Source organism: Equus caballus, chromosome 13, assembly GCF_041296265.1.
Source record: "Equus caballus isolate H_3958 breed thoroughbred chromosome 13, TB-T2T, whole genome shotgun sequence".
NCBI classification, from domain to species: domain Eukaryota; kingdom Metazoa; phylum Chordata; class Mammalia; order Perissodactyla; family Equidae; genus Equus; species Equus caballus.
Window position 1 is genome coordinate 34,783,161 of NC_091696.1, and position 139,787 is coordinate 34,922,947.

At 46.3% G+C, this 139,787-nt stretch overlaps 7 protein-coding genes across 31 annotated transcripts in view; 4 read left to right on the plus strand and 3 right to left on the minus strand.

Moving 5' to 3' along the window:
- Positions 1-457: 457 nt before the first annotated feature.
- Positions 458-21,470, plus strand: ERN2 (endoplasmic reticulum to nucleus signaling 2). 7 transcript variants are annotated; one of them, XM_023616113.2, is made up of 22 exons: positions 581-863; positions 2,666-2,771; positions 3,150-3,183; positions 3,429-3,501; positions 5,295-5,367; positions 5,499-5,606; positions 5,930-6,031; positions 6,914-7,178; positions 9,081-9,159; positions 9,247-9,394; positions 9,511-9,632; positions 10,343-10,498; positions 10,751-10,910; positions 15,228-15,312; positions 15,494-15,683; positions 15,771-15,870; positions 15,951-16,150; positions 17,911-18,058; positions 18,147-18,274; positions 18,764-18,887; positions 18,970-19,037; positions 19,121-21,470. In XM_023616113.2, exons 1-22 carry the CDS (start codon positions 768-770, stop codon positions 19,331-19,333), a joined length of 2,778 nt encoding a protein of 925 aa, XP_023471881.2. In that variant the 5' UTR covers positions 581-767; the 3' UTR covers positions 19,334-21,470. The 7 variants fall into 7 exon arrangements, with proteins under 7 accessions (XP_070088198.1, XP_023471881.2, XP_023471880.2 ...); XM_023616112.2 differs by having other exon boundaries at positions 597-863; positions 10,748-10,910; XM_070232097.1 differs by lacking the exon at positions 3,150-3,183 and having other exon boundaries at positions 458-863.
- On the minus strand, positions 19,474-32,267 carry PLK1 (polo like kinase 1). Its single transcript, XM_023616117.2, has 10 exons — positions 30,242-32,267; positions 29,408-29,576; positions 28,516-28,660; positions 27,446-27,539; positions 25,992-26,211; positions 21,983-22,138; positions 20,850-20,927; positions 20,510-20,664; positions 20,236-20,418; positions 19,474-19,981 (listed from the first exon to the last, which is right to left on the minus strand). Exons 1-10 carry the CDS (start codon positions 30,647-30,649, stop codon positions 19,775-19,777), a joined length of 1,815 nt encoding a protein of 604 aa, XP_023471885.1. The 5' UTR covers positions 30,650-32,267; the 3' UTR covers positions 19,474-19,774.
- A 94-nt stretch (positions 32,268-32,361) lies between these two features.
- DCTN5 (dynactin subunit 5) lies at positions 32,362-69,738 on the minus strand. Of its 4 annotated transcripts, none has more exons than XR_011424725.1 (7): positions 69,486-69,712; positions 68,674-68,742; positions 55,756-55,874; positions 51,954-52,065; positions 48,027-48,129; positions 33,568-33,808; positions 32,362-32,396 (listed from the first exon to the last, which is right to left on the minus strand). XR_011424725.1 is itself a non-coding variant. In XM_005598842.4 (6 exons), exons 1-6 carry the CDS (start codon positions 69,531-69,533, stop codon positions 33,765-33,767), a joined length of 495 nt encoding a protein of 164 aa, XP_005598899.2. In that variant the 5' UTR covers positions 69,534-69,712; the 3' UTR covers positions 32,362-33,764. The 4 variants fall into 4 exon arrangements, 2 of the variants coding, with proteins under 2 accessions (XP_005598899.2, XP_001501070.3); XR_011424724.1 differs by having other exon boundaries at positions 32,362-33,426; XM_005598842.4 differs by having other exon boundaries at positions 32,362-33,808.
- PALB2 (partner and localizer of BRCA2) lies at positions 69,702-92,304 on the plus strand. Of its 5 annotated transcripts, none has more exons than XR_002799252.2 (13): positions 69,702-69,952; positions 71,650-71,709; positions 71,846-71,948; positions 73,482-74,936; positions 76,843-77,690; positions 78,055-78,126; positions 79,996-80,157; positions 81,277-81,362; positions 81,627-81,788; positions 82,844-82,960; positions 85,458-87,194; positions 89,363-89,511; positions 91,803-92,304. XR_002799252.2 is itself a non-coding variant. In XM_005598843.4 (13 exons), the coding sequence occupies exons 1-13, from the start codon at positions 69,905-69,907 to the stop codon at positions 92,008-92,010; spliced, it is 3,558 nt and encodes a 1,185-aa protein (XP_005598900.3). In that variant the 5' UTR covers positions 69,702-69,904; the 3' UTR covers positions 92,011-92,304. The 5 variants fall into 5 exon arrangements, 2 of the variants coding, with proteins under 2 accessions (XP_005598900.3, XP_005598903.3); XM_005598843.4 differs by having other exon boundaries at positions 87,107-87,194; XR_011424717.1 differs by lacking the exon at positions 81,277-81,362.
- A 3,657-nt stretch (positions 92,305-95,961) lies between these two features.
- Positions 95,962-106,054, plus strand: NDUFAB1 (NADH:ubiquinone oxidoreductase subunit AB1). 2 transcript variants are annotated; one of them, XM_023616118.2, is made up of 6 exons: positions 96,009-96,304; positions 100,045-100,173; positions 102,187-102,309; positions 103,927-104,014; positions 105,010-105,109; positions 105,891-106,054. In XM_023616118.2, exons 1-5 carry the CDS (start codon positions 96,137-96,139, stop codon positions 105,099-105,101), a joined length of 600 nt encoding a protein of 199 aa, XP_023471886.1. In that variant the 5' UTR covers positions 96,009-96,136; the 3' UTR covers positions 105,102-105,109; positions 105,891-106,054. The 2 variants fall into 2 exon arrangements, with proteins under 2 accessions (XP_023471887.1, XP_023471886.1); XM_023616119.2 differs by lacking the exon at positions 100,045-100,173 and having other exon boundaries at positions 95,962-96,304.
- Positions 106,055-107,953: 1,899 nt separating this feature from the next.
- Positions 107,954-128,796, minus strand: UBFD1 (ubiquitin family domain containing 1). 6 transcript variants are annotated; one of them, XM_070232109.1, is made up of 8 exons: positions 128,549-128,687; positions 128,035-128,364; positions 126,902-127,110; positions 124,011-124,076; positions 123,752-123,857; positions 122,402-122,472; positions 119,766-119,848; positions 109,418-109,534 (listed from the first exon to the last, which is right to left on the minus strand). In XM_070232109.1, the coding sequence occupies exons 1-7, from the start codon at positions 128,571-128,573 to the stop codon at positions 119,768-119,770; spliced, it is 888 nt and encodes a 295-aa protein (XP_070088210.1). In that variant the 5' UTR covers positions 128,574-128,687; the 3' UTR covers positions 109,418-109,534; positions 119,766-119,767. The 6 variants fall into 6 exon arrangements, 5 of the variants coding, with proteins under 5 accessions (XP_070088211.1, XP_070088210.1, XP_070088208.1 ...); XR_011424723.1 differs by lacking the exon at positions 109,418-109,534 and adding an exon at positions 113,469-117,307 and having other exon boundaries at positions 122,422-122,472; XM_070232107.1 differs by lacking the exon at positions 109,418-109,534 and adding an exon at positions 113,469-117,307.
- EARS2 (glutamyl-tRNA synthetase 2, mitochondrial) overlaps positions 127,781-139,787 on the plus strand; it is a 27,250-nt gene continuing 15,243 nt past the window's right edge. For 3 of the 6 annotated variants that reach the window (XR_011424722.1, XR_001378194.3, XM_001500946.6), the window contains exons 1-4: positions 128,882-129,126; positions 131,769-131,924; positions 135,526-135,715; positions 138,171-138,643. Coding sequence is in view for 2 of the 6 variants with exons in the window: in XM_001500946.6 (XP_001500996.2) it covers positions 128,967-129,126; positions 131,769-131,924; positions 135,526-135,715; positions 138,171-138,643 (979 nt within the window). In the remaining 4 variants the exon portion in view is untranslated. Of the gene's footprint in view, positions 127,968-128,881; positions 129,127-131,768; positions 131,925-135,525; positions 135,716-138,170; positions 138,644-139,787 lie in introns of those variants that run through there. The other 3 variants (XR_011424720.1, XM_070232106.1, XR_011424721.1) reach the window with 3 other exon arrangements.

Here is a 139,787-nt window from a genome sequence, read left to right on the forward strand (position 1 = left end):
CAGGGAAGGCAAAGAGGAGGTGGGGGAGAAGGTAGCAGCCCGGGGCTGCATGATCCTCAAGTCAGCAGGGATTTTGACACAAGGAAGCAGGAGAAGTGAATGAGCCGAAATCTGAAAACCAGCTGGACCCCGGCAGGCCCTCCTTGAACCCACTCCGGGAGGTCTGGCTACAGCCAGGACTGTAACCGCGGTGGCAAGGGTCCTTTGTGCTGTATTGTCTGCTATCTAATGCTTGGGAATCTTAGCTCTAGAAGACAGGGATCCTATCTCTCCTGCTTACCAGCCTGGCATATTAAATACATATTTATTGAATGAATAACTGAGTCAATCAATTAACCTGTATTTCATCATTTCTCAGGGCAGGCCACCAGCATAGTAACAAAGAGCATAAGCCTTGAGGTCAGACATCTGAGTCTGATCCAGTCCTGGGCCTCCGCTTTCACATCTGTGATGCTGTGAAGATTAAATGAGTGGATGTAAGGCAGGCGGTACAGCGCTCGGCAGGTGGCAAATTTTCCACAAATGGCCTCCGTTGGTAAAATCCCTGTCCCAGGAAAGCTCAGAGCTATCCTTGCGGGGTGACTGGGGATGCAGGTGTGTAATGGGAAGGGCGGAGGAAGGAGCGGAATACAGGCTGAGGTTGCGCCCAAGCCTCTGAGTACCCAACTGGCCCAGCCCGGGGCGGAGTCTCCTCCGGGCCGGGCGGGGGCTGTGCTGTGCCCTGGAGGCACCAAGGGAGCGGGCGTGCCCTGCGGCTGCCCTCGGCTATGGCGAGCGCGGCCCGGGGGTCCGGCCCGTGGCCCCCGCTCTGGCTCCGGCTCGTGGTCCAGCTCGCGGCGCTCATCGGCACCCTCGCGCCCCAGGTGAGAAGCGGGGCGGACGCGGAGTCTCCGAGGCCGGGTCCGGGGCGCGGGGGGCTGGGGCGCGGCGGGACCACCGGGGGCGCCTCGCCCTCTCCCGGGTCTGGGTCGCCCCAAGTCGGCCTCTGGCCAGTGAAAACCTCCTGACTTCGGGGAGTTACCCAGTTGCCCTCACCAACACCTAGCTGGAGAGCCATGCCAGCGTGGAAAGGCGCAGGTGGACGGAACGGCCCGCCCCTCCCGCAGGTGGAGAGAACAGCGGGCGGGCGGGGGGCCCGGCTTGACTGCGGTCCCGCTGAACCGTCTGGGACCCGGCTGCCTTGGAACGCGTGATCAACGTAGGGGTCCTCTGTCGAGAAAGGCGCCTACACACCCGGTTTTAAGGCAAATTCAGGCAGTTCACAGCGCGCCCCATACCCGTGACTGGACCCCGCGTTCCGAACCGCTGGGATAAATAAGTAGATGTGGGGATCTGGTCCAGCGCTGCTGGGAGCGGAAGAGTCCAGTCTTACAGAAATGCAGCGAGAAGGCGAAGACCCGCAGACCAGAAGCCACTTGTGCAGCCTGGAGACCCCGAACTGCTAGCAGGATCCCGGAGCTGGCTGTTCCTGCCACCCCCAGGCCCCGCGTCCAGCTCTGGGTCCACCCCGCGATTGCGACGTAGGAATGCGGGGCCCAGTGTGGCAAGATCGAGTGTTTCCAGAAAAAATGGAAAAATCTAGAAATGAGAAAAATTGGAAATCTAAATTTTTTTTCAAGTGAAATCCTCCATTTTTTTTAATTGGCAGCTAGTTACAAACACATTTTTAAACACGGTGATTGTCAGACAAAACTCAACTGTGGGCCACCAGTGTGCAGCTTCTTCTCTGGGCCACTCTCCCTGCTGGCGTGGTGCAGAGCAGGGAACAGGCCCCGCAAGAGACGGCCTGGAAGGCAGTTTCCTGACTCTTCACCAAAACCGCTGGCTCCGCCCCAAACCTGAGGGTCCTGGAGCCCTAAGTGGCCTTTGCAGGGGTGCGGCTGGGCCACCCGGATGTTAGGGTTCCTGCTGGGAGCTCAGCCTCACCCTGTTTGCTCAAGGAGGGGCCAGAGCAGGTGAGTTAGCCCAGCAAGGGCCAGATGTAAGGGCAGCTCCGGCCCTCCCTCCCTCGGCCACCCCCAGTCTTGGTGCAGGGGGCCCGCTGGAGCCTGGCTCCAAAAGCAGCTGGGCCGGTTTGGGAAGACAGAAGGGGTCATCCCAAAAGAGGCAGACAGTGTGGCAAAGGAGAAGGAGACCAGGCTCTGGAGTCCCAGCGATGGTGGTTCGAGTCTCAGTTCTGCCATTCGTTTTCTGTGTGGCTTTAGGCCAATTACCTAGCCTTCCTGAGCCTTAGTCTCCTGCACCTCTACAGTAGTGAGAACAACAGCACCAATCATGGGGAGGCTGTAAGGGTCAGTGGAGTCCTTTAGTAAAGGCCTCAGTCTTCTTGGAAAACCGGAAGGGACTGAGGGGGAAGGGAGGAGGTGAGACTTTAGACACAGACACAGTGGGAGCTGGAGAAAAGCTGGGAGAAGCCAGACAGCACTGAGTTTCTTCCACCTGGCACGAAGGGAGCTTAAAATAAAAAGTTAAATTGAGCTGGCTCCCTCTGTAACCCCTCTCTAGGGTCAAGGAGATCAATGGGTGGGGCCAGCCGCTTCTCCAATCATCCTTCCTTCTTTCTCTGTCCACCAGAGGAATAGGGAGTCACAGCCAGCCCAGCCTGGGGAGAGGACAAGGGTGGTCCCACGCCTCTCAGAGGAGGCCGCTTTGTTTCCCACTGCAGGTCCAGACCCTCAGCCCAGAAAGCCTCCTGCTGGTGTCCACCCTGGATGGAAGTCTCCACGCACTGAGCAAGCAGACAGGGGACTTGAAATGGACACTGAAGGATGGTGAGCAAGAGGCAGTCACGTCTCCCTACTTGGGCCTTAAGTTGGGGGCGTGGGGCAGGGGTCACCGAGACATACAGCATAAGGATAAGAACACAGAGTCTAGACTCCAACCAGCAGTGTGTTCAGGCAGCTTCACCACTTACCAGCTGTGTGGCTTTGGGAAAGTCACTTCACCTCTCTGAGCCTCAATATGCTCATCTGTAAAACGGGGCCAAGCATAGCGACCTTGCCTCCCAGAGTTCTTGGGAGGATTACATTACACGCATGTCAAATGCTTGGCTTGGTGTCTGGCACACAGTAAGCACCCAATGAATATGAGTTATGCTTTTCAATGGGGAGTCTGGAGGGGGCTCATGCTCCATGTCCCTGTCCCTGCAGATCCCGTCATCCAAGGGCCAATGTATGTCACAGAGTAAGTGAGCCTGCGGTCTTTTAAGGAGGGGGCATCTGGGAGGTGGGGAAGCCATTGTTGTCTGGAGGGAGCTTGGTGAGGGGGAGGGTGGCATCTCAGAAGTAAGGGCAGAAATTTGGGTCTGGAGCTCCATGGTGCTTCCTGCAAGGGTGGGCTCCTGCTAGCTGGGAAATTGGAGGGAAAGCGGGCCTGCATGAAACCAGGGGGCGTGCACCCACTTTCTCCCGTTCCTCTCTGCTCCACAGGACAGCCTTTCTCTCAGACCCAGCTGATGGCAGCCTGTATATCTTGGGCACCCAGAAACAACAGGGATTAATGGTGTGTTTCCTACAGAGCTTGGGGTGGGAGAGAGCCCGGGCTTCTGTGAGCCAGAGCGCGGGGGGCGGAGGGGGCTCTATGGTCAGAATCTGAGTGTCCTGCAGAGGATTAAGCCAGGGCTCTGAGCACGTTATGGGAAAGCTGTCTGGAGGGACCTGTTGAAAGGAGGTGCGGGCGTGGTTCTGGCTGTGTCTGCAGAGCAGGCTGACTGTCAGGCCTCAGAGGATGTCATGGGATTTCTCCAGGACTCTCAGAGTTTTAAGGGGAAACCTACGTCTCAGTTAGCTTTTGCTAGATAACAAATCGCTCCAAAACTCAATAGCTTAAAAAACAGTTTACTTAACTCCCAGTTTTGTGAGATGACAGTTTAGGCTGGGAGGTCTTTTTTTTTTTTTAGCAAGATTATCCCTGAGCTAACTACTGCCAATCCTCCTCTTTTTGCTGAGGAAGACTGGCCCTGAGCTAACATCCATGCCCATCTTCCTCTATTTTATATGGGGGACGCCTACCACAGCATGGCTTTTGCCAAGTGGTGCCATGTCTGCACCCAGGATCAGAACTGGCAAACCCTGGACCACCGAGAAGTGGAACATGTGAACTTAACCGCTGCACCACCGGGCCAGCCCCTAGCTGGGTGGTCTTGATGGAACTTGCTCAGGCATCTGTGGTCAGCTGCTGGTCACCTACATGGCTCTTTCTCAAAGTTGGTTGGGGGTTGGCTGGGCTTTGACAGAGGCAACCGGGCCACGTGTCTCATCCTCCAGCAGGCGAGCCTGGGCTTGTTCACATGGTGTCAACAAGGGAACCAAAAGCAGCCAGAGAGGACAAGGCCCATGCACAAGCTCTTGTCAAGCTTTGCTTGTGTCACATTCACTGATGTCTCGTCAGCCGGCTCTGGTGGTCTAGTGGTTAAGATTCGGCACTCTCACCGCCCGGGCTGGCTTTGTTTCCTGGTCAGGGAACCACACCACCCCTCTGTCAGTTGTCAGACTGGCAGCATCATGTTGCTGTGATGCTGGAAGCTACGCCATTGGTATTTCACATACCAGCAGGGGCACCCATGGGCCCATGGTGGACAGGTTTCAGCGGAACTTCCAGACTAAGACAGACTAGGAAGAAGGACCTGGCCACTCACTTCCAAAAAAATTGGCCATGGAAACCCTGTGAATAGCAGGGGAGCATCATCTGATAGAGCACCAGAGGGTGAGCAGATGGCACACAAAGGCCGGGCAGGGTTCTGCTCTGCTGTCCACAGGGTCACTAGGATCAGAATCAGCTCGACGACACCAACACAAAATGTCTCATCAGCCAAAGCAAGTCACAGGGCCAAGCACAGACTCAAGTGGGGAAGAAACAGACCCCACCTATTTACAGGAGGAGCTGAAAAGCCACCTGCACAGGCACACACACAGGGAGAGGAGGAATCTGTGGCCATTTTTCCCATCTTCCATGTCAGGACTCTCTCTGATGAGGGCTACTGAACATGACTCTGGATTTATCACAGGGGATGGGGTGGAATGTGCTTTGTCAGAATTCTGACTGTGCCATGGGAAGCCTGCCAGAAAAGTCTTAAGTATGTGATTTAGGAAGCTATGGAGCAAAATGATTAAGTGTGCTGGTTCTGGAAACTGTCTGCCTGGGTTCAGGGCCTGGGCCTGCCACTCACAAGCTGTGTGACATTAGCCAGGTTACTCAGCCTCTCTGAAAAACGGGAATGATAATAACCGTGCTAGTGAAAGTCTGTCTGTGTCTCTCTGCTCTCGTTCCTTCCTGGAACTTCTCCCTTGCCCTAGAAACTGCCCTTCACCATCCCGGAGCTGGTTCACGCCTCCCCGTGCCGCAGTTCCGATGGGGTCTTCTACACTGGTAAGCGTCCCTCCAGCCTGTGGGTCAAGGTCCAGCCAGCAGGGACCGGGGTCATGATGGGCCAGCTGGGCACAGAACAAATACCCTCTCCCACACCATCTTGAGAGCTGGCCCACTTTCCACCTCCACAGGCCGGAAGCAGGATGCCTGGTTTGTGGTGGACCCTGCGTCCGGGGAGACACAGTTTACACTGACCACAGAGGGTCCCTCCGCTCCCCGCCTCTACATCGGCCGAACGCGTGAGTCAGGCTGCAGCTGCTCCCCAAGCTCTGGGCAGCCCCCTCCTTTGCCCTGCCCAGGCCTGGCAATTGCTATCCAAGTTGAATTGTGGCCAGTGAGTCAATCTGTCAGTCAGCAAACATTTCATTGAGCACTGAACAAGGAGCTGAGGATACAGCAGTAACCAAAACAGACCTGGTTTCTGCCACTGTGTTGCTCACAGACTCCGGCCTCTAAGCCAGGTGTTTGAGCACTCACCCCTACAAGATAATGTCCCCTGGGGTGGGAGTGGGAGAATTGTCATATGAGTGTGCCTGGTAACCTTGCTTCTGGGCATCCCCAGAGTACACGGTCACCATGCATGACCCCAGGACCCCGGCCCTGCGCTGGAACACCACCTATCGCCGCTACTCCGCACCCCGAATGGATGGCTCGCCTGGGAAATGTGAGTGCCGCCTCTCTCTGCCGCCCCCGTGGAGCAAGGCCACCAACTCAGGGATCCCTGAGTGGCATCCACGACCAAGCCCTACCCCATTGTGACCCACCCTGACCTCCTCAGGGACCCCGCGTACTGAATGATACACTCTGATGGGTAACCTAAGTGGCCCCCTCAACTCCCGGCCTGACCCTCCTGTGACCTGAGAGCCCTTAACATCCTAACTCTCGCACACCCCCAGAGAACCCAGCCAGGTGACCCTGGGGGATTCCCCACAGAGTGACCCCAAGCAACCCACACACACCCTGAGCAGTCCCCATATGTCCTAACTGAGCCCCAGTGTTGAATGACCCCTGACAGATGACCCTAAATGACCTCCCCCCAGACTCACCACACCCTGCTTATTATGACTGTCCTACCCAACTGCCCGAGTGACCTCACAGGAGCCCCATCAATCCCTTGTACCCTGATGCCCTCATTCTGCGTGAGAAGCCACGTAGGTAACCCTGACGCATCACAGTGACACCCCAGGGCCGCTGACTGAGCCCCTTCACACTCTACATGTCTCCTAGTGATTCGCATGTCTCCAGGCCACCCTGATCGACCCATCCTGGGTGACCATCACTCAGACCGTGCCTGACCTCACCACGTCCTAAGTGATTTCTCATGTGCCCTGGACTGAGTCACCTCTTGACGACCCTGACCGATCCCCTGACTGATCCCAGTGACCCAGTGAACTCAGCCTGAACTTCCCATGTCCTGATCACCCTCCAGGTGACCTCACCTGTCCTCCACATACCTGAGTGGCTCTCCTGCTGGCCCACCCTCAGAGCAGTCTCCCCACCCTGAGATGCTCCCTGACCACATTTCCCCAGCCGTCTCTCTTGGCAGACGTGAGCCACCTGGCATCCTGTGGGATGGGCCTGCTGCTGACTGTGGATCCAGGAAGCGGGGCGGTGCTGTGGACACAGGACTTGGGTGTGCCTGTGATGGGCATCTACACCTGGCACCAGGACAGCCTGCGCCAGCTACCCCATCTCACACTGGCTCGGGACACCCTGCACTTCCTCGCCCTCCGCTGGGGCCACATCCGGCTGCCTGCCTCTGGCCCCCAGGATACAGCCACCCACTTCTCTACCTTGGACATCCAGCTGCTGTAGGTGCCCATGGCTGGGGACTGGGAGGAGCCCTCTGGAAGTGCTATAGCCCAGGCCCAGTGGGCAGGCATGATGTTTGACCTTGACACACCAGTACAGCTGAACCAGGGGTCAAAATATTTCAAACTGGTAATTTATCAGTTTGGTAGATAACCAATGCCCTGCACCCCACCCCCACCCCCCCCACCATGTGCTTCTAGGACTCCCTGGATAGCCCCACTGTTCAGCAACTGATAGGGTAAAATCTGGCCTAGGAGGGGCCTCCAGGTCTCCACTCCAGGGCTACAGCCGGCACTTGTTCTGCTTGGTAGGTGCTGTGCCTCATTAGTTGTTAAATTAAATGTCACCCTTCCTTGTAGCACTGAATACCTTAGTGTCCCCATCTTGGGGAATCAAGAGGCAGACTGGGAAAATCAGGGATTATCCATTCATTTAGTTAGTGCCACAAATATTAATTGGGCACTTACTATGTACCTGTGACTTGTTAGGCTCTGGGAATACAATAATATTATATAATACAATAATACAATAATAATACAATAATACAGCCAGTGTTCGTACTTACAGAAACTCTGAGAGTCTAGCAGGGAGACAGGTGTGTAAAGGGGCAATTGTGACATGGCATCCTAAAGGATGATGTAAAAGAAGTATAGGTTTGCCATGGGAATGTATAGGAAGGGTACCTAAATTGAGACTGGGGGCAGGAGGCAGTTAGGAAAGCTTCCTGGAGGAAGGGACATCTAAAATTGAAACCTAAAGGATGAATAGGATATGAAAGAGAGAGAAAGCATAGCAACCAGGGAACAGAAAGAAATTAAATAAGGCTGGAGCATAGATCCGAGCAGGGAATAAGGTCTGAGGCTAACTTAAGGAGGGATGTTGTAGGATCCTTTAAAGAGTTTGGACATTTTCTCCTAGAAAATAAGTAAGAAGTCACTGGAGGGTTTTAAGCAAGGAAGTGATTTGATCATATTTTCATTTTGGAGAGATAACTCTGACTGCAGTGTGAAAAATATCCTAGAGTGTCGTAGGGGAGGAAGTGGACACTTAGAATATTGTGTTAGTTCATCAAGAGATGAAGACACTTGGACTAGGGCGGAAACACTAAAGATGGAAATAAGTGGAAGCTAAGAGAGATTAAGAGGGAAAACTAGTAAGAATTTGGTGGTTAGCAAGTTTGGTGTTTGTGAGCGAGGAGTCAAAGGTCATGTTCAGGTTTCTAGAAGCATATGGCTGCTGTCATTTTCAGAGGTAGGGAGTGCTAGAGGAGGAGAAGGTAAAGAAGGGAGAGGAGGGTGTAAGGAATGAGGTGATGAGTTCAGATTTAGATAATCAAGTTCTTCAAAGAGGTCTGGGCTAGGCACAAATTTAAAAACATTGACTATAGAGTTTGTATCAGTTAGCTTTTGCTGCATAACAAACCATCCCCCAAACTTAGAGCTTCAAAACAGCAAACATTTATTATTTTTTAAGATTCTGCATGTAGGTGGGTGGTTTTTCTGATCTGGGCAATCTTAGTTAATATCTGCTGTCAAATGGTGGCTTGGCTGAGCCTGGATGATCTAGGATGCCCTCACTCACCTGTCTCATAGTTGGTGGACTATTTGGCCTGGGGCTGTCAAATAGGGTCTCTTGTGCCCCGGCAGGCTGTCCTAGCTTTCTTCACATGGTGGTCTCGGTGTTCCAAAGGACAACACGAGAGGACAAGCCCCAGTGCACAAGCATTTGTCAAGTCTCTGTTGGTGTCACATTTGTTATTTGTCTTACTGGCCAAAGCAAGTCACATGGCCAAGCCCAGAGTCATTGTGGGAGGGGACAATACAAGGACATGGGTACAATGGTAACTGAAACTGCCGATTACCATCACTCATCCTTCTCCCCTTTTTCCTCTCCCCCACTAGGATGACGCTGTATGTAGGGAAGGATGAAGCTGGCTTCTATGTTTCCAAAGCACTGGTTCACACAGGGGTGGCCCTAGTGGTGAGAAGGGGTTTCTGAGGGGCTGGAAAGAGGGGATGGAGCAGGAGAGGAGCGCCCCTCATTCGTGAATCTCCATCTTTGCCATAGCCTCGTGGACTGACCCTGGCCCCCATGGATGGCCCCACCACAGAAGAGGTGACACTCCAAGTCTCAGGAGAGCGAGAGGGCTCACCTAGCACTGCTGTCAGATACCCTTCAGGCAGTGTGGCCCTCCCTAGCCAGTGGCTGCTCATTGGTAAGACCCCCTGGCTCAAATTTGGAATAGATGAAGATGAAGGATCTGTGAACCCTGCTTCTGAGCTGAAAGGCTGAGGTCACCTTCAGCCCACTGACTTTTGCCCTTCCCCTTAGGACACCATGAGCCACCCCCAGTCCTGCACACCACCATGCTAAGAATCCATCCCACCCCTGGGAGTGGAACTGCTGAGACTAGACCCTCAGAGAGCACGCAGGCCCCAGCCCTCTTCTTGGAGGTCAGTGCTAGAAGGGCAGAGCGCATGGGGGGAGTGTCAGCTGGCGGGTGGGCATTTCTTGGACCTTTTCCTCAGACTTCTAGGAATAACACTTGGTGGTAGGTCAATTGACTTCACACAGTTTCCCAGAAGAAAAACATTTTGTTTTGTTATTGCCAGAAATGTGTTAGAAGTGTCAAAAGATACTGCTTATCTAAATTGTGGAACATGAGTCACAGTTTTCTTTATTATTCTTCAGTGTAAAAGTTACACAATATTTATCAAGTGAGAAAATGAAAACAGAAAAACTATAAAAGCATGCTCTCCTGGGAGAGGCTTGGACAAGAATCGCCAGTAGTTTAAGTTTAAGAAGGAACAGCCATGACCTGGAACAATAATTCTCAAATCTGGTTGCTCATCAGAATCACCTGGGAGCCCACTCCAGACCCACTGAATTCAGAATCTCTGGAGTTGGATATCTGCATTTTTTGTTGTTGTTGTTGTTATGCCTCAAAGGTATCTGTATTTTTTAGTGACACTGCAAGAGATGAAGCCCACTCTCCTGGGGCACCATGATATTTCAGCACCACGGAGAGTGCCACATTTCCCACCATCCAGACCACTCCCTCGCTGCCCCTTTAGCTAAGCCCAGCCTGCACTAGGTGATGAAAAAGGGTTACAGGTTCCACAGTGGGAAGGGGTGTTAAGAGTGAAAGCCCCTTGGTCCCCAGCTCCTGAGCCAGAGCCGAGAGGAATCTTGGGACCTGGAGCTGCATCCTGAAGAGAAAACCTCAGGCTTGTATCCAGGGCTGGGCCCCCAAGACCTGCTGGCAGCTAGCCTCACTGCTGTCCTCCTGGGAGGGTGGATTCTCTTCCTGATAAGGCAGGTAAGCCCATCGCCCCTGACCTCAGGCCCGTGTTAGTCTTCCTAGGGGGAACTCTGCTCCTCCTCTCCCAGACCACTCAACCACCCTCTCCCTTCCCCTGCCTTCCTCCCAGCAGCTCCCCGAACCCCAGCTGCTCTGCTCTGTATGTTCATGCTCCAGTGCCAGGCCATCTCAGGCAGAGCTGCTGGGCCCACCATGGGCCAGGGCCTGGCAGGGCCAAGCCCTCTTAGGCCCTCCCTCATGTTTCAGCAGCAGCAGCTGGAGGAGAAGCAGCAGCAGGACCCCCCGACACCTGCAAGCCCTTCTCACGTCTCACAGGATGCTCAGTCTCAGCTCTTGGGCACCACCTCACAGGACCTGCTGAGCCTCCAAAGCCCCTCAGAGCAAGCCCAGCCACTTGAAGACCCTGAAGGTGAGCTAAGGGAACAGGAAAGGGCAGAGTCAGGGACAGAGAACAGAGAGGGGGAAGGTTTGGCTTCAAAGTCGGTTTATTAGAAGTCACTCTAGTGGAGTGGTGAAACCTACACATGCTCACCAGAGAGTATTTCGAATAGTGCCTGCCATGTAGCTGAGCACTCTGGAAATGTCTGCCGTCATCTTTTATTGTTGTTGCTGTCAAGGACTCTGGATGCAGCTGGGACTGGGTCTAGATCAACTCCCCTCTCTGTTAACTTTGATGAAGTGCTTAATGCCCCGAGCTTCAGTTTTCTCATCTGTCAAATGGGACTAACAACACTCACTTCCTCATGAGAGGTTACCATCACCATTATTATTATATCATACCTACCTATACATACCTAACACAAATACTAATATTTGTGTTAAAATAACATCGTATTTGGTAACAATAATAGTAAATTACCTAGCTACAATTTGGTACCTTTTCTCCTCTTTAGGGCTTTTTATTTTTTAAACATTTCTCTCCTCTTTTCTCAATTTAATACTATAAACAAGCCCTTGGAAGCTTCCTGTGGTATCTGTAGGATGCTCCAGGGGATCTTTCCCATGCTTTTATGGGTCAGTCCAGGGTACTTCTCCTGCTTCTTTGGCTCTGGGCTGGTCTTTGGTCCTTTGGTCCTTTTCATGAACTGCTGCTGGCACCTCCTGGTCACTGCTCAAACCACTACCTCATGCCTTGGAGCCACTCTGCTGTCACCTTAACTTAGGCTGAAGTCTGTCCCTTGCTTGGTTGGATGCCCCAGTGCTGCTCCCAACATTTACCTTTGTGTTCGCTTTGCCTCTGCTGAGAGAGGCAAGGCCCTCGGGGGCTAGCTCTTGTAGAAAGGCCCCCACCACAGAGTTGCCTGAGCCCTGAGTTGTTGCAGTTTCTGTCACTTTACTGGTTCTGGGTGGGTCCACATATAACTTACCCCACCGCACTCTGAAACGCTCATCTCCTTGGACCTTCTGACTCAAGCTGGGTCTTTCCCCAGACAACCCAGACTCCATCTTTCTCCAGGGTGGTTCCCATCAGAGGGCCCTGTGGCCCCCTTGCCATTGTCCTTCAGTTGCCCCTCACTCACAGCCCATTAGACCCCAGCTTGGCATGATGGAATTCCTTCCCCAGATGCCTCCTCCGTTCTCTGTGTCAGTAGATACCATCATCCTCGGAGGAGGAGAAAAGAGGATGTTGAATCTCAGTCCCAGCCCAGCCAGGACACCTTGTTATGTAAAATACCTAAGCCTCTTTACCTGCTATAAGGAAGGAATCAAAGGTTATCAATGCTTCAGGACAAGAATTCAAGAAAATAAAACACCCAGATAGAGCCTGGGACCTCTGTTGTGAAACTTCGTGGTAACAATCTCTATATAGTACTGGATTTCCTCTGTAATTAACAAAAAATCTTTCTATTTCCTTTACTTTCTTTGTTTAAAGTGCTAATAAACTCTTTACTTTGGCATTTTTGTGGCCTCTAGGCAAAGTCTCGGGAGGACAGGCTTTGGGCCATGTGATAAATGCTGCGATGGTGGCATCACACAGGCAGCTGTGGGAACACAAGGGAGGGGCACGTAATGCCGATGTGGGGAAATAGAAAGTGTCCTCAAAGTGATGTCTAAGCTGTGGTCCCAAGGACCAGGAGGAACTACCAAGTGAGCAGGGAGGGGTGGAGCGGGAGCGCTGTAGGTGGCACCACGAGCACAGGCAAATGTTCCGAGAGAGAGAACGCAGGGGACACATTCTGGAAGCAGAAAGGTGGGTTGCAAACTCACGCCCATGAGTAGGTCAGCTGGATAAAGTAAATGAGCGAAGCAGCTACGTAGGAGAGAGAATAGGGAGTGGTGGGGACTGTGGCAAACTGGAGAACAGGTACCTGTCTAAGCTCCAACAGCTAAGCCTGCCTTGCTTAGTGCTGCAATCTCTTGATACAGAGCATGGCTGAGTGAGTATCTGTTGAATCGATGACCGACCCTGGGCACTGGCGAGTCTTAAACAGCACTTCTCAACTCAGTAAATACACGTGGAATGAATATGTGCTGAGCAGGTATGAGGAAGAGGCAGAGTTATAGTTAAATAGACTGGGATTTGCCCATCAGATATGCAGCTATCGGGAGTCCAGTGTGTCAAAATCTGGGTTTAGTCCGGAGAGAGTCAATAAATGAATGTGGCTGATGGCAGCAAAGCTCCAAGAACCACTCTCCAAAAGAGCCCTCCAGGACCAGCCCCTTGTGGCAGCCTCTGACCTGTCCTTAGAACATCTGTTCAGAAACTCTGACCTGGAAATCTTGCTCCTCCTCTCTTGGTGCGGGGAGAGGACCTTCCTCACGGACCTTTTTATGGTTCACGAAATCCACAGAGTCGTCACATCCTACTCTTGTTTAATTTACACAGACTCATCTACACGTGCTTGGTTGGGTCCTTCAGGACCACCAGCTACATCATATATTCAGGGGTAAGTGGATGCAATCAAGCCAGAGCTTGACTGGCTGAACCAGGGCTGACATTAAGAGCTAGCATTTATACAGCGCTCACTGTATGCCTGTCACTGTCTATACGCTCTGCTTGTATTAACTTGTATGATACTTACAAAGTCCCTGTGAGGTGGATACTGTTATAGTGCCTACCTTACGGAAGAGGGAAAGAAGGCAGAAGGGTGCCTGATCGCCGCCCTCAGGCTCACAGAGCCAGTAGGTACCAGCTCAGGAGCTCAAGGGCAGGTCAGCTGTGGGACAGGACTTCTGTCTGCACTTTGGCAAACTGACTTTAGGGTTTCCCAAGACGCGTTGTGGACTCTCAGGATTTTCAGAGGTAATTCTGACTGCGCACTGTTTCCTCTCATGTGACAGCCTTTGATTACTTTAGAACTTCCCTCCTGCTGTTGCTGCTGCTCCGTTATGTTGATGCAGACGGCTGAGCCAAGTGGTGGCGCACGTGTGTGCAGACTGAGCCTCCTCCCGCTCATTATTTCTGCATTCAAGGCCCTCACAGCCACAGTCCGGCCTCCATCCTAGCACTGAGGATGTTTCTGAATAGCTAACCCAGGAAGCACGTAGTGAGTGTTTACCTCACACCAGGGCATTGAGAGCAGGGCAGGCAGACACACAAGAGACAGGAAACCCAGCAGAACCAAATGAGTGAACAAAAGAGGGGCCTCAAGTGTTTGGGGACCCTCATCTGGAGCCAGCTGAGCAGGGCTTGTTCCAACAGGCTTTCCAGCAACTCTGTCTCTGCTTTCTGAGTCCCCCCGAGACACAGGCTCACTCTTACCTGTGGGTGACATGCTTCCAGCCAGGCCCAGCGCCCCTCCACTCCTGAGTCCAGGGCACACGAGGCTGGGTTACCGCCTGCACCTGGCCCACAGAGGAGAGTGAATGTTCCAGCAGACAACCCAGAGCAATGCTGAGGGGCGGCTTGGAACTTTTCTCACTGATCCCTGAGCCTGATTTTCCTTTGCTTTTCCTAAAGCTGATGGGAGAGGCTGAAGCTGGCAGCTCTTCCTACGTAGAGTGTTCTCAGGGCCACTGAGGGGTGCGCAACTCTGGGGGTGCCCGATACATTCGGCTGTATGAACAGTGCCCCTTGGAGCTGAGCAGAGCACGGCCTGGCCAGATGTGTCTGGGTCCCTGTCAGGGGTCTCTTGCAAGCTACTCAAAGGGAAGAGCAGTAGCTGTCTAAGTCTACGGACCTCTGTCTGCCTGAGCCAACCCCACCCTTCCTAACAGGAAACCAAGGCCTTCCCAGGACTAGCCCTAGGGCAGCTTAGCTTCCAGAGGTCCGCGGCTCCCCTCCTGTCCGGGGCAGTCTTTTCTGCTACTGCACTCCCCCCGCTGCGCTTTCAACTGCCCAAACGCACCTTCCTGTTTGGAGCCAATTCCTCAATTAAAAGGGTTTATTATAACTGGTGGAGGTGGGGAGAGTGCCAGAGGAAGTAAAGGGAAGAAACCTGGGCAGAAAAAACCGAAAGAGGGAGAATGATAAGAGGATAGTATGTCAAACCTCCCCCCTGCCTTTCTTCCTTTGATTCATTTAATGCACAATGATACCATGCGAGATCATTACATGAGTCCCACTTTCAGAGGAGAAATCTGGGGCACAGCAGTTAAGTAACTCACCCAAGTACATGCAAAGAGTAGGTGGCAGCCCCAGGCGCTGGCCCCGGGCCGTCTGGCAGCAGGCTGAGCGTGGAAGTCCAGAGAAAGGTGGGGGCAGCGGGACGGCTCTGGACTGGGCAGAGGGGCGGCCTTGGGCTGAGCAGAGGCTCCCGGAGACCCCGGCCTCCTCTCCCCGCAGCTGAGCCGCTCACCGTGGTGGGGAAGATTTCCTTCAACCCAAGGGACGTGCTGGGCCGCGGGGCAGGCGGGACGTTCGTCTTCCGGTGAGTGGCAGCCAGGAGCCGGGCTGAAGATGTGGCTCTCACAACCCTTTCGGCCACTGTCCCTTGGAGAGCCTTTCTTTCAAAGACTCCCGGAGGTGGGTGCAGGTGGGTAACTCACTCACCACTTGCTAACGTTTTGCTTTATCTCCTCTCCCTGAACCTCTGCTCGCCCGCCTGCCAGGGGACAGTTCGAGGGGCGGGCAGTGGCTGTCAAGCGGCTCCTTCGTGAATGCTTCAGCCTGGTCCGGCGGGAGGTCCAACTGCTGCAAGAGTCGGACAGGCACCCCAATGTGCTCCGTTACTTCTGTACCGAGCGGGGACCCCAGTTCCACTACATTGCCCTGGAGCTCTGCCAGGCCTCGTTGCAGGAGGTGAGGCTGGAGCTCAGGGAGGTGTGGGTGGGGTGGTGGGGAGGTCTGGGGCTGCAGGGTGACACTTTGCTCCTCGCTGCTCCTCAGTACGTGGAAAACCCAGAGCTGGACCGCTGGGGCCTGGAGCCTGAGATGGTGCTGCAGCAGCTGATGTCCGGCCTGGCCCACCTGCATTCCTTACACATAGGTACCAGGCCCCCACGTCTCTCCAACCCAAGCCCCTGCCCTCCCCTCCTCGGCCCTCAGCTCTCCCCTCCTCTCTCACAGTGCACCGGGACCTGAAGCCGGGCAATGTTCTCATCGCGGGGCCTGACAGCCTGGGCCGAGGCAGGGTGGTCCTCTCAGACTTCGGCCTCTGCAAGAAGCTGCCGGCCGGCCGCCACAGCTTCAGCCTCCGCTCGGGCATCCCGGGCACGGAAGGCTGGATGGCCCCCGAGCTCCTACAGCTCCTGCCCCCAGACAGCCCTGTGAGTCGTCCCGCAGCCCCAGGCCACAGGAATCCCTCCGTGGCCTTCTGCTTCTCCCAAGAAGGCTCCGCATCACTGCTGCGTGACCTTGAGTCACTCCTCCAAGTCTGCTTCTTCATCTGTTAAGTGGGGATAATTCATCCCCTCTTACCCAGAGCAGTGGTTCTCAACCAAGGGCTATTTTACCACCCAGGGGACATTGGACAATGTCTGGAGATGGTCTTGGTTGTCGCTCTTGGTGGTGGTAGCGGGGCTTGCTACTGCCATCTAGAGGGTAGAGGCCAGAGATGCTGCTAAATATCCTACAATGCACTGGACAGCTCCCAGGACACAGAATTATCTGGCCCAAGATATTAATAGTGCTAAGGTTGAGAAACTCTGACTTTTTTTTTTTTTTTTAAGATTTTGTTTTTCTCCTTTTTCTCCCCAAAGCCCCCCGGTACATAGTTGTATATTTCGTTGTGGGTCCTTCTAGTTGTGGCATGTGGGACGCTGCCTCAGCGTGGTCTGATGAGCAGTGCCATGTCCGCGCCCAGGATTTGAACCAACGAAACACTGGGCCGCCTCCAGCGGAGCGCGCAAACTTAACCACTCGGCCACGGGGCCAGCCCCTGAGAAACTCTGACTTTTAAAATAGTTTCAGTCTTCACTGTGCTGCAGAATCACTGAGGAACTTAAAAAAGAGTCAGCTGCTCAGGCCCCACACCCAGTGATTCTCACCCAGTCGGCCTGGGGTAGGCCCCCTGGTGGCTTAATCTATATCCAGGGTGGAGAACCCCTGGTGTCAGGGTTTGGGGGAACATCAGATGAGCTAATACAGTTGAAGCACACAGCAGTGTCTGACCCCCAGAGACTTAGGACCCCAGGATTATAGATTTTTGAGTCATCAGTGTGTGGGTGGAAGTTGAAGTCATGGGCATGGATGAGACAACACCAAAAGGAAAGTCACTAGGCAAAGCCACACCCACCCCTAAAGTAGAGAGAAAGCTAGAAATGGCCATCTTGAGGCCCAAGGACCAACGGCACTGAGGTTGTGAGCCTGTACAGGTCTTGTTTCTTTAATCAGTGGCCAATAATTTGAACATTTGGGAAATTCCACAGAAAAATCTGGATTTCTGGATTCTCTTTGAAAATCAAAGTTCTGTGGGGCGGGCCCCGAGGCCTAGTGGTTGTTTGGCATGCTGCCCTTTGGTGGCCCAGGTTTGGTTCCCAGGTGCAGACCTATGCCACTTGTCAGTGGTCGTGTTGTGGTGGTGACTCACATATAGAGCAAGCTCGGCAACAGATGTTAGCTCAGGGCAAATCTTCCTCAGTGAAAAAAAAAGAAGAGAAAAAGAAAGTCAAAGCTCTGCCATCCCAGGAGAGTTCCCAGGAGGCAATCAGCTGGAGCTAGTACTAGCTGCCACCTGTGGACAGGGCCTGTGCCAGATGATGGAGTTCTCATGGCCACTTTATTGTGTGGAATAATTGTGGCCAGGAACGCCTGGCCAGCTTCAGTTACCTGCTACACCTGGAGGAATGGTGCTTGGAAACCTCAACTAGAAACTCAATAGGGATAAAGATTTTGGTTGAAAACCATGGGCCCCTTTCAGTGGTACAGAGGGAGGGGATCCAGGGCCAAGGAGATGCTCTCAGGAAGCATCCTTCGGTTCTAGTCTGAACACAATCCCCAGCTCCGTCCCAGCCCCTGGGAGAATTTAGCCAGGCAGACTTCCTGGAAGCAGAGCCACCCTCCTCATGCTCATCTCTCTGGCCCCCAGACCAGCGCAGTGGACATCTTCTCCGCAGGCTGCATGTTCTACTACGTGCTTTCCGGTGGCAGCCACCCCTTTGGAGAGAGTCTTTATCGCCAGGCAAACATCCTTGCAGGGGCTCCCTGTCTGGCTCACCTGGAGGAAGAGGCCCATGGTGAGAGGGATCTGGGCCCGGGAGAGAGGGGAATAAGCAGGGCATGAGGCTGGGCAGGCCTGAAGCCATCCCTCCCCTTCACCCCTAGACAAGGTCGTTGGGCGGAACCTGGTTGAGGCCATGTTGAGCCCGCTGCCACAGGCACGGCCCTCTGCGTACCAGGTGCTGGCCCACCCCTTCTTCTGGAGCCGAGCCAAGCAGCTCCAGTTCTTCCAGGTAAGGGGGAAATCTTGGGAATGGCCCCAGCAAGTCCCAGGCAGCTGGGCTCATTATCTAAACCAAGATGGAGCCTAGACTCCTAAACATTGCCATCTTGGCACTCCTCAGTTGCTCATTACCACTTTCCCAGCCCCAGCTGCCTGTGTATGAGACTACAGCCCCTTTTCAGCCATAGTGTCATCATGCTATACCCATGCCCACAGAACCCACTGCACTTGTGTGACCTTGAGCAAAGGACTTTGTGCCTCTGAGCCTCAGTTTGCTCATCTGTGAAATGGGGACAACAGTACCCACCTCCCAGGTTGGTGAAGACCTGGCGGGGTAACACGGGGTCAGTGCAGAGAAGCTGTGCTCCACAGGAGGCAAAAATCCTCACCATCCTAAACCAAGAAGCTTTTGCAGCTTCCATCCCCAAGCCCCAGGACACTCCTGGCCTTGTGGCCTCTCATGCTGGTCATGAGGCTCAGGAGCTCTATGGGGTCCTAGGACATAAGCGACTGGCTGGAGAAGGAGTCTGAGCAGGGGCCCCTGGTGATGGCACTCGAGGCAGGAGGCTCCAAGGTGGTCCGGGGCAACTGGCACAAGCACATCTCGCTGCCGCTGCAGACAGGTAGAGGCCAGACTCAGGGTGGGCCCGGGAGGTTGAGGGGGCCCAGCAGGGGCAGCTTTGCCAATGATTTCCCTGCCCCCAGATCTGAGAAGATTCCGGACGTACAAAGGGACATCCGTGCGAGACCTGCTCCGCGCTATGAGGAACAAGGTATGTTCTAGGGCTTGGGTGGGGCCTGGACCTTGGGGCCACCTGGTCACAGCTGCAGCAGGCTCTCTGCTTTACCCCTCCAGAAACACCACTACAGGGAGCTCCCGGTTGAGGTACGGCAGGCGCTCGGCCGCATCCCCGACAGCTTCGTCCAGTACTTCACAAACCGCTTCCCGCGGCTGCTCCTCCACACGTACCATGCCATGAGGAGCTGCGCGTCCGAAAGCCTCTTTCTGCCCTACTATCCGCCGGCCTTGGGCGCCAGGGAGCCACGCCCAGAGCCTGCCGGGAACTGAGGCCTGCCGGACAAGGAGTTGGGCCTATGGCGGAGACTGGCCTCAGCGTCAGAAAGACTGGCAGACGCTTGGCAGCCTGGGGATACTGGAGCAAAGATGAGCCCCGAGCCCAGGCACCTCAGGGAATACAAGAAGAAAACGAAGACTCACATGTGTTTAATGTGTATAAAGGCAAGGAAGGACAGTCCCGAATTCAATAGCAATATTCTGTACAATTCATACGGTGGGGTTGAGAGGGGAGGGGAAGAGGCCGTAGAACCCACACCCAGACATGTACAAAAATAACTTACGTAGTGACCCCCACCTACAGAGATGACGGCGCTCTCTCCCCAGCCTCCAGGGCTGGGGGACACTTTACAAAACTAGCACCATGGGAGCTAACCAGTATGGGCCAAGGTGCTGGTTGGGAGAGGAGGGCACCAGTCCGGAGGAGAGGGAGGCCTACGAGGAGGCCTTGAGGCGATTGGTGGCCGAGCGTGAGCTCAGCAGCTTGTCCACCATGGTGCGGGCGTAGCGGAGCCGGCTGGCCAGCTCCTTGGAGCAGCCGTACTCCTCCAGGAGGCTCAGGCGGTACGTGCGGAAGTCCCGCTTCTCGTCGATGTAGGTCACGGCTGCCATCAGCGGGCACAGGATGAGTTTGGTATGGTCCTATGAGGGAAGGAGGGATGGACAGACAGAGGGTGATCAGTGGATGGAAGATCCCAGCTGCTAGGTATGTGGACAGAGGGAAGATGTCCCAGTTCACGGGGTCGGGGGCGGGGGGGTCTCATCCCAATTCACTCCCTTCCTACTGCAAGGACAGATCCCATACCTGTCCCACTCCCCACCCAACTCTGTGGGCCCGCTGACAGTCACAATACCCCGCCCCAAATCTCCCCAGCCCCAGGGCACCCACGGCTCACCTGGAAGAAGTTGATCTGCACACAGCCATTACTGAGGTGCAGGATGATGGCGCTACGGGTGCGAAACCAGGTCCGCAGGTAGGGTAGCCGGGCTAGCTCGTCACCTTCCCGGGGCGTGATATTGGCGCCCGCCTTCAACAAGTGTTCACTCATGTAGTTTCGGAAATACTTAAGAAGAGTGATCTGGTTGGGAAGTGAGGGAGGGAATCCAGAGTTAGAGCCCGGCCCTGGCAGGCAAATCCCTCACTCCCGGCCACACCCAGCCAGCACTCACCTTCTTCATCAAGGAGTTGGGATGGGAACTCACGGTGAGGTAGGACTCGGTGCCATCACGCTCTATGTACTGCAGGCTGTCGCCATCATTGTACAGGATGAGGCGCGTAGAGTCATTGAAGAGCACCCCTACGCTGTTGTCACACAGCTGATACCCTAGCGGTAGGTGGAGGGAGACCTCAGAAAGGGGGAGTAGGGAGCAGGGGGGCATTGGGAGCTGGAACGGGGAGGCCTGGGATGGAGATAGGAAAGTGTTGAGCCAAAACAGGCAAGAGCCTGTAACAACTCAAAGGGTCACTAGGCCAGGCCTGAGCCACCCACCCATTCTGGAGGAAACCTACCGAGGCCGTACTTGTCCGAATAGTCCACCCACTTGCTGACCCAGAAGATGGGGATGCAGGCGGGATCCTCAGCCTCCTCTGGGACAGAAACAGACGGAGAGCTGGTCAGGACCAGCCTCTTCCCCTCTGGTCCCCTCAGGCAGTCCACACCAGGCAGGCTTGCTGGGCACCCAACCTGGGCTCAATAGGCCTGGGGCCCCAGAGAGGAGCAAGCAAGGCCTCTGCCACCAAGCTCAGACCAGCAGCAGGACAGACGTCCAAGACGAAAGTTACAGGGCAGAGTACCAAGTCCACTCATTCAGTCAGGAATGCATTCATCCAAGGCCCCCTGTGTGCCAGGCACGGTCGCAGGCACAGTGAGCAATGGCACAAACTCAGCCTTCATGGAGCTTGCACTCCAGGCACAGGGACAGAGACTCATCAAAGTAAACATGGACAGATATTACAGTTACTTCGATCATGGTGAGAGTCCGTGGCTGACGGCTTATCTGGTTTTCCAGTTTTGAGTGATTAAAAAATTGTGAGAAGATAGACAATTCCAAATACATCAACATGTTATGTTCAGTGCATGCAATAATCTCTTTTTAAAAAACACAATAAACAGATATGGAAACTTTAGAATACATTAGGTGAGAAGTGTTATGGAGAATTTACAAAGCAGGGAGGGGGGATGTGCTAGGAGTGGGGCCCGGGGACATGCGCAGAGGGGACAGCTGAGGGAGGTGAGTGTGTGCGCCACGCAGATCTGTGGAGGAAGTGCGTTCCAGGAGAAGGGAACAGTGCGAGCACAAGCCCTGAGGCTGGAGCGCGTCTGGGGCTGTTATTTCGACTGTCTTGAAGACGGAGCGGAAGCAGCAGCGTGTGCGGATTACACAGTAGCACACTGAGGGCTGGAAGACGGGGCAGTTGTGGAGCTAGAGCAGACGCGTCAGGAAAGGGAGGAAGGGGCCAGGCCGAGGAGGGCCTTGGACAACAGGCTAACTCATCTGGATTTTAATCTACAGGAAATAGGGGAACTAAACGTTTTCCGGAGACAGGGGCCTGGCGAAGCCACCCATACTGTGCTGGCGGAGACTTCCCTGCCCTCTCCAGATGCCCCAGGCACCCCCCTCCCAGGCCCCTGCCGTGCTCACCTTGCCTCACCAGCCCCCGCTCGGAGGGCCTGGAGGCATTGACGCTGTGCAGCTGCTGCAGCATGTCACCAAGGTGGCAGTCGACTGCCTCGCTGGTCTCCCGGACCACTGGTTCCTCTTTTTCCCGGGGCCGCTCGGGCATGGGGTTCTCTACACCTAGGAAGAAGATGAGACATGGTCATCAGCTGGTTAGAGGGGCACAGGACCCCCTGCTACAGCTGGGACTCTCCCCAGGGAAAAACTCTTAGTTGCCATTGCTTTGGGTAAACTGAGTCAGTGCCAGGTTATTAGAGCTCATGTGCTAATGACAGGTGCACAGTACTCGCTGCTACCTCCAGGACCAGGCCAAGCCCTTTAGGCAGGCTTCACGGCCACATACACACAGAGCTTCAGACACTCAGGCCCTGACGCTGCAGCACACCACCCGTCACTCGGGGAGACAGGTCAAAGGCACCAGCAGTTTGGAGCCGCCCAGCTTCAAGCCAAGAATTAAAAGCATCTTCAGCACCAGGAAAATGGAAGGCTCAATATATCACAGATCGGCAGGATGGATTAAGGAGGCATTTAACGAAAATGTAAGAAATTTTTTTCCACCCTAAAATTTGCTTTATATACTCATATGTGACCAAAAAGAGTCTGAGAAGATACACATTGAAATTTTAACATGGGTTATATTTGAGTGGTAGAAGCATGCATGATTCTTATTGTCCTTATGCTTAGATGTTTAATTCTTTCCCCACCAACATGTGCTAGTTCTCCTTGTATATGTGAAATTCCTCTTAAAATATTTAAAGATCAGAGTTTTCAATTAAAAAAACTATGCTAAGGACTTAAATGTGAAATAATAAGATATTTGGAATTTGCTTTTAAAAACTCTAGCAAGAAAGGGAGGCGGGAGTGGGATAGATAAAAACAAGTACCGGCAAATGTTGATAACTGCTGACAGTGGATGATGAATACATGGGAGGTCATCTTACAGTTCCCTCTACTTTTGGGTAAGTTTGAAAATTCCCAGCATAAGAAGTTTTTGTTGTTGTTTTTCTAAAGATTTTATTTTCCCTTTTTCTCCCCAAAGCCCCCTGGTACATAGTTGTATGTTTTTAGTTGTGGGTCCTTCTAGTGGTGGCATGTGGGATGCTGCCTCAGCATGGCTTGATGAGCGGTGCCATGTCCGCACCCAGGACTCGAACCGGCGAAACCCCGGGCCGCCACAGCGGAGCGCACAAACTTAACCACTCGGCCATGGGGCCAAGCCCCAAGAAGTTTTTAAAAAATGTTTTATGTTCAAAAATTAAAACCAAAAGAAAAAAAGCTATCCTTAAAATAATATTACATTATAGGCCAAAGAATAAATATCCACGAGTCCATAGTGACACAAATAACCAAATAAATAAATATATGGGAGAGAAGCGACAGGTCTACCTTACAGAAGAATTCCAACTGACGAGTGCAGAGGGAGCGAGGAAAGAGGAAAGGCACTGTTGGAATACCATGGTAATAATTGCTGCAGGCAAGATCCACCATGGATGCTAAGATAGGTGGGCAAAAGTTTGAGGAGAAACAGGAAAGCCTCAAAGTGGCTCCCAGCAAGGAATGTATTAATTACAAAAGGAAAAACAGGATTGGTGGTGACCAGGGGAAAGGGGGGGTGGGGGTGAGCACAAAGGGTGAGAGGGTGCACCTACAACACGACTGACCATAATGTACAACTGAAATTTCACAAGGTTGTAAACTATCGTAATCTTAATAAAAAGTAAAAAAAAAAAAAAAAAAGGGAAAAACAGTAACTCTGCAGGGGAGAAATCATCAGACAGCACTATGATCAAGATTAACCTCACCAAGAGAAAGAGATGTCAAAAATTGAAACCAAAAGAATAAAGTAGGGGCTGGCCCCGTGGTCGAGTGGTTAAGTTCGCGTGCTCCGCTGCAGGCAGCCCAGTGTTTCGTTGGTTCGAATCCTGGGCGCGGACATGGCACTGCTCTCCAAACCATGCTGAGGTGGGGTCCCACATGCCACAACTAGAAGGAGCCACAACTAAGAATATACAACTATGTACCGGGGGGGCTTTGGGGAGAAAAAAGAAAAAAATAAAATCTTTGAAAAAGTAATTTAAAAAAAAAAAGAATAAAGTAATCCTTAACAGTATTAGATTATAACTGAAACAAATGAATTTACATATTAAATTGCTGCTATATCCACAGAGAGAAAAAAAGTATTTCAAGTGACCTCTCTTTTTTTTTTTTACACTATATATCCTTAGTGAAATGTATTCTAAGGACAAATAGAACTGCAAGAAAATAAAACATCATTTAATAAAAGGAATTAGTTTATATATGTTGAAAAACTTATGTATATTAATGTATGTAAACAAGATTTTCAGTTAAGGGAAAAGAAATACAAATATAAAATCAAAGAAGTTGGGGCCAGCCCAGAGGCATAGCGGTTAAGTTCGCGCGTTCTGCTTTGGTGGCTGGGGTTCATGGCTCCGGATCCCAGGAGTGCACCTAGCACCGCTCCTCAAGCCATGCTGTGGTGGCATCCCACATAAGATAGAGGAAGACTGGCACCAATGTTAGCGACAATCTTTCTCAAGCAAAAAATAAATGAATAAATAAAATCAAAGAAGTAAAAATCCTGTAATATATTTGAATCAGACACTTATAAATTACCAAAAGAAAAGTAGTAACGCCATACCAGAGAAAAAGATTTGCTATAAGACAAGATTGTATCAGTGTCAAATTTCCTACACTTGCTAACTGTGCCATGTGCTGTGGTTATGCAAAAGCATCTTTGCTCTCAGGAAATACACACTGAAGTGTTAAGTGGTAAAGGCCAGGATGTACACAACTTACTTTCAAATGGTCCAGGAAAAAATATATATATATTTGTATATGTCTATAAAGAGAAAGACACTGATACAGCAAATGTGAAAAAAATGTTAATTGGTGGATCTGGGTAAGCGGGTACAGGAGGTTTTTGTCTATTTTTATAACTTTTCATAAGTTTGAAATAACAAAATAAAATGTTGAAAAACATGAACGAGAAATATCAGCATAAACTCAAGGTTGTCTCCCCCAAATTATGTACTTCCTAATTCTGTCCCCTGAAGAGACCTAGAACAATGACAACCCAAGCAATGGTAGGTGGCTTTATAAGAAAATGTCCATCCTTTTATTTGTTTTTGTTTTTTTTTTTTTGAGGAAGATTAGCCCTGAGCTAACATCTGCTGCCAATCGTCCTCTTTTTTTTTGCTGAGGAAGACTGGCCCTGAGCTAACATCCGTGCCCATCTTCCTCTACTTTATGTGTGGGATGCCTACCACAGCATGGCTTGCCTAGCGGTGCCATGTCCGCACCCAGGATCCGAACCTGCGAACCCCAGGCTGCAGAGAAGTGGAATGTGCGAACTTAACTGCTGTGCCACTGGGCTGGCCCTATCCATCCTTTTAAACGGAAGCATATACCGAAGTTTATGAGGATAAAATGATGAGATGTCTGGGATTAACTTCAAAAATGCTTCAGCGCAACCAGAGGCACTCGCAACTAAAATATACAACTATGTCCTCGGGGGCTTTGGGGAGAGACAAAAAAAAACTTCAAAGGAACAAAAAAGGAGAGATGAAGCAAACGTGACAAAATGTTGATAGCTGTTGGGTACGTGGGGGCTACTACACTATGTTCCATGTGTATATTTGAAATTTCTCATATTTTTTCAATGACCCATGCAAGAGTGATGTTAGGAATTTTTTTAAATGATAAGAATTTTTCAGGTGTGACATTCAGTCCACTCTCTTTTTGGCCTGACGGGGCTGATTCAGCCATGGCAAGGTCTGTCTTTCCTGACAAGGTCAAGGGGAAGAAGGGCATTTTGCCATGGGAGGGTGGGAGCTGGGGATTCAAGGACCAGGGCCTGTCCTACTGCACACATGAGCTCTGGGGACCACCCATCCACGCACTGCAGCCTAGGCTCTCCCTGGGGGTCTGCTGTCTCCCCAGCCCCTTGCTTTACCTTTATTGAGGACTGTGAGAGGCTTCCGGTTGCTGGGGTCCAGGCTGCTGGGAGCGATTGAGAACCTCGGTGGAATGGTGAGGCAGGTGATGGGGAGACGGGCAGGGATATAGCCAGAAGTGAAAAACTCGTCATTGAGCAGCTCGTGAATGGTCGGGCGGGCAGTGGGATCTGTCTGCAGCATCTTCTGGATGAGGGAGGCGGCCACCGGGTTGATGTGCTGGAGCAGAGAGAGGGAGAGCCATAAGCAGGACTAATGGGGACTTGAGTCCAGCACTGTCACAGAGGAACTGCATGTCCTGGTCCACACGCGGGCCCCTGGTCTCCAACAGGCCACACTCCCCACTATCGGCTTCCGAGTCAGCAGGCACCAACCTAAGTGAGGACGATCATTTCTCCTTCCTCCTGAGACTCAAGATTAGCTTGAGGTCATTTTTCCCCTGAATTTGCGCTCCCTTAATTTGAGATGCTCACCACTGGAGCAGCACTTGAGAACACAGGCTCTGAGGTCATAAAGAACTGGGTTCAAATCCCAGCCTGCCACTCAACACCAGCTGCGGCAAGTAACCCGACTTTGTAGGGCCTTTGCATCTTCATCTCTGAACTGGGGACGCAGCGCCAAGCTTGGAGCCCCAGGGAGAAGACTCACCCTAGCACAGGTCAGGTACATAGTGACAGCCTACCAGTGGCTACGCACTTACTATGTGCCAGGAAAGCATTCTAAGCACTTAAAGAATATTACTCATTTCACGGTCAAAAAGACATCTAGGAGGCACAGATCTCTACCACCATGCCCCTTTTGCAGATAAGGAAACTGAGGCACAGAGAGGTTAGGAGCCTTTCCTAAGAACACACACCTAGTGAGTGGTGGAGCAGCACCCACTCCGAAGGAGTCTAGAAGGCTCAGGCACCCACACTCTGAACCACGCCATGCTCTGTCTGACCCTTTGACTGATTTAGTCCGTCTGTCCCTATGGAGACAGGACTCTTGCCCTCAGACAAGGTGAGGATACCAAACTGGAAAGCAGCTGTGTGCCAGGCTTCCACAGGAACAGGCTATCCCTTTCGGTGTGTTTACACTGGTGGCTGTGAAAATGCACACCACTTTGGACTCACAGAGGTTCACAATTCTGTGAGCTCTTACTGTATATGTAAGGCACCCCAAGGTGCTCCAGAGGCAGTGACTCCATCTTATAGATGGGAGACTACAGAAGATTCAGGCCAATTGCCCATTGTGACCTGGCTGCTAAGTGGCAGAGCCCATTTGAATCAAGACCGTCCCTTTCCAAAGCTCAAACAGCACTTCTGCTTCTTTGTGCACAGACGTCAGGCTCTGCATGCAGTTTCAGACACGGGCCCTCCAGAGCTCTGCAGTTACCCCAGCTCAGTAAATAGCTTTGGGGAGAAAACAAAACAAAACAAAATAAATGTAAACTTAAAGTGTGCTCAGTCACCTTGGGAATGCTGTATTCATTCTTCTTGATCCGGAGGTAGGTCTCTTTTAGGCAAGAGGTCTCAAAAGGCGGCTTGCCCACTAACAAGGTATACCTGTAGGAACAAGGTGGGACGTCGCTCCAGACTCTCAGCCAAAACTCAGACATGGGAGGAATCATCTCAGGGCCAGAGTGGAGGCCAGGCATCCCTGGGACACTCACTCTGAGCCTGAGGACAGTCCCCACGTCCCCTGAGCAGCCCCAGGAGCCGGGACACTGGCGGGGAGAGCCCTCAGGAGAATTCAGGTGATGAGATAGAGCTCCGGGGCCAGTGACTTTCAACTACAGCCTGTGGTGATCCAGGGCCCCAGAGGCCGTCGGCCAACACGAAACAGGTCAAAGTGGGTGGACGACCTGTTCTGACGGAAGCAGCTCCATGTTCAATGGTGCAGAACTTAAAGCTTGAAGTTTCCACTTGGAAAACCTCCATTGCAAGGAAGTGTGAAAGCCATTGCTCTGACTCATGTCTAACTCTCCAGTGCCCAGGCCAACAACAAAAAGCTAACACCTGAGAAGGCCCCAGCCTCTGCCCACCACCCAGCCCCCCTGACGGCCTCGATCCAGACAGGTCACAGACACTGCCTCCTGCCAGCCCTCACTCCCGGCCTGTTCCTCCCACCCAATGCTCCTTTCTAGACCAGTGGTTCTAAAATTTATTGTAGACAAGAATGACCCCGGGATCTTTTGAAATCCAGATTCTGATCCAGTAGTCTGGGTCCTGAGACTCTGTATTTCTACCAAGTTCCCAGGGGATGATGCTGCTGGTCTCCGGGGACCACTTTGGGTAGCGAAGGGCTAGAGCAAGTTTGTGGAGACCTTCCCTCTCCCTTCCCTGGACCAGGCTGCAGGAATCCTACAGGATACACCAGTGACAAGGAGAGAGATGGGAATTAGGCTTTATTTTGGGCAATCTGTCCCCTGGAGCAGCCTTTCCATAGGCAGAAAGGTCCACAGGCTAAAGTCAGCCAGGGGAGATGTGCAAAAGGGCCCCTGCTGAGGCCGAGTGGGTCCTGAGACAACAGCCAACTTACATGATGCACCCAATGGACCACACGTCCACCTCGAAGCTGTGCCCTTTCTTGCTCAGCACCTCAGGAGCTATGTAGTTAGGAGTCCCGCACAGGGTCTTCTTCCGCTCCCCATCATATTCGACTTTGGTTGCCAGTCCAAAATCCCCTGAGACAGAGGGAGGAAGAGGGGGCACTCGGATGTTAGCCTCTGTCAGCTGTCACTGCAGACATCTGCTTCCGGTCTCACCATCAAGAACCAGGGTCATTTGAACCTCAAGCCTCCCTTCCTTGTGCACAGCAAGGCTTGCCCAGGAGTCTCCCAGCATACTGGCCCCAGGGGGGCCTCCCCAGGACGCTCCTCCTCCTCTCCTTAGAAAGGAGGGCTGTGCTTCTAAAAGGGACTTGATGGGGACAGCAAAACTCAAACACCTTCAGAGATCAAGCAAGTCAACATCAAGACTGCTACTTGGCAAGTTTGTGAGGAAGTAATAGGGAGGGGTGGGGACAGTAGCAAACCAGAGGGAGCCTGCCTAAAGGGAACAGGAGCTTTTCAGCCCAGTAAAGAGTTGCCCTAAGGGAATCTGTCCCTGAACTGCTGGAGCTTCCGATTGTTTAAAAGGAGCTCCAAATCCAAGTTTTTATGTCAAACCTAATATAAAAAATTGGAACCTAATTCAAATTCTTTTTAAAAAATTCTGTGTAGGGGCACAAAAAATGCATCTGCAGGCAAGATACTGGCTTGTGAGCTCTGTTTTAAATGTCTGCCCTAAAGAGAAGATTCTAGAGGCAATCAACAGCCCAGACTTCCACCACCCTCTCCCTCCCTGTCTCCTTCCTATTTCCTCCCCCAGCCTCCGCCTCATTCCCACTTCCTGTAGTGGTGTCAAGCCGCCCTGCAGGCCCAGCACCTCACCTATTTTCACCTCCAGATCCTCGTTCAGGAAGAGGTTGCCCAGCTTGAGGTCCCGGTGAATAACCCGGTTTCGGTGCAGGTACTGGCAGCCGAGGACGATCTGCCGCAGGTAGTAGCGGGCCTCGGGCTCGGTGAGTGCTTTCCTCCGTTTGTGCAGCTCCAGGAGAGACTGGGCGGGGGAAGGAGAGGAGAAGTGAGGAGGCCCAAGGGGGTGAGGAGGTGTCATTAGGTAAAGGCAGCCAGGGCCCTCCCCCCAATTCCTTCTCCAGGACAACTGCGATCTGGACTTTCCCCTAATCCCGGCCACAATCGTTCATAGCAGCCCCTCTCAAGCCCCTTACCTGGGAGTCCCTTCTCAGCCCCACTCTGGAAGCTCAGCGTTCTCAATATCCCCTCCCCGGGCAGATCCCTTTCGCCACCGCTCTTCCCCGGAAGCTCCGAAGTTTGGCTTCAACCACCCTCTCCCTGACTCGACCCCACTCCGGAATCTCCGGGTCCACAGCACCCCTTACCTGGGACTCCTCCCTTAGCAACTCGGTAAGTGGGTCCATTACCAGGGTTCTCCCCGGCCCCGCGCCTCCCCCGCCCTCCCTCCGCCCAACACCTCGCGTCCAGGAGCCGCCTTCTCTAGCAGCAACAGGTCTCGCGCTCCACTTAACCGGAACGCCCCCCCCCCCCCCCCCCGCAGCAGCTCCGAGTGCCAAGCACCCTCTACCCGGGATCTTTTCCATCCCTAGCTCAAGGTTCCCAGCACCTCCTCCCTACCAGCTCCGAGCCCCGGACGCCCCAACCCCGGCCCCCGGGCAGCTCCAGTCTCCCAGCGGCGATACTCACTCTCCGGCGGCAGAGCTCCAACACTACGAACACGAAGTCGTTGTCCTCGAAGAAGCCGTGGAAGCCTACGACGTGCTGGTGGGCGAGGCTGCGGTGAATGGATATCTCCATGGACATCTTCTCCTTCTGGTGCGGCTTGAGCAGCAGCGACTTTGGCACAATCTTGCCTGCGAACACTTCCTTAGTGTCTGCGTCCGAGATCTCGAAGCACTTGGCAAAGCCGCCCTTCCCCAGAAAGCGGCCCCGCAGATAGCGCCGGCGGCTGCGCGGGTCCACTAGGACCTCCGGGATCTCTTTCGCCGGCGGGGCAGCCGCCGGGGCCCCGGGAGCTGCAACTCCAGGTGCCCCGGCTTTCCCTGGGTCGGCTGGTGCCCGCGCCAGCTTCCCTGCAGTTGCCGCCGCACTCATGTTCCCGGAGTTGCTCAGCGGACCTAGTAGGGTCTGGGCAGAGGCTTGGCACGGCTCCGCTCCTCCTCGAATTCAAACGCGGCGCCGGGAACGTTACTGCAGCCTGCGCGCCCCTGATTGGCCGCGGGGATTTAAAATCCAAACCCGCCCGCCGCGCGGCACTCTGGGACCGCTCTGCACCGCAGCCGCCTTTAAACCCGTTCCCAGGCGGGGAAAACACTTGATTGACAGGGACTCGCGGACAGCAGTCACGTGGGATGCCTGGGAAACCATCCGCGGCGTGGGGAAGCCAGCCCCAGCCCCAGGAGAGGGCGAGTTCAGGGTTTCTCCCTTTCTCGCGGCCGGGGAAGCTCCTCCAGTTCACAGGCACCTCCTCCAGGAAGCTTTTCCCAACCCCTCCCTCCACCCCCACCCCACTTTCTAGAATGTAAACTCTGAGAAGAGAGACCCGGCAGCGCCAAGAGATAGGTTAGGAGAGCCTTAGCACCCGCCTCTGATGTCATCTGCTCTCTCTTCCAAGTCACCCCAATAAACTAAAATCTAAGTAAAAGCAGGCTGCTTGCTAAGCAAGCGCACCCTCATTGCAAGCGCCCACTCCCCTCCTTCAAATAACAGCTGCTCCTGAGCCGCCCTGGACTGCAGGCCAACGGCGCTCCGAGGACGGTTCAGGCGGCCAGCATCGCCGCCACCTGGGAGCTTGTTGGAAAGGCAGAATTTCAGGCCTTAGCGCAGACCTCCCGAGTCAGAATCTGACTTCCAACGCAGCTGCCCAGGTGATTCCTACACGCCGCAGTCTGGGAAGCACAGTAGGAGAGCCCCCACCGGGCAAGAAAGTCAGCGGTCTGGCTTGCTCACTGCTGTATTTCCAGTGTCAGAGAGAGCCGACCCTCAATTGTTTGCTCAGAGGGAGGATGGCTGGTGGGCAGAATGCCTGGCAAACTGGCAGGCCAAGGCCAAACCTGGCCTGCAGGGGTGTTTTGTTTGGCCTCCCACTTTTTAAAATTTGGATTCATTCACAGCACTTAAAAGTCAAGAGGCTTCTGGGGGTGGCCTGGTGGCGTAGGGGTTAAGTTGGCATACTCTGCTTGGGCAGCCATGGTTCACGAGTTCGGATCCCAGGCATGGACCTACGCACCACTTGGCAAGCCATGCTGTGGCAGGCATCTGGCATATAAAGTAGAGGACAATGGGCATGGATGTTAGCTCAGGGCCCATCTTCCTCAGCAAAAAGAGGAGGATTGGCAGTGGATATTAGCTCAGGGCTAATCTTCCTCAAAAAAATCTAGAGGGTTCACATAAAAATTCAGATTTGTGGCTTTTCCCGAAAAAACTAGAAGCTCTGGCAACTCTTGCCACCATAGCTTCCTGGTGTGCCTCAGATCCCAGCTATCCCCTTTGCCCATTGCCTGTCTGGCTTCCACAAATACGTGAGTGGCACCCCTGCAATGGCAAAATACCCGAGTTAGAAGCCCTTTCTCTGTGGCCCCTCGCACCATATGATGTCTCTGAAAGAGCCCAGCAAAAATCAACCACGCTGTAAGGATCCCTTTACTTGCCCCCAAATAAACCGAGAGGCAATGATGATGTCTTTCCTACCCCACATACCACGCTCCCAGCGCAATGCCTGGTAAAAAGGGGTAACTAAAATGTCTGCTGGATAAAGGGAAGTTTTTTTTTTTAACTAAGTTATTATTTTTGATCCCAGTGCTGTGTAATCTTCTATTTTATCTTTTTATTGAAGTTGAATCTGTGTACAGAAAAAATGTATATTACATAATTGTAGAGCTCAGTGAATTTTCACAAACTGAACACACCCCACGTCAACCGCACCGGGACTGAGAAAGAGAACATTACCTACACCCCAGAAGTCCCCCTGTGCCCTGTGCTGGGGGGCCCCGTGCGATGACTCACTAGGAGCCTCAGAGGACTCAGCATACAGCCTACTCACGGCAGCTGGGCCGCATCACAGCTTGGGGCTACCAGCACGGGGAACGGCGCTCAAGGCGACGTCTAGAGGAAACCAGGCGCAAGCTTCCCAGAGTCCTCTCCCACTGGAGTCACACTTCATTCCTCCAGCAGTGAGTTGTGACCACATGTGCAACATCTTATCTATCAGCGAGCGAAGCTCATTAGAGACTCAGTGTCCAGGGTTTTCACTGGGGACTGGTCACATAGGCACCCTCTGCCTAGCACATACCAAAATTCCAGATTCCCAGAAGGAAAGCAGGTGTTCAGCATAAACCACACTGTTGGCACAAACAGTTTAGGCAGTGAGCACCCTCATCACCTAGGGAATGGTGAGACCCTCCCCAAATCCAAGCTCCCGGTCACCAGGCAGGGGACAACCTTGCTAACAGGCCTTGCTGAGGAGAGCAGGGTCAGACCTGCGTGATTAACTCTTTTCTGCACAGTCCACCCTCCTTGGCCCTTGGCCAGGCTTCTTTCCAGCAAAATTATGATCAGTAGGAGCCCACATAAAAGGGTGAGATCAACCGGCAGTACTGATCTCAGTTAGACCTGTTAGGGGTCCTAGATTTAGCCAGTTAAAATAGATCCCATTAACTCTACAAGTCTATCTTACATCTTAGAAAGCCTCATGGCCTCCTCTTCGGTTTCTGTATGACTTGTTTTTGCCTGGCCCAAGGCAACGACTCAGGTACAGCACAGCTATGGCCAGTAAACTCAAGCTGACCTGAAGCCTTCCAGGGCTGAGGCAGTGTGGCGACAGTCAGGGCACACAGGCAGAAGTGCCATCCCAGAGGGCACGTGTGGTCCCCCTGGAAACGAGTTTACAGTGTTAGGGTGCCCCAAGTGGGACATACATTAGTTAGGCAGTAGAGGTTAACAGGGCCCCCAATGTCACCTCCTACCATGGGGCCTCCTGCCCTAGAGTTTCCAGGCCACCCTGAGAAACTCACCCAGTCCTTGGTTTATGAGGGACTGCCTGAAGGGAGTTGATTCCACACAGTTTCGCTTGTCCATTCTATGTGTCTATCCATCTCATGAGTGCGCACAACGCTTGAAGGTGTTCTGCATGGAGAGCGCAGGAGCTGGGCCCCCTCTGGTGTCACGTATCAGGGCTGCCAGGCGTGATCCCAAGCTCCACAGGCTGAAGTCAAAGCACTCCCAGTGCATGGAGAGGCAGCAGTGGGCCTCTTCCTTCAGGAGGAGGGGAAAGCTTTCAGGGAGAGTTTGGAAAAACAGATCATAAATGCCCCCCACCCCTACCCAAGGCTCCCCAGGTGCCAAGTTTTTACTTTTCCTCCATTGTTACAAAATTAGTGTGCCCTACGGATCAGCAACACTAACTTGATGTTTTTTCCATCACCTCTTACTCTCATCCAGGCCTTTCATCTGGAAGGGTTGTATGCAAGAGGCACAAAAGCATTTCTCTAGATAAACGGGTTATTTTTTCCCTTCTTCTCCCCAAAGTCCCCCGGTACATAGTTGCGTATTCTAGTTCTGGGTCCTTCTAGTTGTGGCATGTGGCACGCCGCCTCAGCATGGCCTGATGAGCAGTGCCGTGTCTGCGCCCAGGATCCGAACCAGCGAAACCCTGGGCCGCCGAAGGGGAGCGCGCGAACTCAACCACTCGGCCACGGGGCCGGCCCCAGATAAACATTTTTTTTTTTTTAAGATTTTATTTTTTCCTTTTTCTCCCCAAAGCCCCCCAGTACATAGTTGTATATTCCTCGTTGTGGGTCCTTCTAGTTGTGGCATGTGGGACGCTGCCTCAGCGTGGTTTGATGAGCAGTGCCATGTCCGCGCCCAGGATTCGAACCAACGAAACACTGGGCCGCTTGCAGCGGAGCACGCAAACTTAACCACTCAGCCACGGGGCCAGACCCCCCAGATAAACATTTTTATATGACATAACTAGAAAGACATATGCAGAAATGAATTGTGTTCCCCCAAAATTCATAAGTTGAAGCCCTAACCCCCCAGTACTTCAGACTGTGACTGCATTTGAAGATAGGGCTTTTAAAGAGGTGATTAAGGTAAAATGGGGTTGTTTGGGTGGACCCTAATCCAATATGACTGGTGTCCTTCTAAGAAGAGATTAGGACACAGGCTACCCAGACAGAGGGCGACCATCTGCAAGCCAGTGAGAGAGGCCCCAGGGAAACCAAACCTGCCAACACCTTGATTGGACTTCTGGCCTCCAGCACTGAGAGAAAATAAATTTCTACTGTTTGAGCCGCTCAGTCTGTGGCATTTTGTTTGGCAGCCCTAGCTGATCCTAGAGGATGAAATCCTGAATTTTCAAACATTTCAAAATGGGTTTACATAACCTCCTAGCTTTTCATCCAGAAAGCAGCTTAGAAAAGATAAATGCCTTTCTAAAGACAGCTACATTTGAATAGTCAAGCTACCTCACCTTAGTAAGTGTCTGTCCTGGGGGAAAAGTCAGGCTGTAGAGTCAGGCCATCACCCCATTGTGGCAAGTTGCAACGAATCCAGAAAGCTGAACACGAGTCAACAGCAGTTAGATATCCCCCAGAGAAGGTCCAGAAGGTCTGATTTGTCAAAAGCAGGTGGAGGGGTCACAGTCCCTGTGATGTGCCCTCCCCCAACTTGCAGCTTCTGGCAGGGATGACAAGTTAGGATGCAATTTAACCTCTGCATCGGAGATAAAGAGTTGATCAGCGGCTTGATTTCAGACGGTCCCATCAGAGAACACGCCCTTTCCTGTGGGCATCTCTATGTGACCCAGCTGGTCCAGCCAGCATTCAGGATGTATGTTTCCATAATTTAGAGCTCCACAGAAGGGGTCCTAAATCTCCAGTGGTCCTGGGGTCTGAGTCCTGTTCATAGAGCCTGTGTCTGCTTTCAGTTTAGCACAGCTCCTGTTGAGGCTGAAGCAGCTCACGGCTGTCAGTATCACTTTTTCAGCTTAGAGTAAGGTCCAGGCCATTAGGATCAGTGAATTTGGGATTCCCAACAAGCCAGCTGCTTTTCTTCGGCAGCAGCAAAGGCAGGCGGCAGTGCCAGCCAGCCAGGTCCAAGATCAAGTGACCAGCAAGGCTTCCTCTTTATCTTGTCAGTTGTAGAGTCCAAACTGATCCACTCAAAAATTCGCACAGCAGGCTGCACAGTCATCAGCCTCTACGCGTCAGACATTTGATTTCAACATGGGCTTATTAGCAATTTAACTGCTTTTTCAAATTCTAAATGTGTATTTCTATCCAGAGATTGCCTCTTTGTTCATGTTGTCTCCTTCCTTCCTGAGGCTCCAACAGACACAAATCATAGCAAAAATCATCAGTTATGGAGACTGGTTCTCGTTCCAATACCAAAAGAATTTAAATTCCAACCTACACACTGGTGGCAAAAAGCAAGGAAGCTGCACCTCCCCCCGCAACACCTTCATAATTTTATTTTTTTGCATCTTTCTTTAATTAGGGTGATCCCTCTAGCATTTATAAAATTATAAGCATATATAACATTTTAAATCAACTTTATCGTATATCCAGATACAACGGGCAGAAAATACAAAGCCATTTAAAAAAAAAAATCTCCCTTTTTTTCTCATTGTGAATTTATTCAAACCCCTAGCAGTAAATTCAGCATTTACAGAGTTGTAACTGCAGGCCTGCAATGTTAACTCTTTTCTGCACTGACTCCCTTCCAGAGGCAACCCCCCAAGGGTATCCACTGTGATATGGTATGATATTTAAGCAATGGACTCAACCAATAAAACCAAGTTAGAATGTTTTTCATTCATACATTCAAAGGCCATTGAGCACCACTGCATGTATGTTTTATTTATTCCACTGAGGAACATTTACTAAAAAATGATGAAGCATTGAAGAAACTTTCTTTAACTCCCTTTCATTCCTTAACAGCTGTTTTCATAGTCCCTTCTAGTCCTTGTCAACATGCAGCTCCAATTTTATACAGCTGCAATTATGCCACGTTAGTATAATCTCCCCGCATAGCAGCAGTGATAATAATACTAACAGTCAACTCCTACTGAGCACTTTCTATGTGCCAGGTATGGGGCTCTAAGAGCTTAACAGAGCCCCTCATTTAATCCTCACCAAGGCCTGAGGGGGAAAAGATTATTATTCCCATTTTGAAGATAAGGAAATGAGTGCTTGTAGATTAAGTTACTGGCCCAAGGTCACGTAGCCATGAGGTGGCAGAACTTGAATTCCAACCCAACTCTGCTGACCCCAAAGGACACCTGCCTGCGCACTGCCTCTCTGCACACTGCCTCTGGGTGAATGAGGCAGGTCCCAAACCCCAGACTCATTTGTTCACTCGTTCACTCCCTCCCTCCCTCCCTATCAAAAAGCAATATGACATATTGGTTAAGCTCACTAACTAAAGAAGCCTGGGTTCAAATGCCAGCCCCTCCCCTTACTAGCTGTAGGACCTTGGGCAAATTACTTAGCCTCTCTGTGCCTCAGTGTCCACGTCTATAAAATGAAGATAATTATAGTGCCCATCTCCTAGGATTCTCGAGGAGATGTCAAGAGACTCCGTGAGGACAGCACTTTAACAGTACCAGGTACATGGTCACATCAGTTGTTGTTTGTTATTATTATTGAAATAAAAAGAACCTGTGTCTATTCCCTGGGAGCTCAGCGTCTCCAACAGACCTTTCATTTCCTGGGCCTCTCATATTTCCTGTTCTCCCCTCTCCTCTGACCCTACTGCTTCCTCAGGCTCTTGCTGCTCCCATGAGAAATCAGAAAGAGCACCCAGCAGACACCAAAGACTGAGATGAATGCAGCTGAAAAAAGAGAAGTTGGCAGGGCCGAGAAAAACCATGGGCTAATGTCCAGACCCAAGGTCTGAAAGCGAGAGAGGGTGTGGACTCCATTCCTGTGTCTCTTTCCTTGGATGATTTTCACATGCACAAGCCATCTGCCTGAGGCCCAGCGGACTTGGAGACACAGAGCAAGCCATTCACTCTCCTTGGGGAAGCGGGAAGTCCTGTGCTAACTCTACTCACCTCAGGGTCCGGGTCAGAGTGCATAATGGAAGCAGGTGGGGCCCACCTGCCAGCGAAAACCTCAGAAAGCAAAGGATTAACTGACTGGACAGCAAGTATAGTCGTCAGGGCCAAGTGCTTTGGAGACCCAGCATATCGGAGGAGGCATGGAAAACATGGACTTTGCAGCCAGCTAAGACCTGGCTTTGATTCCACCTCAGCCATTTATTAGCTGTGTGACATTGGAGAAATTTCCTTAACCTCTCTGAAGATCAGGTTCCTCCTCTGCATAATGGATTGTAAAAATCCCTACTTTTTTGACAATTGGGAATATTAAATGTTTTCTTTTGGTGGGGGGGGGGGGGGGAGGAAGAATGGCCCTGAGCTAACGTCTGTTGCCCATCTGCCTCTTTTTGCTTGAGGAAGATTGTCACTGAGCTAACATCCGTGCCCATCTTCCCTTTTTTTGTATGTGGGACACCACCACAGCATGGCTTGATGAGCAGTGTGGAGGTCCGTGCCCAGGATCCGAACCCATGAACCCTGGCCACCAAAGTGGAGCACATGAACTTAACATGCCCCTGGGCTGACCCCATAAATGTTTTCTAATAAGTGCCTGGTACCCCATAGATGCAAAGCAAGGAAGGGTGATTTCTTTCCTCCATCTCTTCTTCATGATGGACTGATCATAAAGGGAAAGATGCTCTTAATTTTGTCTTAAATTTTAAAGTAGAAGACTGCTGTACCTTATACTATAAGGGGTTTCACTTAAGGTATCACTTCCTAAGAATAGCAGTTAAAACGACCATTTATTGAGTGCTTACTCTGAGCCAGTAATCATGCTTTACATGTATGAATGCATTTAAATTCTCCTAACAACCCCTACACCTCTTCCTCATTTTATGGATGAGAAATCTCCCACAAAGGGAGCTAACTTGCCCAAAGGCACAGGGCTAGGAGTTGACCTGCGCATTTCCAGCACCCATCTTCTTCAGCACCATGCTGATCCTCAAGAACGGCCCGTCAGGCCTCCATCAGAGAAATCTCTTTTGTTTCCTTGGCTTTCTGTCCCACTGAGCCGTAAGATCCCCACGGGCAGGGACTGACTCCATCCTATTCTCCACTGTATCTTCAGGACCTAGGGCAGTGCCTGGCACTCAGCAGCAGCTCAGTGAGTATTTGTTAAATGAATAAATGAGCAATGCAGCATGAGGTCAGGGCTGCCCTCCTAGCCCTGAAAGGCAGCAAGTACATGATCTACAAAAGCACAGCCCCCTCACTGGGGGCTCTAGAAGTGTTTCAGTGATCATGGACTTACAGGAACTGGTCCAAGCTGGCAGCACATTTTGCTGACATCTATTTTGAAAAAACCAGGCCTCTGGACACATTGTCCCAACATTGCCAATGCCACTTCAGGGTCCTTGCAGCTCCAGAGAAGCTAGCCCCAGGAGATTAGCCAGCTAGATCTGACTGCCCATAGCAACCATCTAGGTCTGTTAGATGCCAATCTGTCCTGGAGAATGGCTGAGGGTGAGTCAGAACACGGCTGGGGCTCCATGTTCTGGACACCCTGTGGGCTCTCACAGATCAGATCCAGACACTGAGAAAGGCCTCCCTAGCCACCAGGATCCCTTCTTTCCAGCTGAGAAACCTCCAAGGATGTGTTAAGTAGAAGCAATGTTTCTCTGATTCATTTCAAGTCTGCCATCACCCAGATGGGTCAGAGTGACTAAGAAAGGAACCGTAGTCTCACTCAGGCTTTGAGTGAACTGGTTCATGCAAAGTGACTAATTCAGAAGCCACCACAGATCCCAACCAACCACAAGGGCCCAGTGCAGCCATGCGAAAAAGACTCAGTGAACAGGAGGCTGACAAGTTAATCATTCAAACTTGTTCCCCGCACAGGGGATCCTGCAACGTGAGGCTTACCTGGGGTAGGGTGGGGACTAGGGGGAGGAGGGCTCACATCCAGGTAATCACCCCATTAAGTATATGCTGCGTACCCAGAGGCTCACACCCGCCTCCTCAGGAGCTCACACCTAGTGTGGGCTCAGATAAGAACACAGGTACATAATTAGAATTCCACCTAGACCTTGACAAGGGCCCTCCATAAGGTGCTATGGGGTCCATGAGGAAGCAGTTCCAGGCAGAGGAGCATCCTCCAAATGGCTCTTTTTTGAATACTTCACTTTGGCTAAGCAACATCCTCTCTGTGCCCCCTAATCCAGGCCCATGTACCCCTCAGGAGAAACCCCGCGAGACCAAGAGTAATGAGAGATTGGGCAGGGAGGGGATAAGGGTGGGCAGGGAGACAGAGGAAAGTGAAGACATCCGAAGAAAGGGAAGAGGCCTGAACTGGACACCTAATGATTTATCCTGCCCAGCACCCATTCATCCCTTCTTCTGGTACTATCACCCTCACTATAACCACCAGGCACCAAGTCTCAGCCCTGTGGGCATGCGACCCAGGCCGAGCCAATCAGTGTATTCCATCTTCCTGGTCACAGTGATTACTCGAGGCTAGATACCTCCTTGGTCTGGACCAATGAGAGCCAGGTCCAGGGGTTTTGTCAGAGAAGGAGAGCTTTCTACCAAGAATTGGAGTCACTTCTGAAACCTGAGAGCAAAGCGAACTCAAAGGAAAGCAGAGTCGAGAGCTGAAGAGAGACAGGTTCCTGATGACGCTGTTGTGAGTCCTGGAAAACTGCCTGAAGACAGACGTAGCCCTGGCCTCATCAGCTACGTGAACCAATTATTCTCCCCTCTGCTCTAAGCCAAGTGGAAAGAGTCCCAACCAAGGGCTCTCTGTCTGCCTGCTCTTCCAGAGTATTCTGAGGACAAAGAGACTTTCTGCTCTGGGATAATAAAAGTAACTGTCTGGTGAAAGATTGTCCCTGGAGTGAAAGCCACCATGGAGACAGAGTCCAGCTGGCCTTTCCTAGGACACACACTCCTGACTGTCAACACGCTTTCAAACACTATCAGTCCATAATTATAGACCTTGCTTACTGTTTGTAGTAGCTACTGTTTTTGTCTTCCCAGCACCTTGTTTTGGCAGTGGCCTCTGCTATTTCTCCACCAGATGGGGGATGGAGGAAAGGTCATGACCCAGGTAGGGGACTGCATATCCTTGGCCATAGTGATTGATCCAAGAGGTCATGGGACTCATGACAAACCACTCAGAACCTTTCTCTGGGATTTTCCAAATTAGAACTGGAGGGAAGAAACCCTTCTTTCAGGCTCACCAGGCTGGGAGAATATAAGTCTATAGCTGTTGGCTGCCATGTGCCCCAATGCATGCAGAAAGCCCACTTGCAGTAGGAGAAGAGAAAGACAACACACAGGCCTGGGAGAGTCTGCCTGCTGTCTCCCCATTCTCTCCCTCTCCTTTTTACTATTAGAATCTCTTTCTTTCCTTAGAGTTTTGCCTGCCCAGCTAGAGACTAAATTTAAAGCCTCCCTTGTAACTAAATGTGTGCATGTGACAAGAGAGTAGGAACTTGGGTGCCTAATGACATTGTGGCACCCAGCCGCCTACCTGCCCTGGACCACCTGTCTACCCCTGCACTGTTAGGTGAGAAGAAATAACCTTCAATCTTGTAAGGAAATAACCTTCCGCCACTGTATTTTAGCGGTCTCTTTGTTCCAGCAGTGCGGTCTATACTTTTACTAATGTGAAGATGAAAAAGCTGTAAAAAACAAAGACCCTGATGGGGTTTAACTCTCTGGATATAGCTGTCCCTGCAAGGATGAGAAATTACTTACGGAGGACTAAGTGCCAGGAGCTGTCCTTAACGTTTACACACAGTACCTCAGTTAATGCAGACCAGTTCTGGGGGCGCTAGTCATGGGGCACAGTGTAGGAGACCAGGCCACAGGGAGATTAGGGAACTTGCCCAAGGTTCACGTTACACTGCCTCTCAAGCTCCTCTTTCCATGGTTTCTTGTGTAAGCCAATAAAACCCCTTTTTTTTTTGCTTAAACTGGTTCAAGCTGGATTTCGGTCACTTGCAACAAAGCATTCTAACTGGCCTTGTGTCTAATCTAGTTTGTGCATCTCTCTTGAAGAGAGTGCCAACCATGTGATTCGGAATCTTAAGACCCCATTTAGTGACTGTAAGCAGGACAATTCTCCCAAGGAACTTACCCCATTTATCTAGTCAGACCACAACTGCAGCTACAGACAACATGGCACAGTGCAAAGAGAAGGTCTCCTCAGAGGCACACTAGGCTTGCCGCCTGCGGCAGACACCGTCGGGCGGTTCGCCCAATACTCGTGCCCAACCCCCTTTGTCTTTCCCTGCCTGAAAAAGCAAAATGCCCCCTTTCTCAGCTTTCTGTACAGTCAGGGCTGGCCAGATGACACAAGCTGGGGCAAGGAAAGGTATTGTATGGGGGGGGTTCCTGCATCGTGATAAAAGAACGGCCTCTAGAGCCAGAACACCTGGATTCACTGTCACATTAGCTGTATAATTTTGGGCACACACTTAACCTCTGTTCCTTGGGGAGGATAACTGTACCTACCTCATGCTTGTTGAGAGCATTAAAGGAATCAATAAATGTAAAGAACTGAGACGAGTACCTGGTAGTTGGTAAACACTATAAATGGTAGCGACCACTATTTTTATCACCTGTGTGTGCCAATACGGAACAATCTCTAAGATGCAGTAAGTAAAAGCAGCAAGGTACAGAACAGCATATCTAGCGTGTGCTTGCATTTGTGTGAATTCCGAGAGGCCAGTGTATAGATATATATATCTGCTTGTGCAGGCACAGGCTATCTCCAGTAGGACAGACCAAAAACTGTTCAGAGCAGTTGCCTCTGAGAAGTAGAACATGGAACTGGGGCGCTGGATTGGGAAGATCTATTTCATTATGTGTCCCTTCCTTACTAATTGGATTAGATTTTTGGAATCATGTACTTGAATTAAAGATTTTTAAACTTAGGGGCCGGCCCCGTGGCCAAGTGGTTAAGTTCACATGCTCCGCTTTGGCGGCCCAGGGTTTCACCAGTTCGAATCCTGGGCATGGACATGGCACCACTCATCAAGCCATGCTGAAGCAGCATCCCACATGCCACAACTAGAAGGACCCACAACTAAAAATACACAACTATGTACTGGGGGACTTGGGAGAAAAAGGAAAAATAACATCTTAAAAAAAAGAAGATTTTTAAACTGTTTAAGAAGTTCAAAAACACTCCTACTTTCTCTTAATTTTGGTTGTTCACCAACAAAATAGTCAAAAAAATTATATGTCAATTATATCTCAGTAAAGGTTCACATTAGAATAAAGAATAAGTTACACAAAGAATAAGTTACACAAATTTATTCACAAAGAATATGTTAAAAAAGAAAATGGATGGGGCCAGCCTGGTGGTGCAGTGATTAAGTTCACACGTTCCACTTCAGCAGCCCAGGGTTTGCTGGTTCGGATCCCGGGTGTGGACATGGCACCGCTTGGCAAGCCATGCTGTGGTAGGTGTCCCACATACAGAATAGAGGAAGATGGGCACGGATGTTAGCTCAGGGCCAGTCTTCCTCAGCAAAAAGAGGAGGATTGGCAGCAGATGTTAGCTCAGGGCTAATCTTCCTCAAAAAAAAAAACCGGACAGTTAGTCCATAAAGTGGCAAGCTTCCTTTTGGAAGTATTCAAACATAGGCCAATGGTAACCTGTTAGACATGCCCCAGAAGATTTCTCTAGTGAGAAAGAGGTTAGCCTAGAGAGCATCTAGCTTTGCCAATTCCAGAGTCACCTTTTTGGTGGCACAAGAAGGGAAGGGAGCTGGGGGAGACGCCAGCATATGACAAAAAAACCCGAACCCTGCAACCATCACAGACTGCTGGTATCAGAGAGGACGCATGGCAGATGTGATCCATCTCAGGGCAGAAATGGAGAGCATGGGCTGTGGAGCCAGACAGACATGGGTATGACTCCTGGGCCAACCACTTCTTCACTGTATGGAGTGGACCAAGTTCTCTAATATCTTTGAGTTTATTTCTCATCTGTAAAATGGGAATAACATCCACCTTAGGGCTGGTGTGAGCCATAAGCAGGCTGGTGAATGTCAAGCCCGCAGAAGGGCAGCAGGCACACAGTGAAGTAAGTGCCCGAGGAACACAGGTAGCCATCGCTCGAGGTGGGGAGTGATCACCTTGAATGGCTTGTTGCATGTGTCAATCTTTTAATGTACAAACATAAAAAAACGACAAACCAGAAAGCAGTTTTACATTGAACTAGTGGAGATAATTATACATAGCTGGTCTTGCAAACCCCACAAGCAGATATTAAGTCAAGACGGCTCCTGCTAGATCCCAACCTTCAAGACTGAATTGTCCCACCCTATTCACAGCAGAGTCAGAGTATTACACAAGGCCAATCTCTCAGGCCTTCACTTCTAAATCTTCCTTCTAAACCAAGAGGGCAGGGCAGAACCAGGTAGGGTTGTGCTATTATCGAGAGGGAGATGGTAAGAAGAGCACTGGCAACTTCATTCACTCCTCGGGGCTCTGCGCCCACAGAAGGATTTTAAGAGGCCCTCGTATAGATAGATGACTGGGCCCGAGTACAGATATTCTGGTCTGAACTGTGAGGTTTACTGCACATAAAGGGTGGGCTAAAGTGTTATAAATCCTACATCTTCAATGAAATAAGGCATATACTGCTGCCCCCAAATTACCAAGGCAAGGAGTGGCTGCCAGACTAGTCTACCACATGGGAGACTCAAACCTGGGCCTTGGCCAAAATAAAATCTGGGTGCTGAGGGCCCCCCTTTCAGTGAAAGCCAAAGGCCCTAGAACAGAATGCTAGAAAGTCCTTTATTAGTCACCCTGGGTTAAAATGACAGTTAAGGTCATTTTCGGAAGAAGAAAAATACTAACCACCCCTCACTTCAAGTTTTAGTGGCCAACAGGAATCTGAGCTCTGAAAGGTTGTGAATACTTTTTTCCCAAGATTATGAGCAACCGGCCAAATGCGTTAGCAGCAGGAAAGCTGAGAGTACTCCGTATGAGTGGTGTTCACACTGGGGAGCTCATGGCCATGAGCAGCACACTGGCTTGACACCCTCCACGCTGGGACAGAGAGCTCTGTTCTGCAGGCCTGTTTCAGGACCAAGGGGTGGGAGTGTTGGGAACAGATGATTCTGTGTTCCACAGATAATGGTATGAAGTGACTGCTAATAGATAAGGTTTAAGCACAGCATCTGGAGACAACTCCTCCAGACGCTCTGTTATTAAAGTTGTAAGAGCTTCAAGCCTGGAAGGATTGAGAAATTCTAAAGAATTAAACAAAAAAACTAACAACAACAAAAACGGAAGGATGGAAGGTATCAAAGACACAAGAGCTCTTTGTAGATGCTGACAGGCTCCCTTTGTCCCCAAGTTCATCTTTGAGCTCAAGCAAATTCAACACATGAGGCAGAGACGTTAGACCTGGGTCAAGGGCAAAAACTTCTGGTAGTAGCTCTTAGTGACGTCAATCATCAGCTCCTGGGTACATTCTGGGAGCTCCCCTGAGAAGAGTCCTGGGAAAAGAAAGACCTTGTCAACCACAGGAGCCAGGGGAGGCCTGGAGCTCTGATTTCTGTTTAAATTCCTAGAGGGCTCTTTTCTTTAGTCATGAGAGTCTAAATGTTAGGTTTTCCATCTTTGGTTCTAAGAGAATATTTCTACTGATGATCTCTTCCAGATGTTTTGAATTTATGTGTGTGAGGGAAACAAATAATACTGGTCCCAAAATGGAGAAGTATATTCCAGGTGAAAGAGGTTAGCACATTATTGCATAATCTGAAGAGTTCAGGCATCTCTGACTACAAGAGGTTGTTCTCAACAAGGTTTGTCCATCCTGATTCTGGTGTGACACCTATTGGGCAAGGCAAAGTGAGTGCTCTTGAGCTGAGAAACTTCCCTGATATTCATACAGTGAAACTGAATCCAATGCTCAAACATGCTAGATACAGACAAATCAAGGATGGCAGTAGACCCCAAATGTCCTACAGAAAGACTAAAGATGGGGCGATCATACTTAAGAATTTCTGGGAAAGAGGCACTCTCATACACTGTTACTGCAGCAAAGTTTCTAATCGTGAAAAACCAGGTACAACTTCTAATGATCTATTATACTACGGGATTGATTAGTTATATTATGATACATTTAGGCAATGAAAAACACATAACCATTAAAAGGAAAGAGGTGAGTTTCCAGATACAGACAACAAAACATGCCCAAGATATACGTTAAGAAAGCAAATTTCCAAACAGAATAGTGTGATTCTGTTTATATACTATAAACAGTTTCATATATCCATATTAAATACACAAATGTGTATACATACATACACACACATACCTTTACACTCATATACGTACAAAAACACACATGCACTTGTATATATAGAGAGAGAAAATAACAGGTAGGATAGAAAAAATGGTCTAAAAAAATACAAAATTCCCATAGGCACCTTTTACAAATTAGCAGCCCATGTTAGATTTGCAAACATATGTTTGGTCTATACAGTATTTAATCTTTTTAAAAATTAGTAGCCAACATTTAAAAATTCAGAGATAGTACATAAAAATTCAGATTTTTAGCTCCTCATGAAACATCAGAAGATCTCATACTATTAGGCCTGTATTCTTATCAGCTATGACAGGCTATCATTGCTATCATTTACTGATCTGCCTGGCTCCTACAGTCACCTGAGTTTTTGATTCCTGACCCCGATCCTTTCTGAGTAGTTTGCCTTTCATCTTGTTTCACGACTCAGTTTCATGCAGTGGAGCCCTTCAAAAATGTGCCAGTTTTCCTGCAACCCCATGTCTCTTTATTCAAGATGGAGATTGCCATTAGCAATATTTAGATGGTTAGCCTTTGTTGGTGAAACTATATAAAATAAACATGGAAAGTATCTTACCACAGTGTAAAAAGAACTAGTCTCTAAATTAGGGGTCTTCAGTGCTAGTCAAGGCTTTCCCACTAACCAGCTCTGACACCTTGGACAACCCACCTCTCTTGCCCTCAGTTTCCTCATTTATACAACAATCTCTAAGGTGCAGCAGTTTGAATCCTCCATCAGAACCTCTAAACATAGTGTTTATTTGGATTTCAAATACCAAGCAGTGCTTCCCTGCCTTCTGCCACCAGTGCTCAACAACCATAACTAGTTGGTTCTAAGGACCTTGAAGAAGGTGAAAGAGATTAAAATACTTCCCTGGCAATAGCCTTCTCATCTCAGGCCAGATGCTTGTGTGACAATCATTTACAACAACTGCTGGGGCCGTTCTGCTCTAGCACTTGCTAAGAACAATGAAACTTTCTCACAGTGGGAACCCAAGATGGGGAGAATAACTAAACGGAAGTCCTTTCTTCCTCTTTGGCAAAAGCAGAGATGCACGAAACAGCAGAATGGCCAATTTCTCCCAAAGAATCTGAGTGGATGATCTGGACATCTTTGAAACTCATATTCAATGATCTGAGTAATGAGACTTTTTTTTTAAAATGGAAAAACAATTAAACCACCTGTGGTAGATATCATCTATTGTCAAATCTCCCTCTTCATATCATCTTCCATCTGTGAATCTGTGATGTGCCTCTGTAGATGCTACATGACTTCCACTGTGTAAAACAGTACGCAGAAGAGAGAAACTGTCTTGGGGTGAGGGGGACTGTGAAGTTCTCATCTCCCTTCTGCTTTTCAGCATTTCCCAAGCTTCCTAAGGTGAACACATATTTCCTCTGTTGGCTCACATGTTTTACAATTTGGAGCTCTGAGCTCAGGAGGGGCTTTACCTGTGGGCATTCCATCAGCCAAGGTCAAGAGGTGATGTATTTGCTTCCCTCTGGTGTCCCAAAGCTAACAGTGGTCTTAGACCATGTTTCATGTTAACTTTTCAGTTTGGGCATTCCTGGACAGTGTGGGAAGTACAAGTTCAAACTCCCAACCAATGTGAGGGTAAGGCCATAGTTAGAATTCTCTGGAGAGACTTTTTCTTTTTCCATCCAGAGCCAAGGCCTAGAGAGACACGCTTCTTTGTACTTTTCCTGTGCTGGTGGCAGATTTGTTCTACAGCAACTTTTTATTGAAGGATGACCCTTCAACAGGCTCTCTCTGCCATGTGTGGAGGCAAGGCTTTACCTCTCATCGCCACACAAGGATCAAATCCTAAACCACTCTATTATGAAAACGCATCAACCTAAGTATGCTTATAGTGTGGGTTTAGTTTCCTCTTTGCTTCTGATCCTCAATAATTTCCTTGTGAACCAAATTATGCATTTAAAAAGATACTTGCTATATTTTAGATAGCATTTCTAGGTACTTTATAGCAGGAGAATTTTTAAGTTAGCTAGAACCACATATTGTCAGAGACAGAAATTGCATACGTTATTTTTGTGATGGAAAATAAACTTGAGTTTTAATAATCAACACCCAAAGTTACCTGGGCAGCCTGAGAAGACGGTGAATGGTGGGACCACAGTTTCTGGGGGTAATACCGTATTGTCAAGAATTTTGCAGCAGTCTTTCAACACACATCGACGCCCCTGAAATGAAAATCTTGTTAATAGGAAATAGACCAGGAAATGGGAGTAAAAGTTGTCTAGTGTGCTGTGTGGAAGGCTATTTTATATCTTCTCCATTTGTGATATTATATAATAGCAAGGGACAGTGATAAGAGGTGTGGCTGCAATTCCCTACTTCAGGTGGTACCTGACAAGGAGGAGCAGGAGGCAGGGATGTCAATGTGCATGTGTGCGTGTGCACATTTGGGGAGGGGCTTGTATGCCGGGGACAGTTCAGGTTATCTTAGACATTACAGACTATGTGAAATTTGGTCTTCCAAGAGTTCTACTTAATTTTATTTTATTTTTGTAATTTTGTGGACATCTGTTGTTCTGCTTGTCCAACATCCATTACCCTTTCTTCTGGAAATGGAGCCTATATTTTCCTTGGGAACCACCTGTACTGTATCTTAGTCCATGTGCTTCACCTCCCATCCCAAACCCCAAACTCCAAGCCTGGCCACAGTGCTTTAGAGTCAGCATATGAGCCAAACTGGTCTGATGAATCTCAACATTAGGGCTTCTGCTGGGACTACTTGGAAAAGAAGCTCTTTCCAATGAAGTTTTTAGAAGATAAGACAGAAGCCTGAAAAACCACCTTGTTTCCATGAGGGAAGAACCTGCCTTGAGAACCTCCCAGGGGAAAACAAAAAGGGATGGAGACTAATTCTCATGACATCACTTGAACTCCTGGAGCCATTTGTGCATGAAATTAGGATGTACTTCTGTCCTCTTGGTTTATGTCAGCCAATACGTTCCATTTTACATCTACGAGTTTATGGTTTGTTTGTTCCTTTGTCAACTCCAACTGGATAAGTCCTGACAAACGCATTTGGACATGAAGTTATTGGGTCATTTCTTCTCCCACAGGTGAGTGGTAGTTCCTTGAAGGTTTAGGCTGAATCTTATGCTTGACTTTATCCACTGCCATCAGTTTTCAACACTGCTATCACCCACGGCATTTTGAGAGCAAGAAATAAGGTCTGGGAGAGTCACTTGTTTCATGGGTTAAGGGAAAGGAGAGGCTTCTGTATAAAGCTTAACGTTGTGCCTCAGATTATTTGCTGAATAAATGAAAGTTGTGGTCTTCGTTGACTGTGTTTACATCACCAGGGCCTGTAAGGTCACTTGTGTTCCAGTCAGATGATCTGAGAAAATATACCTGTCCGGGAATGTGGAACTCCTAACAAATACCAGGACAATGCTAATCCATCCAGATCTCAGATTTTACCAAAGACTATGAAACATACTTTGATTTGGTTGTGTTCAAATTTTCCTCACTCTTCAAAACCCAAATCACATGTATTTCCAGGTAGATTGCCAAAGGAATTTTTTTAAAAAGCTTATATCTCTAAGGTCTGAATTTCTTAAGCGGCTATTAAGCTTCCTCCAGCTGGGTGGATAATAGCTCTGGCAACACTTGGCAACACTTTTTGCTCAGAAACAAGTTATGCCTGCAGCTCTTCATTCCTCCTTGGAAAGTTGTCTTCCACCAATTATCTGCTATCGGCAATTTCAAAAATACGGCAGCTGGCCAGTTCCCTGGTGACTCCCAAATTAACTCAAAGATGAACTATGACACCTAAACTCCTAATAACTCAGACTATGCACAGGGGCACTGAGTAAAAGGAAGGAGAATGTGCTGCATGAGGCATGATCCCTTCACATACAGGGATCCACAGACAAAGGCCCTGGAAAAGAAGAGTGGAGGTGAATCTTTTCACTGTGCACCACTAGCCACCACACAGCCTGTTTTCACCTGCTTTGTCCACTAGTTGGCCATTCTGCCTACTCAGGAAAATGATGCTTAATTGGGTTTTCAAGCATTCTGGGCAAACCAATCAATTAAATAGCAGCAAAATTAAAAATGCAGGTACTTCTCAGGCATGAATGCATTGGCAATAGCTGAGGAGGTTAAAAGCTGAAACTAATTCTTTATTCTTTCCTGAACACTTTCCCAAGGAGGAGTCAAGAACTACATGTTGCTAGTATGACAGCTACCTATATCTCCTTAGGCAAGTTATTTAGCATCTCTGAGCCTTGGTTTCCTCATCTGTGAAATAGGATGTAAAACCAAACCTGCAGGGACACTGTCAGGATTGGAAATAATAAATGTAAAACTCACAGACAATAACAGTGCCTATTAGTATTGCCTGTTAGGCGTTTCCTGCCAGCATTCGGGCAATTCTGATCAACACCCACACCTTCACATATCCAAAGAGAAGTTAGACTATAACATGGGATGCTGCTATAGGAAGGATCTGGACCTGATGGGGACAGCTAAACTCTAAAAGAGTTCCTGCTAGCATTGAGATTCTAGACTTCTAAAAGGATCTTTCTCCTGAGAGATTACTTGAGAATTTGTAAGGCTCAGCAAATAAGTCCTGCCGATACTGAACAATGAACTGATGTATTGAAAAGCAGTACAAAAAGCAGAGGACCTAAGAATAGGACTGAACTTCCCTAAGCATTGGGAAGAGCATTTGGATTTTAACCCTTCAGACATTTTGCCTGGAGGATACAGAACAGGGCTAAAGCACCATGGTGATGTCTTCACTTTGCTGAGGAAAATAGCAGAACCACACAGCTGTGACTGCAAAGCCAGCTTTTGCCAAACAGTCAGTGAGAGGAGAGGATGGATTTCACTATCTTCTCCCTTCCTCCAACATCAGGCTGAACCAAAGACTTTCTGTCTAATACATAACAAGGAATTCCTCCGGATGAGAATATTTGGCAAAAGAACTACTTCCCTTAATTCTGAGTAACAAGTCAGATTGGAATGTTTTTTGCAGCAGTGTGGTTCTCCATTGCACCATCCATCCTTGCTGTGCCCTCATGACTTCTGGAAGGTGACTGCATGGTTTCTGCAAGGTTTTGATACTTTAGGGTCTGAGTCTTATGCAGAGCAGAGAGCTGGCTCTGTATTAATGGGATCAGCCATGTAAAAACATGAAAAAAGTCTTGGCTTTCCTAAAATCTAGTCTGAGGTATAAATTTAAAATGCAGGAAACATTCTCCCTAAACATTTAGGCAGTTCAGCTCTAATCATTAACATTCTCACCCAGGATGTTCTCATGAATCCTAAGTGAAATCAAGCTCTTCATCTATGAAATACCAAGAAATCCAACCCTGCAGAGCCTTGATCGGATTGAACAAACTGATGCCTAGGCTCCTGCAGACCAGGGTCTTACAGGTTCTGCTGAGCAAGGGGCCCGCTTGCACCCTGCATGCCCATCATCCTGAACTACCTGTAGTTTCCCTAACATCATGCCCTTTGGTGACTCTGACCCTTGCACATGCCCATCTCTTTCCCGAAATGCCCATCCTCCCCTTGTCTATAAGCCAATTTCAACTCACCCTTCAGATCCTCTCATCCCACTATTCTGTAAGATCCTTGAGTAAAGCAATAGGTAGGCCATATGGCACCATGGCTATTCATACTGCTTGGGTTCAAATCCCAGCTCTACCACTTACTAGCCTTGTCAAACGCCCTAATATCTAAGGTCTTTAGTCTTCTCATCTGCAAATAGGGGTAATAATGGTACCCACTACCGCTGGATGGTTGTGAGGATTAAATGAAATAATCAAAGAAAAGAGTTTAACATCATATGGAAGAGGCTGAATAAAGGTTAATCATGATTATTAATGCCTAGAAAAAAACTCCAAATCCAATAACAGTTTCAGTAGACCAGTAGATGAGACACTATGTCTACCGTGCTTAGTCACAGTAGCAGAGGCCCACTGATGTGAGGGACAGGAGCTGGAGGGAAGCGAGGTGGCTCAGCCAGCCAAGTCACCATACTCACAATCACACAGTTCTTGCCAACGTGAACGTAAGAGCCAATCTGAGCTGCGTTGACCACACAATCTTCCTCGATAAAGACATGGTCCCCGATATGTAAAGGAAAGAATGCAACGCTACAGAAGGAAAAGAAGATGAACAAGGAAAGGTCAAGGTGATGAACTTTCGGTCAAGGTTTATAGAACTACAGATCGTAATGTCAACTTCATCATCTTGTCTTAGTAAGACTGTTCCTAGCAAGGAAAGAATCCTCAGGCTATAGAAATTCTATAATGTTGAAGAAGATGAATGTGACTACTAGCTCAAAAACAGAAATATTATACCAATGAAATGTGCAAGGAAACAGCAAGGCAGAAGGGGCAAGACCTTCAAAGCTAAAAATGCTGGGCACCAAATAAAAATGAATGAATGTTTGCTCATTCCTGCTTCCTTTGAAAATGATCACAGTTCACATTTTCACCAACCTGCTCTATAATGCTTCAGGGAACAGACGTTAGGTTCATGGAATATCATTTCTAGCACCCAACATTCTGAAAATTAACATACTCACTGATTTTACTGAGTGCCTACTATATGCCAGACTCTATGCTAGGAATTGGGAACACAATGGTGAGCAAAAGGGGCACAATCCTGCCCATGAGGAGCTTACAATCAAGAGAACAAAAGATTCAATAAATGACTATATAAGTAATTAGTTACAACTATGATAAGCATTATAGAGGCAAAATACCCCATTATGAGAGTATATATAACAAGGAGACTTTACCCAGACTGGAGGTTTGGTAAAAGCTTAACTGAAAGTGATAATTAAGCCAAGACTTGAAGGATGAGTAGGAGTTAGTAGGCTTTCTCCAGACTTCTGACATCGTCCCCATTCTCCAGGATTCCTCAAATGTCATTGACAGTGGTTCTGTGATCACATTTACAAGTCATTTCAGTACTTTGCGATGTAAATTTTGGACTGAACCTAATATAAAGTAGCCAAATGCTCACTAGCTCTTTCCACTCCTGCATTCTATTTTTTTGAGGAAGATTAGCCCTGAGCTAACATCTGCTGCCAATCCTCCTCTTTTTGCTGAGGAAGACTGGCCCTGAGCTAACATCCGTGCCCATCTTCCTCAACTTTATATGTGGGACGCCTGCCACAGCATGGCCCTCTGAGCGGTGCCATGTCTGCACCCGGGATCCGAACCGGTGAACCCCAGGCTGCTGAAGCAGAACATGTGAACTTAACCGCTGCGCCACCAGGCCGGCCCCTCTATTTTGTCAAGAATATTTTGTCAGAGCTGCTACCTGTCCTCCACAGACCTATAATTTTTTTAAATCTTCCTTAATCCATTTGGAGTATTAGCCTGGACCTCTTGTGTGGCAATGAATTCCTTGAACTCATCACAGTCTATAGCAGTACTGCTGGTTCTTTAATTTTAAATTATAAATTCCAAACTTTCTATTATTATCTAGTTCTGGTATTGGGACACATAGGGAAAAACATCTACATTCACCTTCTATTCATGTGTTGCTATTTACACCTTCAGATTTCTGTATTTCTTATGCAGACGATTCTTTTTGTGTGTGTCTGTGAGGAACATTGGCCCTGAGCTAACATCTGTTGCAAATCCTCCTCTTTCTGCTTGAGCAAGATTGTCCCTGAGCTGAGCTAATATCTGTGCCAAGCTTCCTCTATCTCATGTGGAATGCCACCACACCGTGGCCTGACAAGGGTGTTAGGTCTGCGCCCAGGATCCGAACCTGCAAACCTGGGGCCACTGAAGTGGAGCACATAAACTTGACCACTATGCAACCGGGCCAGGCCCTTACATGGACGGTTCTTATTTACACATCCCTCCATTCACCAATAAACCTCTTGTTCATTCTCCGTGCCTTCCCTGGACCATATCCAGCTCAATAATGCCTTTATCAGACGGTGGAAACGCCAGCCTGGTGGCACAGCAGTTAAGTTCCCACCTTCCACTTACGCAGCCTGGGGTTTGTGGGTTTGAATCCCAGGTGCAGACCTACGCACTGCTTATCAAGCCATGCTGTGGCGGGCATCCCACATATAAAGTGGAGGAAGATGGGCACAGATGTTAGCTCAGGGCTGGCCAGGCTTCCTCAGCAAGAAGAGGATTGGCAGCAGATGTTAGCTCAGAACAGATGTTAGCTCAGGGCTAATCTTCCTAAAAAAAAAAAAGTGATAAAATGAAATAAACTTAAAAATAAAATTAAAAAAAAAAAAGAAGAAGGTGAAGGGGCCAGCCCCATGGCCAAGTGGTTAAGTTCGCGCACTCTACTTCGGCAGCCCAGGGTTTCACAGGTTCGGATCCCGGGTGTGGACACGGCACCGCTCATTAGGCCATGCTGAGGTGGTGTCCCACAGAGCATCAGCCAGAAGGACCTACAGCTAGAATACACAACAATGTACTGGGGGGCTTTGGGGAGAAGCAGAAGGGAAAGAAAAAAAAAGAAGATTGGCAATACTTGTTAGCTCAGGTGCCAATCTTTAAAAAAAAAAAAAATCAAGGTAAGAAGGTGGAGTCAATAACTCTGGCAGAGTATCAGTCACTGTATGAGACCACAAGAGCGTAAGATTTTCTGGTTTCCCTCCAGTAGCCTTCTGAGTCAATAATTGAATGTTTCCATGCGAGTGATTTATTATGACTCCCTGCTCTAATTCTTGCATGTAATAGAAAGCCTGGAGCCCAGTACCATTACAGGAAATGCAGGATTCTTCCTGCATGATATACTCCTAAGTATTATAGAGTCTGAGTTAGTTTACTCTCTTCTCTGTTCCCTCCTAACCATGTTCATACCCCTGTGACAGGAGTATCACATTATATAGTGGCTATCACATTATTCAGTAGCTATCTGTTTATGTAACCGTTTCTACCAGTAGGTTTTGAGAACCCTGAGGCAGGAATGCCATTTTGTCCATCTTTATATGTCCAACTTATAACCTAGTGACTAGCTTAAGGAAAACACTCAATAAATGCTTGTGGAATCATTGGATGAAATGCAGATGGTGCTACAGGTAGGAACCAGGAGAGCAAATTAGCTGAGGGGGAGATAGGCCAAGAGAATCCCACCACAGCAGGCACAGTGGTCAGTTTACCTGCCCTGTCCATGTTTTTTGTTGGACAATCCCTATTCCAACTGAGAGATCAGTGGGCCTGACTTAACCTTGCCCTCTGGATCAAAGCTTTTTAGACTAGTGGTGGGCACTTAATTCAAGCTGAGCCAATCAGATTCCCTCTCCCAAAATTTTGGAAATAAAACGTAAGATCTCTAGTTGGTATCTGCTGGAAGCCTAAATGGAGAAGTAATGTAAATAAGGGGCTGAGGCAGCAAGGTTGGCTCCAGGAGCAAAGGGGGAAGATACAACCAATCTGGAAGAGAGCAGAGGGAAGCAGAAGTGCAGAGAGAAGAAGAGGTAAGAGACAGGATAATCTTGGAGACACAGCAGTAGACAGAACAGTTATCTTGATTCTGGCTAGCTATCCAATGGCAGGTTCTAATCCTTTGTGAGGCCTGGCCCCTTTTGCTACCCTTAAGTTCCATTAAATCTGCCTATGTCTGTTTAATCAGAACACCCTTTGCTTTTGCCAGCTTACATGGATTCTGTTTCTGGCACCCAACCACCAACTAGACTAAGACACCACCACCAGCGTTGTGTTCATTATGGTGAATTCTTACTCAGTGTCCCCAAGAATATCACAGACCTGCTCCTTACACCACAACTCAACACATGGATAGCACTACCAGTAGCAGCATCTTGCCCAAGACTGAATCAAGGTAATTAAATTACATACCCTTTGCTGAATTTCTTGAATGGTGGCCTTATGACACTCCGACTTTTCACAACACAATGACGTCCAACTCTTACATTTGCCAGATCCCCTCGAATAATACAGTCATTCATCACAATGGTCTATAAAACAAAGCACATTTAAAAAGTTACCAACATAACCTAAACCATAACAATAAAAAAGAGTGGATAACAAGACACTGATTGACAGTTACGCTCTGATCTGCTGAGTCATCTGTTCTGTCCAAAGGGGGAACTTGTAAGGAGAAGACAACTGCCCTCATAACATCGACTGCAGTTGAAGATGTTCCCAGTACATCGAAAACTTTGTCCCTAATATTCCATGAATAGGACTCATTGAATGAACAAACATTTATTGAGAACACCTGTAGTAGACCCAGTTTATGCACGTCCTCGGATTCACTCAGTTCCACCTGCCCCCAAGCCTTGGCTGTTTGCTCAAGGAATCCCAGCTGCTCCTACTTTTGTCTCATCTCCTAATACTACTGTCTCCAACTTCATTATCCCAGAGGTGGACCCACTGAGGTTCTGGTTCCTCCCCCAATTTCTGGACTCAGATTAAGTACTTCACTGCAGGGGGTGACATCTGGCTTCCCCAGAGATTGCCTGGAGGGGGCGAATAACACAGCTCAGAAGTTAGAGGGAATCAATGCCCCCTACTTGGTAAAGAGTGGGCATTCTTTAAATGTCTCTTGAATAAATGGGGTAAAAAAAAATGCATATGGCTGGGGTTGCAGCTGGAAAAGGAAGCAAGGGACAGATGATGAGGAATTACGTATGATGAGCATGGAAACTTAGACTCCTTTCCTTAGAGGGTATAGGAATCAATGAAAGATTTTAAGCAGAGAATTAACACAATTGAATCTTCCTTTTAGAAAGAGCACTCTGGGGGCCAGCCCGGTGGTGCAGTGGTTAAGTTCACACATTCCGATTCTCAGTGGCCCAGGGTTCGCTGGTTCGGATCCCAGGTGTGGACATGGCACTGCTTGGCAAGCCATGCTGTGGTAGGCGTCCCACATATAAAGTAGAGGAAGATGGGCACGGATGTTAGCTCAGGGCCAGGTTTCCTCAGCAAAAAAGAGGAGGATTGGCAGTAGTTAGCTCAGGGCTAATCTTCCTCAAAAAAAAAAAAAGAAAGAAAGAAAGAGCACTCTGGAAGCTGTCTGGAGTCTGAATGGAGGAGGCAGATAAGACTAGAAGGAAAGCGACCCTTCAGATGACTATAGTGGATCAAGGTAAAAAGAGATAATGGATCTTACCTAAAGCAATGGCTGTGCATGAGGAAAGGAGAAATAAATAGGAGGAGAGGAAAGCTATCAAACCTCTAGATCTAACTACCAGTTTAGAGGGAAGAGCGGGGAATGGGGACCACAGTAAACAACCCCACGTAAACAGAATCAGCCAATTCAGAAATATGAAAATTCTAGAAGTCAGTGAGCCTGTTTCCCCAACATATAAATGGCATGGGGAGAAAAACGGAGTAGGGAAAGAGAACTGTTATAGATTAAAAGAGGCTTAAGAGACATATGAACCAAATGCACAAAATACGTCCTTGACCTTGTTTGGATCCTGATTTGAATAAACCAACTGCAAAAAGACATCTTGAGATACTGGAAAGACTGAATATGGACTGAGGATTACATGATAGTAGGGAATTACTGTTTTTTAAAAAATATACATTACAATAGGGGTACTCTACTCATTTTTTTAAAGTCTTTAAATATTAGTGATACAACTGAAGTACTTATGAGTGAAATAATACGATGCTTGCAATTTGCTTTAAAATACTGCAGCTTCCCTCCCCTCCTGGTCAAAACAGGTATAGTTTGGAGGGTGGGTACAGAGATGAAACAAGAATACTTCAAGTCAGATACTTCTAACTGTAGAAGCTGATAAACGAGTACGTGGGGATTCATTATATGTTCTCTCTACTTTTGCATATGTCTTAAAAGTTCCATAATCATACTGCTCATCTATAAAAAGTAATGAATTACTAATCCACTACTATATGTAACAACATGGATAAATCTCAAAAACATTATGCTGAGTGAAAGAAGCCTGACAAAAAGGAGTACATGATTCCAATTATATGAAACTCTAGAAAATGCTTTACATCAGTGGTTACCTGGGGCCAAGGGTAGGAGGGTTGACTGCAGAGGGCCACAAGGAACCAGGGTGATGGAAATATTTTATATCTTGGTTGTGGCAGTAGCTACACAGATGTACACATCAGTCAAAACCTGTCAAACTGCACATTTAAGATGGGTATATTTTATTGTATGTAAATTATACCTCAATAAAGATGATTTTTTAAAAATATTTCATTATAGAATACTACTCAGCCAGAAAAAAAGACAGATGTAAACTATTACGAACTCAAAAAAAATTCCATTATAAAATGTTTAAAAAGCAAAAAAGGAAGAGAATCTATACAACTTAGTCATTGTTTAGATATTGGGGGCTAAGGGAAAGAGAGTCTAGAATGAAGTGAGCGATTCTGGGGGTTAGGTGACAAACTCAATTTTGAAATGCTGAGTTAGTTAGAGGTATCTGTTGGATAACCAAGAGGCAGTTGTAAATAAAGGTCTGGGGCCCAGGACAGACAGTCAGGCTAGAGAGGTAAGTGGGGAACACCTCGCATATAGGTGAACTTAGATAAATCACCAGGCTTAACTCCAGGCTCTGAGAGGATACTGAAAAAGACATGAACTCATACCTGGAAGAGCTCACCAACCTCACCCGCAGAAGTTCAGTCTATAAAACCACTACCAGCAACAAAGAGACCTTCACATCTGCTGCTGACTGTAAAGTACGATGGTCCCTTCCCTCTTTAAAAGCTATCTTCTTCGAGCTTAAAGAGATGTCTATTTCTAGTGTGTACTTCTTTCATCTGAGATTCTTAATTTACTTCATTGTTTTCAGTTTGTTTCTATCTATAATCAGAGAAAATGACTGCCTTTTCTTTCAGAAGAAAACAGAATTCCAAGAGTTCTGGGTATCTGTTGATGGTTGTTGTTGTTTGAAATAAAGATAACAATCTTAATCTGGAAATAAAGAAAATCCATATACATCCCTCAGTCAGTCTAAATTACACTCCCACTGAAGAAGCAAACACATAAAAAACATAAGAAGTAAATGATATCATAGGTGGTTAAAGAAATTTAGCAAGAGAAACTCAAAGCCTGGTTTCCTATCTCATAAAGAGTAGAGCTAAAGGGTGAAGTCAGCTTCCAAATAGAGGCGACATGGTATTAAAATGAAGGGAGGTGCCTATAAGGACCTTACATGGGAGAAAATGATACAAAAGCAGAGTTCACTGAACTTGACCCTGGATAAGGCAGACGTGGCATGTTGGAAGTCTAAGAACTGTAGCTGGAAACCTGTTCTGTTTGGCCTATGCAGTATTTCTTCTTCTTTTTTTTTTGAGGAAGATTAGCCCTGAGCTAACATCTGCTGCCAATCCTCCTCTTCTTGCTGAGGAAGACTGGCCCTAAGCTAACATCCGTGCCCGTCTTCCTCTACTTTAAATGTGGGATGCCTGCCACAGCATGGCTTGACAAGCGGTGTGTAGGTCCACACCCAGGATCCGAACTGGCAAACAGCAGGCCGCTGAAGTGGAATGCACGAACTTAACAGCTGCGCCACCAGGCCAGCCCCAGTATGTCTTATTATTTAAATTAGATGACATTATTTGGGACATTTTGCATCAAAAAAAATCCAGATTTCTAGTTTCTTTTGAGAAAATCAGAAGCTTTGGAAATACAGGCCTGCATTGCCACATGGCAACAATCAGCTTGAGCTTAGCTAGGTCAGCATTCCTTCTCCAGTTTCCCCACCTCTCTTGACTGTTGACACCCAGTCTTCCTTACTCATTTGACCCCTGTCTATCCCTGCAGGCACTGTGACACCTGATATAAGAGCTCAGGAAATCAGAAATGTCAAAGTCCTGAAAGGGACAGGGGCCGGAAACATAAATGGGTTGTTCATAATAACAAAAAACTGGAAACAAAATCCACCAACAGGAGGCAAAAAATGGAATTGTACACAGCAGCGAAAATGCACAAACCACAATGAATCTTAGCAACACAGTTCAGAAGAACAATAGTTACTGAGTGTGGTGTGTGCTTCCTACTGTCATTATTATAATAATTGAGAGTAGGGGCCGGCCCCATGGCTGAGTGGTTAAGTTTGCACGCTCTACTTCAGCGGCCCAGGGTTTCACCAGTTCGAATCCTGGGCACGGACATGGCACTGCTCATCAGGCCATGCTGAGGCAGCATCCCATGTGCCACAACTAGAAGGACCCACAACTAAAAATACACAACTATGTACCAGGGTGGGAGCGCTTTGGGGAGAAAAAGGAAAAAATAAAATATTAAAAAAAAAATTGAAGTAGAAAAAGTAAGTCACAGAAAACCAACTAAAGCTAAACAATATATATTATTTAGGAATACATATGTACGTAACAAAACAGTTTCTTTTAAATAAAGAATTTATAAGACACAAAATTCAGCATAATCGTTTCCTCTTGGAACGAGGCAGAAGAAAGGGCTAGGACAAGAACACAAAGGCAGCACTGTATTATTATGCGTTATGCTCTAGTTCTTCAGGTGGGTGGTAGGTTCGTGGTGTTGATTTAAAATTTTTATGCTTCATTATTTATACCTATCACATATACTCTTGTGTACACCAAATGTTGCCGAATAAAACAGTTCTTTAAAAAGAGAGGACCCTGAACAACCAAAACAATCTTGAAAAAGAAGAACAAAGTGGAGGATTCATACTTCCTGATTACAAAATTTACTACAAAGCTACATTAACCAAAATAGTGTAGTACTGGGATAAAAACAGACATATTGACCAATGGAAGAGAACTGAGAGTCCAGAAATAAACCCTTACATTGACGGCCCATTGATTTTCTACAAGGATCCCAAGACCATTCAACGGGGAAAGAACAGTCTCTTCAACAAATGGTGCTCGGACAACTGGATTGCCACATCCACAAGAATTAATTAATTAATTTGGATCCCTACCTCATACCATATACAAACATTAACTCAAAATGGATTAACGACCTAAACACAAGTGCTAAAACCATAAAATTCTTAGAAGAAAACATATGAGTAAATCTTTGTGACCTTTAGTTTGGCAATGGATTCTTAGATATGACACCAAAAACTTGAGCAACAAAGAAAAAATAAATTGGATGTCATCAGAATCAAAAACTTTTGTTCATCAAAGGACATCATCAAGAAAGTGAAAAGACAATCTACAGAATGGTAAAAAATATTTGCAATCACATATCTGATAACAGTTTAATGTCCAGAATATAAAAAGAACTCCTGCAACTCAACAATAACAAAAACCACAATTTAAAAACGGCTAAGGATAGGGGCTGGCCTCATGGCTGAGTGGTTAAGTTCGCGCGCTCTGCTGCAGGCGGCCCAGTGTTTCGTTGGTTCGAATCCTGGGCGCGGACATGGCACTGCTCATCAAACCACGCTGAGGCAGCATCCCACATGCCACAACTAGAAGGACCCACAACGAAGAATATACAACTATGTACCGGGGGGCTTTGGGGAGAAAAAGGGAAAAAATAAAATCTTTAAAAAAAAAAATAAATAAAAATAAAAAAAAATAAAAACGGCTAAGGACTGAAGCGACACTTCTCCAAAGACATACAAATGGCCAATAAGCACATTAAAAGATGTTCATCATCATTACTCATTCAGGAAATGCATATCAAAACCACAATGAGATACCATTCACACCCACATCCAAAAAACAGAAAACAATTAAGTGTTGGTGAGGATGTGGAGAAATTAGTACACTCTTGCATTGTGGTGGGAAGGTAAAATGGTGCAGTCCTTGTGGAAAACCGTTTGGCAATTCCTCATAAAGCTAAATATAGAATTACCATATGACCCTGAAATCCACCCCCAGGAATATACCCCAAAAATTGGAAATAGGGACTCAAACAGACACTTGTACACCAGTGCTCACGGCAGCATTATTCACACTAGCCCCAAGGTGGAAACAACTGAAGTGTCCATCAACAGATGAATGAATTAAAAAAAGTGGAACATACCATACAATGGAACATTATTCAGCCATGAAAAGGAATAAAATTCTGATACATGCTATAATATGAATGAACTTTGAAAACATTATGCTAAGTGAAGTAAGCCAGACCAAAAAAGGACAAATATTATATGATTCCACTTATATGAAACTTGTAGAATAGGCAAATACATAAAGACAGAAAGTAAATTGAGGTTACCCAGGACTAGAGAGAGAAGGGAACGGAGAGTTACTCCTTAATGGGTACAGACTTTCTGTTGGAGTGATGAAAAAAGTTTTAGAAATAGATAGTGGTGATATGTGCACAACACTGTTAATGTAATTAATGCCAATGAATTGTACACTTAAAAATGGTTAAAATGGGGTCAGAATCATGGCGGAGTGAACTTGCCCAGGACTCTCTTCCCTCCAACATGCAACAAAAAGGGGCACCCATATTCCAACAGAGGACATCCTAACATAATACAGAAACGTTGGAGAGACACCCAGACACATGACTGAGGGAGGAGAGGTTGGAGCCCAACTCGGAGGAGCTGGAACAGGGTAAGAGAGAACTTCACTCCCTCCCCTAGAGACTGCAATCCACAATGATGGGAGGATCCATGAGGGAAGGAGCGGGGAAGAGGTCTCTCATTCCCAGGATCACCCAGGACTCCCACAGGCCCTTGCAGCCTAGAGGAAAGCCCTCTAATGGGGTGAAAGATTCAGGTGTGTGTGTGTGTGTGTGTGTGTGTGTGTGTGTGACCTCATCAAGCCAACATCCCAGGAGAGCAGAAGGAAAAGTCATGGAGAGCATGCAGGAGTTAGCGCCCTTCCTCCCACCCACCGCTCCACTGCCTGGGATCTCAGCTGAAGGCCAGGGTTCAGAATGTGCGGCTCTCAAGCCCCACCCAGTGGCGATTGGCAGTAACTGCAACCAAATAACATCAGAATGAGAAAAACCCAACCCACCTCCCCTAACATAACACTACATCAAATCTCCAGATCAGAGAGAAAACAACAAACACCTGGAATTCAGTTCTGAGGACACAGAAATTTGTAAGCTAAATGACAAGGAATTCAAAATAGCTATCATCAAAAAATATCAGACAAAGTAGACTTCAAAGTAGACTTCAAGGCAGGTAAAGAGAGACAAACAGGGCCAGTATATAATGATCAAAGGACACTCCATCAAGAAGAAATAACGCTTATAAATATCTATGCACCCAACACAGGAGCACCAAAATTCATAAAGCAACTATTAACAAACCTAAAAGAAGATATCAATAGTAGGGGACCTCAACACTCCACTCCATATCACATCAGATCATCCAGACAGAAAATCAACAAGGAAACAGTAGAATTAAATGAAAAGCTGGACCAGTTGGATGTAATAGACATATACAGAATGCTCCATCCAAAAACAGCAGAATACACATTCTTCTCAAGTGAACACAGAACAGTCTCAAGGATAGACCGTATGCTGGGAAACAAGGCAAGCCTCAATAAATGTAAGAAAATTGAAATAATAACAAGCATCTCTTCTGATCACAATGCTATAAAGCTAGAAATTAATTACAAGAAAAAAGCTGAGAAAGGGACAAAGATGTGGAAACTAAACAACATGCTATTGAACAACCAATGGATCATTCAAGAAATTAAAGGAGAAATCAAAAAATATCTGGAGACAAAAGAAAATTATAACATGCCATACCAACTCATATGGGATGCAGCAAAAGCCATATTATGAGGGAAATTCATCGCAATACAGGCCCACCTTAACAAACAAGAAAAATCCCAAATAAGCAATGTCAAATTACACCTAACTGAATTAGTAAAAGAAGAACAAACAAAGCCCAAAGTCAGCAGAAGGAGAGAAATAATAAAAATCAGAGCAGAAATAAATGCTATTGAAACAAAAAAGGCAGTAGAAAGGATCAACGAAACAAAGAGCTGGTGCTTTGAGAAGATAAATAAAATTGACAAACCCCAACCAGACTTACAAAGAAAAAAAGACAGAAAGCTCAGATAACAAAATCAGAAGTGAAACAGGAGAAATAACAACAGACTCCACAGAAATATAACAGATTATAAGAGAATACTACCAAAAACTATATGCCAACAAAATGGACAATCTAGTGGAAATGGATAAATTCTTAGAATCATACAACCTCCCAAAGCTGAATCAAGAAGAAAAGACAATCTGAATAAACCAGTCACAAGAAAAGAGATTGAAACAGTAATCAAAAGCATCCCAAAGAATAAAACCCCAGGACCAGATGGCTTTCCTGGGGAATTCTACCAAACTTTCAGAGAGGATTTAGTACCTATACTTCTCAAGCTATTCCAAAAAATTAGGGAAGAGGGAATGCTTCCTAACATACTCTATGAGGCCAACATCACTCTGATACAAAAGCCTGACAAGGAGAGCACAAAAAAGGAGAACTACAGGCCAATATTGCTGATGAACATAGACGCAAAAATCCTCAACAAAATTGTGGCAACCCAAATTCAGGAATACATCAATAGGCTCATACATCATGACCAGGTGGGAGTCATACCAGGGACACAGTGATGGTTCAACATCTGCAAATCAATCAATGTGATACACCACATCAACAAATTGAGGAATAAAAACCACATGATCATCTCAATAGATGCAGTGAAAGCATTTGACAAGATCCAACAGCCATTTATGATAAAAACTATGAACAAAATAGGGATAGAAGGAAATTACCTCAACATAATAAAGGCCATACATGACAAACCAACAGCCAACATCATACTCAATGGGCAAAAACTGAACACCATCCCCCTGAGAACAGGAATGAGACAAGGATGCCCACTATCATCACTCTTATTCAACATAGTACTGGAGGTTTTGGCCAGAGCAATTAGGCAAGAGAAAGGAATAAATGGAATCCAAATAGTGAGTGAAGAAGTGAAACTCTTGTTATTTGCAGGCAACATGATCTTATATATATAAAACCCCAAAGAATCCATCAGAAAACTAATAGAAATAACTAACAACTACAGTAAAGTTGCAGGGTACAAAATCAACCTACAAAAATCAGTTGCTTTTCTATACTCCAATAACGAACTTACAGAAAGAGAACTCAAGAATACAATTCCATTTGCAATCGCAACTAAAAGAATAAAGTACCTAGGAATAAATTTAACCAAGGAGGTGAAGGACTTATTCAATGAAAACGATAAGGCACTACTGAAAGAAACTGATAATGACATAAAGAGATGGAAAGAGATTTCATGCTCATGGACTGGAAGAATAAACATAGTTAAAATGTCCATTCTACCTAAAGCAATCTACAGATTCAGTGCAATGCCAATCAGAATCCCAATGACATTCTTCACGGAAATAGAGCAAAGAATCCTAAAATTCATATGGGGCAACCAAAGACCCTGAATTGCTAAGGCAATCCTGAGAAAAAAGAACAAAGCTGGAGGCATCACAATCCCTGACTTCAAAATGTACTACAAAGCCGTAGTGATCAAAACGGCATGGTACTGGTACAAAAACAGGCACACAGATCAATGGAACAGAACTGAAAGCCCAGAAATAAAACCGCACATCTACGGTGAGCTAATCTTTGACAAAGGTGCCAAGAACATACTATGGAGAAAAGACAGTCTCTTCAATAAATGGTGTTGGGAAAACTGGACAGCCACATGCAAAAGAATGAAGGTAGACCACTATCTCACTCCATGCACAAAAATAAACTCAAAACAGATCAAAGACTTGAAGATAAGTCTTGAAACTATAAAACTCCTGGAAGATAATATCAGTAGTACACTCTTTGACATCGAACTAAAAAGGATCTTTTCAAATACCATGTCCTCTCAGACAAGGGAAACAAAAGAAAAAACAAACAAGTGGGAGTTCATCAGACTAAAGAGCTACTGCAAGGCAAAAGAAACTAGGATCAAAACAAAGAGACACCCCACAAATTGGGAGAAAATATTTGCAAATCATATATCTGACAAGCAGTTAATCTCCATAATATATAAGGAACTCACACAACTGAACAACAACAAAAAACAGCCTGATCAAAAAATGGGCAGAGGATATGAACAGACATTTTTTCAAAAAAGATATATAGATGGCCAATAAACACATGAAAAGATGTTCAACATCACTAATCATCAGGAAAATGCAAATCAAAGCTACACTAAGATACCACCTTATGCCTGTTAAAATGGCTATAATCACTAAGACTAAAAATAACAAATGTTGGAGAGGATATGAAGAAAAGGGAACCCTCATACACTGCTGGTGGGAATGCAAACTGGTGCAGCCACTATGGAAAACAGTATCAAGATTCCTCAAAAAAACTAAAAATAGAACTACCATATGACCCAGCTATCCCACTACTGGGTATCTACCCAAACAACTTGAAATCAACAATCTAAAGCAGCATATGTACCCCTATGTTCATTGCAGCAATATTCACAATAACCAAGACATGGAAACAATCCAAGTGCCCATCGACCTATGACTGGATAAAGAAGACGTGGTATATATATACAATGGAATACTACTCAGCCATAAAAAAGACAAATCCATCCCATTTGCAATAAAATGGAAGGACCTGGAGGAAATTATACTAAGCGAAATAAGCCAGACTAATAAAGACAAACACCAGGGGCCAGTCCCGTGGCGGAGTGGTTAAGTTCGCACGTTCCACTTCAGTGGCCCAGGGTTTCACTGGTTCAAATCCTGGGCACGGACATGGCACCACTCATCAGGCCATGCTGAGGTGGCGTCCCACATGCCACAACTAGCAGGACCCACAAATAAAAATACACAACTATGTACCAGGGGGCTTTGGGGACAAAAAGGAAAAATAAAATGTTTAAAAAAAAAAAAAAGAGAAAGACAAACACCAGATGATTTCACTCTTATGTCAATATAAACAAACACATGGACAAAGAAAATAGTTCAGTGGTTACCAGGGGAAGGGGGGTGGGGGTGGGCACAGGGGGTGAAGGGGAGCACTTATGTGGTGACAGTCAAGAAATTATGTACAACTGAAATCTCTCATTGATGTAAACTATTATGAACTCAATAAAAAAATATATTAAACACGAAAACCCTAAAATAGCATGTGGCTGTAATAAAGAAAAAAAAAAAGACTAAAATGGGGGCTGGCCCCGTGGCGTAGTGGTTACGTTTGGCGTGCTCCACCTCCTGTGACCTGAGTTCATGGGTTTGGCTCCCAGGTGTGGACCTACACAACTTGTCAGCCATGCTGTGGTGGCAGCCCACTTATAAAGTAGAGGAAGACCAACACAGATGTTAGCTCAGGACTAATCTTCCTCAAGCAAAAAAGGAGGAAGATTAGCAATAGATGTTAGCTCAGGGCTAATCTTCTTCAGCAAAAAAAAAGGTTAAACCGGCAAAATTTGTCACATATATTTCACCTCGATTAAAAAAATAAAAATCAGGGCTGGCCCTGTAGCCAAGTTGTTAGAGTTCCACACGTTCCACTTCAGTGGCCTGTGTTCACAGGTTTGGATCCCAGGTGCAGACCCACACCACTTCTCAAGCCATGCCTTGGCGGCAATCCACATACAAAGTAGAGGAAGACTGGTACAGATGTTAGCTCAGGGCAAATCTTCCTCAGCAAAAAAAAAAATCTTCCTACAAATTTTTCTACTGAAAACGTTTTGGAATTAGCTAAGGGACTTCCAAAAAACCTCCACACATTTACCATTGAATCAGACAGAGTTAACTGAATTTTCAAACTCTGTGCAGAAACACTGTCTATAATTACTAATTATATCTCATCACTGAACCATTTTTCTTTTCCATTAAAATCTCATGGCATGATGGGCTAATGGAGGGAGTAATTGTGTCTCTACTGGAAAATATCTATGATATCTAGATTACATCTGATACCTGATACCTTGATTACAGTGAGACTATTTTCTCTCTGGAAGTTAGAGATGTAACATTTCAAGGAAAATTGAGTGTTCTAGATGGCAGGAAAAAACTATAGACTTCAGTATTTGTCAAGCTCAAATATATCTTTTTTTTTTTTAAAGATTTTATTTTTTTCCTTTTTCTCCCCAAAGCCCCCGGGGTACATAGTTGTATATTCTTAGTTGTGGGTCCTTCTAGTTGTGGCATGTGGGATGCTACCTCAGCGTGGCCTGATCAGTGCTGCCATGTCCGTGCCCAGGATTCGAACCAGCAAAACCCTGGCTGAAGCAGCGGAGCTCGTGAACTTAACCACTAGGCCATGGGGGCGGCCCCTCAAATATATTTTGAATTTTCTCTGGTTTGGCAATGTTCTAATATCATTCCTAAGCTTATACTCATCTCTCTGCTATTTCAATCTACTCAGACTACAAGATTCTGAGCCTTTCATATTCCATCTTGCATATTTGTCTCATATTTTAATATCTTTCTTAATTGTTACATTAATTTTAAAGGTTTCAATTAATACTGAATCATTAATTATTATTAAACAGATAATTATATTAGTATTACTTTAGTTTTTACCCTAAAATATTTTGTTGCCTAACTATGTTTTGTCTCCAGTCGTACAGGGCACACTACAATATTGTACAATTTCAGTTCTAGGTGCCATTGTATTTTGTGCCTAGCATAAAAGGAAAAAGGCTTTCTGTTGCCTCCCTTTATTCAATCTCTTTTGTATTCAATAAATCTAATTTGGAGAGTGAAAAAGAAAAAAAAGAGAATTTTTAAATGTACAGCAATAAACGGGAGACATGACAACATTTTATCTGCCCGGCTAATGTGATAATTAGTGGAAAGACAGCAAAAGTTTGTGTACTGGAGCTGGCTTGGTCCCTTACCTTGCCATTGAGAACGATGTTCTGACTTCCACACAACACTGACTGGCGACTAACTTTGTTCCCAGACGCCTGAAAGGAAACAGCAGAAAACCGGGGTGAGCACACTGAGTGGGTTCTGGGCTACAGGTTTCCATCAAGAAAGCTCACACTGGACAGAAAAGGACTTGAAATGGGGTGTGGTCTGCACCGGAAGGAGTGCAGTATATCAAAGCAGCAAGCATGGATTAGGAAACTGGGGATTCAAAGAACGGATCCACAATTTGGACCATTAGGCCTACAGCCTAACCGCATCAGAAACGCGGATTCCAGTCTCAGTTCCATACTTCGGTTTTACAGCCCTAAAACCAGGATAACGACTTTACTAATAATAGCATAGAGTGGTGAGAATTCAATGAAAAACAAAATAACAGGAACGTTGCTGGAACACTTACTCTGTTTCAAGCAATTTACACACATTATGTATCGACTATAAAGAACCTAACAGTCTTTAGCACACAGTAATAAATTACGAAATGTCAGTTCAAAAAATACTTTAAATTGGTCGGAAGCCTGGAGCTGTAATTAATATTTGGACGGATGTCCTGCTTTCTGGAAGGCACTTTATCTCCACGAGGGAATCAAGAATAAATTAAAAGAGGCTAAACTGGCCAAACAAAGAATATATAACGAAGCCAGACCATGCACGAAGTGTCCCTAGGTAATCCCCACTAACTGCCACCGGGACCCGGGGTGGGGCAGGGAGAGAACGGCGGCTCTGGGCTCAGAGGGACGCAGGCCTGGCAAGGGGAGGGCAGATGACTGGACCCGCGCACCGTCTCGATGTACTCGGACTTGTTGTAGAGCAGCTCGCCCAACTCCATGGCCACCAACTCCTTTCCGCAGCTCTCGCCTCTGTCAAAGTCTGTCTGCCCGTCTGTCGTTCAGGGATTCCGACTACTTCCGGCAGCTGCCCCACTTCCGCTCCGGGCGGCCTCGGCTCCCATCCACAGCTCGGCTCTCCGCTGGGCGGCCCCGCTCCATTGCTCGGCAGTCTCCGGCTGCGCGTGCGCAGGCTGAGCGCCGGATGCAATTGGCGGGGCTTCCCGGCGCGCGGGCCCACGTGGGCCGGCTGGTCGCGCGCTGATCCCCGGTTTTTCCCTCGGCGCCTGGGGGGTTCGGGGCCAGCCGTGATTCTGGTGTCCGCAGGCCCGGAGCTGGCGACGGCTGTTCTTTTCTTTCGGCCGCTGGCCCGATGGAAGAGCCTCTCGGGAAGCCCCTCAGCTGTGAGGAGAAGGAAAAGGTGCCGAGGGGTGCGGGAAGGGCAGACGCAACTCCGACCCCCTGTCCTAGGATTATAGGCTGTTTCCTCTGCTGTTCGAGGGCGGCAGTTATCTCTGACCCACGCTCTTCTCCGGACTGAAGGGGCACAGGGAGTGAAAATGTAGAAGAGCGCCGTGCTCACGAACAAGTTTTCATTACAGCACCAATGCATAAATACAAAATGTTAAACTTTAGATAAAGCTAAGCCTCCTTTGACACCTTCCCTGCCCCCGCCCCCGCAAGTAAATCTCTTAGTCTGGTACTTTCGATCTTTGCGTGCGTGTGTGTGTGTGTGTGTGTGTGCGCGCGTTTGCGTTTGTGTGTGTGTATGGTGGGCGGGGTGGGGCGTGGGGAGGGGTGCCGTTGTACTCCCTAACCACCGAAAATTAATGTGTACTGTTTGGAAAGGTCAGTGTTCATAAATGGTATGATCTGGATGGTTCTGCAACTTCCGTTTTCCTTCTCCTTGTTTAACATCCCCAATAGCATATGTTTACCTTATTTTTTTAAGTTGTATATGGCATTCTGTAGTGTAGGAGTGCCATCTTTTCTTTAAATATTACTCGGCTGAGAGCCTTTTAGGTTTCCAGCTTCTGTTGCTACAACAGGCTGCCCTAAATAACCTTATCCATGCCACGTTGTGCTTGTGCTGATGATGTTAGCTTGATTGTAGGTTGTGCTGGCTGTTCCAGGCATTGTGTTAAACTCTGTTCACATTAATTCATCGGCCCTCGTATCCAGTCCTCCCTTCTAGTGAGGGTGAGAAGGGTCATTTACAAGTCAACAAGATAATTCCCAGATATCGATAAGGTTGGTGATAAACAGGATGCTGTGAGATGCGATCTATTTATAAACTGGGGCATCTTGGACAAGTTGCTCTCTCTCTGATCTTCCCAAAGCTAGCTCCTTCCTCCTTCACATGAGGGCTTGAATGGTAGTCCTCAGAAAGGCCTGCCTGGCCACCCTATCTAAAGTACTGTACACCATTCCCTGTAGGCCAGGCACTGTCACAGCTCCCTGTTTATCTAGATATTGACTGCCATGTGAAGTCATTTTATGTGTTTGTTTTCTTGTTTATTCTCTGTATCTTCCATTATATGTAAGCTGACGCCTGTGTATCTAGGAGCTGGAACAATAACTGACACATATTGGGTATCAGTTGTTGGTCCAGGTGCTAGAGATCCCTGGACCAATAACTGACAAATAAGAGATGCATTTGTGGAATGATTGATAAGGATGACAGCTCCTGCTTCCTTTGAGGATCTCACAGGGGAAAATGGAAGTAAACAGACAACATAGAATATAATAAGTACTGTGATAAAGGAAGCCCAGGGGAGAGGTGCATTGTCTAACTTGGATTTGGAGAAGGACCTAGAAGTCTACCCCAGGGAAATAAAGAATCTCAGCTGAGGCTTGAGGAATCAGTAGGAATTAGCAAAATGAGGTGAGGAGAAAATGCTCCAGGTAGCTGGAAGAGTTTCTGCAGAGGGGCTGAGGTATCTGAGAGCTTGGTGCTTTGTGAGAATGGAAAGGAGTGTGGGCCATCGCCACTCCCTGCACTGCCTCTTGCTCTTGCTGAGGGACTGCTGAGCACTCAGCCCTCACAGGCACTGTACCCCTTCTCTCGGACTCTGCCTTCCACCTGCTCAGTACTCTTTGGTGTTTTTCTTCTTCCAGTTGAAGGAAAAATTAGCTTTCTTGAAAAGGGAATACAGCAAGACCTTGGCCCGCCTTCAGGTAAGTGAATCCTCTTCTCTCAAATTGGGGTATTGTAGTACAAACTATATAAAAACAGTTGATAATAATAAAACTTTTTAAAAAACTTATTTCTTTTTGTTAAATTTGTCCCTTGAGCTGCTTTTGTTTTCTCTAGCGTGCCCAAAGAGCTGAGAAGGTTAAGAATTCTCTTAAGAAAACAGTGGAAGGACAAGATGACTTGCTCCAGGAAGAAGTTTCACCACAGCTAAACCGCCCAGGTAAAGCTCGCTTGTTATTCGTCTCCCAGGTATATTTGACTCTGGTTCTTTTTCTCACAGCCAGAAGATAAGGACTAGCGATAGACTTTTTTTAAACTGTCTAATTCAGTGCTTCTTTGTGTATTCACAAGATTGTGCAACCATCATCACTATCTAATTCCAGAACATTTTCACCACCCCCAAAAGAAACCCTGTACCTACCTATCCTACCCCTAACCCCTAGCAACCACTAATCTACTTTCTGTCTCTGTGGATTTACGTATTCTGGACATTTTATATAAATGGAACCATACAATATGTGGCCTTTTGTAACTGGCTTCTTTCACTTAGCATAATGTTTTCACTGGTTATCCATGCATACATAAATCCAAGCATGCGTCAGTACTTGGTTGCTTTTTGCAGCTGAACAATATTCCATTGTACGGATATACCGTAATTTGTATATCCATTTATCAGTTGATGGACATTTGGGTTGTTTCTACTTTTTGGCTATCCCGAATTTTGGCTGTTACGCTCTTGTGAACTATAATGTGCAAGTGTTTTTTATGTTTTTCAGTTCTTTTGTGTGTATACCTAAGTGGAATTGCTGGGTCATATGGTAATTCTATGTTTAACTTTTTGAGGAGCCGGCAGACTGTTTTCGACAGCAGCTGTAGCATTTTACATTCCCACCATAATGCACAAGCCTTCCAGTTTCTCCACATCCTTGTTAATATTTGTAATTTTCCATTTTCACAATTAGATTCATCCTGGTACAAGTTAAGTGGTATCTAATTGGTTTTGGTTTGCATTTCTTAGTGACTAATGGTGTTGAACATCTTTTCGTGTGCTTATTGGCAGTTTTATATCTTCTTTGGAGAAATGTTTATTCAATTCCTTTAACAATATTTTAATTAGGTTGTCTTTTTATTGTTGAGTTGTAAAGATTCTTTGTATCTTCTAGCTGTTAGACCCTTATCAGATATGTGATTTATAAATATTTTCTCCTATTCTCTGAGCAACAAACTATGCTTTCAGTTGGATTGTTGAGTTGCTCTTTTTAAACTAGAAGTTTAGTTTAAAAATCATTATTTCCAGGGGCTGGCCCCGTAGCCGAATGGTTAAGTTCGCGCACTCCGCTGCAGGCGGCCCAGTGTTTCGTTGGTTCGAATCCTAGGTACGGACATGGCACTGCTCATCAGACCATGCTGAGGCAGCATCCCACATGCCACAACTAGAAGGACCCACAACGAAGAATATACAACTATGTACTGGGGGGCTTTGGGGAGAAAAAGGAAAAAAGTAAAATCTTTAAAAACCCTTTAAAAAAAATCATTATTTCCAGCATAATTCTATTTGTTTATGTTTACTTAAAATTATTATAGTTTATTAGATTATTAAAAACATGAACTTTGATCTGCCTGAATGAAATACCATTGACTCTTAAATAAATGTTTGGTAGTATTTATATACACTATTTTAAAGTAAATATGGAGTATTTTTTTGTTTCATTTTACAAGAAAAATATTAATAATTATCATTTTTTCTTCTTAGAACCTAAAAATAAAGCATCTCCTTGTGACACGTTACAAATCAACTCCCATCTCAATGAAGACACTGGAGGAAAGACATCTGTCACGCTTGATGCGGAGCCAGGACATGGCCCAGTGGAAGGATTATGCATACAAAGAACAGGTGATATCCAAGAACGTTTTCCCTACAGGGTCCATGGCCCTGATGGTGAGAAAAGGCAGAGTAAGCTGCCAGGGAGAAGAACTAAGCAGCAGAAGAGAACATTTATTTCACAGGAAAGAGAGTCTTTCTTTGACACTGATTCCCTTCTACTCTCTGGCAAAAGACTAAAGGAACAGGAAGGAATCAATAGAGAAAATCCTAGGACACTTGTAACTGAAAAAAGAATTTACCTTCCAAGTCCTAAGTCTGACGGTTCAGATCTTCCAGCAGCAGTTATAGAAACTAATGTAGGGAGTGTATTAATTCCAAATGCCAAACCACAAAGAGGTGTCGATGAGCTCTTCAGAGGAAATGACTTCCCCAGAGCGACTACACTGCCTGTGCATACTCTGCTAGATAGCAGTAGTGGTCAGCATCTCGAGCATAAGCCTTCTGAAGATAACGGTGAACTTATTGCTCACAGTTTAGAAAACATTAGCCCTGTTTCACCTGTAAACTTAGAAGCACAAGACAAAAAAATGACTGTCCTTACAGATAACCCAGAGGTAAATAAAGCTGTAAGTGCAAGCGGCCAGCTGCCTAGAAGTCCTAACTTAGAGGCAGATAATTCATGTTCTCTAAATGAACTCACTTCTGATAGCTTATCAGCAGATGAAAACCAAAACTTCAAAGAACAAAATCACGCAGAGAGGTCTTTAAAATCTCCCAATAACACTCTTGATGGTAGAAATGAAAGTATTCAGGAAAATGAGGTTCTAAGTCAACCTAACAGTCTCAGCCTAGAAGTAATCTCCCCTGATTCTGCAGAAGATCAAACAGATTCTTGCACAGTGCTTGAAGGCCTCCTATTTCCTGCAGAATATTATGTTAGAACCACGCGACGCATGTCCAGCTGCCAGAGGAAAGTAGCCCTGGAGGCTGTAATTCAGAGTCATTTGGGTGTCAGAAAGAAGGGGTTTAAAAATAAAAAGGAAGCTACTAAAAATTTAAACTCTTCCAGTGAAGAGACTAAGCAAAGTGAAATTAGGATGTCTGACACATGCACAGGACGACCCAACTCGAGAAGTCCTGCTCAGAAACTTCTCTCATTAACCGAAGTCAGCTCCCCCACTGGGCCCACTCCAGATGACTTTTCTAGGAAGGCGGTTACCCAGACATCTGGCAGAAGACCCGGAGGAAAAAGAAAGTCAACCTGCACCCCTGAATTAGATCGTTGTGAACTACTTTTGCCAACTTCTGGCACGTGTGGTGTCAATAGGTCCAAGGAAGGAGTCACGTTGCGCAAAGATGAGAATGAAAAAGCAACTATTCGTGGTAAGAAGAGGGTTGGAGGTGAATCACGGTGTGGTTGATGATGACGCTGGTTAACACTCTGTGCCTGGTGCTTCCTAGATGTTGCACAGATGCTAACTTCCTGAATCACAGCGTCCCTACATGAGGGGGAATCTGTTTCTGTCCTCGCTTTACAGCTGAGGAAGCTAAGGCACAAGGAGAGTAAAGTGACTTAATTAAAGTGACAGAGCCAGGATTCAAACCTAGCTATGTGGTGTCAGAGTTCACTAACGTGGTTGAAAAAGTTGACACAGAAGGAAAATACATTAGATGTCTACCTAAAATTAGTATTTATTCAGGTACGACACAATCTTTCCATGGGTAGAAGCTTTACAGCTAATACAGGAAGTGTTTCTGAAGTGAAATGAAATGTGTGTTAGAGTAAGAGTCCACTGACAAGCTCTCTTAGGAATGCAATAGGTCTGAGCAACGTTTTTGGATAAAATCTCTAATACAGTGTCTGTAAGGTCTGTGGGAGACAAGATTTTGGATGATAGCAAGAGACATGTTATAATTTAAACTTTTTATTCATTTACTCAGTAGTTATATCTGATAAACTAAGCACAAAAACTAGCTAATTCACTGTGATTCTATACTAGAAATTAACAGACTTTCTGTAAAGAGCCAGGTGGTAAATACAGCCATTGTGCTCTGTCACAGCTACTCAAGTATAGTGCGAAAGTAACCAGAGACAATATGTACATGTGACTGTTCCAATAGAACTTTATTTGCAAAAACAGGCAGCCAGCTGCTCCATACGGTGGGATGCAGGCTTTGGTCTATGAGCTATAATTAATTGATTAATTTAAAAATAATAATCATCATGGCTTTTTTATCATCTTTTAAGCCAACACAAATACAAAGAAATCAGAAAGTAGGGCAATCTAGTAATAAATTAGAAACATTCTTTTGTGTACTTGAAAATAACCTGCTGTGATTTTAGTAACCTGCAGCTACATTGAAAGATTTTTTTTTCTTGAGGTGACATTCACATAACATAAAAATAACCATTTTGAAGTAAGCAAACAATCCAGTGGCATTTAGTACATTCACAATGCTGTGCAACCATGACCCCGATTTAGTCCCAAAACATTTTCATCACCTCAAAAGGAAACCCTATACCCGTTAAAAAGTTGCTCCCCGTTTCCTCTCCCCCTAGCCCTGGCAACCACCAATCTGTATTCTATCTCTATGGATTTACTTATTCTGGATATTTCATATTAATGGAATTATACAATATGTGACCTTTTGTATCTAGCTGCTTTCACTTAGCATGTTTTCGAGATCCATATTATAACATGACTCAGTATTTCATTCTTTTTTATGGCTGAATAATATTCCATCACATGTGTGTACCAGTTTGTTTATCCATTCATTTGGTGATGGATGCAGCCACATTTTGAATGATACAGAATTCCAGTCACTCTAAGAGCAGTAAATTACTCTTTGCCCTCAAAGGGGACTAAGTTTTCTTCATTGAGAAGAGCGAGCATTTTGCAGACTGTATTCTGGTAGCCTGTTGGAATCAGTTTTAGGGGAAGAAGGACATTAGAGATTCTTAGTCTAGTTCCCTTATGAGGGCCAAGGGAAAATGAAGTGAATTGACTGCCCAACATAACACAGCAAATCAGTGGCAGAGCTGGGACTAGACTCCTGTCTTCCTTCTCCCAGCTAATGTCAGCGCCATGCTGGTTTTGATACGCAAAAGGAGAGCTGCTGGGTAACTACTAACCTACGGCCAAGCTTTGAACCTTTTACTGAGGTTTCAGAGCCATGGGTGGGAAAAGTAATGAACATTTTCCACTGTATTGGAGTTTAGAAGCTCACTCTTTGTTGGGTATTAATGTTTCTTTTGTTGGATATTTGTTATTGTCGCTTTCTATTTTAGGAAAAGAAAGTCATTGTCAAATGAAAAAAAATGAAAAAATGAAAAAAGAGGAGTCCCTTTCTTCCAGAAATAGTGCTTATTTGGCTTTGGATGATGATGCTTTCCGTGCTCCATTTCATAAGAATGAAATGCTAAGTTTAAAGCAACTATCGTCTCTTCTCGAAATCACTGACTTTGAGTTACCTGATAAAGACTTCGGACCTCTTAAACTTGAAAAATTGCAGTTCTGCTCGGAAAGGGCAGTTGAGCCTTTTGAATCAAAAATATATGGGGAGAGGCCTCTTAGAGAAGGAAATTGTATTGTTTTGGAGGAATTGACTCCTGAACAAATCGATACAGAAATGGAGGACTTGGAAGAGGAACTGATTAGTGTACCAGGAAAAGCATGCCCTAAAACGCCGAGCCTAAAAAGCCAGCCTCAGGGCCTTTCTTCGTCCATACTGCTTTTCACTCCTTTAAATACAGTTAGACCAGACGATAATGACGCGCCAGCAGCAGACGCATGTTCACCCACTTTCCCCATCTTAGGCGTTACTCCAGCTGTTGGCTCCCGAGCACGCTGTGAAGAAGTGTGTGCAGAGTTTGTTGGACGAACTTGCTCTCCACCCCGGCTTTCTCACTCGCACACCCCAGTCAGTCTTGCCAATGATCATAAGCAGTGCAACAGTTGGGCCAGCCCACCAGAATTAGACGGCAGCCTGCATGTGTCAGGAAGGAAGGGAAAGCCCTCCTGTGACTGTGATTCTGGTCCCCAAGCAACACCTCTTCCCAATGAGTCATTCACTTTCCAAGAAAATCAGCTGCATGGGAATACATGTCTGGAATCGTGGAAACTTTCCGTTGAACAGGTACGGTCCACCTCCTTTGTGACATTTTCTCTAAAGGAATGAAATATCTTGGTGAATGTGGACAGCATGACTTCCTTACACGTTGGCTCCTCAGTGTTTAAGAATGTTTTAACACGTTCCTCTGATGTGACTTCACTGTAAACATTAAGTTCATTCTGGGTAAATTAAGATTAATTAAAAAATACGTTTTTTAAATGTGGGGTGATCCTATTCTCTTTGTCATCAGTGAAGCGGTTGCATTTGGAGCTTTGCTGCTTTTGCCAGAGAAATTAAAACGTAGGAAGTAGATGTTCTGATGAGTGAGTGCTGCAGACAGACCTCAGACATAAAGTGTAGATTAATCCTGTGCCTTTTGTTTCCACAGACAGAAATAGCAGATGTTCCTGCGTGTGACAGGGTAAACCCAGGCAACCTACAATTGGTTTCAAAGTTAAAGGTCAGAAGACTGTTACTTTCTAATGTGTCTTATGTCTTACATGTGAAAAATTTATAATGAATTTATAGGAAAATTGAGGAGAATTTGATCATCTAGCTTCTCATTCCTAATTACTGTCAAATAAACTTGGTAAACCAGATTCAGAAAAAGAGATTTAAATTCTTTGTTTTTCACAATATTTACCTGTGTTTGTATTTTTTTTTTTTAAAGATTTTTTTCCTTTTCTCCCCAAACCCCCCCGGTGCATAGTTGCCTATTCTTTGTTGTGGGTCCTTCTAGTTGTGGCATGCATATTTGTATTTTGAGATCATCTCCTGAAGACATTTATGTGTCAAGTTATTGCCAAGATCAACTTAAGCTAAGTAACTCAGCTTGGTCTCTAAATTAAAATCAGGCATTTTGACAAAGGGAGAAGAAGAATGAGAGAGGAGCCATTTAAGACTCCTATCCAAATGGTGTAATGTTTCTAGAAGAAACACTTATGGTGATTTATTAGAAAATGAGTAGTAGTTCTAGATTATAATATAGTGAATGGTGAATCTTTCATATGCTGTGTGATGTATATGGTTTTAAGAAATATAAATTATGATATTCTGTTAATGTTATTTTGGTAAGTCCTGAGAAGTGGTTGGACCCGTGACCTAGTTAACTTTTTATCCATGGTGCTTGAAGTAGCATGGTGTGGAGCAGGGTTTCTCCTACCCAGCACTGCTGACACGGGGGCTGGATAACTCTGTGTTGTTGGGGGCTGGCCTGTGCATTGTAGTAAGTTTAGCAGCAAACCTGGCTTCCACCCATTAGAGCCAGTAGCATCCCCTCCCTAGTTGTGATAACCAAAAATGTCTCCAGGTATTTCTGTATGTCTCCCGGGGGAGGGTTGCAAAATTGCCCCCAGTTGAGAACAACTGGTGTAGAAGAAAGAGCTTTAAATCCACATGAACTGTTTCTGCCATGACTGGCTGTGTGACCTTGGGCAAATCATTGAGCCTCTGAGCCCCGGATTCCTTTTCTATAAAAAATACATAGTCATACCTATGTGGTTTCAAAGCTATCCTTGAATCAATGTAAGTAACTTAGTTTCTTAGGGAATCAACCATTTCATTCGTGTTTTCAAATTTGCAATTAAAAAGTTTATCATTATTATAGTTTTTTTGTCTGTGTATATGCAGTTAAGCCTCTCTCCCGCTTCCCATTTCTAACAGTATTTTTTTCCTACATCAAACTTAAGAAATTTGTCCATTCTGTTGGTCTTCAAAAAAAACTAGTTTTTGGTTGTATTGGTTGTTAATTGGGTTTTTTTGTTTCCTGTTTCATTTATTTCTGTTTTTATCCTTAATAACTCCTTCCTTCTCTTTTTCACTGTGCTTATCTTGTTATCCTTATACTAACTTCTTGAGCTGCTTGCATACTATATTTTTATCTTTCTTGTTTTTGATAAATGCCTTTACGATGATAAGTTTTTCTGGAAATACTGCTTGGGCCATGCTCTGCATGTTTGGACTCTCCTTGTTCGTTTTAGAAATAGTATGTTGTTTCACTTTTATTCCCTCTTCAACCCATGGGTGCTTCCTCAGCATGTTTCATTTCCACATGGGCAAGTTCTTATGGGCTCTTTTTTGTGGTTAAATCTGAATCTATTCCATTCTGGAGCTATACATTTTAAATCCATCATAATATAAGTGTGTATGGGCAATGTTTTTCAGTTGCATAAGACCCACAAAGCTCTCTCTTTTGACCTGCATAAAACTTTAATTACATTTATTTAGTATTTCATCTAATCCTTGTAATCCATCACTTTTCATATTTATTCTTTTCATGAAACAGACCCCAAGTATCCCTTTGACATAATTTATTGCCATTCTGTGTCAGAATACTTCAGGTTCCTGTTCTGTGGATGTGAGTGCCATGTGGTGGGAAATAGCTGGTTTGAAAGAGCCGTGTATCATAACTGCGTGTGAATATGTAGTTTCTCTTTGGAAACCTCTGGATACTTGGCAGTGGGAAAAAATTTATTCCTGGCACTTCACAGAGGTAAGTCAGAATCTTCGAGGTGAAAGAGATCTCTGCAGTCATTTGCGTGGTAATATAGATGGGCAGCTTACCAAAAATGGGATCTGTGATCATGCAAGACAGAGCAGAGCGTCGAGTTTCTTTCCCAACTTTTTATGATGAGAATTTTTAAACATTCAGGAAAGTTGTACAGCGAGCACCCATACACTCACCATCTAGACTCTGTAATTAACACTGTGCTTTATTGGTTTTATCACATGTTTATCCAGAGACGAATTTTTGCACTAGACCTTCTGGAGGGAAGAGCTTGGAATTTCATGTGTATTCTGACTTCTAAACTTGCTGATACTTATATTTTTTATCCCTCACAAAAACATCATTCTTGCTTTTTTTCTGTATATATTTTCTTCTAGTCCCTGTCCACCTTCATACATATCTTACATGGCTGCAATCCTAGTGTGCTTAAAATTTTTCAGTCTGCCTTTTCCCACTCACTGTATAAACGTGTTTCCTTATTTCTGCATATTCTTCATACTTATTTATTTTGAATTTTATTTATTTATTTTCCCAGCTTTATTGAGGCATAATTGACAAATAAAATTGTAATATATTTAAAGTGTATGATGTGATGATTTGATGTATGTATACACCGTGAAAGGATTCCCACAGTCAAGTTAATTCACACGTCCATGACCTCACGTGGTCATGTTACCTTTTTCTTTTTTGTGAGAATGTTTATGATCTACTTTCTTACCAAATTTCATTCGTCTTCTTTATGTCCACAGCTTCTAGCACTGTGCTCTGCATAGGGGTACTCAGTAAATATTTGTTCAGTGAATAAACTTATTTTAAATGGCTGTTCCATTTGTTCACATGTCAGAATTTATTTAATTATTCTGTTGGTAGAAGTGTAGATTGCATAAATAAATGCTATAGTAAGCACTGTTTTGCATATAGCACATTTGGATTTACAGCTTATAAAAAGAGGATGTTTGCTGAACCTTTTCACATTTGTTCAAATGTTAGCAGTTAATCCTGGTAGAGTGAGAATAGAAAAGAATGTGACCAAGTTTTGGAAAATTTAGATTAATTAAAAATGAAACAACCAAATATAATTTTTGGCTGCTTTTTTTAATATAGGTTCCAGTATTACAGATAGTTCTAGTGCCTGATGTTTGTAATCTTGTGTGTGTGGCTTTGGGAAATTTGGAAATCAGAGAAATCAGGTATGTAATTCTCAGGGAGTAGTTTTTCTTTCCCTTTATCTTTCTCTCTGTTAGCTGTTCTGAGTGCAAGTTATAACCTAGGCTTGAGTCTTGAAAGAATCTAAATTTAGGTCTGAAGAGAGATTTGTTTTAAAAAAACAAAACAAAACAAAATCAATAGAACAGTATCCCTGACCAGAGTTTCCATTTAAAGTTTGAGCCTAGTCCTTTGATATTAAAGGCTTACACCTGACTTCTCTGCATTTTCCCTTATATTTGATTTAGGGCATTACTTTGTTCCTCTGATGGTGAAAGTGAAAAGCAATTACTCCTGAGTTCTGGAAATATAAAAGCTGTGCTTGGCCTGACACAGAGAAGGCTAGTCACTAGCAGTGGGACCCTTTGTGATCAACAAGTAGAAATCATGACCTTTGCAGAAGATGGAGGGTAAGAAAAGCATTGGTCGATTTTAACTATTAGATAAAGAATGATTTCATCACAGGGTTTCAGAGAGAGTTGGACCACTAGCATCTTGTTTTCCTGTGCTGTAGATATGGTATAGCAGGTTCTGCCTCAACACTAGGCTATAACGTAGAAGCACTTTAGAAAGGTGCGAGCCAGACACGACAGGGAAGAAGTCAGTGGAGTGCAAGCTCAGCAACTATAGTTTGTTCTTTCTTCAGTCTTCTTTGAAATCTCTGAGTATCCTTTAAATATTACAAGTACCTTAAGATGCTAGACCCTTCTCTTGTTTCATACACTTGGTTTCCATTGCTTCAGTCTCCATCTAGATACTGACTACTTGCAAACATGTTTCTAGCTCTGAGCTCTTTCTCAACCTCTAGACCAGCACACCTATTTATCAGACGTCTCATGGATACCTCAAATTCAACGTGTTGAAAACAGAACTCATAGCATCCTCTATGTCTATCATATACTTGTTACACTTTATTCTGATTATTTATCTGTCTTTCCTAATAACAGAGAGCATGGACCATGTTTATCTTATTTATTCATGACCTGTTGCAGTAGTCTAGGCAAGAGATAAATGTTTGCTTAAATTAGGAAAATGTTTGTGGAGATGGGGAGAAGCAGACAATTTGAGAGAGATGAAATGATGAAATCATTAGAACTTGGTGATTGAGTAGATAGAGAAGAAGGAGACAAGGATAATGTCCAGGTTTCTAGGCTGGTCACCTGGGTAGATGGTGGTACAGTTCGTCGAGATAGGAATGCAGAAAGAAACATGAGGTTTAAAGAGAGAGCCAGTGAGTTTAATTTTGGATGTAATGAAGTTGAGGTGCTTGCAATATATCCAGGTAGATAATATGAAGATAATAAATGTTCACTGTAGAAAGTTTAGAATAGACATGTTTTCTGATTGAAATTTTTTTCTGGTATTGCATTAGTGTTTATTATGCATAGCTCCATAATATGTAGAAGGGCTGCTTAGAAACTGCTTTGATACAAAGTGCTGATTTTTAATACTGTTTTAAATGCAGAAGCAAAGAAAAACAGTTTTTGATGCCCCCTGAAGAGACTATACTAACTTTTGCTGAGGTTCAAGGGATGCAGGAGGCTCTGCTTGGTACCACTATAATGAACAACATTGTTATCTGGTAAGCTTTCCCTCGAGCCCCTCAGTTTCCTCATCTGTGTTCTAATTTCACAGAGTTCTTAAGATTAGATCAGAGACTCTGTAAACATGATTGTGTTGTCGTTTGTTTACTGTCAGATGCCATATACTTGTCTTAACAAAAACGTTGTATTAATTCAGACATTGTCAAAAAGGTCAGTCTGAGTAGACTGTTTTAAAATAAATGAAATTTATCGTTGTCTAAAAGGTATGATTGTTTCTGCTTCTGGTTAATGGCTGAGTAGCTTCTGTCAGACCAACTCTCCTACCTCAAATAGCTTAAACTCTGGACAAGATATAAAAAACTATCTGAAGGCACTGGAGAGTGAGAAAAAGAAGAAAGATACTGGAGGGGGTTCGACACTTAGAAGAAAGCATTGTCACTGGGCGAGTTTCCTGTTCTTATGGCTCTGAGTCAGAGGGGAGGCCCCAGTCTGCGCAGTAGATGACTGAATACCTGATAGAAAACCTCTGTCCCACTGTCTTAAAGAGCCGCAGGACAGAGTTCAGGGTGACCACAGCAGCTAGAAAGAGAGAGAAAATCCCAAAAAGTGAAGTGCCAGAGAAGGAGCTCTAAACTGGCTGTAATCTCTCCTTAAATATCTGGCTGACCTTTAAACTGCATGTATGTACACAGGGCAGACTCGAAGCAGCCCATGTAAGGAAAAAGAATGGAACTGGTTTTCAGCATTTGGAATTTGAGTTTAGCCAAGTTAACTGTTTACTAGGAAAAAGGATCAGTATTCTTCAGAGGAACCTAACGGAATTCAGAGTTTCTATGATGTGTCGTTCGTGATGTCTAGAATACAATCCAAAATTACTAGATATAAAAAATATGATTAAAGATCCAATTTAACAAATTTGTGATAGGGAAACTGAAGTTGAGGAGTCCCCAGCCACCTCTTTCCTGACCACAGGGGAGAACTGTACCTCGCCATAGGTACTTGCAAGGTTAACTTGTATTAGGAGAATAGATTGATTTTTTTCTCAGAAGGAAGGCACAATGGGCTTGGTAAGAGAAAGTTATGATAGTGTCACTACCTATTCTGCACCGTCCAACCCCACCCTCTAGGAATAAACTAGGAAAGCATGGCCCCTGAGAGGAACTTTGTCCCGTCTCCACCGGGGAGCCTCTGAAACTCAACCAGGTTCTCATCTGCTGGGAGACCCGGGTTTCAGATGTCCTTCTATCCAGAGCAGCAGATGTGCACTTTTGGTACTTTCCTCAGGGTTTCTGCTTGTCAGTCTTGTCTAGGGACAGTGTTCTTTACAAAGTTGTCTTTTCTATTCTTGCAGCTATTTCTATGATCCAGACCTTCATTATTTGGCTTCTAGATTATTAAGGTAGTCTAGTAATTGGTCTCCTTGCCATCAACCAAGATTCAACCTCCAGATCATCTTATACTATTACTTTATAAACACTCTTCCTCCCAGGTCTCCCCATTCTCCTCTAGAAATAAAACCTTCAGTGGGGCCCATGTTGGCTCTTCTTCAGCTTCATTTCTCCAATGCTTTATTATAAAAATTCTAAAAATTCCACTCCAGCTATTCCATACTCCTTAGCTCCCGTTTTTCTTCCCACCCCTCAATGCCCCCTTTTTCTTTTAACAGAGATAAAGCCCACTCTATTTTTTTAGGTATGCTTTTTTTTTTTTTTTTTTTTGGTGAGGAAGATTGGCTCTGAGCTAACATCTGTTGCCAATCTTCCTCTTTTTTTTTTCGCTTTTCTCCTCAAAGCCCCAATACATAGTTGTATATCCTAGCTGTAAGTCCTTCTAGTTGTGGCATGCTGTCAGAGCATGGCTTGATGAGCAGTGTGTAGATATGCACCTGGGATCCAAACCTGTGAACCCTGGGCCGCTGAAGCGGAGTGTGTGAACTTAACCACTGCACTACTGGGCTCGCCCCATATTGCCCTTATTTTTAACTTAGCATATGCTACTTTGTATCATGAAAGTGTTTGGAGGTGGGTATTCTCAGTGCCTGCCTTAGCTCCTGCTTAGGGTTGTTACTCAAAGATGTATGGATCATACTGTCTATCAAAAACTATCATTTACCTTTTAGGCTCTATAGAACTTTATATTTACAGAGAGTAGAGTTTTTTGTTTTTTGGGGGTTTTTTTGGTGTGTGTGTGTGTGAGGAAGATTGGCCCTGAACTAACATCTGTGCCCATCTTCCTCTATTTTATGTGGGACGCCACAACAGCATGGCTTGACAAGTGGTGCTAGGTCTGCGCCGAGGATCTGAACCTGCAAACCCTGGGCTGCTGAAGCGCAGCGCATGAACTTAACCCCTACACCAATGGGCTGGCCCCTACATATAGTAGTTTGTAACTTTCCTATTGAACTCCTGATTTGTTAGATGTCTAAAGTGATTCATGTTATATACTCAAGGTTCAAGTGGCCTTTTTTTGTGTGTATGAGAGGAAGATTGTTGCTGAACTCACATCTGTTCTAGTTTTCCTGTGTTTTTTATGTAGGACACTTGCCACAGCATGGCTTGATGAGTGGCGTGTAGGTCCGTGCCTGGGATCTGAAACCGTGAACCCCAGGCCGCTGAAGCAGAGCATGTGAAGTTAACCACTACACAACCAGGCCAGCCCCTCAAGTGACCCTTTTTGAAACTACTGCTGAAAGTCTAAATATTTAATCTTGGTCAAGCTATATTAACTGAGCACCCATGTTTCAATCATTTAATAGATATTTGAGTCTCTACTTATGTACCATTCTCTGTGAGAGATGCAGATGCAAATCAGATATGAGTCCTGGTCCCAAAGCCCCTAAAATCTAGTAGGTAAATAAGGTTACTTTACAATTCACAGTGTACAATTCCTTTACAATTCACACAAAGTCAAAGTGACAGAGATTTGGACAAAGTGCTCTGGGATTTTGGAAAAGAGCAATTACTAAATACAGAATGTGTGCTAACCTCTGTAAGGGATAAAGCTATCCTGGTGTCCCTTATTTGAGGAAAACCTTACATACATACATGAGAATTCAGTGTTCCTTCTTCAGTTTTTATACACAGTACCTGGTCCGTAGAAAGTTTGCAAGTATTTGTTGAATGAATACATTGTACCCGATTACAGTCTATATTAAATAACAAATGAGGCATATGGACAGTACTATAGGGAATTGGAGGAGAGGAGATTTCTGTGGACTGGTGCCAAAAGGGAGGAGAAAGTCTAAATGGAGCTCACGCAGCTTGGAGGGGGTGGGCCATAAGGTAGGCCTTAAGGAATGAATGGGCATTGGTCAGTAATGGGGATGGGAATTAGTGGTGATGGGGAGCACACTGGAAGGAGGAGCTTGAACACAGGTCTAGAGCCAGGAATGTACATATTATGTTGTATGGAGAGTGAGAAGATTACAAGTAGGGGAGCAGCGGGTAATACAGTATTGCAGCGCTGGATTCATGAGGGTTATAAATACCATGAGAAAGAACTTGGACTTTATCTTGTGGCTCATGGAGAGCCCCTGAAAGTTTTTCATCAGTCGAGTCACATGACAGAACAGTTGTCAATGTCACTTTCCCCAGTAAAGCTAAGGGGTGGTTCCAACAAACTTTCTTTTTTTCCTTCTTTATGTTCACCCTCTTCTCTCCTCTCTTCCTTTTTCCATTTTTTACCCCATCTCGGTCATCCCTTCTCTCTCCATCATCTTGGTCTAGCTCTAGTATAAACATGTCTTGTACAGACATAATTATAAGTCTTTTAGGTGTAGTCTCTCATCTAAGCAAATTTGGTTTCCTGTCCATCGTCATCCTTGGAAAATTTAGGCATAACAAGAAGTGTGACAGAATCGTAATGATAGAGCTACACCGTGTGCCTGATTTCAACACCAAGTAAAATGAGATCATGGAAAACTTTTCTCATGGAATTTGGAGAGCTTTATCCCTCGTGGCAGAGCAGATTCAATCTAAGGCTAAACTATCAAATTAAACCATTGGCACAGTTAAACTGTGTTCTGTTTTTAGCTAAATCTGTGACTAAACAAAACAAAGGTACTGTCTCTCTCAGTTTTTCCCTCGGTCACCCGCCTAAAGGATGCTGTGATAAATAAGAGAGTATTATGTGAAAACCAGTTTGCTGGAGGAATGTTATCAGCTTATTTATTTTTGGTGTCTAAGGAATTTAAGAACCGGTCAGCTCCTGAGAAAGATGCACATTGGCGATTCCTACCAAGCTTCAGTCTGTCACAAAGCCTATTCTGAAATGGTAAGTAGTGATCTGCGGGTACCACTTTGTGTCTACTTTGTGTGTTACTGTTGGTCTCACTGAGTGAGAGCGGTAACTTCATAAGTAGCCATTAACTGACCCTCCTGGTTGCCTATTCTTTTTCAAAATTGGATAGCAGTGTTTGTTCTTTCTTGAAATTGATGGATGAAAATAAGTGTTGGTACAATATGATTGCCTGGTAAATTTTCTGGTTCTTTGACTTAAGGGCAAACATTTATTTCTAGCTGTGAATTTGTACCGGGAAATATCATGCCTGTTATCAGACTTGGCTCCCAGCCACATTGCCATAAATGGTTTATGATGTGAATGAATTCTCTTAGGGAGGATGATTAAATGGGCCTAGACATGTGTTTCTCTAGACTTCAGTGTCCTCGTCTGGAAATGCACACAGCTTCTCAGCCATTGTGTTAATCGACTTGGCTTACAGTCTAGTCTTGACATCTGCGCAGGTCACAGGTCGTTGTCCAGGAGTCAGAGGTAAACTGCTCGAGTGCCCACCGGGGAGCCACGAGCAGAGGCGGTAGCAGCCAGCTCAGTGCTTTTGTGCAGACTGTCTCTCAGCCTCAGTGGCAGCTCTGTCAGCATCGGCATCCAGAGGCTCCACATGCAGAGGATGCGTCCTTCCCCACCCCGGCCAGATCTGTGGAATTGAACTCAAATGTGTGATCGCAGATAATCTCTCACATAATTTTGAGGCTAACTTTTTCATCCTTAAAATAGAAAGGTTGAATTTGTCTCTGGAATTACTACATTTACCTTATTTAGATATTTTTATAATCTATAATTTATAGTTTATAATCTATAATTTATAATTTATAATAAATATAAGGCATTTAGACAATTTTCTGTCTTCATTATTATAACATTAATACCTGTTTGATATTAAAACATTTAGCACAGAAATGTGTAAGATAGTAAGTAAAAGTTCTCCATGAAGCCAGCTTCCGGAAATAGTAGTTAATAGTTAGTGTGGGAATTGGTGAACTTTTTCATAAAGAGCCAGATAGTAAATATTTTCAGATGTGCTGGCCACATGGCCTCTGTTGCAGCTACTCTGCTCTGCCGCTATAGCACACAATCTGTCTGCCAGAGGCGATATGTAAACAAATGGGTATGGCTATGTTCCAAAAAAACTTACTGGACACTAAAACTTTCTGAAACTTGAATTTCGTATAATTTTCACATCACAAAATATTCTTCCTCTGTCTTTTTTTCAATCATTTCAAAGTGCAAAAGTCATTCTTAGCTCATGGGCCATAAAAAAGTAAGCATTGAGCCAGATTTGACCTGTGCGCCATAGTGTGCCAACCCCTAGTTAATTGTATGGCATTTAACATTTTTTGACTCACTTGTTTTCTAATTATAAAGGTAATTCATTCTCATTATAAGAATTTAGTTCTTCTAGAAATGCATACAGTAGAAATGAATGTTATCAATCCTAAGATGGCCCTATAATTAATTTCCCCATTTTACCCTCAAAGGTAATTTATTTTCAACGTATAATATACATATATATGTTTATATATATGTGTGTGACATTTATAGCTTCACACACAATAATCTTATTATTAGAACATGTAATTTTAAAGCTGGGAGAAGTCTGTAACACATTTTCCTACAGAAACAACCACAGGTGATGGTGCCTTTTTCTGTCACTCTTACTTTATAAATATAAATAAACAGGCTCTTGTAGACTGGCCTAAAAGTCTAGTCACCGCTTGCAAGATTGTTTTCTGGGAAAACGTGTTCTGAATTTTCACAAACCAACCTATGAATGCACATTTCTAGTTTAAGGACTCCGTCCACGTATTTATATGCCCTCTTTCCCTGTGCCAACATTTCCCTAAATGGATGGCATGACATGTTAGTAGTCTCTAAGGCGGAGGAAATCCATGAGTCAGCTAGATTCACGCCTGCAAGACTGGCTGAAAAATCTTAGGAGCCCTGTGCTAGTGAAGCCAGACGTCCAGCTCAGTGACAGTCTCTCCAGTGCCTGCCTGAAAGAAACGAGCCAGTGTCTGAATCCGAGATACTCAAGAGCCGATTCATCGTTCCTGTAATTCTTTAGTTTTGTCCCTGCCAGCCCTTTCTTTTTCCCAACATATTCTTGATGATTTATTTGGTTATTAATTTTTCTTCTAAATTAGGGGCTCCTCTTTGTTGTTCTGAGTCATCCTTGTGCCAAAGAGAGTGAGGCGCTGAGAAGCCCTGTGTTTCAGCTGATTGTGATTAACCCGAAGACGACCCTGAGTATGGGTGTGATGCTCTACTGTCTTCCTCAAGGGCAGGCTGGAAGGCAAGTGTGTCACTGCTGTTCAGCGAGTGTGACGTTTTGAAAGGCACTTATGCAAATACAAAAACCAGATATTTTTATATCAGTTAGATGAGTGAAAACGTGAAATCCTGCAGATCATAGTGAAGAATGTTAAGGAGCAGGATGAAGTTTAGTGGATCTGAGTCAAACCTCAGATTCCCTACATCCTGATCCGTACCAGTATGGGGTTGGATAGGTATTTTATGCATATTCAAGCCCTGTTTTTTCCCATAACAAAAACATTTTAAATATAATCAGTAATTAATCTTCTGTACAAAAAGCTTATAATTTATGTTCTTTCCATCAAACCTAAATTAAGTTTTGTTTTGTTTCTTTTCTGAAGAAGATTCACCCTGAACTGACATCTGTTGCTAATCTTCTTCTATTCTGTATGTGAGCTGCCGCCACAGCCTGGCCACTGATAGACAAGCGGTATAGGTCCGTGCCCGGGAACCGAACCTGGGCCACTGAAGCGGAGTGCATTGAACTTAACCAGTAGGCCGCCAAGGCTGGCCCAAGAAAGTTTTAAATGTACTTTAGGAAGACATCTTTACTTTGAAATCTGACTGAGCCTCCATCATGGAGGCAGTTGATTTTTATCTGTTGATAAATATTTATCTATTGACTGATGAGAAAATCTATTTATCAGTGACACAGTTATTGGCATCCCGATTGTTTTCTGAGCTGTGTAGAACTCTGAAGTAGTGCTGGTATTGTTAGGCCAACCAGGCAACATCTGAATGTGTTGTTCCTGAAGACTGCCCTTATTAATGTTCGAACTTAGCAGCAGAGTCATAGGAAATAGACCTAGAAATCAAGATCACAAAGTCTAGCTTGAATAACTCACAAGGATAAGGATCCTTGGTAGTTAAAATGTCTCTGTTTCTTTGGGTCTTGTGCAGAGCTTGCTGGATCCATGCATGTTCTAAAAGACAGTCTCTCCCTGTGCACTCGGCTGTGGCCTTTCTGCAAATGTTCTTAGCCCAGCAAGAACCTCAGGACTATCATTTGCAATATAGGCTTGCATATAGAACTTGTTTTCTTGGATGTGAAGAGAGAACCATAGTTATTTGCCTAGAAATTTAGGGTAAAGATAACTACTTGCTTAAGCATTTCCCTTGTCACTTTTCAAAACCATTCGTTTAGCAAACCTTGAAAGCCTATTTGGTGCCAATCTTGTTGGAGCACTACTGTTTCTCATCTCATGGAATTTAGAAGAGAAAACCAGTGACTACTGTTCAGTGCACAAAATGCCAGGAGGTTTGCCCTGTTTTGGGAGCACAATGGATGGAGGGGCAGCTGAATTGGCAGTGGAAGGTTGGGGAGAGACTGTCAGGAAAACTTTACGGAGTTTCAAAAGATGAGTTAGGAGTCAGCTACACAAAGTCAGGTGGGAGCCAGGGATGGAAACTATCATTCAGTTCCCTCAGAATATTCTCCGAGGGCAGACCATGTACTAGGCACTCTGCAAGGTGCTAGTGATATGGCAGGGAGGAATGACAGCTGATTTTTATTAAGCACTTCCTGTTTGTTAGGTACTGGGCTAAGCTTTTTAAATCAACGATTTCATTAAACCTCACAACAATCCTGTGAAGTAGATGCTCATATCATCATGTCCCTATTTTTACTAATGAAGTTAAATAACTTGCCCAGAGTGACACAGCGCTTCCTTTGTTAGAATTCAAGCCCTGATAGCTGACCTCAGAGCCCTTGTCTTAAAAAGACAAGCAGATTTCTGCTTTATGATGTTTACATTTTCGTGGGAGAGATCCCCACCAAATATGGAAATAGGATAATCTCACATAGTGAAAAGAGCTATGAAGATAAAAACAGGTAGAGAGGGAGCAGAGTGTATGTATGTGGGCACTACTCTAGATAGGTGCTTTCATGTGACCTTTCTACGGAGGTGAAGGCCTATCTGACGCCAAAAACCTGCCATGCTAAGATCTGGGGTTAGAGCCTGTCAGGGAGAGGGAATAGCAAGAGCAAAGACACTGAGGTGAGACTGAATTTGGCTGGTTTGAAGAATGGAAGGAAGGCCACTGTGAGCTGGGGTGCAGGGGGTACAAGCTGGGAGAGGCAGGGACTGGATATGTGATTATGTCCTAAACTGCACCACGGTAGCCAGACACCTAGGATTGCAAGTAGAGGCCTTCATATTTCCAGGGCTTTTTGTTCTTGTTGATTTAGGGGGCAGGGCACGGTTTTGGGGGGCAAACCTTTTTTTTTTTTTAATATATGATTTAAATTGTCTCTTCTCTGCTTGATGTTAGGTTCCTGGAAGGTGATGTGAAAGATACTTTTGCAGCAGCAGTGTTGACTTCTGGAACAATCGCCATTTGGGACTTACTTCTAGGTCATTGCACTGCTCTCCTTCCACCTCTCTCTGACCAAAATTGGTCTTTTGTGAAATGGTCAGGTACAGATTCTCATTTGCTGGCTGGACAAAAAGATGGAAATATATTTATATACCGCTACTAAGAAGTTAGGGTAAGGTGAAAACCCAGAGTTCTGGATGTATGCAGCCTCTTATTACTTTTCGAAGTTGTAACTGTAAAGGAGAATATCTGAATGACATTTAAAATAATTACTTGTATTCATTCAGACACTTACTTTTTATTCCGTTGGTGGTGGCACTGCTGATTTGAATGCTCATTTATACTTACTTTGGGGGAAAGGATTTTAGGTTGATTTTTGTAATTCCTCACCTTTGCACATTTGCTTCTGAAGGTGTACATAAAGCTTCAAATGTTAATAAATATTTATTTTGATACATTCTGCTTGGCATATTATTTTTTCCTGTCTTAGAAAAATCATTTTCAGAAACAAGAACTAAACATTTAACACCTAGAATATTTAGTCAGCGATGCTTGCATAGTAAGAGTAAATTTCAGTTAACTTAGTATACTAACACGCACTATGGTTTTGTGCTATTTGTAATACTTTCTTTTCACATACCTACTAAGAGTAATACAGATTTTATTAAAATATGCTAATTTAGAAATGCTGTTGTTCTTTTCCATTCTAATATGCATCCTTGATAGCAGAGCCTGCATTGTCCCTGGAGTCACTTTGGGTCAACAACACAGCTGTCCTGACTACATCATCTTCAACTTTGCCATCTGATTAGAGAGCAGAGATTTTTAAAGTCCTAATCTGATGGTATCATTGGAAATTTTATCCCAAGCTACAGGTATTTATTTGCCTAACTTTCTTATGGAGTATATTGAGAGTATATACTCATGATCTATATAACTATTTGCTCTATTACTTCTCTTTTAAAGATACCTTTTAATGATATTTACATAGTGGTTTCTACTAACTTCATTTTTACCCTTCCATACATTTGCATAAAAGATTTAACTTTCTCTTCTATGCTAATCCTGTTCTCTCTCTAATCTCAAATGAGAGAGTACTTTACTTGGTAGCATATCATAGATAATCGAGGCTTTTCACAAAGATTTAATTTACTCAGGAACCTGGAGAAACATATGTTATTTTGATTTAAGAATTAAGAAAACTGAGTAGAGTTCTGCAGTAATTGTGGTTCAGTAACAGTTGAACAAACACTGAGCACATTTCTGACACAGTAGGTGTGAAAAGGACTTTCGGGAGGGCCTGCCCTTCAGAAGTGCACAGGTTAGTGATTTAATTTAAATGAAATACCGTGTTTTAAATTTAAAGGGTATGTGGAGAGTGCTATAGTGGAAGCTCAAAGGATGGGCAGTTAGCACTACGCAGGGAGTTCAAGAAAAGCTTCATGAAGAATGACAGCTTAGCTGAGTCTTGCAGGGTAAGTAGGTCAGAGCAGAAGCAAAGGGTATTCCAGGCAGAAAGGACAGTATGGTATCAACTACACAACACAGTATTACAAGATGATTATGCCATGGGGATGATGTCAGGAGGCTGGAAAGGTAGCCAGGGAGTTTGTGAGGCATGTTGACAAGCCTGGACTTTATTCACAGGTTAAGGGACTGTTAAGAGTTTGAGCAGTAAGGTGATAAGGCCCCACTCCAGCTACAGAGTGAATAATGGATTTATGGAGGCCAAGGGTGGAGGCAGGGAGACGACCATAAGTACCTGAGCCGTGGCAGGGGCAGTGGGAATGAAATAGCTGAATTGGAGAAAGATTTGGAAGGAAAAAGAAATGAGCAGGACAAAGTGAATGCATGATTAGGTAGGAGATGAAGGAGTCTTAAATTTCTGGCTTAGTGGGTTGATGGTGTCAGCAACTGAAATAACACACAAGGGGAAAGATAACTAATTTGAGTACTTACAGATCGTCTGGCAGTAGGCAATTGGATATAGGGCTGTGAAGCTCAGAGAAGAGGCCAGGGTTGGATGCAGGTGGGAATTAAAACCTCTGGAGTGAATCAATTCTGAAAATGTGTATGTTTAAAGTTAAGAGTGGGTCAAGAACAGGAGCCCGGGGACCAGTGTTTAAATGATGAGGGGAGGAAATAGAGCCACGATAAAGGCAGAAAAGGAGTGGCCAGAGAGGTTGCTTCTGTAGGATTTGACAATGTGAGATGTAGTGGTGAGCTTTATGAAAAGCTTCGGTAGCCGGGGTGGAGGCAGGTCCAGTAGAGTCTAGATTTGAGTGGATTAAAGACTGAATAGGAAGTGAGGAATTAAAGACAAAGTGCAGATTATTCCTTCACGAAGTTTCATAGGAAAGAGGAGTTGGTGATATTAGAGATATATAAAAGGGCAGTGGAGGAGGCCTCTGGCCTTGTTTTTAGGCTAGGAGAAACTTTGGCATATTTACGGGCTCAAGGGAAAAAGCTAAAAGAAAAAGAGGTTGAAGATGTAGAGGAGAAGTGAGAATTGGTGTTGCAAGGAGGGGATGGAACAATAGTGCAAATGGCAGAAGGTAGGAGGGATGGTTGGTGGGGTGACGTGTGCAGGAAGTTGACATAGTTTATACTTTACATCCTTTGATGGGACTGCTGCTGAAAAGCACCAGTGTCCTCTCTTAAATCTTCCCCAGCTACCAAGGACTTGACCTCAATCTTAATATTGAACCTTTTACCCTACAGACCACGTAGGCTGACATTTTCTCTTGATGTGTTTGCTGAAGAGAAAGATAGCTCTCCCAACATATGTCATTTAAATAGGAGGTGATTTATTATGTTTGACCAAAAGAATTACATGTAACACAGAAGTACAGGTAGGTAATGGGAAGAGAGTTTTCCAAGTGTGGGCTTAGTAGGCCCTCAGGCTCTTCCTGAGTGCTCCCTCTTCTGCTAAAGCTGTGTGGTCACCATCATGGCTCTGCCCCAGGGTATGGCCAGGAAGGTGTCATCAGAGGCTGGTGTGTCACTGGTGGCTTAAGCAGATCTTATGGGTCCTGATCCTAGGACTACAATCAGATTTTTGGTGCCGGTCAGTTTTCTGCAGAAATGGAAGGCTGCCACTCAGAATGGGCCTTGGCCTTTTATTCACTGACCATTCCAAAGAGGTGATACAGTTTGTCTCCCAGTTGCTATTTAATAAGCAGTAAAGTGTGGTGATGACAACAGGATGCAGAAGCCTGGCGTCGACTGCTGGCACTGCCATAGGGGCTGGCTGGCATCACCAGCAGCAGTGACTCCTGAGGGTCTGTTTTCCCCTCCCCCTGATTGATGAAAGTCTTGGCTCAAATATCACCCCCTAAGAGGGGGACCCCCTCTCTAAAATTAAACACACCCCCTGTCCGCCCTCACTGTCCCCTTCCCTGTTTTATTGTTCTTGTACTTCCACTACTTGCTGGTGGATTTGGGGGGGGGGGGTGTACCTTTCTATTTGTTTATTGTGTGTCTTCCCGCTAGAATGTAAACTCTGAGAACAGCCTGCCTCTCTGGCTTGCTCACTGCTGTAGCCTCAACAACTAGCACATAACAGATTCTCAAATTTTTAACGAACGTATAGAAATACTGTTACAACAGTGGGATCATACTACGCATTCTATTTCAAATTAAAGACATTACATTTTATTTTACTTGAACAAAAATAAAAAGAAACTGAAGTGAAACTGAAGGCGTTGTTGGATTGTTCGTCCAGGCAGCCTGCGGAGTTTGGAGCCCTTGTCCATGTTTCACTTTCAGCCAATATCCTTGGGCTCCCTGTTCAATAGGGGTGAATTAGCACACTGCAACTTCCCCCTCCTTACCCATTTTTGTGAGCTGTATTACTTATGCATTGTCAAGTTTTAAAACATGGATATTGTTTTTATCGTAATTCCCACATTAGTCTTAATTATATATTTAAATAGACTCTTAAATTTTCATGTTTTATATAGTTTTGACCTATTAGATAATTTTAATACCTATGGAAGATCGCGGCATCAAAACTTTTAAATACATGTATCTCAGAACTCTCAGAGAATAAAGAAAAGCACGTTTCTTTCTCGTGGCGTGATCAGCGCTGAGGTGAAGACAATGCGCAGTCTCACTCTGGCTCTGGCGGCCTCTCACCTCTGGCCCGCGAGGGCGCAGTGCCGCCGGGAGCCGCGCGGGGTCTCCACCGCCGGCCGCGCCCGCAGCGCCGCTGTGTGCGTCGCCCGCGCCGAGCGAGAAAGGGGACGGCGCGGAGGGCGCGGCGCAGTGCATCCTGGGTCGGCGTAGCCATGGCGGCTCGTGTCCTTTCCGCCGGTGTCCGCCGACTGCCCGCGGCCTTCGCGCTGCTGCCCCGGGCCCCCACCCTGGCCGCAGCCCGGCCGCTCAGCACCGCCCTGTGGCCCGCGGGGGCCCGCACGAGGCGTGGGGCTCCGCAGCCGGTCTCGGTGCTCGCTCAGGTGACTCGCGGTGACTTTGCTGGCGCTTCGCAGGGGTCAGGACTCGGGTCGGGGGGCGGACAGTCAGCGGGGCCGCGCCAGCTGCTGGCGGGGGTGACGGGGGATATCCGACTCCCTCCCCATCCCACTGCATGACGGTGCTTGGTTAACCCCTGCCGGGAGCCCGACTGACCTAGTGCTTAGGAGCGAGAGCGCAGACCCTCCCGTCAGACACCCCTGGGTTGGAACGCTGGCTGCCACTTACCGAAAGTTTGGACGAGTCTCGTAACCGCGCTGCGCCTGAGTCTGCACCGTAAGGTGGGAAAAGTACTAGTCTCCACCTTGAGCTGCAGCGAGGTTTAGAGGTGATGATACAGGCAGAGTACCTCGTGCGGTGCTTGGTAAGCTCTCAGACTGTTGGTCGCCGTTAGTCGTAGCGCTAATGATAAATACCGTGATAGTTTTCGAGGGGAGCTCTAACGACACGGTGCAAAGAGGAAGCCATGCTGGCCTACAGGCTTCTCCAGGGCTGTTCTCTGCCTGGATTTCTGTCTCCCTGTGGCACCTTTTGCCTGTTTCTGGGCCTCCTGCAAATAAGGATAGGGAACAAGTACTATCTAGCTGTTTTTAATCTGAGGAAACCTTTGTGAGCCTCAAACTCTCCTTAGGGCAGTGATTTTCAACCCTGGCTGTACAAATTACCTGGGTAGCTTAAAAGAGAAAGGAAAAGAAATCCCTTGTGCCCCGGCCCCCAATTCTGATTTACTGCTCTGGGATGAGGCTGTGGCATGGGTTTTATTTTTTTAAGTTCCCCAGGTGACTCTGAAGTGCACCAGAATGAAAGAGAACTGTCTTAAGGTAGGATAGACTCCCAAGGTCAAGCTGAGAAATGCCTTTTCAAACCCACAAACCCAAGTAATACTGGTTTCACCCTTGAGTAAGATATTAGAATAAAAAATAAGGATGCCCAGGCCAAATCAATCAGAATCTCCTGATTTAGGGGCTGGGCATTTGTTTTTAAAAGCTGTCACGTGATTCTTTTGTGCAGCCAGTGTTGAGATTTCCTGATTCATTCGTAGTGGATGTAGGTAGGGCAGTGGACTCATTCATAGGGCATTGTCTTATTGTCAGAATCAAAAGGTTAGTTAAAAGGGAAGTATGTAGTGTTGCTGAGTTTTGCTCCTAAGACTGATTACAGCGTTAGGCTAAGAGGCAAGGTGGTTGTCCTCATTCTTAGAGCATTGATATTCAAGCCTGGATCGTGCATATGCATCACCTGGGTTAAAATATAGATTCTAGGAAGGGGCCAGAGAATCATTTCCGGTGGGCCTCCAGCAGATCCTGCTGCTGCTGGTCCTTGGACCATGCCTTGAATAGCAGGGTGCTCAGAGATGGTCCACTGCCTCTGCTTGGTTTACATATGCAGCAGAGGAACCATTTCATTTATATTTACAAAATGGTTTTGACTAAGTACTCCCATTTAACCACCTTATATCCTTTGTGGATTGAAGCAGAGAGTAAATACTTGTTCAGAGATCGGCCCGTGACGCAGCAGTTCATTGCGCATGTTGCGCTTTGGCAGCCTGGGGTCCGGTGGTTCAGATCCCAGGTGCGGACATGGCACTGCTCATCAAGCCATGCTGTGGCAGGCGTCCCACATATAAAGTAGAGGAAGATGGACACGGATGTTAGCTCAGGGCTGATCTTCCTCAAAAGAAAAAAATTGGTCAAAGAAACCAAGCGACAGCTGCGTGCCAGGCCTTACGCTAGCTGATGAGGGATAGAGAGGTGGATACAGAAGAAAGACATTAGTTCACATCTTCATTGGACACTTTGCAGCCTTTATGTTAAACTTGCCAGCTCATTCTCTGCTGCTCTGTCTGCCCTAGGCTGTTCTGACACTATTTTCTCTTGGTCTGTCTCTCCTCTCTCTCCTTCTACCCTGTTGGGCACTTTCTTTCCCTAGTCCTTAAATGGCGGTAAACACTCTCTGTGAACTGCCTCTTCACTCTCCTGGTTTCTGTTACTGCCTGTATGTCAGTCACCCCAAGCCTCCACCTGCCGCTCTGTTCATCTCACCTGCACTATTGCTCGTTTACCCATTCTGGTCTATCACGTTTTCCCTCAGATCTATCCACTCTGCTAACCCCACAGCAACTACTTGTTCATTTTTTTACATCCTAACTTTTCCCCCCAAAAAAGCAGCTAACACAGCTTTCCTGGGTATAAAAATACAAGACAATATAAAATATAAGGTAAGAAAACCAAGGGTAGTGGCCTAAAATGGAGCCTGGAAATTTCAGACTTGACTCAGGCAGGCCCTGAATCTCACCTGCCTGGCAGCCAGAGCACAAAGAGAATTTCCGTAGAGGTGTGTATGTGCGGTGCCCAGATGCAGACACGGCACTTGTGCAGGGAGGGCACGGCTATTCCTGGTACTGGAACCAGACCGACGTGTGTGACACTGGTGGATTCGGGGCTACATCCTTCATCCCCAGTGAGACAGACTTGTTTTGTCTTGCTCAGGGCTCTGCAGCCAAGTCCTGCCTCTTCGGCCTCAGGGCCCACATCGGTTAACCACCTTCCCCTTCAATCTCCAGCAGCGTCAACTAATTTCTTCCCACACAGACACACTGCACTTTCGTGCCTCCTTTCCTTTTCTTGGCTTACTCCAAGTCTGGTATCTCTTCCATCTCTGCCTCTCAGGTACGGAATGACAACTTTTTGTTACTGAAACAGCCTACAAATACCTCTGTCATGGCTTTTGCCACATTTTTGTTACAAGTAAAATGATCTGTCTGGATTGGTCTTTTCCATTAGACCATAAGCTTCTCTAAGGTAGAGGTCATGTCTTTTTTATTTTTGTAGTTCCAGCCCCATAGCACAGTGCTTGGCACATAAGGTAAAGCTCACAGGCTGCTGGGACAGTGATGTAAATAGACAAAGGCAAGGCATTGCCTTGTGTGAAGACAGGTGTGTGTACAGCGCAGACTCAGGAAGAGGGACTTAACTGACCCCCACTGAGCATGGTCAGGGCAGGATGGAATGGCACGTGTGGAGGCCAGGAAGAGCCTGGCTTTTACTTAGGGTTGACCCTCGGGATGCCTGTAGACGGGAGAGGCCCAAGTTGAGGTGGGGAGACAGTAGGCATATTGTGAAGGGCACCGGATCCCCGCTGAGGAATCACCTATCTGGGTGACAGGGAGCAAACATCAACAAGGCTGTCGAAGAAATGAGGAGACCTTTCCTCTCCATCAGCCAGGCCGGGTGACCGGTAAACATGATGGTGGAGACGGGAAGAGTGTGGGTTTGCTCTGAGGTTTCTGGCTAGAGCCCCAGGTGGCAGAGAAGAATAGGTCTGCGTTCAGGCATTTTGGGGACAGGTCAGGAATTGATTTCCAACCTGAGGCTGAGATGTCTGTGCTCCCTGCGTAGAGCTGTCCAGGGAGGAGTTTGCAGAGACGGCTTTGAAAGCCATCTCCTTAGATTCCTCTGAGTTTCCCTTAGAGATGGACCCCTGTGGAGGTAAGATGGAGTTTGAGGGAAACTAATCAGGTTTATTCGTTTCTACTAATCCAGAGGGTAGTCATTTTCTTGCAAACAGTGCCTTCTCTGATGTCAGTGGGAGATGACACATGTCGCATATAATTGTTAAGGGTAGATCTTGGGGAAGACCTATTAACATCAGAAACAATGTTGGCTGTTGGGGACATTTTCAGAGGTCCCTGAATATATCCTTTTTTTTTTTTTTTTTTAAACAGCTGCGATCCAGCAGGAAGGAGGCAGTAAGGCCCTCCAAGAGGCCATGCTGGGAGCCTGGGGCGAGACACCTAACCTCTCTCTGCCACAGTTTCCTCCTCTGTAAAGTGGGCTTGTTAGAACTAAAGGAGGTGATGTATGTAAAGTGCTCAGGGCAGTACTGCGGCCTGACTGCATGAAGGGGCAGCATGAGAGGGAAGGAGTAGGATCAGGTACTTTGGGGCTTCACTGCTGCCAGGGTCTCACGCTGGCAGCTCATTATCACCCTCATCCTACTAGACAGCCTAAATAGCACTGACTCTATGAGCCAGGCAGTGTTCTAAGCCCTTTACGTCATCTCTTTACAACAGCAGTCCTATGAGCTTGGTACTGGTGTTTACCCCCATTTTACATATAGGAGACTGAGGCATAGAAAGGTTAAGTAACTTGCCAAGCCTGAACTGTAAGAAGGAGCTGGAGCTAGGGGACAGACGTAGGCAGTCTCCTTCCAGAGTCTACGCTCTCGCTCACTGCACCTTCCTGCCTTGTGCCGAGCCCACTGCAGACACCCACTGTAGATTGGCATGTGGCCTCCAGTTGGAGACCCCTTTAATTTCATTTAATCACACTGTGCCTACCTGGCCCAGGTAGGCATTTGCCAGTGCTGCTGGGGGTGATGCTGACACCTACTGGGCCACGTGGGTAGCTGTGTATGGACATACCCTCACCAGCCTCGTCCTTTCCCCTTGGGTGCTGTGCACACATCAGCCTCCCCTATTCTCTCCCCCTCTCCTCAGCGGTAATTCTACTTCATAGCACTTCTTGATAAGCACATAGACAAGGCCTCTGTTACATCCATCCACCTCAAATTTCTTTCCTGTCATTAACACTATTAACTCATTTCTCCTCCCTCTTTCTCTTTAGTCCTTTCTGCTGCTTCATTTTATTAGTGGCTTGGAAACCTCTTCTAGTCATTGTTGTTAAGTAGGCCTGGTAATGTTCCCATAGCAGAGGTCTTCTTAACCCATGCTGTAATCAGAACAGAAAGGAGACCACAAATTTAGACAGAAAAGAACAAGTGCTCTAAAACTCTGTAAGTAGCAAGAAATACTCCTAGAACATCCATGAAACTCTTCATCTAATCTCTTTAGCTTGCTGGTTAAACCTGATTTATTTGCAAGATAACCGTTTCTCACACAGAGGTGTATATTGGTTTACTTCATCTGGCAGTTTTTTATGATTTTTCAGAGACCTTTGACTCTCAGGGACCTGGGCCCTAGCAAGCAAATCTATTTTCTATGGGGAAATGCCCTAAGAACTCCAAACCGCAGACTTAAAATCAACCTTAGAAGATACACAGACCAGTTCAGACTAGGGACTTCCATAGTGAGAACTGTCAGCTGTTTTATTTTCTCTTGTTCTGGATTGTACCTTCCATGGCATAGAGCCCGCTGGCCTGTGAGTTGGAGCTCCTTCCACATTTGGTGAAGGAATCCAGTCACAACCCTAATACCTGGTTGAATATCAAGCACGCTAATATCAGAGATTTGAGATACAACTCTGTCATGGCAAAGATCAAAAAGGCTCATGGTTTGGCTGGTGGCAGTAACGCAAGCGTGCCTGGAAGGGAACAGATCGGACATTACTGTAGCAACTGTCAGAGTCCCTCATCTTCTCCTTTGGGTTGGTCAGCATAATTACCCCTGGGGCCAAATCAGACCCTTCCGGTGTATGGTCCTCAATGATTTGCCTCTTAGTTTACCGTGACTGCTCTTTCTGTGTGGGTTATTTTGACTTGGGTATTAAAGGCGGCAGTGCCTTAGAGAGGTGCCATGGGAAGTCTTGAGCTCTTCTGCAGACCCCAGCCCATTTAGTGGCAGTCAGTCTCACTGAGCAGGATGAATGTCCAAAGCCTGAGGGCTGAACAGAGGAGTCAGAGGCCAGTCCTGCCTCTGAGGGGACAGGAGCCCCGGTTTCTGCTGCTGAGCTGCTGGGCTTCTGAGACTCCCCAGTACCAGGACTCAGTGGGCCCGAAGGGCCGCAACTAGAACCAAATGTGGTGGGATCTCTGAAGCCCTGAAAGCTTCGGGACAGACATCCATAGGCTGGTGTCTATTTAGAGGCATGTTAGCTTCCACAATCCTTCCTTCCTGCCCTTGCTCTAGGTTCCAGATGGAGTCACACAGCTGTGCCGCCAGTATAGTGACCTGCCCCCTTTGACGTTAGAGGGAATCAAGGACCGTGTTCTTTACGTCTTGAAACTCTATGACAAGATTGACCCAGAAAAGGTAATTGATGTGGTTTAAATGGTTTTTCTTTAAATAAATATTTAATCACATGGTACAAAATTCAAAGGGTCCAAAAAGATACTCAGTAAAAAGTCTCCCTGGCCTCCAGCCACCCAGTTCCCCTTCTGGAAGACAGCGAGTGTCCCCAGCTTCTTGTCTACCTTTCCAAAGATACTCGATAATTATGTAAGGAAGTATAGACACATGAATGTATATGTGTGTTCTGTGTACTATGTAACTGCTGTCTCCCACCCTTTTTAAAAAACACAAGTGGTAGTATACTGTAAACACTGCTCTGCACCTTGCTTTTTAAACTTGGAATTTTTCTTTTTTTTATTATTATTATTTCATTTTTTTTAAAGATTGGCACCTCAGCTAACAACTGTTGCCAATCTTGTTTTTTTTTCCTGCTTTATCTCCCCAAACCTCCTGTACATAGTTGTATATTTTAGTTGCAGGTCCTCCTAGTTGTGGCATGTGGGATGCCGCCTCAATGTGGCCTGATGAGCAGTGCCATGTCCGTGCCCAGGATCCGAACCAGTGCAACCCTGGGCCGCCGCAGCGGAGTGCATGAACTTAACCACTCGGCCATGGGGCCGGCCCCTGGAATTTTTCTTATAGTGGTACATAAAAGAATCCCTACTTCAGGGGCCGGCCCAGTGGTGGAGTGGTTAAGTTCGCACACTGGGGCTGGCCAGGTGACATAGTGGTTAAGTTTGTGTGCTCCACGTAGGCGGCCCAGAACTCACAGGTTTGGATCCTGGGCACGGGCCTAGCACTGCTCATCAAGCCACACTGTGGCAGCCTCCCACATAAAATAGAGTAAGATTGGCAATAGATGTTAGCTCAAGGTCAGTCTTACACACACACACACACACACACACACAAAATCGCACACTCCACTTTGGTAGCCCAGGGTTTACGGGTTCAGATCCTAGGTGTGGACCTACACACCACATGAAGCCAGGCTGTGGCAGCGTCCAACATACAAACAGAGGAAGACTGGCACAGATGTTAGCTCAGGGACAATCTTCCTCAAGCAAAAAGAGGAGGATTAGCAACAAATGTTAGCTCAGGGACAATCTTCCTCAGAAAAAAGAAAAAAAAAGAATCCTTTCTTCATTAATTGAATCTGTTGTGTGGGTAGGACAGTGTTTTGATGTGAGTTTTTGAAGAATTCTTCCTGGTGATCTTGAGGTCTAAATTAAAGGGAGGGTGATAATAACCACTCTGTTCTTGAGGGAGAGGTATGTCACTTCTAAGGTGTAGTGTCTTTGTTGTCAGTAAGGCAGCAAGAAAAACCAAACTCAGTGTCACTTCAGAGCGGTGATCAAAGATCTCAGTAAAATATGTAAAGTGAAATCAGTCATCAGCTTTGTATACATTAACTAATTCAAAACAAGGCTAAATAAGATATAAAGCAACATACATATACACCAAGTATATACTGGCCCAAGTTAAATATATAATGTTAGTTATAGCTCTTTACATGTAAAATATGGCCTCTTTATATTTTAAAAAAATGTATGTAATGATTAAGTGACATTGTACCATTGTTACCTTGAGAAGCAAGTGCTCACATAACTAAATTTTGTGTTTGGTGTTCCTTTCTTGCAGCTCTCGGTAAATTCCCATTTTATGAAAGACCTGGGCTTAGACAGTTTGGACCAAGTGGAGATTATCATGGCCATGGAGGATGAATTTGGTAACATACACAGCCTTCGTCTTGGATCTGCATATTGTGATTCTTGATTTAGGTGGATTAAAATGAAAGAAATGCTGGGAGTCTGAATTGGGATTTAAATCAACTAATAATAGAAACAGTAGCTCCCCCCAACATGTACATGCCTGCTTACCATCAGGTGAAGTAAACAGTAGGGACAGCGCACTTACTTAGAAAGCACTTAGAGTCCCCAGAGTGCCCAGTGTGGTACCGAGGGCTGAGTGGCCAGAAAAGGCCTGGGGGAATCTGGGACTTAGATTCTTGAGGTGGGGCTCCAGGACAAAGGGCAAAGCCTCATGCATGCAGAAGCTGACGACACCTTAGCATCCCTCGTGAGCTAGGCCTAAATGCCCAGAGAAGTAACTAGGGGTGCTCAGGACACACACAGGCACACATGCGTGCACACCTTGCACCATTCGTGCACACCTTGGTTTCCTGCAGTGCCTCCCATGCACTCTGAGGTTATCCTTGTTCAGGACAGTAGTTTTAGAGGCAAATGAGACCTCTAAAAGGCTCCAGGGCACATTTTTGGGGGGTGATTGCCTGCATAGGAAGCCAAGGGACTTCTGTGCCATTTTACAGAGCAGAATTTTGTTAAAATTCCTCACAGGTTGTGGTAACTAGGAGGATGGTATTAGTTCGGGGCAGGGTGGATTTGGGGTTTCCTGTTGGGGTAATAAAAATATTCTAGAATTAGATAATGGTAACGGTTGCATCACCTTGTGAATATACTAAAAACCACTGAATCTTACACTTTAAATGGGTGAATTTTCTATTATGTTAATTATATCTTTAAAAAAAACCCAGCCATTATGCCCAATATGATATACGTATTGTCTAGAACATTACCGTCTCACAACTTAAATGGGATTTAAGGTTGCTGGAAATTTTTAATATACATGTGCGTGGTATACTGATACACTTCTAAAGGAGTTGCTCTTTCTATACTCATACATTGTTGTAAATTTTACTTTTAGGGTTTGAAATTCCTGATGTAGATGCGGAAAAGTTAATGTGTCCACAAGAAATTGTAGATTACATTGCAGATAAGAAGGATGTCTATGAATAAAATATCAGGTAAATAATTTGACTTAAAGAATGATGTTCTCCCATAGAATTAATCTATCTGTGGTTCTTCAATAAAGCAGGACTCAGGAAGAAATGGAAAAATGGGAATACTTGACAGATTTTCACTGGTTATAAAATGCAAGCCCCTTCTGCCACCAGTCAGCCCTTGTGATCAACTTTATCCTCCAGAGGTGTTGAGAGCAGTTCACTGCTGGACAAGGCTCCCTTGATTATCAGCCCTCCTCATAAAAACAGTCTTGTACAAAAAAACTGAGCTAGGTAACCCAGAAGCAGAGACCTCTCCCTCCCTCACCCTCAGTTACCCACCCAAGGCCTATCTAGGGAGCAGAGATGGCCTGGCTCTAAATTAGATAGGAGAGGCCTCATGGGTAAAAGGATGGACTCGAGTCAGACACCTGAGTTTGTTCTCAGCTCTGCCACCTTCTGTAAGCCTGGTGATCTTGGGGAGGTTGCCTAGCCTCTGTAAGCCTCAGTTTCCTCATGTGTAAAATGGGGATAATGACAGGACCTATTGGGCATTTGTGAAGGTAAAAGTGAATAGTGTATGTAAATCACTTAGAACAATGCACGGTGGTAAAGAAGGCTCTCAGTAAATATTAGCTATTGTTGTTTAGGCTCTAGAATAATCAAGTGATAAGACTTTTTATATAAAACATTGTATTAGTGTCTGTAACTCTAGTTACCTTGGATTTAGCACCTTGAAGATCGTCATTTAAAGTCAATAACAATACACCAAAAAGAATCGCTGAACTTATTTTGTCTTTGCCAGACCCCTTTTCTTCCCTGAGAGAACACTCAGAAGATACTGGCGAGTGTCGGAAAGTGAGAGCACATTTTGGCACGACTGCTGACTTTGACAGAGTAATTCTGTTTAGACTTGTATTTAAATTGTCTAAGTGTTTTTGCCCTTTGAAAATAAATCTATAAAACCAACATTTTTCTCAATCTTCAGTTTTTCAGTTTTTGTCTATAGTTTTTATATTGACACTGCTTAATATTTTTAAAGATTTATCTTGTCATTGGTATTCATGCATATCAGAAATATCTGACTTTTCCAGCATGTACTTACGTTTCTCTCCCATCGCCTTCAGCATAAGGAATGAATGATAGTGATAAAAGGACCTTTTGCCTCAAAAAAAATTTTTGTTTCTTCATTAGTTTATCATCAGCTTATCAGCTGACACCAGCACGCGGGACTAAATTTTCATCCTGTCCTAAGGATCCTTTCCAAATTAGTAGAATATAATAATGTTGGAGGACAGAATGTTCTCTTTCCTCCTGGAAGGTCAGTTTGACATTGTATCCCTTTGTCATGCATCACTATAAACTCTGTCCTTTTATTCTTGGCACTGTTAGGTCCTTGGGGTTGATGGAGGCAGTTGCTTAGCTCTTGATGAGATTTAGTTTGAGAGATCTGTCATAAAGTAATTGCTCTTTTACCGAAACTTCTAGTTTGTAGGAGGGAGGGGACCAAGGGCTAATAGGAAGTAGTGTCAGAGGTGGAGGGACGGCAGAGAATCTAATGGCTGAGGGATGAGGCTGCAGAAGGACTATGGAGTCTGGTCTGGGATTGGGTCCACACGCACACCTGCTTCCCTGCCGGGGAGTACCTCATGTTGCCAGTTCCTTCTGTGTCACTCTAGAATTACTGGAGGCATATTAGGCAGACGTACTTGCCTCCTTTCTCAGTAATAGGAAGCATTCGTTATTATGCTGCACCTTTTTTAATACTTAAGGTATTCTTGGAAAACTGCAACATTGGAGCATAAGGAGCTTCGTTGTTTTTTACAACTGCATTTATTCAACAAATAGCTTGAGTGCTTATTAGGCACTGCAGATCCAATAGGGAACAAAACAGGCTACATGTGACTCCTTTGATTGGAATGTACCTTTAATTTAACATCTGGGGTAATTTGTTCTTCTGGCTATTTTAATCCCCAAGGCAGCTGCACGTTTTCCCAAAAAATGCATCTGTGGTTGTTTCTGCCTAAGATCATGAAATCTAGCAGTACTGCCACTAAAAGGATTGCTTTGCTCACATCTTCACCATGCATGTGCTGTGAAATGGCTCACTCACATCATTCTATAGCTGGTAAGTCCCAAAGGAGCAAGAAGGAGAAAAATTCACTGAATTATCACACACAGATAATTCTCTGGTAATACTATTTAGGATCTGGGTGTTCAAACAACAGCAGAGGCCTTTCTGCTCTAAGAAATTGCTGCAATGTTCTTTGAGACCTGTGTGCCACTATAAATAGGCAGCGCACTGGCCAAATGTAGCATTCCAAAGTGTGTGTGAATTAGAACAGAATAAATGGGATTGCGTATGTCCCTGCTTCTCGGGATATGTGCCAAGACCCCCAGTGGATGCCTGAAACCACGGATAGTACTGAACCCTCTAGCTACTCTGTTTTTTCCTATACATACATACCTCTGATAAAGTTTACTTTATAAATTAGGCACAGTAAGAGATTAACAATAATTATAATATACTGTAATAAAAGTTACCATAGATCTTAGCAACCTCAGCATATGACTTTTTTTCTTATTGAGAACTTTCACCTTCTCACTTAAGGGAAGCACTTTATGGCTTCTCTGGCATATCTGAATTGCCAGCATCACCAGTCTTGCACTTTGGGGCCATTGTTAAGTAAAATAAGGGTTACTTGAACACAAGCACTGTGATACCAAACAGTGGATCTGATAACCAAGATGGCTAGTAAGTTACTAATGGGCAGGCAGTGTAGACACGCTAGACAAAGGGATGATTCATGGCTTGGGTGGGACAGAGGAGGATGGCGTATTTCATCACACTACTCAGAAAGGCGGCAATTTAAGACTTCTGAATTGTTTATTTCTGGAATTTTCCATTTAATATTTTCAGACCATAGTTGACCATGGGTAACCGAAACTGCAGAAAGTGAAATCACAGCTAAGTGGGGACTACTGCAGTTTTAATGGCCTTCCACAAATGCCTTCGAGGATCTGTATGTGTTTGTTAGGCAGTTCCCTCCGTGGGAGGGTGGTTGTGAAGCCTCAGCCCAATCTCCAGTTGAGACACAACACTCTTCTCATTGTGTCCCCCAAACAGCAAGTACACTCCTTCACTCAACAAAACAATTATAAAGTGCCCACCGTGTGTGCAGCGCACTCCCCTGGGGGGGGCCTGAGTGTACAGCTCTGAAGGAGCTCACCATCCAGTTAGAAAGACAGTTAAAAGCCAAGTGATGTGTCACATTCAGCATCACTAATAATGCCACAAGCATCGTGCTGCTCCTGATGTGATGAAGTGAGAACATGTCACCTCTAACTAAGGTAATTCTTGCTGGAATCGTTTAACCTGAATCTGATCATGAGGAAACAAATCAAGAAGGTGGAACTTTAAAAAACCAATGTCATGGGAAAAAAGGACAGGATAACTTATAAATTAAAGGAGACCAGAGACATGTCAATTTCATGGGACGTGAAGCATGAAAGCTTTGGGGAAAAAAATATAAAAGACATTTTGGGGACAATTGGACTTTATACAGGTGATAACACAATGTCAAACTTCTTAGGTACGATAACAGTATCACGCAGTGGTTTGACTAGCCTTGTTCTAAGGAGATACATAGGAGTGAAGCATCGAGATGTCTGCAGTTGACCATCGAAAGTTCAGGAAAAAATAGTAACAAAAGGTCAACAACTTGCGACTAGGTGACAGGTATATGTGTGTTCATTGGACTATTCTTCCAGATATTCTGTTTGAAATTTGTCAAAACAGAAAGGGAGAAAATTCAACATGATACATGTAACCAAAAGTATATTGATGGCACACAACTGGATATTCAACAATCTGAGATTGGTTAGAGAGTTTTACACAATGACACGGAAAGAGTGGTGTTTTAAGTGAAAACAGATTATAAACAGCATGATCCCATTTCTATAAAATACATACCGAAAAGTTAATGATTACCATGATATGGTAGAAATACATCAGCTTATTCTGTTAATCAGTATTTTCTAAATTATAAATACCATGAACTGTGTAATAATAGAAAAATAAAAGTAACATTAAAAGTATGTGAAAACTGGGCACAGTCCAGCAGAAGCTGAGGAGCTGCTGCCTGTGAAGGCGGGAAGGGGCAGTGGAGCCTGCGCAGTTTCTAAGGCTCTGCAGGGGTCAGCTACGTGGAAAGGGCAGGAGACACGGATTCCAGGAAGATAAGCGTATGCAAAAGGAGGAGGGGTGGCCTGTGGTTAGAGAGCAGCTGGGAGCAGGTCACGAAGGAGGGCCTTACATCTGGTTAAGGAACTTGCCGGCAGTGGGGGCAGCAGGACTTTCTGCAGGGGACAGCCAGGTCGGATGTACTTGAGGATCAGTTGCTGGTGACTAAGCAAAGGGTGGATTGGAGGCGATGAACCTCGTGGTTACTGGAAGGGCCAAGAGAAACATGTAGAATTGGAGGTTGGAATAAAGAGAGAAGGATTGGAAAGATATTCTGGAAAGAAAAATGGCAGTACTTGGTCAGATGAAGGAAATGAGTCTAGGATCCCTCTCAAGTTGATGACTTGGGCTACTGTGTGGTGAGTTGCCATCTGAAATAGGGGCGAGAGGAGGATCAGACTGAAGGGGGATATAATTTCAGTTTGGAGTATGTTGGATTTGTTTTGGGATACCAAGCAGATGACAGATATGAGCAAGAACTCAAGAAAAATGCCCACCTGGAGCCATGAAGCTGGAGTCTGAGTATGCAAGGTGCTTCACCTGTGCTGGCTCCCTCCCGCTGCCAAGTTCCCACTGAAGAATCCCACTGCCCATGCCCCGCCCCCCATCCCCACCCTACAAGGGATATGTGGGAATGACTGACCCGCTCCTCCTGGGATGGACCCTTAGTGCTTAAGCCTAAAGTGAATTCTACTTCCCTAAGGAGTGGATCAGAGCTGGGGCTGAGAAGCTAGGAGAACTGAGCAACTTACCTATCACTTGAAATTTCTTTATCAAGTGCATGTATTACTGTCTTAAGTTTTTACATGGTAGCCAAGTAAGCAAATGTCATGGTTCAACGTTTAAGAAAACAACTCACAAACACAAGCTAGTGACCCTAAGACATATAGCTAAACCAGAGAGAGAAGAAAAAATATGAAAGCAAAAAAAAAAAAAAGTAGCTGAGTTCTTTCCTAAGTTCTCAACAAGATGAGTATCTAAGAGCACAGACTTTAACATCAAGCAAATCTGAATTCTGAAGTGGAGGCTCAGTGACTGTTAGGCATATGACCTTGACTAAGTCACTTGACTTCTCTAAGCCTAAATTCCATCTAATGGGTAAAGTGGGGGTGACAAGAGGGATGTGGTGGAGTACTGACGATATAATGCACATAACATATCTGACCCAGGGCCTGGCACATGGTAAGACTCAGGGAAGGAGCTAATATTGGGCCGGCCCAGTGGCATAGTGATTAAGTGCGCAGGTTCTGCTTCCGTGGCCCGGAGTTAGCTGGTTCAGATCCCAGGTGCAGACATGGCACCGCGTGGCAAGCCATGCTGTGGTAGGCGTCCCACATATAAAGTAGAGGATGATGGGCACGGATGTTAGCTCAGGGCCAGTCTTCCCAAGCAAAAAGAGGAGGATTGGCAGCAGAGATTAGCTCCGGGCTAATCTTCCTCAGAAAAAAAAAATTAAAAAACAAAAAAGGAGCTAATCTTATAGGACCTGAAGGCAGTGGTGGAGCAAGTACCTCATGGAAAGAACATCCAGAGAAGGTAACCATTCTCCACAAAAAGCTGGAGCTCTAGAGTGGGTCCTTTCCAAGTAGCATGTACCTCGCACATAGCAAGAGGTCAAAACACTGCTAGGTGGTCTGCCAAAGCTGCTGTTATCTATAGGCTGGAGTGTTGGCCTGAAAGCCCCAGACTCACAATGAATGGAAGTCAGCTAGTGCACGTCTTAGATGCTAGTGGTTATCATGTTTGTGTGTTTGCAGAGGGCAGGGGTAACAAGCCAATACGAGCTCTAGCTGGTACTTTTACTAGAACTCTTGGGGAAGAAAGAAATTCTCTTTCCCTTGGGGTTGCTAGTCTGGTAGAATCTAAGTCAACAGAGAACAAAGCAGAGCCAAGAGTTAGAGGGTCAGGTGTCTGACGACCCAACTTGAGCACATGTATCAAGCCTAGGTCTGACCCTCTGGATTTTCTAGTTACATGAGCCAAATCCCTTGCTGAAGTCATGGGAATCGGATTTGTCACCAAGAGCCAAGAGGCCTGAGTCGTGGACCCATGGAGCTATAAGTCTTAGCCTTAGATATGGGAGCGGAGCCCGAGGGATCAGTGGACAAGAGGACCGTGCCCTCTGGGGTGCGAGTTCCCTGACAGCTCCTCCCGAACCACAGCTCCAGCGGCCATGATAAACCCAGAACACAAACTAACAAGACTCAGGATGGGAAAGGAAGGAGAAGAGAGTAGGGGTCATAATGAATATTAAGATAAAAAAGACATGGGGGGAAATGAGTTTTCTTTAAGGAGAGAGAAAAAAGCCAAGACTAGTTACAACAGAGAAGTTAAAAGGGTATAAAAAAGTTACAAGGCTAGGGGCCGGCCCCCTGGCCGAGTGGTTAAGTTCGCGCGCTCCATTGCGGCGGCCCAGGGTTTCACTGGTTTGGATCCTTGGTGCGGACATGGCACCACTCATCAGGCCATGCTGAGGTGTCATCCCACGTGCCACAACTAGAAGGACCCACAACTAAAATATACAACTATGTACTGGGGGGATTTGGGGGAAAAAAGCAGAAAGAAAAAAGAAAAAAGAAAAAAAATTACAAGGCTAGAATAGAGAGTTAGAAACATAAGGATTACTAATTGGAAAAAATAGCTCTAGAAGGTATTTTGGTCTGTATATTAGATATTACTGAATTGATATTAATTTCCTCAGGTGAGACAATGGTGCTGTGCAAAGGTGTAACCATGTCCTTATTCTTAGCAGAGGTGTTCTCCAATATTCACAGGTGAAGTGTCATGATGTCTGCATCTGTCAAATTTTCAGCAAAATAGTGTGTCTCTAGAGAAAGCAAGCGGAGTCGATATTTTCATGACTTGTGCAGCTAGGTGAAAAGTATAAGGTGGTCACCATAGCATATTTCAGGTTTCTGTAGGTTTGAAAATTTCCAAAACAAAAAAAGGGAAAACAGCAAGGGATTAAAAGCAGACGAGGGGAAAGGAGTAAAACAGAAGCAAGAAACTTGAAAATAAGGAGCTAAAAAATGGGGTGAATAGTAAGGAAAAGTTCTGTGAGGAGAGTAAGATAGGCTAACAAGGCTTCAGAACAAAAATAGCCTTAATCAACTAGGAAAGGCCAGAGGTTAATCCCGGCTGACAGCCGCTAAGGAAGCGTGCCACTCCCCACAGCATGGAGGGGCTCAACAGCAGCCTCCGGGGAAAGGAGGAGGAGAAGCTGTTGCCTGTTGCCCTAATGACTGTGCTGTTTGTGGGGTCCCTGTTGTAGAAGGGTTCTGTTACCTGTAATCGAGAAAATGCCATATCTCCCCCAAAGGTAGGGTAAGATTGGAGTTATCTCATTCTCCATCTGAGGAGAGTCAAGCACCCTATTCATTTTAAGGTGACTGAAATAACAGTTCAGACTTGGGATAAAATCCAGAAGTATCCTCTGTGCAGAAGGAAGATTCCCTAGGTGGCTCTCAGCTACGGTACAGCATGTGGCACAGTCCCACCCATCCCTCTCCCCCACAAACAGTCAGACCCCTAGGAAGCTGCTCCAGGCCTATGAGGTATTGGAAAAACAGAAAGGAGCCAGGAACGGGCAGTGAGACCAGACCTTCAGAACATTTACAAAGCAGGGGGAGGAGAGAGGGTCCAAAGGGAGTGGTGCTGGGTCAAAACCAGTTCTGACAAATTACTCCCTGTGCCAAGGATTCTGTTTCTGTCTCATTGTTGGTAACAGATCTTCTCCCTTGATCCTCCTGGGTCTTTGTAGCTCAAAGCTAGAGCTGCAGCCCCAACCCAATGTTCTATCAAACTTGTCCTCAAAGGCCAAATGGTCAGGTGAGGGCACATGAGGCACTAGTTGGGAGGCGGAAGGCCAGGCAGGCGAGGGAGGGCTGCCCCAGCAGGAGTGTGGCTGACTGCCAAGCTGGCCACTTTGACTAATACAGAGTAAAGAAAATCAACTCCCTTTATCAACTGTGTTCAGCAGGAACAAATCTGGATGTACTTAAAACCAAATAAATAAGACAGTAACAGGGTAGACCATGGCCAGCAAAAAAAAAAAAAAATGTCTTGGCGCAGTTCCAATTATTGGTCAATTCCCCAGGACAGATCAGGCGCATGAAGAATTGGAAGGAAAAAGAGACGCAATTAATTATCAAATTTTAATTGACAGACTAATCTTACAGGATAAACAATAAGACAGCTAGTCAAGGTTACACTTTAAAAAAAATCCAGCAGCGCAAATCTAATAGACTAAGTACGTTCATCTCCTCCCAAACAGGCATTTGATTTAAAAACAAAAACCAGAACAGAGCGTACACCACAAGGAAACATGGTACTTACATACATTGTCAAATAATTCTGCAGAACTCTTTAAGAAAAAGAGAGAGGTTCTTAGAAATTGAGAAAGCAGTAGAACCACCCAGCCTGGCAGGTTGATGTACCAGATGTTCTGCACATCAGAGGGCTCCTGACCACCCTGACTTCAGAAAGGCCACCAGGCCCCATTAAGAAGGAAACAGGTGCCAATCTTAACTGGAGATGACAATCTCAAAGCTCTTTTCCAAGACAACAGGCATGAGGCATGAAGCGAGAAAAAGAGGTCTCCCTCCGAAGAAGGGGTGGAAAGCAAGCCTGCCCTTGCACAGCCCTTGGCACACAGAGTCTATCTCTTTCCCTTCTCTGCCCCGACAGAAAGGGTAGGCCAAGTGCGAGAGCCCAGGAAGGCTCCTCCAGGCACATGGTTGAAGTGAGAGGAAGGGGAAAGCAAGCCCCTCTGGCTGAAATATGGCAACTTTTCAGAGACGTGGCAATGTGGCAAAGTTACTCTCTTTGGCCCTCATAGGGTTAAAGCAGCAACTAAGGAGCCTCCTGAGGCCTCATGGCCCTACTGCATCCACGAGATGACAGCAAAGTGCGTCCTTAGCTCAGTCTGACTTCATTGAAAAAGAGCTAATGCTACCTGCAAAAGGCCCATCATCAATTAAAATACTTCATACTAGAGAGTTCCAGCAACTCAGGAGTCTGAGTTCTCTGACTAGGCTGACCGAAACAGAGCTGAGAGGGACCGGGCCTCAGCAGGGATTCTCCTGTCACTATTCTGCCAAGTCGCCTCAGGGAGGGAAAGGAAGGCATGATGTCTGTGCGCAAAGACCTGCAGGAGGACCACCAGCACAAATTCTAGGAGAGAAAGCAGCCCATCAGGAGGCTCAGAGAGGCATTCCACCTGGAAGAGATGGCAAGCCCCTAGCCTACTTCCTGCGCGCTGGAGCCCCTCTCGCAACCAGCTTTCCCTTTAGGGTCCCCACCCCAGGGAAAGAACCAGTCCCCTCGGACAGTGACGAGACTGTACAGAAAGGATCCCGATGAAAACTTAACACTGTGAAGCTACCTAAGGGGAAGAGTACTTCAATTTGCTAACAGAGATTGAGTCAGTACATTCTGGACCGTAAGAAAAATAGAAGAGACCGTTCACGGGACCTAGGGACGAAAGAGTGAATACCGCTGTGACCCAGACACAGATCCAACTCAAATACTTCTCCCAGTGCTGTCCACCTCTGCTCTCCTGAGGGCTTCCAGCAAGGTCTCCATGCAGACAGGGTCAGGAGCCAGAGCTCGAGATTGTTGTGGTAGATTTAGTGAGCTCTGTAAAGCAATACTCAAACAGCTCTGTACGAAAAGATGTCATTTACATTATTATTTATATATAATATCTCCAAGTAAGGAAAAAAGCACCATTTTACTTAAAATTAACAAGGCTCACACAGGCTTTGGTCCTATCCTGAAATGACGCCAGCCTGAGCGAGAAGCGGCTTGGCCCCTGGGGAGCGGGGAGACTACAGAACACGTGTCCTCACGGGGAGGGCAGGGTGTCACTAGCGCCAGTAGCCACAGGGACGGGGCAGATGAGGAGACCTGGCGGGAGGGACCTCAGAGAGCAGCACTGCGAGGCCAGTCTGGGGACAGAGACGCCTGCTTCGAGAACAAAAGTGGGTGTGTGGCACTGTCAGGACAAGTCTCCAGGACAGGGATGCTGGCCAACAAAAAGGGCAGTATTCCAATGGAGACGATGCTCTGCTTGCTACGTGACAGTTTCCTCTGTAGACTCGTCAGCTGCAGAGGGAGGCTCTGACAAGGAGCAAAGAAACAACTGCAGGCCAACAAGGACAGAGACGCCAGTTACCGCTCCTTCTTCAAGGGGTGAAAACAGCTGGAGTGCTACACTTCACATATGTACTTACACCCCCAAAGAGAGCAAAGAGTAGATTTTCCTGCCCAGATGCATAACTTGGCATTGACTACATCATAAAAAGCATGAGTCTGTCTATATGGGCTGGATTCCTGAACTACAGCTTACAAGGGAAGGGTATAGAATATCATCATTCACTGGCTCACAAGGAGTAGTCATCTTAGGTGAACACATGCTAATACATTTCACAGAATGAAGGGTAAACAGCCAAGAATCCAAAATGTGAAGTTTGGAAAATCTCTCGCCAAACCTTACTATGAGAGCCTGCAACCAGTGAGAGGAGAATTGCAAAGACAGCAGCAGAGAAACAGCAAAGAGCACAAAGGATACCATTCACCAAGAGACTTTCCCCCATTTCAGAGTCAATCAAGTCATGAGGAGACAAGAGAAGTTCACGTGTACAAATACGAAAGGGCTAAAACCAGAAGAGGGTGAGCTAATCACGAGAGCAATTTACCCATTTTCGATGTTTAAATACATCGGCCAACCCACTAGGTCAGATGTCTTCTTATCGAGAAAGGCAGCATCTCTGAACCTGGGATGAAGGACACTTGAACATAATGCATGAGCAGAAGGACCACATGGAGAAGCATAATTGAATTCATCAGTGGACTGCTTAAGAATTTCTTGAAACTTCGAAAGAAAAAGGATTTGGGTCTGTGGCTATATGGCTGTATAAACTGTCTTCCACCTGGCTCCTTCTCAAAGAGGGCTTTGTCGGCCTGGGAGCTGTGGCTTTTGAGCAGCACAGCCCAGGCACACCCATGCCAGGCTGGGCCTCAAAGCCAAATCAGTGAGGGCTGCAGGTACCATCAAGCCAGCAGTGGAACTCCCCAGAGATCAAGGCCCAAAGAAAGGGCAAGACGTTTAGAGGGGAGTCACTGTGAGAGACTCTGCTGCTCAACAAACACCACAGCAAGTGTGAGCGCTCCCTGACCTACACCAAACAGCTCTTCCTCTCCCACCATGCGTTCACGAGCAGCAGCACGGTGGGAGAGAGCCAGGAAAGGAAGCATCGATGAGGTACAAAAAGAGGAACTGCCATCTTTGGGTTTTTAAAACACAAACTCAAATCTAGGAAGTGAGAAAATAAAAAAGGGAAAGAATTCCATCTGAATCAATAGACAGAAAAATATGGCTTACTAACCCCCCCATTTTGCATACAATTTTATATGAAAAAGAAAAACACCCCAACTCATCACAAAGCAGTCCAAACGTTTGCAACCAGAGTTGTGAAAATATTTCAGGTGAAATCACTTAAAAAAAAAAAAAGAAATCAGAAAGCTTTTGATCAATCCTTTCTAAACAAAATTGGCAGATCTACTCTCAAACACACTTGAGTATTCCACACAACATGTTCGGAATTCAGATTTATTGATTTCCACTGTATTGACTTTAAAAATGGTATGAAGCTGACTGCAAGAAAGGGAACCGGTGATTTTAAGTTAAAATTAAGCTAATGGTGAAAGTACATCACCTCTGGCTTCAGTCACCACATCGCCTTAGATTGGAAATAGGTTTTTTTTGAACAAAGTTCCAGAACTCTGAAATCCAGGGATGCTGCAGGCCTCTCCCAGCAATGTCCTTCACTTTGGGTCAGTCTCCTGGGCCAGAGGTGAAAGTGCTTTCAAAAATACTGCCATTTCCCCAGCACAGTGTCTTTGATTGCATCCACATATTGAGTTGGAACCCAGTACACCCAGTAGTAAGAGGCTTCCGTGGGGCCCAACTGAAACGCCTGGAAGGGAAAAAGGAAAACCAAGCGGTACTTCAGAGGTCGGGAGACTATGCAGGCAGCACAACAAACACGGGGGAGGGCAGACAGGTGAAGTAATTTAAAAGGAAAGGGAACAAAACTGTGCACACGGGGAGCATTCTCCTGCCAAAAAAAAAGCAGGTGGGAGAGAGAAGCATAGCCGACCCTAAAGCAGCGGTTCCCAAACTCAAGAGCACAGTGGAACCATCTGGAGGGCTTGTTAGAACAGACAGATGGGCTCCACCCCTCAGACTTTCTGATTTGAGGTCTGGGGTGGGGCCTGAGAATCTGCATTTCTAACAAGTTCCCAGGTGATAGACTACTGCTGATCCAGAGACCAGTTTGAGAACCACTGCCCTAGAAAAACTGTCACACATGCACAAGGAAACAGATACGAATGTTCAAAGCAGTACGGTCAGAAACGATAAAACCCTGGAAACAACCTACATATCCATCAGTAAGGGAACACAAAATGAAAGGTGACATGGCCCATTCATACGAACACTGGATCACTTTCAACAGGTATGAAGTGGATCTATAGTGAATATAAACAGATCATAATGTTGAACCAAAAAAGGCAAGCTACAGAACGATACATACCAGGAGACCATTTATGAAAACTGAAAAAACACAAAACAATACTGTATCTTGTTCATGGATATATATGGAAATAAAGCATAGAGATGGGAAGGATCCACATGACAAATACTGATAATGGTACTGGGGGAGGGGAAGACAAGGGGGAGGTATTCACTGCTGGTAAATTTGATTGCTTTTATTTAAAGAAAGATTTAAAGCAAGTTACAAGATTTTTACAATTGTCATTTCTTGGTGATGGATATATGGGTTTGTTAGAGTATTCTCTGTTCTTTCCTCTATTTTTAAAAGTTTCTCTAAAAAGGAAAAAGCACAGCCACCGCTTTCTAATGTGAACCGTGATACATGAATCTAGCTAGTGAAATGGCATCTGCAGAAAGAGGGAAATAAACACTTTCATTAGGAGACAGGTAGAGGTGCTGCTTCATGGTGTTTAGAAAAGAGAAGGGGCTCTGAGAACCACCCTCTGCCAGCAACGACTCGAGAGAGAAACGAGGATCTAAACTAAACACTAAGGCATTACCCAGCCACACCAATTCCTTAAAAGATGTCCACTCGACTTGTCTGAAATTCCTCTCACCAGCATGCTTTGAGAACTGGGGTTTGCAAACCCTACACGGCCAAACTGGAAAAACGAATGTTTCGAAAGGAAGTGAAAGGGCCCAGCTTGAAAATATTAAAATCCAACTTTTAAAACGGAAAAAATACTTGAGTAGGCAAAACAAATCCATGTGCAATCCTTTAAAGACTACAGAGACCAGGGGCGGCTGGGCTGCCAGAGGCCTGAAAGCCGCCCCTGTGGCAATGTCACCGCTCCCAGGACGACACCCCAGGAGCTCGCGGCCCAAGGACTACAATCCCACCCATGCCTTGCTGCAGCACCTCTGAGCTGAAAGACACCAACGAGGCAGGAGAGGGGACAGGACTGACTGAGTGACTTTTCCTAGAGCCAGGGGATCTGCTATCTGTCCAGAGAGAACGGCCATGATGCTAGATCTCCTTTTCCTGGAATCTTCCAATACCTCCCTCTGCCGTGGACTCTGTAACAGTGACCCCCAGGTCAAACCACTAGCTGTTCCTTCTCCCTGGGATGGGGCCGACATGGCTGCATCACCATCAGCTGGACACTGAAAAATCTGCCTCCTCCGATGAAGAATGGCAGGCAGCCCTGCCCTCACCCTATTACTGCTCAGGTCAGGTCCCTGTCATAGCAACCTGGGAGTTTACGTAGCTAAACTTCATTCTTAAAATGCTCCCTCCAAATAGTGCTGGGAAAATTGAAGGGGTTTGCCTAAGCTGCTCAGCTCGTCAGATCACTGGATCCTTGGCCTTGTTCTACACAGCTGCAGGGAATGCCCCCAAACAGTCCGTCTCAGGAGACGGCAGCCCACCCTCATTAGAGCAGGCTCTGTCCTTCCCACAGGGTCCTTGGCTACTCGACGGCTGCCCATCACAGAAGGGGACTGCTGGTGTCCAGACAAATGCCAAGGCCAGTGGGAGGTTTTGTTTTATACAAAGCAAGACAAAAGTTAAAATGAAAACCCACAAGCCATTCCTCCTCTTTATATTTATTTTCCTGGTCTAAAAACAAAATATTACAAATAAGAGGGAGGCAAAGGGATAAAACACATCCCCTTTAAACTGCAAGGCGGGGGGGTGCAAAATAAACAGAACGAGGAATAAATAGGTCATGAACTAAGTTCTAAGTAGATGAAGAAAACATGAGGGTTTTAAAACCGTGCGTCTTCCATATACTGAGTTTTCTCCTCAGTTAAAAATCCATTCCCTGCCCGAGGAGCAGAAGCAGGAGTCTAGTGAGAGGCTGCACCACACGCCTACTTACCATCATGTGGTAGTCCTCGTGTCCTTCGATAGGTTCACTGACCACATTTTTAATGGAGCCCATGGGCAATTTCTCAGTCCGCTCTAAGTTGAAAGGGATTACAATGATTATTCAAAGGCCCTCCTGTTCTCCTCCTGTGACTAAGTAGTCTCTCGTCAGGGTTGGTGGCTTTGGGGATCAACTGTAAACACAAGTCACCTATGCCCTCTGGGGACGATGGGGTAGGATTTTCTGATCAGTTCCCCCAGAGCCCTGCCTGGGAGCTGGACTTCTCAGGAGCAAACGGGGAACAGGACTTGGCAATGGGATCTTAAAGGCCTCTGAGAGGAGAGATGTATCTTTCCCGGCGTTATTTTTTAAAGTCTGATGATTAATAAATACCCAAACAATTCCACTGCACCTTTACTGCCCAAGCCCAGGACTGGCTAAGGCCTTTGGTACATAGGAGGCAAGAGGACAAGGACACAGAGGCAAGAGCACACCCCTGGGGCTCTCACAAGAAGGGGGAACGCCAGGGCTTTATGAGCAGTTTCTATCCCAGGATCTTGCTCACGTGCCCTCCCACCCTCAGTCCCTCCCCTGGTCCCCCACCCCTCCAAATACACACACAAAGGATTTCTCCTAAAACACGGATAACCTCTTATGATTAATGCTGGAGATACCACTATCACAGGGGGTCAGAAGACACTTTGCAGGAAGTTTAAGGATGGCAGGTAAGAAAGAGGCAGCAGCGAGGAATGCCTGGAGGGAGATGAGAATGCTGGAAGTGAGCCAAGTACAGTGGGATCGGGGATGACGGCAGGAGGCGGGGAGCGCCTGCGCAACAGGAAGCCACCACCCAGAAGTAGCAGACACCTCAGGGATGGGGAGCAGCTCTCAGCAAAGTTAAACCAAGTTGGAAAAAAAACTCATTACAGTCTTTGCAGAAAGAGAAATCTGGAAAAGGCAGAATCTGAAAACAGATGTTAACAAAATAGACCAAGAATTCAGAGACCTGGGTTCTGGTCTGGCTGATGATTTGAGACATTTTATTTCCGTCCTGTGGGGCTCAGTCTCTGAAGACTGTGGGTGGAGAGAATGGACCTGAAGACGTTCATTCAGGTTTTGACTTTCAGTGGCTCTAACACAGTGACCCACAGGCAGGACCTGACCGGCAGCTGTTTTTAAGATGGAAACTTTTTAAAACACCAGCCATCTTGAAATTGAAATGTCCAGAGACTTCACACAAAAATATAGATTTCTGGCTTCTCTTGAAGATGCAGAAGATGTAACAATCCTGGGCCCACATTCCTGAGTGGCAGCAACAAGCTAGATTCAAGCGCCGACTCCCCTACAAACACGGCACCCACGCCCCGTGGCAGCTTCACATGTCACCTGTTCACGCTTCCTGCCTGGAACCTGTTCTTCTCACTCTGTTGGGCCTGAGGCTGTCAGTACTGCCTCCTACACAAGCTATCACAGGGAGAGTTTAAGCCGCAAAAAGGAGCCCTGAGTGTCACCGGGTAAAGCACCCCATCGAGCAGGAGGCCAACTGGCTGCTGGGATGGTCACTCCACAGCAGCTTCCTGCCAGCAGAAAGATGAAGCCAGCGGCTAGCAGGCAACTCGCAGAACAAGCTGTCCTCCTAGGAAATGCTTATGACACTTGGGTGACAGGACTCCTGGGTCAGGGAAAAGAGTGCCTGAGGCACACTGGTACAGTGGTTTGGGTGGGAATGAAAGCCTCAGCCTTGGGCAACCCTTTAAGACATGAGTAGTTCACAGCCACACTCTTTAATAAGGCTGATGAATAAGGAGGCTTTCAACAGCTCTGAAGCCCCAGCATGTCAAGATTCTTCTCAAGCTTCACGCCAAAGCAGGAAGGCAGTTGCTCCTACAAGCTGAAATAAAACCTCAAAACACAGGGACAGGAGGTTCTCATTAGTCCCTGCAGTCATGACATGTTTCCTACACAACTTCATAACACAAAAATATTCCCCGAGAACCAACGAGCACTTACAGACTTAGTCCTCATCCAGACTCCACTGCCTGTACCTATCCTCCCGGCCTTCAGTGTTCTCCTGGAGCAGTCCTAACCACTGCCTTCAATTAGGCCGCCTAAGTGAACGGAGAAGCCTAGGAAGAGGCAGGGTTTCGGCAAGTTAATGCAATGATGGAGAACTAAGCAAGATCACCTCCAAAGTCATGAGTAAGTGAGGATCTGACAGAGGCAGGGCAGCTCACAATTAAAAGAAAACTGATGACGTGACAGGCTCTGCAGAAGAGAATGACCTATTCACGGGTTCAAAGGCTCTTGGAAAAACTGGGGAAGCCCTTAAATATTTTGCAAAACTTGCTTTGACCATGCAGTTAGAATGGAATGTGAAATGAAAAACAGCAAGTTATCATAAAAGTATTAGAAAACTCAAGCATTACTGGCATTTCAGTCTTTGTTCATTTTCAGAACCAAGAAAGGGTTGAAAATAAGAAACTTATTTTCATAGTTTAGATGACAAAAATCTCACCCCCATTACCCCTGGCCCAATTATTTTCCATAAAACTCTGCTCCCATTTTAAATTGAGTCATACTAAATGGCCTATCCCTGAAACCAATTAACCTCAGATGATGGGACCCCTATACTTCTCTTTAGCATTTACCTCAAACACTGAATACCTACAGTGCTGGCCAGAAACAGGTGAATTAGGCATGTTCGGTTCCCTCCGGGAATCTAACAGGGGGACAGACAAGTCAGAGAGTAATGAGTGCTCTGGGGATCTAGACGGAGGGCTCGATGAACAGAAGCAGCAGCAATTCACTTGGAGGGCAGGGGAGATACCACGGAAGGCTTCGTTAGGAGAGGACATTTAAGGAGGGCCTTGGAAGATGTTATTAATAACAAGGAATGGGAAGAAGGCATTCCAGGTAAGGGCACAGCATGAGCAAAGATGTGGGGCTGTGCAAAGCATGTTGGGAAGTTCAGGGAGTGATGCAGCTGAAACACACAGGGGACAACAGGGCGAGGGACAGGAAGGTCGTTCAGAAGTTTAAACTGGGGCCCAGTGTTGAGAACGCTGGACAGTGTTCAGGCATTTGAACTTGGCCTTAAAGAGCCAAAGGTTTTCGAGCATGGTAACCAGGGAGGAAAAAACAGTACAGAAAATGAGTAGGACAGAAGAGATCATAGATGGGGCAGAGAAATAGGTTAACTTGCTTTAACAGACCAAGTTTAAAGATGCTAATTGGCACAACAGAGTGGCAAAGAAAAGAACACAGATAATTCTGGAGTGTAACTGACAAGACTCTGAACCATGTGGGAGAGGGAGAGGGAAGACAGGCAGAGGCAATTCCAGCAAACAGCAAGCCTGACCCTCCGTGCGCAGGCAGGGGTGGGTGGGGACAGACAGAGGGCAATCAGGCAGGGAGGGAGGGGTAGGTCCCTAGTACTAGGAAACCTGCACCCAGTACAGGGGCGAACTCTGACCTACAGGGGCCAGGTGGGTGACATATGTGAAGGAAGACAGCCACCTCTAAGATAAAAGGGACAGTGAGGACTGTAGCATGGCCCATCTGGAACTACGACTTGGCTCCAGCTGATCTTTGCCAGGTGAGAATGCAGGTCCAAAATGGCTAGATCTTTTGACTTTTTTTCAAGAGAAGCCAAAAAAAAAGTCAGATCAGGTGAAATCTCCTGATTTTTACAGATTGTGGGTAAACCCATAAAACCCTTGTCTATGGAACAGACCTGGCCCTCAGGTCACAGGTTTAGGGCCTCTGGTTTTGGGCGCAACTGAAGAGCCAATGTTTGATGGCCCTGAAATGAGACTGAAAAGAAGGAGGGAAAAGGGTTCAAACAAAAGGCGAACATAGAAAACCAAAATCAAAAGCCAGGAGCAAGCAAAGCAGAGTGGAGAGAGAGCTTTCCGAGGAAGGAGCAGAACCGCTCCAAAGACGGACGGCTGCTGGGTGCCAGAGGCAGAAGCCGGGCAGAGATAAGGGCAGCGACGTACCTTTTGTGCCGATCCACAGCTGGTCTTGTTCTAGCTTAAAGGTGAGTCTCACTTTCCCCCCAGACTTATTGTACATGCCAGATAAGGGTACCGTTGGCAGGCGCTCCTGGAGACACAAGGGCACAGTAAGAGAAGGCGGGACCAGAAACAAAGTAAGACAGAAAAAGGAGAAGGGACAGGATGCAAGGACATGACCACAGGAACCTCAGAGGGTGGACCTGGCTCGTTTGCAGAATGCTCACAAAGGACTCTGACTTACCTGGGCACCCTTAACAGATGGCATCACATCTTCAGGTTTTCCTTTATCCAACACTTTCCTGTGTTGCTATAAGGTAAGTCAGAAGAGATAATTAAATGAAACAGCTGACTGCATTTAAGTCATGTCACTAGCTCGCTGAAAAAGAGGATGAAGAAAGCCTTAATGTTTTGGTTCAAAAGCTTTCCCTGTCTACAGATTATGGGTCCTTTGACACTAGAGTAGTGTTATCCAGCAAAAATTTCCATGATGATGGAAATGTTCTATACATATGCTGTCCCAACCAGTAGCCATGAGCCCCTTGTGGCTATTAAGCACATGAAATTGGCTACTCTGACTGAGGAACTGAATTGTTAGTTTTATTGAATTTTAATCAGCCACATGTGGTTACCATACTAGAAATCAAAGTTCTGGGGCAAAAAGGATTTCTAGAATGTTAAGACAAATGAACACTACTTCCCTCCCACCCCACCGACCTTCCCGCAAAACCACCAATGAAAGGATTAAACTTCAAGCTAAAGAGAGCCACAAAGGGTGCTGCTCTACTGGCAGGTACAAAATGACAGCCATTTCTGTCCACTTAAATTCCCAAAGAAACCCGTAACGATGCTGGTAAATCAGCCTGCCCAGAAGGGCCTTTCTTCAGCAAATGGAGACTCAGTCTATTGCTGAAGTCTTCCCCACTGCCTCACCCTCAGCCTCAGCTAAACAGAAAGCTTGAAGAACCACATTGCCAAAGACAAATGCTGATGACTCGAGAGCCTGACATTAAGAAGTCTCTAACCCCACGCCCGCCCCAGGAGTTTGAGGCGGCTCATGAAAGGTTCTACTTAAGCTCACAGCCCCTAAAACAGCTCAGTCTGGCCCAAATGCCTGGGTCTTGTTTCCTCTCCATCTATGGCTTTATAGGTCCTGTTGGGTAAAGCCAGAACTATGGGGCAATGAGTCACAGAGGGTAAAAATTTAATTGAATTAAGCACCAGGTGGCCGTGAGCCAGCTCAAATCCGCACTAGCATGGCAGAAATCCTCTGGTAGGAACAAACTCAATACGGCCAGACTGTGAGCAAAGGGTTACCCTATGTACCAGGCCCAGATTCCTGCACGAGCTGATGAAAAGCCAGCAAAACGCGTCCCTCTCATTAGGCCATGTTACGCCTCCTCGATGGCATCAGCGAACAGAAGCAGCATGCACTAGGAGGATATCTAGACTCACATCTCCCAAGCACCTTTTAAAGAATTTTCCCTGCAACGTGGAGAAGAGTTCTAAGGCTGCTAAGCTACCATTAGTAACCTGTATTTAAGAGGCACGTTGCGCTCCAAGGGTGTAACCAGTGGGAACAATCACTCACGTCTGACACGCTCATATCTGACAATTGCATACATGCGGCAGAGGAGAAGGAAAATGAACTCAACTGGTTACAAGACATTATAACCACATATTTTGGGTTGAAAGTGTGCAAATAACCACCTTTTAAACGTTAATACAGGGTTACAACCCCTTATCTGATACCCCATGGGACAGAAGTTCTAGACTTTTTATAAAGTCAAAAACTTTTAGGGATTTTACAAATCTAATATAGTTTTAAAATATATTACATATGGGGCCGGCCTGGTGGCGCAGCAGTTAAGTTCACACGTTCCGCTTCGACAGCCCGGGGTTCGCCGGTTCGGATCCCGGGTGCAGACATGACATCACTTGGCAAAAGCCATGCTGTGGCAGGCGTCCCACGTATAAAGTAGAGGAAGATGGGCACAGGTGTTAGCTCAGGGCCAGTCTTCCTCAGCAAGGAGAGGAGGATTGGCAGCAAATGTTAGCTCAGGGCTAATCTTCCTCAAAATAAATAAATAAATAAATAAAATATATTACATAATATCCTTTGTGGGGTCTGGGGCAGCACCTTGTCACCAAACACACTAGTATATCTACAGCAAAACATGAATATTCACAGTAAATCTGGTCAGGATTTGCTGCCAAATCTACAAAAACACTTGGCTGTCAAACTCTTTTTAGGTTTTGGAAGCACACATAAGGGATTATGGATCTGTAACACACTTGTGTCCTTCTTACACTGTCAGCCACATGCTTTGGTGCCTATGTTAACTAACACTGACGGTGGTTCATGTGGGTCCACTCTGCTCAGGACACTGGTTAGGCTGAGAATACCTATTTTCCTAGAACACTACTAAGAGTGGCCAGCAGGGTTCATAACAACGAGCAGGATTTGCCGGGTGACAAAATGGCAAGTGATGGTTCTTCCAACCAGTTCCTTCCACAGTAAAATAATTTTTATGGCTGCAACGAACATAAGACAAGGCTAGATCTCTTCCATCCAAAATGAGCAACAGAGAATGTGAAAAATCAGGCCCCCATTTCATCGACCAGGAGGGAAAAAAAAAAATCAGTGTAGTTATCTTCCTAGTCAGCTTCACTTGGCTTCCAGAAACAGTTTTAGAAGAACCTTTGGAAGCTCTTGATTCCCATGCCTATCCAGAAACGGGCTTGTTGACTTGGGGGAAGCCACGAACCAAAAAACAAATGAAGGACTTGTACAAAATGGGGGAATAATGCTAGTAGTGCCATTTTTCTTTGGACTGATAGGAGAGCAACCCACAGCAGATTCCTTTCCATACCTAACTGAAGGCTGCCTTTATAAAGGCCTTATCCTAAAGTAGGTAGACTTTAGACACACTGACCCGCCAGATGAGACAAAGTTGCAAATCTCAGGTAGTTGTCACCTCCACTCAACAGCCAGCCGCACCCAACTGCTGCCATAAATTTCCATCATGGGCCCTGTCCGAAAAGGAGCTTATTCTAGGGAGGATATGACCAGCCTAGGCTCGAGAGGACAAAGCCTCACACTCCCCAGGACGAACGATCACACGACAGACTCACTTTCTGCCTGCAGAGAGGCTCCTTCCTGTTCTCCTCGGCCTTTGCATCCTGCTGCGCAGCATCTTTGGGCGTGTTGACTGCTAAAACATCATTTATCGTGGAGCCAACCACCATGATCTTGGCCCCGCTGGTCACTTTTATTTCTCTTAACGTCTTATCCTCAGGGACGAGTCCCTTATACATGACTTTCTGCATGGCAGGCGGGAGACCTTGGTAAAAAGTAGAGGACAGTGAAAGCAAAGAATGGAAAACAGACGTGGACCAGAGTCCTCGGGCAAGAGACCTGGAAGTGAATACTGCTCTACCTCATACTACTTTCGGGAGCTTGGGGAATTCACAACCTCTCTGACCCACACTTTCCAGAACTTTCTAACACTGATAACAGCAGTTACTTCTGTATGGACTCATTTTAAGGCTTAAAAGATAGGTAAAACATAGAACATTTAATGCAGCACCTGCTGTTCAGCAATTTTTCAATAAAAACTAGCTATCATTCATTCCTAGTTGTTTCTCAATCATCCAATCTGCCAAATATTAAATGAGAGTCCACAGGCCTCAGGGATACAAAACCCAGTAAGGACAAAGTTGCTGTTTTTATGAGCTTACTGACTACAGGAAGAAAGCTTAAAAAAGAAATCACTTCAGCCAGCAGAATCTGTAAACGAGATAAAACTAAGTAACATGAGCATCTGAGACCAGGCCAGCAGGATAGCCAACAGCAGTGTCTCCTAAACTTCCCTTATGAGAATTACCTATTTGCTAAAAATAAAGTCCTGGTCACATTCCAAACCCACTGAATCAAAATCTCCACGGGGGAGGGCCTAAGAGCTGTAAATTTACCAAGGGCCTTAGGTGACTTTTACTAGAGATGTTTGGGCAACGCCAGTTAGAAGCTTGGGCCTAAGAGTCAGATCTGGGCCTGAATCTCAACTCAGCCACTTACTAACTCTAGGATCTTGGATCTCATTTTCCCCATCTGAATAATGGGCATACTAGTACTTACTTCGGAGGAGTGTTATGAGCACTGAGGGAGCCGAGGCAAGGCCAGCGCAGTGCGCGGCACGGTGTAAGCGCCAGCGATGGGCAGGCGGGGTGGGGAAGGCCGGCTGTGGCCGTCAGCGCACGGGGAATACCTGTAATCGAGTGAATCTTCTGCTTTAGCTCGGAGCCTGTGCTGTCCAGAGGGAACTTCACGTCGTGCTTAGTCTTGTTCCAGATGATCTTCAGGTCCACCAGCTCCCTGCCCGCGCCGCCGCCCGCGTCCTCGCCGTTGCTGACCGAGGCCTGGGCCGCGGGGTCCCCAGGGGGCTGGGCCGGGGCCGGCTGCAGAACGCCTCGCGCGGCGCAGGAGTCTTCGGCTGCCGCCCCCGCCGCGGCTTCGGCCTCCACGCAGTTGAGGGGCCGCGCGGGCGCCTCGGCCGCCACCGTCTCGGCCTCCGTGTCCATGCCAGGTTCCTCCATGCCTGCAGGGGGGTCAGGGGGTGGGCGCTCGCCGCGGGCTGGGCCTGGGCTCGGACTCTGCGCGGGCGCCGCCGGACCACCGTTCCCGAGGCAGGCTACTCCTCCCCGCGCCAGGCCGCACCCCCCGTGGCGCGCCCGCTTCCCCTCGGCCCAAACCCCGGCGCCCGCCACCCCCTCCACACTTACCATCCGGGGCTCCGGCCGCCGCCATGATGATTGTGTACAACACCCACCGCTCCCGCAGAGGCCGCCGGGAAAAGGCGAGCTAGCTGAGATTGGCCCCCGCAGCAGCCCCTAATCTCACACAGCCTGGCCGGAAACAGGTGGAGGTTTCTATGGAGACCCGCCTCCTCCGCTTCCCCGATCCGGCCCCTGCCACGCTTTAGCTTTCGGGACCCGTCGCGGGGGGGGAGTGGGGGCGGGCCCGGGAAATCGCCTGCTCGGTGGGCTCTGCCCCCTAGAGGCCGAGTGGGGCCGCAGTCGTGCAGGGGGGCGTGGGCTTGCAGACTAGGAGGCCTGCGCCTTTAAGGGGCGGAGTTACGCCCGCTGTAGAGGAAGCGGATTGGCTGAGAAGAGTCCCCGGAAGTGATGCCCGGGGAAGCCCATGTGTGCGACTCCACTCCCTATGGCGGTGCTCCTGAAGAGGCTGCTGCAGCCGGGGAGGCCCCCGGCGGCCTTAGGCCGCCCCCTAGGACGGCGCGAGGCCAGCCTGGGCACTGATTCCGGGGCTGCGGTGCGAGTGCGCTTCGCCCCTAGCCCCACAGGTAACCATGGCGGACGTGACGCTGCAGGCCAAGGCCCACCGTCCCTTGCCCACCCCCCCGAAAGTTCCCGAATGAATCCCTTCCGGTGGAGTCAGAGTGGGCGGGGAGCGCGACCCCGTTTTAGAGAGACAGGTCTACGAGTGGAAATTATTCGCGTTGCCCGGAGTTTCTTTGTATTTATTGTACTGTAGCATCTCTTTCGGTGTTTTTTTAATGTATTCAATAAATGTATATTGAGTACAAACTGCCAGGTACTGTAGTAGGCGCTGGGATACAGTGGTCATGGAGACAGTAGGGCCCCTGCTGTCAAGGAGCTTACACTGTAGTGGCCGCGACAAACATAAAAATAACTGTAATTTTAGGCAGTCACATGTGCCATGCGGCAAATGAATCAGAGTAGGGGACTGGGGTTTGGTTAGGATGCCCAAGAAAGCCTTGCCGAGGAGGTGACATTTCAGTTGAGAACCAAATGGCAAGGAGGAGCTAGATATGTGAAGCCTGTGGGAGAAACCTTCCAGGCAGAGGTAATTGCAGGTACAAAAGCCTTATGGTGAACGTTGAAGCTTAGCAAGACAGAAAGGAGCCCATTGTAGACCCTAGTGCAGATCTTGTAGGGGCCTCGCCTCCAGTTTCTCACTGAGGCTACCTTCTGCCCTCTCCCCACTCGGCCTTCTCATTCTGTACTCCAGGGTCAGCATGTAAGGCTGCCTTTGTGGCAAGATCCCAGCTGCATGGAGTGACAGGATCTTTCTTGGCAGGCAGTATAGTGTAGAGCAAGCTTCTCAAAACATCCATGATGAAAGGGTTGGTTTCCAATTTCTAATCAATTATGGATCAATACTTTTATAAAATCAAAATAAATGAATTACTAGGAAAATGGAAATCTTAAAAGCATACAAAATATGAGCCTGCTTTTTTTAATTAGAGTCAATAGATATAAAATTATTCTGTCAAATTTCTACAAGTTTTTAAACATTACACAGTTTGTCTCCTTACTTGATGGTGAACTGGCAACAGTTTGCAGACCACCACCAGTTTGGGTGCCAAGGCCTGGGATTGTCCAGGTCCAGATTTCTGACTTTGCCACTTCCTAGCTGTGTGACTTGGGCAAATGACTTACCCTCTCTGAGCCTCTGAGTTTTACCATCTGTCAAACAGGGCTAGTAATAGTACCTGCCTCTTGGGTTTGTGCTAATGCAGCTGAGGCACTTAGCAAGGTCTGATACTCATAGAAAGCATTTAATAAACAGTAGCCTCAATTACGATGATTATAATTGTTTCCTTGCTGATTTGCAGGAAAAGCCCATGTGGGAAAGGCTGTTGACTACAACAGATAAAAGAATTATCAAGCAACACAGGTCATTACAATAGCTAAACCTAATTGAAGGGTGTACTTCCGTCAGCATTTGGCCCTCATAGTAATCCTATAAGAAACGTTTCTGTTTTTTGTTTTTAATCCTAATAGATGAGGAAATTGAAGCTCATAAAAGTTAAGTAGAGTGCCCAAGGGGTAGGAACCAGTAATTGATGGGTGCAGAATTTGAGTCCAGGTCTACTTGATGTAAAAGGTCTTGCTTTCAACAACTGAACCCCTGTCTTCTATCTTGGGGACCGCTGGTTTATGGTGGCCTTGCGATAACTAGTTGAAGGTCACACACATAATCAGTGTTGAACTGAAGTCTGCCTGATCCCAGAGGAGCTTCTCCTATCCGGTGCTGCCTCCCGGACCTGGAGATGCAGATGAGCTCATTGTGGAGATGGGGCCATGGGCTGGGCCAAAGAGGGTTGGGTAAGGGAGAAATGACAGCCCTGGGAAAACTGGTCATTGAGTGATGATGAAGTAGAATCTTATGAGTTTAAACTTGGATGAAGTGGAGTCGAATATTACTTTTGGTTAGTACTTAAAGCCAGCAGTTAAAGTGAAAATCTCAAGTAGACAAAACTGAAAATGTGTGATGTGGAGTGTCATGACAGTGTGTAGAGGGTATATGCAAAATGTAATTTCACAGTTTTTTTTTTTTAAGATTTTATTTCTCTTTTTTTCTCCCAAAGCTGCCCGGTACATAGTTGTGTATTTTTAGTTATGGGTCCTTCTGGTTGTGGCATTTGGGATGCTGCCTCAGCATGGCCTGACAAGTGGTGCCATGTCTGCGCCCAGGATCTGAACCAGCAAAACCCTGGGCCGCCGAAGCGGAGCGCGCAAACTTAACCACTCGTTTTTAATTTGTGATGAATTTTTTTTTTTTGCCCCTGCACTTTGTTAATTTGCATAAGTTAAACGCACGTGTGATGTGGCTTCAATGAATAAACCTCTGCTTCTCGTTTGGGTGAAATTTGGCCTTGAGGCAAATCTCAAAGTAGGATAACAGGTGCAGTTGGAGTTTTTTTATAAAATGACACGCTCCACAACTTGAGCGGTGTACTTGCAGGATGTGGGGCTAAAGGAGTCGATGACCTCAGCCCTCTTCTATGGTAGTCTGACTGACGGGGTGCTGCCTGGAGAAATGGGGCGGGGGTAGTCGTTTCTTGGGCTTTGAAGTTTGTTGGGACAATCTGTCACAAGCAGGGCTAACTTGCCCTTTGGCTGAGGCCCATCAGCTGCTTGTCCCTGTCCTGTCTGAGCTGTCCTCTACTTTTACCAGGCTTCTTGCACCTGGGCGGCCTCCGCACTGCCTTGTACAACTACATCTTTGCCAAGAAGCACCAGGGAAGCTTCATCCTGAGGCTGGAGGACACGGATCAGACCCGCCTTGTGCCTGGGGCAGCGGAGAATATCGAGGACATGCTGGAGTGGGCAGGTGAGGCTGGCAGAGAAAGGATCCTTCTTCAAGGAGGGAGCAGGGAAAGGAGCCTGTAGGTCTTCCCACCGGGCCTGGGATGGAGAATGAGGAGTTCCTGGAGAAATGGGTACATTTATACTGCCTGGGGTGACACGTACCACCCAAAAAGATGCTGAAGCTCTCTGAAGAAAAGCTCTAAGGCTGTTTTGAGATTCCTGTTCTTATCTCAGAATCTCAAGTGCCCCTGGGAGCAGGCAGGAGGCACAGGCCAGGTGTAAGATGGAACTGGAGTGCTAGGTTTATGGTGAGCAGGAGAACGCTCCCCATGTTCCCACGTGGGAATGGTGGCCCAGCTTGTTAAATCTTCTGATTGCCAAGAGGAGCCAGAACTCCAGGTGCTTTGTTATTGTTTTTTAATGAACGCTTCACATTGTTAAATCTGAGCTCCAGTTTGTTTGTCTTTTTTTTAACCACACTGTATGAGCGAAACAAAACTTGTGCAGCCCCTGAAATCGATCTTTCATGGGAGGTTTAATCTGGAGGAGAGCTAAGCTCAGGGAGGACAAGGAGGGGTGTGCTTGTGTTCTCTGGGTCAATAGTTGCCTCCTGTCGGGACAGGTAGGACTAGTTAAGCTTCCCAAGGAAACATACCGAAAATACCATGACCGTTTTGAGATGTGTATTCTAACCTCAGGTGAATTATTAACTAGACTCTGGATTCTTAATGGCAGAAACAGATTTCATTTCTGTCTTCTGTTGTGGAAAGCTGTAGCAGAAACTTAGTCGAGATTAGTTAAATACAGGAATTCATTCACCGAGATCACTTACTGTGCTCCAGGTAGTGTTCCAGCACTGAGCAGAGATCCTGCGCTCAGTATGGAGGGGAGACAGGTAAACAGATTCATTCATTCTTGCTGTGCTATTGAGTGTTGATAAGTGCTGTGGAAGAATGGGTAACAGATTACGGGGTGCTCTTTTTGATAGGGTGGTCTTCTCTGAGGAGGTGACATTAGAGCAGACACCTACATGAAGTGAGGGGCCAGCCCCATGGTTACCTTGGGGAAGAATGTTCAAAGCAGAGGGAATAGCAGATGCAAAGGCCCTGCAGAAGCGAAGTGCTGGGCATATTAGAGAAGCAGCAGGGAGGCCATTGTGGCCCAAGCACAGTGAACAAAGCAGAATAACTGGAGACGTGAGGACAGAGGGGTTGGCGGGAGCAAAATCGTGAAATGCCACGCAGGCCACAGCAAAAACTTGGATTTCACGGAGCGCCTGCTTCCTGTCAGGCACTGTACTGGGCACGAGGGGTCTGCTGATGAACAAGTACCACCCTTGCGGAGCTCCCAGTGCCGCGTGATGGTGTGAGTGCGGCCTGCGGCCCCTCAGCAGACCTCCCCTACCCCAGCCTTTTGGTGAGGGAGAGGGCAGGTGTCCAGGCTCCCCAGGGTGGCTGACCTCTGGAGCTTCTTGCTTCGGGAGTCCTTTTCTTTCAATTGACATATAATTCACATAATGTGAAATTCGCCATTCAAACTATACAATTCTGTGTTTTCTAGTATATTCACTATGTTGTGCAGCCATCACCAATATCTAATTCCAGAATGTTTTCATCACCCCAAAATGAAACCCATGCTTAATAGCAGTCAGTCCCTATTCCTCCTTTCCTCCAGCCATTGGCAACCACTAAGCTACTTTCTGTCTCTGTGGTTTACCCATTCCGGACGTTTCATCTAACTGGAAGCAAACAAGAGGTGGCTGTCCGTGACTGGCTTCTCCTTAGCAGAGGTGCATCTGTGTTGTAGCGTGAGTCAGTACTTCGTTCCTTTTTGTGACCAGGTCATATCCAGTGTGTGGAAATACCCGTTTTGTTTTTCCATTCATCAGTGGATGGGCATTTGGATTGTTTCTGCTTTTTTGGCTATTAGAATAAAACTGCTAAGAATATTTACATAGTAGTTTTTTGGTTGTGTGTTTTTTTTAAAGATTTTATTTTTCCTTTTTCTCCCCAAATCCCCCTGGTACATAGTTGTATATTTTTAGTTGTGGGTCCTTCTAGTTGTGGCAAGTGGGATGCCACCTCAGCAAGACCCGACCAGCGGTGCCACGTCTGCGCCCAGGATGCGAACCGGCAAAACCCCGGGCCGCAGAAGTAGAGCAGGCGAACTTAACCACTCGGCCACGGGGCTGGCCCCTACATAGTAGTTTTTATGTGAACATAGGTTTTAAGTTCTCCTAGTGAAGTCACTCTTAAACCCTGGGGCATTCCACACACTGAACATGTTAAGTTGGATCAGGAAGGGACCCCCAAATTTACCTAACCCAGCCCCCTTTTCTGACAATTGAAGAAACAGAGGCCCAGTGGGAGAGGGAGCCCAGTAACACTCTAATAATCACAAGCAGAGCTTTGTGAGTCTTAGCACATGCCAGGCAATACATGAAGCACTTTCCCTAGGTCCTCGCATTCTAGCCTTGTGATGACCCTCAGGAGAAAATGACTGTTCATATCCTCCTTTTATCAGTGAGGAAATGGAGGCTCAGAAAGGTGACTCGCCCAGGGCCTCAGAGCTGGCCAGTGCATCTGACCCCAGGCCTGGCCACCTCCAGTTTGTGTTGCCCATGTGGGGGGTAGCAGGGTTACCCATGTGCTTATCTTCCTAATTCATTTGAAAGCTATTTGAGGACAGAAATGCCATAATCCAGCTCTCCTGTGTCCCCTCTGTCCTCTCCTGGAAGTGTTTACAGTTAAGTCTGTCCTTTATGACCTGAGGAGACTGGACCCTGGATTGGGGGTTGGCTTTTAGCAGATCACGTGTAATCCACAGCGTCTATTGCGGCTGCTGTACGTGTAAGCCATCAGGCTGAGCTCTTTGTAAGCACTGGTGGACTTAGTTCTCACACTCACTGCACGGTAGACTATCAGTTCCACTTTTCAGAGAAGGAAACTGAGGCTTAGAAAGTCTAAGGAACAAAAGGGGCAGCACAATGAATGGTTAAGAGCATGGACTCTGGGGCCAGCTAACCTGGGTTTGAACCTGGTTGTGCTCCTTATCCTGGTCAGGTGACATAGCAAAGACCCTCCGTGCATGTGTCCTCCTTACTGAATGGGATAATAATGGCACCTTCTGGGTAGGGTGGTCCTAGGCTTCACAGAGATGACAAAATGTAAAAGCAGCCTGACAGGTGCTTGGCACTCTAGCACTCACACATCTTCAGGAACCGTTGTCACAGCTCATCAGGGGCAGCCAGGAGTCCAGCCAGGGCCTGACAGGCTGTGCCCTGGACCACACCTTTTCTCCTGAGTCAGCTGTTGCAGGCTTGGGCTGGTTTCTGCCTCCCCAGGGACAGGATGGTTGGAGAGGATGTGCAGTTAAGAGCGTGGACTGTGGAACCAGTGCACCTCCGTCCAACTCCTTATCCGCCAGGCGGCCTGACCTCAAGCACGTCATCTCTCTCTCCTTTAGCTTTGCATCTGTAAAAGGCAAATCCTAATAGTACTGACCTCGTGGATTTTGCGGGAGGACTAAGACTTTTACTATATGTGTACACTGCTTAGAACAGTGCCTGGCAATGAGTGCTGTATGCCTCTTAGTTACTATTTTTTGGTGCTTATTCTCTCCAGGCATTCCCCCTGATGAGAGCCCCCGCCGGGGCGGTCCTGCCGGGCCCTACCTGCAATCTCAGCGACTTGAGCTGTACGCCCAGGCTGCAGAAGCTCTGCTGAAGACCGGCGCTGCTTACCCCTGTTTCTGCTCGCCACAGCGGCTGGAGCTGCTGAAGAGGGAGGCCCTGAGGAACCACCAGACGCCCCGGTGAGAGCCGCAGCCCGTCACTGTGCCTCCCCAAAGTTGAGTGTGTTCATTAGCTTTTTAAAATTTTTTAATTTTTTTAAAGATTTTATTTTAACTTTTTCTCCCCAAAGCCCCCCGGTACATAGTTTTGTATTTTCAGTTGTGGGTCCTTCTAGTTGTGGCATGTGGGACGCTGCCTCAGCGTGGCCTGACCAGCAGTGCCGTGTCTGTGCCCAGGATCTGAACCAGGGAAACCCTGGGCCGCTGCAGCGGATCCCGTGAAATTAACCACGCGGCCGCGGGGCTGGCCCCTGTTCATTAGCTTTTGCTCCATGACAAATTACTCCCAGACTTTTCTGATCTTACAGTTTCTCTGGGTCAGGAGTCTGGGCACGGCTTGGCTGGGTCCCTTGGCTCAGGGTTTCTCAGAGCTGCAGTCCAGGCCTTGGTCAGGCTTGCACTTATCTCAAGCCTTGACTCCGGGAGGATCTGCTTCCCTCTTCTCTCACGAGGCTGTCGGCAGACCTCAGGGCCACACGGGCCTCTCCATGGGGCACTTCACAACTTGGCAGCTGGCTTTCCTCAGAGCGAGCTGGGGAGAAAGCATGAGAGTGAGTGAGACTTTAGGATGAGAGCTAGAGTCTGTGGTAACCTAGTGGAGGAGGTGACATCTCATCATCACTTTTGTTGTACGTACTCTCTTCGTTAGAAGGAAGTCACCAGGTCCAGCCCGCACTCCACGGGAGGGGATGACACAAGGGCAGAAATCCCAGGAGGCGAGGATCGTTGGGGCCATGTGGGAGCTGCCTCCCACATTGGATCTCAGGCAGGAACATGTAAAGTAATTTTAGTTATTTGTTATTTTGAGTAAGTAAAATTTTCTCGTGGCCAGAGAGAGATATGCAAAGATCTCTCCCAGTGCTGACCCTCTGCAGAGACAAACGGGTGTTAGAATTTTCTGTGTCTCCTCCAGAGACATTCAGTGCACGCTCTGATAAACGCGTGTTGTTTCTTTTCTTCCTCGTTCAAATAGTAGCACACGCTATATTTATTATGCAACTTACATTCCCACTTACTGTCTTGAGGATCAGTCTACATCATATAGAAATCCATGATTTTTTCTTATGCTTGCATAGGATTCCATTATATGGGTAAACCATCGTTTACTTAATCAATTCCTTACTGATGACCCTTTATGCAATTTCTCATTTTTTTCTCATTATAAAAGAGCTATGGTGAGTAATGTGGACACACGTCATTTTGCACATGTGCAGTGTGTTTGTTGGAGACCTTCCTAGATGTGGGGTCAGTTTATGGCTTTGATGGATACTGTCCATGGCGCTTTGCTAGCTTACGCTCCCATCGGCAGTGGCATCATAACATTTAAGTTCCAGTTTCAGTGAACTATTTGGACAAGGGCTTGGATGTTTGTACAAGGTCATGACATTCACGGCTGCATTGCTTTTTTACTATAAACAGTCTACTTGTCTATTGACAGAAGATTATTTTTGAAAGTTACACTCATGCCCTATGCTGGAATCCATGCACCCGTTTGTCGATTGGACACTGAGCTGCGTGTCAAGTACTGTGCTTACAAGTGTTACTTCTGTTTATCAGTTAAGAAGCTTTTGGGAGCAAGTAACGGAATACCCTGTTTAAAAGGGACAAACCAGAGCTTCTCATCCTTTAACATGCAGACTGATCACCTGGGGATCTAATTAACATGCAGATTCTGATTCAGCAGGTCTGGGGTGGAGCCTGAGATGCTGCATTTCAGACAAATCCCAGGTGAGGCTGATGCTGGGGCTCCACAGACCACACTTTGAGTAGCCAGAGCATAAACCACACATTTATCTTCTCATTCTGCAGAAGTCTCCAGGGTAAAAGCAGCAGTTTTGAGATGTCCGGGCTCTATTTTGGCCTCCCTAGCCCCCCTACTCCACCGCCATCAGTTGTAAGTGGCTGCAGCAGCTCCAAGCATTCTCTAGTCGCAGAACGACATCTGAGGAGCACAGAAGGGGGAAGGTGGGGAATTAAAAGGATTTTCCTCTTGTGGCTCACTTGCTTGGAGAAGAAATCTTTCCCAGAACCTTAACCCTCTCCTACCCACCGAGCGTACTTTTCTTTGAGTCTCAGTGACTAGATTGGTCCTGCCTGGACCGGTCACCAGCATAGGGGAAGAGAATTGCATGATTGGCTGCGCCAATCCTGGTTCAACCTCTTGGACTAGGCATTTTGTCATTTCCTCGTTAGCAGGAAAGGGGACAGGCTGGTAGGTGGGCAGACGTAAGTGCCTGCCACACTGTGTTATCTCACTTAGTTCTCCCGCACAACAGCCTTTTCGTTATCCCCATTCAAGAGTGAAGAAATAGACAGGTAAGTGACTTGTCCCAGGTCATATGGCTATCAGAGGCGCAGGTAGGATTATGCCCATCACCAGTACTCTTGCCTGCTATGCTGCTCTGCTTCCCAACAGATATGACAATCGGTGCCGGAACCTGAGCCCAGGGCAGGTGGCCCAGAAGCTGGCCAAGGACCCCAAGCCTGCTATCCGCTTCCGTCTGGAGGAGGAGGCCCCAGCCTTTCAGGACCTGGTATATGGCTGGAATCGGCATGATGTGGCCACTGTGGAGGGGGACCCAGTCATCCTGAAGAGTGATGGCTTCCCTACGTACCACCTGGCCTGCGTGGTGGACGACCACCACATGGGTGTCAGCCACGTGCTGCGGGGCTCGGAGTGGCTGGTCTCCACCTCCAAGCACCTGCTCCTCTACCGAGCCCTGGGCTGGTCACCCCCTCACTTCGCCCACCTGCCCCTGCTCCTCAACAAGGATGGCAGCAAGCTCTCCAAGAGGCAAGGGGACATTTTCTTGGAGCATTTTGCTGCTGCTGGCTTCCTGCCGGATGCATTGCTCGACATCATCACCAACTGTGGCTCCGGGTTTGCAGGTACCTACTCACCTGAGAGCTCCTGGTGGGGCCATTGCAGCGAGGAGTCAGGGCATTGGTTCAGGCCCACCGGGGCTTCAGTCCCGGCTGTGCTACCTGCCAGCTACATAAACTTGCACGAGTTCATTCTTTTATTCAACAAATGTTTATTGAGCCAGACACTATATTACAGTGGGGCTGGGGCTACAACAGTGAATAAGATACTGTAACCCCTGACTTCAGGGAGCTTATGGTTTCTGAGCCTCAGTTGCCTCATCTTTAAAATGGGGATAAGCGTCTACCTCAGGGTTAAGTTAGGATCCACTGAGCTCATGAGTATGAGGCACCCAGCACAGTATCTGCCTCACAGTAAGGAGAAAACTTACAGATCTTCTGATGGTACAGTTACAGGCCTGCTCCTGCAAGTGTGTGCTCTGGCAGGATCACCAGGATTGCTATGACCTCGTTTAGTCCAGGCTGAGCCATTACCCTTGGCCCAAGACTTAGAGGCCAGATCTTAAAGAAGCACTAAAATGAATGACTTCTTTCTGAAAGGGGTTTCTGAAAATGTGGCAATAATAGTCTGCTTACTGTTTATTCTGCCCTTACCTCATGTAATCCTTCAAATATGCTTGAAAGGTAAGGATTTATTCTCCCCACTGTCTGTAAGAGGATTGCGAGGCTCAGAGAAGTCAAGTAACTTGCTAGAGTCACACAGCTAGTATGGGACATGGCGGAGGCTCACTTTAGGCCTCTGCCTGCCCATGATGCCTGCTGACTGTGTGGGACAGAGCTGCTCCTCATGAGAAATGGCGCCCAGCACTGTGGTTCTCAGCTCTGGCTGCACTTTGGAATCACCCAGGAAGCTTGAAAACCGCACTTATGCTCAGACCCCATCCCAGACCAGTCGAATCAGAATCTCCGGGGTACAGCCAGGCAGGCGCGTGCTGCTCTTGCAGCTCACGTGTTTGAGGGCAGTGGAGTCGGGCTCAGCCTGATTGTTTTCAGACTTCTTTTTCCTTAGTGCCAGAACCCTTTCTGCCAATGAAAGCTTATTTGGGCCTTTGGTATATAAAATAGCTAGAAGTTGAATGCCTGTGGTTAAAGTGGAATGGGGAACCCGTGTGTGCTCGCTCGGCTGCCCTTGGGATTCAGAATGGAAGGA

Excerpts from the sequence above, each read along its gene's own strand:
- ERN2 (XM_023616112.2), top strand. The coding sequence starts at position 768 with ATGGCGAGCGCGGCCCGGGGGTCCGGCCCGTGGCCCCCGCTCTGGCTC. Across the intron at positions 3,502-5,294 it reads AGAAACAACAGGGATTAATG|AAACTGCCCTTCACCATCCC; the intron begins GTGTGTTTCCTA and ends CCCTTGCCCTAG. Across the intron at positions 9,395-9,510 it reads TAGCCAGTGGCTGCTCATTG|GACACCATGAGCCACCCCCA; the intron begins GTAAGACCCCCT and ends CCTTCCCCTTAG.
- PLK1 (XM_023616117.2), bottom strand. The coding sequence starts at position 30,649 with ATGAGTGCGGCGGCAACTGCAGGGAAGCTGGCGCGGGCACCAGCCGAC. Across the intron at positions 29,577-30,241 it reads TGGAGCTCTGCCGCCGGAGA|TCTCTCCTGGAGCTGCACAA; the intron begins GTGAGTATCGCC and ends TCCCCCGCCCAG. Across the intron at positions 22,139-25,991 it reads TCTCACAGTCCTCAATAAAG|GTGTAGAGAACCCCATGCCC; the intron begins GTAAAGCAAGGG and ends TCTTCTTCCTAG.
- DCTN5 (XM_001501020.6), bottom strand. The coding sequence starts at position 69,533 with ATGGAGTTGGGCGAGCTGCTCTACAACAAGTCCGAGTACATCGAGACG. Across the intron at positions 68,743-69,485 it reads AGTCCGAGTACATCGAGACG|GCGTCTGGGAACAAAGTTAG; the intron begins GTGCGCGGGTCC and ends GTTTCCTTTCAG. Across the intron at positions 55,875-68,673 it reads ACATCGTTCTCAATGGCAAG|ACCATTGTGATGAATGACTG; the intron begins GTAAGGGACCAA and ends TTTGTTTTATAG.
- PALB2 (XM_005598843.4), top strand. The coding sequence starts at position 69,905 with ATGGAAGAGCCTCTCGGGAAGCCCCTCAGCTGTGAGGAGAAGGAAAAG. Across the intron at positions 71,949-73,481 it reads ACCACAGCTAAACCGCCCAG|AACCTAAAAATAAAGCATCT; the intron begins GTAAAGCTCGCT and ends TTTTCTTCTTAG. Across the intron at positions 80,158-81,276 it reads ATTCCTGGCACTTCACAGAG|GTTCCAGTATTACAGATAGT; the intron begins GTAAGTCAGAAT and ends TTTTTAATATAG.
- NDUFAB1 (XM_023616118.2), top strand. The coding sequence starts at position 96,137 with ATGGCGGCTCGTGTCCTTTCCGCCGGTGTCCGCCGACTGCCCGCGGCC. Across the intron at positions 100,174-102,186 it reads GCTTGTTAGAACTAAAGGAG|GTTCCAGATGGAGTCACACA; the intron begins GTGATGTATGTA and ends CCCTTGCTCTAG. Across the intron at positions 104,015-105,009 it reads GGCCATGGAGGATGAATTTG|GGTTTGAAATTCCTGATGTA; the intron begins GTAACATACACA and ends TTTTACTTTTAG.
- UBFD1 (XM_014730052.3), bottom strand. The coding sequence starts at position 128,573 with ATGGCGGCGGCCGGAGCCCCGGATG. Across the intron at positions 123,858-124,010 it reads CATCTGTTAAGGGTGCCCAG|GAGCGCCTGCCAACGGTACC; the intron begins GTAAGTCAGAGT and ends TTGTGTCTCCAG. Across the intron at positions 117,308-119,765 it reads ACGAGGACTACCACATGATG|GCGTTTCAGTTGGGCCCCAC; the intron begins GTAAGTAGGCGT and ends TTTCCCTTCCAG.